This window comes from Leptodactylus fuscus, chromosome 1, assembly GCF_031893055.1.
Source record: "Leptodactylus fuscus isolate aLepFus1 chromosome 1, aLepFus1.hap2, whole genome shotgun sequence".
In the NCBI taxonomy this organism is placed as follows: Eukaryota; Metazoa; Chordata; class Amphibia; order Anura; family Leptodactylidae; genus Leptodactylus; species Leptodactylus fuscus.
Window position 1 is genome coordinate 340127873 of NC_134265.1, and position 144179 is coordinate 340272051.

The 144179-nt window shown below is 44.3% G+C and overlaps 1 protein-coding gene across 2 annotated transcripts; it reads left to right on the forward strand.

Annotated features, from left to right (window-relative positions):
* Positions 1-14695: 14695 nt before the first annotated feature.
* Positions 14696-62148, forward strand: GRXCR1 (glutaredoxin and cysteine rich domain containing 1). Of its 2 annotated transcripts, XM_075266468.1 has the most exons (4): positions 14696-15094; positions 35785-36024; positions 53593-53658; positions 61969-62148. In XM_075266468.1, exons 1-4 carry the CDS (start codon positions 14696-14698, stop codon positions 62146-62148), a joined length of 885 nt encoding a protein of 294 aa, XP_075122569.1. The 2 variants fall into 2 exon arrangements, 1 of the variants encoding a protein (XP_075122569.1); XR_012715261.1 differs by lacking the exons at positions 14696-15094; positions 53593-53658; positions 61969-62148 and adding an exon at positions 18204-18329 and having other exon boundaries at positions 35785-35897.
* The last annotated feature ends 82031 nt before the right edge of the window (positions 62149-144179 follow it).

Sequence of the window (144179 nt, forward strand, 5' to 3'; positions counted from 1 at the left end):
CTGGATGCTGGTGCAGTGCACCGGTTGTCATTCACGGCTACCCAGTTTTTGGACAGGAACCTGAGGCGGCCTCCGCCTCAAGTTCTGGTCCAAAAAACTCTGTCTGAACTTACCCTTAGCGTTGATCATTTTTCCACACCTCCCCTGAGCCTCTGTTGAAGAGACCCCAGAATATGGCAATAGCACTTCCTGTTCAGAGCAAACAAGTAAAACCTTACCCCCGGTTCACGTCTACATTTGGAATTCTGTACGGCAAGTCTGCTTGGGAACACCCCCCCCTAATGGAAACCTATACGCATAGAAGAGTGGTTACCTGGGAAAACACACAGACCCCATAGACTATAATGGGATCCGTGTGGTTTCCACTCGGTTTTTGCACAAAACATCTGGAGAGAAAAGTGCTGCTTGTATGATTCGTGCCGAAACCAGACAATTATAGTCTATTGGATCCGTGTGGTTTTATAGTTAACCACTTTTTAATGCATATACAGTGCCTACAAGTAGTATTCAACCCCCTGCAGATTTAGCAGGTTTGATAAGATGCAAATAAGTTAGAGCCTTCAAACTTCAAACAAGAGCAGGATTTATTAACAGATGCATAAATCTTACAAACCAAAAAGTTATGTTGCTCAGTTAAATTTTTATAAATTTTAAACATAAAAGTGTGGGTCAATTATTATTCAATCCCTAGGTTTAATATTTTGTGGAATAACCCTTGTTTGCAATTCCAGCTAATAATCGTCTTTTATAAGACCTGATCAGGCCGGCACAGGTCTCTGGAGTTATCTTGGCCCACTCCTCCATGCAGATCTTCTCCAAGTTATCTAGGTTCTTTGGGTGTCTCATGTGGACTTTAACCTTGAGCTCCTTCCACAAGTTTTCAATTGGGTTAAGGTCAGGAGAATGACTAGGCCACTGCAACACCTTGATTTTTTCCCTCTTGAACCAGGCCTTGGTTTTCTTGGCTGTGTGCTTTGGGTCGTTGTCTTGTTGGAAGATGAAATGACGACCCATCTTAAGATCCTTGATGGAGGAGCGGAGGTTCTTGGCCAAAATCTCCAGGTAGGCCGTGCTATCCATCTTCCCATGGATGCGGACCAGATGGCCAGGCCCCTTGGCTGAGAAGCAGCCCCACAGCATGATGCTGCCACCACCATGCTTGACTGTAGGGATGGTATTCTTGGGGTCGTATGCAGTGCCATCCAGTCTCCAAACGTCACGTGTGTGGTTGGCACCAAAGATCTCGATCTTGGTCTCATCAGACCAGAGAACCTTGAACCAGTCTGTCTCAGAGTCCTCCAAGTGATCATGAGCAAACTGTAGACGAGCCTTGACATGACGCTTTGAAAGTAAAGGTACCTTACGGGCTCGTCTGGAACGGAGACCATTGCGGTGGAGTACGTTACTTATGGTATTGGCTGAAACCCATGTCCCCACTGCCATGAGATCTTCCCGGAGCTCCTTCCTTGTTGTCCTTGGGTTAGCCTTGATTCTTCGGACAAGCCTGGCCTCGGCACGGGAGGAAACTTTCAAAGACTGTCCAGGCCGTGCAAGGCTAACAGTAGTTCCATAAGCCTTCCACTTCCGGATGATGCTTCCAACAGTGGAGACAGGTAGGCCCAACTCCTTGGAAAGGGTTTTGTACTCCTTGCCAGCCTTGTGACCCTCCACGATCTTGTCTCTGATGGCCTTGGAATGCTCCTTTGTCTTCCCCATGTTGACCATGTATGAGTGCTGTTCACAAGTTTGAGGAGGGTCTTAAATAGTCAGAAAAGGCTGGTAAAAGAGATAATTAATCCAAACATGTGAAGCTCATTGTTCTTTGTGCCTGAACTACTTCTTAATACTTTAGGGGAACCAAACAGAATTCAGGTGGTTTGAGGGGTTGAATAATAATTGACCCTCTGAATAAACTTTTCACAATTTAAAAAAAAGATTAAACAAAGAAATAACATTCTTTTTTGCTGCAGTGCATTTCACACTTCCAGGCTGATCTACAGTCCAAATGTCACAATGCCAAGTTAATTCCGAATGTGTAAACCTGCTAAATCTGCAGGGGGTTGAATACTACTTGTAGGCACTGTAGGTTTCCATTCGGGGATATTCCAAAGCGGACTCTCCGAATGGAATACCGAACGCAGATGTGAACCAGGCCTTAAACTAAACTGGTACCCAAACCTCACAAATATTTCCAAAATGAATCTCACAAGATCTCTGATATTCGACCATATTTTGAAATCCATTTTGTGTACTGCTTTGTAGACTAGAAGCTACATGTGACTAGTCTATAACATGCCATTGTAGTCAGTACCTGGTGTACCAGTCTTTGTGTCGCACATTGCTGGTTGGAAGGAGCGGCTGTCATGTGACAGTTCTCTTCTCACTATTCTATTAGTATTGGTGTGATTGCATCTGCAGGTACATTAGAAAGGCTCTGCCATCCATGTTGGATAGGCGGGAATCTATACTAACAGGACTGCTGCTTGACGCATAATCCTGTCATAAAACACATACTGTAGAGAAATAAAATTAAGATTACAATCTTAAAAATTAAAATGAATTATTCTAATAAAAAGCATAGAACAATTCTGCTAAGTGAATGAACCCAGCATTCCCTTCCATCTTCAGGCAGCAGACTAGGCCAGAATCTTCTCTGGAGGTAGAGCAGCCTCTTGTGGTTTGTTTTATGACTGAAAATACACTGCAAGAAAATAGTGAGAGATAAATATTCCTAGTGAGCAGAGATTAAGTTGTGTGGTGACCTGATCTGCAACCTGCACTAGAAGCAAAGGTTGTCAAATCATAATCTGTAAGAACAATGGCAGACGTTTGCCACCTTTTCAGTAAGCCATAAGCACAGCATATGAAACCCTTGTACGTGAGGTGTAAGGCCTATATGGTCGTTTTTTGGCACTAATGACATTACTAAATTTCACCATTTTTTGCAACATTTACAGCATTTTGTTGCATTTTTAGAGAAAAATAGTTATGTCCACTTAATACAGTAATAGAGATGAGCAAACGGCGTTCGATCGAATTGGTATTCGATGGAATATCAGGCTGTTCGATATATTCGATTCCAAACAAATAACGCAGTAAAAATTCATATCCCCTCCCACCTTCCCTGGCGCGTTTTTTTTGCACCAGTAACTGTGCATTGGAGGTGGGACAGGAAGTACGAGAACGTAGGCATCGGAAAAAAATTGGAAAAACCCATTGGCTGCCGAAAAAATGTGACTTCTGATTCATAAGAATAGTGTCGGCCATCTTCGTCTCATTTTCGTTTTGGAGTGATAGGAAGAGCTTGTTCTCAGTGTGAGAAACATACAGTGAACCTGCCAATCATGTAGCAGGGTAGCAGCAGGGGACGTGGGCGAGGACGTGGATATCCAGCTGGGTATCCAGTCCACGGTCCAGGTACTGGAGAGGGACTACCAGCAGTGCCCCTCGTCAGTAGCAGCAGAGGACGTGGGCGAGGACATGGATATCCAGCTGGGTATCCAGTCAACAGTCCAGGTACTGGAGAGGGGCTGCCAGCAGTGCCCCTCGACAGTAGCAGCAGAGGACATGGGCGAGGACGTGGATATCCAGCTGGGTATTCAGTCCACAATCCAGGTACTGGAGAGTGGCTGCCAGCACCCAATTCACTTATCATCATCCTCCTCCTCCTCCAACCCCAGCCCCTTCACCCTAATGTAATTCTTAAACAACTTTAATTTTTAAAAATTTTTAATTAATTCTTCATGGATACCCCCCAAGGGCCTGCAAAATTATTTTTAGGGCTCCCCCCAAGGGCCTGAAATCTAATTTTTTAAGGGTCACCCCAAAGGCCAAAAAATAAAACACTGCTGCTGCATGGCTCTAGTCACCCCAAGGGCCAAAAAATAAAATACTGCTGGTGCATGGCTCTGGTCACCCCAAGGGCCAAAAACACTGCTGGTGCGTAGCTCAACTCACCTGAAGGTCAAAAAACACTGCTGTTTAAAGGCTTAACTAACCCTTAAGGGCCAAAAACACTGCTGGTGAATTTTGTTCAGTTCCAAAGGACTCTGTGTTTAGATTTGGCTCAGTCGCAGCTCCAGAACATGCCTTGGAAGGCAAGGTTTCCTTTAGTGGCTCCATCTCAGCAGGATGATGATGGTGAAGCTTGATTAAATCTGGTGTCAGAAGGGAAAGTGGTTTCTGATCTACATGTAAAGTACTGGAGCATGTTGTTTGGACTATTAACACCTGATCAGAACCCTGTAGAGCTAATGTACAGTCTGATATTAAAGGACCATTACCGCTAGTAGTGGTTGCAGCCAATTCTCCCCCTTTGCGGTCCTCTAAATAAAAGTTACCCCCAGGATTTGATGCCACAATGTTATCAATTTCCCAATCAAAATCAAGATCAATGTCTGGGTCCTCAGTCCAATCCACTGCATCAATCCCACACAATGAGAGTGATGGTTGTGGAACCACCGTTTTAGGGGCTAACAATTTTAAAGGGGCTAACACTCTGTTGGTGCAAGGCTCAACTTGTATGGTGACCTGATCTGTAACTTGCACTAGAAGCAAAGGTTGTCAAATCATAATCTGTAAGAACAGTGGCAGACATTTGCCACCTTTTCAGTAAGCCATAAGCACAGCATATGAAACCCTTGTACGTGAGGTGTAAGGCCTATGTGAAAATGAATCCTAGAAAGCATAAACCGCTCCGGAGTGATGTTCTATATTCTTCTCTACTAGTGTGTTTTGGGTAATCTGTTGGCCTCCGGCTTCTGGGCTTGGTCATCTCTGTGACCACTGTGATCTCTATAGTTATGTCAGTGACATAACCGGTCAAAATTTTGCAGCGTACAACCCCGAAGAGGAAACTGGAGAGTGAGAGTAAAGATGACATTGGCTGTGACACCTTCTAGGCCGGGGACACTCCACTCTCACCCCAGTTCCTCTCCATGGCTGCCCGCAGCCAAAGGGGGTCCTACAGCACTACTAGATGGTGAAGATCAGGGGTCCTCAAACTGCGGCCCGCGAGCCACATGCGGCCCGCCAAGCACTTCTGTCTGGCCCCGCCGACAACGCCGGCAGGTGTGCATTTATAATGAAGCTCCTGGGGAGCTCGGGCCAGGCCATGGAGCGCACTTCACTTTACCTATTGGAGGGCACCGCTCCCGATGTCTGTGCGACCTGCTCTGCCTCCGGCCCACTGTTTAAATAGTTTGAGGACCCCTGGTGTAGATAGTGTCTTGTTTCCCCCAGGGCACTTCTAGTTCGGAGAGGCAACTTCTCCTAGCTGCACTGTTAGGATGGTGTTCAGAAGGGCCCTTGGTGTTGATGCAGGTAATGGCTCAGGATTCCAGTGTTGCAGGGTAAACCAAAGAACTCTTTTATTGAACACCTTCAACATATTCAGCAGCAGGTTGCAGATGGGTACAGATACAGTTTGCATCCCCCAAAGCCTTGATCTTAGTAGGTATTTGCCAGGGTGGACACAGACTCTGCAGTAAATACACTTTGCCTTTTCCTCCACTTGTACCACTCCCTATCTCAGCAGGTAGGAGAAAACGGGGCAAAACTGACAGAGACCTGAGTACCTGAAAACTAGGCTTGACCGAAATACTTCTGACAGGCACCTCTGTTGCTCCTATTGGTACGGAAAAGCAGATGTCTCTCGGAGATAACCAGACTTTCTCCCTATCTCAGGGGCTATCTCTTGATGAAAACTGAGATACTCAGAGACACACCAGATAACTCCCTATCTCAGGGACTGTGTAAGGGAATTGCTAAGACAGCAATTCCCAGAACTGTTAAACCCTGGGAGGGGCACAAGAGACAGTGAGCCCTAAGCTGAAGCCCCCCGCTTTCCCTTCCTATTGCCAGGCCCTATCCTAGGTAATAGGCGACAACCACGAGGACAATCCCTCCCTGAATATGTGAAACACAAAACGCAGACAAGACGTACAACAACAAAGGGAGGTCAGCTAGCCAGGGTTCGGTAACAAGAGAGCGATGCAGTGCCAAATCGGAGTCAAGAGAATAGTCAATGAGAAAAGCCAAAGGTCAAGTATAATAGTATAAGCAAACAGGGACAGTAAGAGCAGGTATGCGCACGGCAATAACAAGCACTGGTGTGAATGGGAACCAAGGCTAAATAGGGAGGAAGAACCCGCCCATGGAGTTCACAGAAAGGCAGCTGTCAATCACAGGGCAAGGCCAGATTAACCACTTAATGGACAGAGGCAACCTTGGCTGAAGACGGGTGTGGTGCAAATCCAATTAAGGACTAGAGCCGTGTTCACACAGTGCAACTAAAAACTTTAAGCAGATTCTCAAACTGCACACGCCTCCTGCGCCGCAGCATGCGAGCAGAGGGTGGTGCAGTGACCCGAACAGGCAGAGATGTTACAGACTGCCTGTGGAACGAACCTGGAACAAGAAGACTCGCTCCTAGGTGCTGGACTGGTGTCTGCTGGATTCCTATCTGAGTTCTCCCTCTCCCTCTGCACAGCAGGACACATGTATGGAGAAATGCTGCAACAGCTACTCTGACCCTGAACTTGGTTTAGACTGGATCTGGACTGGACTAATCTGTGACTCTCAGCTGGGAACTATACACCATCTCATCAAACCCCGCCCAGTGATCTGTGATTGGACAAGAGGTAGAGATGCAATATTCAAACTGCAGAAAATGCAAATATACAAGAAATGGCACGTTTTTGCATTTGACAATAAACATGGAAGTCAGGACAAACAAGACAACCTGCTGGTACAAATGACAAACATAAAACATAGCAGTTCAGTCTGGGATGCTGCAATATGAGTAAAGGTTTAATGCTCGAAATGTGTATGTAGACCACTAAACAATGTTTTTAATGGACTATTAAAAGTTCATTTTTAATTTGATCTGATATTTTCAGGGCTGGATTCTCTTTCACATTGAAAGCAATAGGTAAAAAAGCCTCCCATTGATTTCAATTGGTAGCGCACGTATGCCGGCACCCATAGAAATCAATGGGATCTGTTTTTTACGCGCTCATTCTGAACGAGTTTTAAGTTCAGAATGAGCGGAGCGTAACGCTGTGTGCAGGCTCCCTTAGACTGAGGCCTCACATTGCATAAACGCAGCTGCTTTTGTTGGCAGATTTTGCTGTGGCTTTTGGAGCCAATGCCAAGAATAGCTACAAAAAGAATGGGAAATATAAAGGATGTACTTATATATCTACCTTCTGCTCATCCACTTCGGGCTTTGGCTCAAAAAACCGCAGCAAAATATGCAATAAAAAAGCTGTGTTTCAGCAATATGGGGCCTTAGGTTTCCCGATCTGTGCCCGGTGTAAAGCGCTATCGGTCCCGGGACCGTAGCGCTTTAGTGTCAGAAGGGCATTTCTGACAGTTAGCTAGGAATGTCCTTCTGCCTCGCGGCGCCTATCGCGCTGTACTGTGGAGCCGGGAGGAACACCCCCTCCCTCTGCTCACACAGCTCGTCCATAGACGAGTATTATCAGGAGAGGGAGGGGGGAGTTCCTCCCCGCTCCACAGTACAGCGCGATAGGCGCCGCGAGGCAGAAGGGCGTCCCTGGCTAAGTGTCAGAAACGCCCTCTGACACTAAAGCGCTACGGTCCCGGGACCGATAGCGCTTTACACCGGGCACAGATCAGGAAAGCCGATAGTGCGCTGAATTCAGCACACTGTCAGCTTTCCAGCAGTATATAAAACTGCTTGTGCCCGATCTGATGAAAGGTCCTCTTTAAGGTGTAACTAAACTTACTTTTGTATTGCGAGCGGTTCCTGCTTATCACTGTGTATAAAGTACAGGGCTGTGTAATATGACAAGATAATGGGTTAGCAGAGGGTCACTTCAAACAGCTATGTCTTAGACATTATAAAACATAGAAACTTGCTTTTGGTGTGATATAAAAGAGGAGATTCTCTTCTAGCATATGACACTATCTATATTATTTCCAGAGACATCATTGGTATGAAATACAGTCATGAATAGTATATATATGCAGCAAAGATTTAGTTACCCTGTATCTAATACATAAGAGTGGTTTGTACGCCCCTGGTGTGTTCTGGCACCTTTCTATTGTAGCCAACATTAAATGGTCAGCGCTTCTTCTTCTGCGAAGGCCACTGTGAACAGGAGCTGGGATCGGTAAGTGAGGCTGTGGGCCCCATAAACACTATTATAACACTTAGGAGTCTTTTCAGACCCCGGAGTATAATGATCGGAGGCCCAGGGGAGGTGAGGGAACATAAAAAACAGTGTTACTTGCCTCTCCTGGCTCTGGGCAGGATTCCGGCCTACTTATGTATTACAACGCAAGCCCCAGTACAAGTGACGTCCCATACGTCATTGAAGATGGCCAACATCAGCAGGAACTGCACCGGAGCCCAGGAGAGGTAAGTAACATTGTTTTTTATGTTTGTATCCTCCCCTGGGTCTCCGATTATTATACTCTGGGGTCTGAAAAGAACCCAGAGTATAATAATTTATCATGTGTGTCAACAACGCAGCCTAATACTGTGTGCAGGGGCCACTAAGGGACATGATAGTGTGTGCAGGGGCCAGTAAGGGACATAACACTGTGTGCAGGGGCCACTATGGCACATAATACTGTGTGCAGGGGCCTCTATGGGGCATAATACTGTGTGCAGGGGCCACTATGGGGGATAATACTGTGTGCAGGGGCCACTATGGCATATAATACTGTGTGCAGGGGCCTCTATGGGGCATAATACTGTGTGCAGGGGCCACTATGGGGCATAATAGTGCGTGCAGAAATGCGGGGGAGGGGGGAGACTGGTCAGTTGATCATTTCTTTGGCGGGAGTTGGGTGGGGGCATGTCATAAGTTCGCCATGAGGCCCTGCCATTCCTAGTTACACCACTGTCAGTGAGCCTTGAACTCTCATGTCCCTGTTGCTACTTTGCTGATCCTTCTTCCTTCATCCACTTTTGGTGCTAGTTGGGAAACAATTTCCTACCATTTTGGAGACGCTCAGACCTAGATGTCATCGTTATCAGATCTTTATGCTTTCTATCTTTCCTGTCTTCCTGTACATCAGCTCCATGAGTTAACTATTCACCTGCTGCCCAGTATATCCCACCCCATAATGGATACGACTGTCACTAGATAACCAATGCTATTCGCTCTGTCTGCGGTATAACGTCCCAGCTGGCCCGGGAATATTCTTAGTAACAACTCAACCAACATGTAAATTTCATTCAGCTTGCTGTAATATAACTTTGTAGGGGTAAACTCTGCATGAGGAGGTTTCATTCACACTGGGAATAAATGATCAGCGGAGTAGTGAAGCATTGAATTTTTCCCACATGTTGTCAGATACAAATGTCCTGCAGAGTCGGAGAAATGAATTGTCTGTGCAGATGAATCATTTGATGTGTCTGATAGCGGCGACCACTGATGCTTAAATATCACTCGGCAGCCTTGCTGAAATTGAAGATCAAGCTGCAATTTACCAAGTTGACGTGTCCAGCCCGGCATAGCAGACGGCTCCCTTGTAGCCTTCTGTATCTGGAGAAATAAAAAATGACGTATTGTATTCTGCTGGACAGTCTCTGGGAACGCCAGGATTGAGAGAGGATTAGCAGTTTAGATCAATGTCTGTTACTTGAGGGGCACAAATTTGGTTGTGTAATTTCTATTAGCGAGCTGACTTGCAGATGTATGTTCTTAGGTTCCAATGCAGGTGCCAGGGTTTACACAGACAGATCTACTCGCTCTACATTACTGCTGCCAAGCATGAAATCTACACCAATGCTGGGGAACAGTTAACCCATATGCATATGACCTTACTAGAAAGAGAAGAAATTCAGGATAGATGTTCGGCATATGTCCTGTGTTGTGCTGTAGCTTTACAACACAGATTAGATACTGCTTGCTTAGATAATTCTCATGTCACAGCCACACTGCAGTGAATGGCCAGCAGAGGGTGCGATCCCATAGCTGTATTGGTTGAATAACTGCAAATGGCCAACAGAGGGAGTAGGAGAGACGTTAATCTGGGAGACCCCTTACAGAGTGACTGTAGGAGGATTATACTGTGTGGGAGCACATGAAAAATGAATGAGAATGGGTGGAGTCAACATAAAAGTGGGTGGAGCTAAATTTGCCACGGCCCTCTTTCTACTCTTCAAAAGTTGGAAGGTATGGCGTTGGTGATGCCACACTCCTGCGTCACATCACTTGCTTCATCTGCAATGTGCAGTGTCCCTACTCCCCCGGCTCCTTCACAAGGGGGCCCACTGAGGCTCTGTCGCCCAAGGGCCCATAAAAACCTGGAGCCAGCCCTGTTTATTTCATTACATACAAGGCAGGAATTGACCTCAGGACATGATACATACAAACTATGCCAAGCTGACTGACTGTATACTGGTATGTAGAGAAATATCGCTATATATACCTTAAATACTTTGCATGCTGAAATATATATTTATATAGATAATTATCTACATACTTTATACAGAGAAAGAAATATACTATTGAGAGACAAAAGCTAAATACGTAAGAGAAATAAAACTCACATTGAAGCTAATGGAACTTGTGGCTCAGTCAGTAGAGAGAACGCTTAGCATGCCTTGTATAAATCATGCTCTGAGTTCAATCCCAACTAATAAACTAAACTTTAAGTTGATGGAGTGATCTCCCAGCAACCTCTTCATTAATATTCCCTGCACTGAGGTGACTATTGATCACCGGGTGAATTGTCAAAGCTGAATGGCCAGCAAAGGGATAACAGTCATGACTGCACTGCTGCTAATGGGCAGAAGAGGATACAGTTATTAAACATCTTAACGGTCAAGCAGGCCTGGACTGTTGACAGACAGGAAAAAGTCAAGTCCAGTAAAACTAACTGGGAGACAGGGTTTAGGGTCAGGGCGAAGGTCATACCCAAATACAGTCAAATCAGAACAAGCAGAGTCAAGACAGAGCCTTGCCAAAACACCAGAAACCCACAGAGAACTCCAAGAAACATCAGCAGGGTTATTAGTATTACTAAGCTAGTGCCTGCAGATGAAGTGTTCTTTTAAAGTCCTGGAATTGGCCATGAGTAGTAGCAGTGCACCATCACTGTGGGCCCTCTACTGTCCATTAGCTATGGAGTGACATAACTGCCATTTGCAGCAGTGTTGCTATATACAGTGACTACACATCGGCTGCTGACTATTTGCAGTAGTGCAATAATGACACAGAAATGTAGGATATTTTATTAAAGCATGTTTACTCTCTACCTGCAGCAGGCATTTTTCAATTTTCGTTTTTGACTCCTCACTTTTCAAACCCCCTAACTTTGTTATTTTTTCCATTCACATAGCTATATGAGAGACTAGCCTCTGCCCGCGACTTCGTCTGCAGGTTGTTGGCATTGCTGATCCCCCTGTATTCAGCAAATTGCTGCCGCCGATGGTTTGCCTGCTCTGGCGTTTCGGCAGCTCTTAAGCTGTCCTGCTGCTGAACTTGTTCCTCACTCCGTGCCTGTGATTGTTCCGGCATCTCAGCAGCTCACTGGGATGCCATATAATGAGTGTGTTGTTCTGGTCTCTGCGGCGAAACCTTTTGTTTTAACCGGACACGAAGTCCTGCATGTCTGACTTTGTGTCTGGTTAAAAAAAAACCCCGATATATTCTACTGTATTTAATAGACCCCTAGGGTCTTGAACTCCAGGTGGCCTGATCACTGCATTGCAACATACTGGCACTTCTATTAAAGGCTTCATAGAACAGCTTGCAATAGAAGTATATGCCAGACATGCCTGGGAGCCTTCAATATTCTTCCGACCGTCATGTCAGAATGGATTGCCAGCCCTGAGTCTGGAAATGTTGGAATTGGGATTAAACAAGAGTTGCAAGATGTATTTAGCCTCCTCTATGTCTTATAATTTATGTCAGAAATTTCTAATCTATGAAGTTCTATGCAAGATCAGATTTGAGTTACCACTGCACAGCGGACCAGCAGTGCATTAAATTTATAAGGAGGCAAATGCCTGTCAATAAATTAGGCCCAGCTCTACTCCACTGCACATGACTTTTGGATATGGGATGTCCCTCACTCCTTCCTAAAACCACCCAAACTACGGTAAATAATGACTTTGGAATAAATGCACAAAACACTTTATTTTGGGTGTCAAAATGGCCACAGCTTTATTAAACTTACAGAAGTAAAATGATGACAGAAGGAGTCAGGTGAAGTGCTAGACCATTGGGATTCCCGAATACTGTGCGATCCCCAGCTGTCTGACATAAAGCACCCGGCCAGACAGCAATAAATAAATAAAGGGGGGCAGCACGCTCCGGCTTGCAATTCTAGCAGAGCCAGTACACTTTAAGGGCACCAACGACCCTGTGCTTAACCACTGTGCCGCCCCTGGATGACGTTACTATTACCACATCCTTCAGGCCGGCCATTTCCAAAGCTCAGCCTGTTTACCACCATGAGGTTTAACCTCCTCTATTAGTTATAATAAGTCCACAATAACTTGCCTGCAACTTCCATCTGACTCCTCAACCGCAAAAGTAAAGCTGTGACAATTTACCAATGGACCATGTGACACGTAATACTTTATTACACACGACTGACTAAACATGGCAAACCCCCGACTCACAAAGAGTCATCCTACAGCACTCAGGAGAGGAAAAAAACCCTGTGGAGGAAACCTCTAGGGAACCATGGCTGGAGGACTGCCCTTCCCTTGGGCTTAGAAGGATAATGCCCAACAATAACTCATCAAAGTCAACTGGTGTGGAAAACTCCATGAATGTCCACCCATATAGAGTATTGGCTAAGGCTAAGGCCCCACATAGTCAAAAAGTCCCACAGAAATGTGCGTTTTTTTCCACAGAGCTTTTTACTGAAAGTCCTTGCAGAAGGACTCTCTGTCCCTATTATAGCTATATCTAAAATGCCAGGGTTTCTGTAGGTATAATTCACATGCTGCGATTTGCATAAACGCAATGATTTTTGAAATCGTAGCATTTTTCTTCAATGTGTGGATGGGACTAGTCAGAATTCCATCCACTTTGCAGGTATTTTGTAAAATGCAGCAATTTTTAGTGCTGTGACCAAAATGCTGCATTTTTACAACGCGGGACCCCAAGCCTAAATTTTTAGACACGTGTGGAAAAAATCCTATAAAGTAAGATTGCTTTCACAAATTGAAGTGTTAATAGTTTATTAACAAAATCTAAATCTCATCAATATTTGGTGTGACCTTTGGAGGATGAGTCCTGGAAGTGATGATACGGCCCCCGCAGAGCCCTGATCTCACCATCATCCAGTCTGTCTGGGATTACACGAAGAGACAGAAGAGACAAGAGACAAGTCTACATCTACAGAAGATCTGTGCTGAGTTCTCCAAGATGGCGGGAACAATCTTCCTGCAGGATTCCTTCTGCAAGCGTATACACAAGAATTGATGGAAGGTCACACCAATTACTAATGGGATTTATATTTTGTTAATAAACTATTAACTCTTCTATTTCTTAAAGCATTCTTATTTTGAGAACTAGAGATGAGCGAGTAGTACTCAATCGAGTAGGTATTCGATCGAATACTACGGTATTCGAAATACTCGTACTCGATCGAGTACCACTCGCTGTTCGAATGGAAAAGTTCGATGCAGAACCAGCATTGATTGGCCGAATGCTATACAGTCGGCCAATCAACGCTGGTTCTTCTCCTACCTTTAGAAGTCTTCTCCTTGCAGGGTCCCCGCGGCGTCTTCCGGCTCTGAATTCACTCTGCCAGACATCAGGCCTGGGCAGAGCCGACTGCGCATGTCCGCTTGTAGTGCAGGCATGCGCAGTCGGCTCTGCCCAGGCCCGATGCCTGGCAGAGTGAATTCAGAGCCGGAAGATGCCGCGGGGACGCTGCACGGAGAAGACTGCTCGGAGGATCCAGCCCGACCCTCACTCGTGGACTTGGTAAGTATAATTTGATTGAACGTTGCCTACACCTGAAACGAGCATTTTCCCCCCATAGACTATAATAGGGTTCGATATTCGATTCGAGTAGTCAAATATTGAGGGGCTACTCGATACGAATATCGAACCTCGAACATTTTACTGTTCGCTCATCTCTATTGAGAACAGCACATTACTGTAGTTCCAGTAAATGATGACATGTTGGCTGTCGGAGGCTTCCAGTAGAGAGACAAAAGTAATACACGTCTTCTGCTATTTGTACCCAATGTCTGTATAACTAGAATTTTTGTCACTTTTTGCCAATTCTCAGTTTCTGTCTTGTCACAGCTGACTCCTTACTCAGCTACTTTGTATTCTCAAGATAATGAAGTGACTTGACAAATTTCTCCTCGGTTCCTTGGCCAAGCACATATTGTTCAAAATGTCTATTGCTCCTTTCTATCATTCCAGGTAAGTCATTTCTTACTTCTCTTTCTTTAACATTGCTTCTCCTTGCCGGTTCTGCTGTGAAAGTACACTACAGGTCTTCCATAATTTATCAGGCGTATTCATTTCCAGGTTTTAGCTTAAGGGTAACCATAGCACACAGGGATTCATTATTAATCGCAGTTTCAGAGTAAGCTACACCTTTCCATACCAGACGCTATTTCCTTATGGGTGCTGTTGGCATTACCAGGAGTATTCCTATTGTTGTGAGAGTGACGGCTCGGCAAGTGAGGTGACGCTCTGAGGCCTGGACGATGTAAGCGACTTTGTTTATTGTATCCATGGATGGGGATATATTAAACATGGAGGTGAAGTCGGAAGGAGACAGGCAACAAAGGAAAGTCAGGTTCAGGATAGCGTCATCTTATAGTGGACGAGTGCTGAAAGAAGTCTACACTGATGGAGACTCGGTGGATTCTGAATGTGCCAGCAGCTCGGAGACTGACCAGAACAGCTTACCGAGTGAGACAGACGGTCAGCACAATGGCTTCTTAGGGTCGGAGTACGATGAAAGTGAAAACGAACCAGACGACTTGCTTGTTTTAGCAAGAGCCACTAAGGATAGAGGATTTGGAACCAAGCGGGTGAATATTCTCAGTAAGAACGGTACAGTGCGAGGGGTCAAGCACAAAGTCAGTGCAGGCCAAGCGTTGTTTGACAATTTGGCCAAGGTTTTCCAGGTAAGAACGGACTAAAAACGCATTCATTAATGGTACGGATCAATTAAGACGCTGTTCACGTCTGCATTGTGGCTTCTGTATACAATGAAAACCCAGAATTGTGAAGAATTTGGCATTTGATAGACACTTATAATGCTTTACATCAGTAAAATACAGTCGACTACTTGGGCTCATGGGTAAAAAGGACCTAATTCAGTCTTCGAAAATGTGCCTGTGTGTGTGCCATGTATACCTGTCCAGAGATACATGTATAATGTGATCTATACGTACATAGAGTGCAATGCTTCATCCCTTTATAGTATTATCCAGCCATACGGTATGGCAGCATGTTCGTAGATAATACTTTATACATTATTTGATGGAGGAGACACTTTTATGTCACGCCATTATATCCAGATGAAATTTTAGATACTTGACCTCTTTGTCTTCACTAGTATACCCATAGCAGCAGCAGTCCATGAAATACAAAGCTCCTTTATTGTTAACCAACCTCCTTTAAGTGGACTTAAGTCGACTGAGCTCGACCTCTCCAGAGGTTTCATGTGTCAAGTTCAATACAGGATAAATGAACAGGCCTTCCCATTTCCCAAATACAGTTCCCTAAGTGTCCAATAAATCCATAGGCATGCTAAATAAACCTGTATTTTACATTTGTTATATTACGTGATATTTTTGATACAAGTCCTAGTCCTGATCGGTAGTAAATGTGTCCTTAATATTGACCTAGAACCGCTTTGATGTAGTCTGTGACCTGTAGGGAGACCGTGGAGCTGTATCGGCAGTAAATGAGAATTATAATACATAATTTATATAGGTATATACTGTACCTGCAACGACAGCCTGAAGCCTAAGGTGATGGCAAATTATCAGGTTGGCTATAACGTATGTTACCCTGTCATTGTAAATATTCATGAATGTAAACTCTAGATTTCAATTTAGTAAATGTCATATACTTAGATTGCTCCACGTGTAGTAACCAATATCGAGCCGTGTAACCGATCTCACCTGAGCATGCCAGCTATCTCCATCTACTGTAGTAATGAAGTGCTCGGTAAGAAGCTTGAGATGTATTAGTCTGCTATGGTCTGATTCTTCTGGATTGCTTAAGAATGTTGGAGCAAGGAGATGAAATTCATTCACACATTATAGCTGGTTAATGTATGTGCCCCATAGTGTACAGTGACATACAGTGCCTCTGGTAATACCACCATACATACACTATATGGACTGGGGCACCTACACATAACATCTATAGGAGCTTTTATGGCGTCTTGTGCTAAATTCTTAGATATCAATAAGGAGTTGGCCTTCCTTTGCAGCTACTTTACAAGACGTTGGAGAGTGTTTGTGGGAATATTCATGTAGAAGAGCTTTTGCCGGTAAGACATTGATGTTGGATGTGAGGGCCTGTCTAGTTTATCGTAAAGGTGTTGGATGGGGTTCTGGTTAGGGCTTTGTACAGGCCAGTCAAATTCTTCTACCCAAACCCCCCGATTCTATGTCTTGATTTGTGCAGTGGGGCACAGACATACTGGAACACAAAAGGATCTTTCCCAAATAGTTCCCACAAAGTTGGAAGCATAGAGTTGTCCAAAATGTCTCAGCATTCTGACTTGTTATTGGAATTAAGGGGCCTAGGCCGACCCCTGAAAAATGACCCCATAGCATTATCCCTCCTTCATCAAACTTTACACTTGGCCCAATGTAGTCTCGTAGGTAACGTTCTCCTGCCATTGTCTAAAGCCAGATCGGTCCATCAGATTGCCACCAGAATACATTTTTACTACTCCAGAGTCCATTGAATGCATTGTGATTTACACCGCTCCATCAATGTATGGCTTGCCTGTAGTTGCTTGGCATTGGAAATCAGTACCACGATCCTCTTGGCACACAGTTTTTGTGCCGAAATTAATGCCACAGGAAGTTTGGTCAGCTGCAGTTCTTGAGACAACCAAGTGTTGGCAACTCAGTCCTATCCTCTCTGTAAGTTTACATGATACATACAAAAGATATGCCCTCCCTACAAGGGAACAAACTATTCCCATAAATGGGTGCCAAAAAGTATTTCGGGAGTCCCATCACAAATTGTAGTCTAATACTTCAGCACACCAAAACTCAATGTATGAAAAACTTTATTCCTTAATCTATATGAAGATTATGAAATAAAATTTTTCACGCCTTGGATTTTGGAGTGCTGAAGTATTATATTACAATCTGTTAGTTTACATGGGCCGCCACTAAGGGGTGAACCTGCCTTTTTCACCACCCGAGGCGAACGACAGAAAGCCGCCCTTCCCCCCGGGAGGAGGGGGCGGGGCGGAGCGAAGGGGGCGTGGCGGAGCAGCGTTAGCAGGCAGTGAGCAGTCAGGGAGAGGACCTGCTCTCTGCCTGAGCGTGAGGGGAGGCCGCCGGAGCAGCGCTGCTCCAGCGGCCTCCCCAATCCATCGCTCAGTGACGCTAAGCCAGTCCAGGACAGCTTGTCCTGGACTGGCTTAGGTAAGCAAAAATGCCGCCCTCCCCGGGACCCTGGCATAGCGCCGCCTGAAGCGGTCGCTTCAGGTCGCCTCATGGGAGGTGCGGCACTGCCGCCACTTCATGGTTGAGTTGCTGTAGTTCCTACATGCTTCCATGTTTCAATAATACCAATCTCAGTGTATGGCGGAACAATGGAGGAAATTTCACAAACTCGTTTTACTCACTACTATAGTTTTTCCATGACTGGTGTATGAGAATCACTATTTTTGTAAAATTAGGGAAGACTGAAAGAAATCCAAGTGTAGCTCTAATTCCATAAGTATAATACAATGTAAGAGTATTACATTCATTACAGTGGTTAGGGCCATAGCAATATATTGTATGTACATACTAATTTAGTGGCATCAAATTTGGGAAAGTAATAACCTTGCTATTCTATAAGTCGGACATACTGAGCATTAATCACAATAGACTGACATTCCATAATGTAACCCGTTGCCTTGTGGATATACAGTATATAGACTGGATGATCTCGGCTTACTACTTCGTGTGTGTCCGCAGCCTTCCTTATGGATACACAGCTCACAGTAAAATGTGATATCTTTAATACCAAGAATGTCTCCAGAGACAAAGACAAGTCACAGCCACTTTTACTGCTGAGTACTTGAGATCAAACAGTGAAGTGTATTGGATTACAGCCCTAAGGCCATGACCAATATGATCTGACAAGAGCCTTAGATAAGAAGCTAAAAGTCTACAGGTAATGCTGCTTTTCAGTAAATGTACAGTAACTAGAGGATATGTTATAGGAACATCCTGATCTGCAAACAGATAATAGGAAACGTTACATTATATTATATGTAAGGGACAGAATTATAATAATGGTTGTGACCTAAGATGCCTTCTGCCTTACAGGATAGCTAAGTGTAAGCAAGTAGACTTCCTTTACGTACACATAGGGAGGGGGGATTTGGCAAGCCTTGATCTCCTGAATTCTGATGTCAAAATGATGCAACAATAGAAGTATGCAGAATTTTCGACAAAAGAATTGTAACGTTTACATGTCTACAGCATTCATTCCAGTTTTGGAACATGGGTAGGAGAGACCTAATGTATATAGTTACATAGTAGATGAGGTTGGATAAAGACTTCAGTCCATCAAGTCCAACCTATAATGCATCCTAAAATTTTATCTGCCTTGGCAGCAGCTGCCTGGCACTAATGACAGATTTATCTAGGCTAGGTGCACATCTGCACCTGGGTTTCCATTCGGTTGTCTGCTTGGCGACATCATCCCCCCCAGAACGGAAACCTAATCAGCATGAAAAAGTGGTTACCTTAGAAAACCTGCAGACCCCATAGATTATAATGGGATCCACGTGGTTTCTGACCAATAAGGACGAAAAATATGGAGAGAAAAGTGCTGTTGGCAGCGCTTTTCTAACTGCATTTTTCATGCAGAGAGGGAAATGGAATCCCCGTATGAAGACCAGGTGCAGATGTGAACATGAAAGTAGATCACAAGGTACTTTTCTGTCCACATGTTCCATACAGACACTGCACAGAGAGCACACGGACCCCATTATAGTCTATGGGGTCTGTGTGCTACACATCACTTGCACCCCATGCGGAATCCCCTGAATGGATTACCAACAGAGATGTGAATGAGACCTGAAATGTTTTTAGTCTTTCACCCCCACTTACACCACTCTGTAAAATGAGCAAGGTTTGGATGGGGCCAGGTGAGGAGGATTACTTAAGGGTTGAGTCCACCTCAAAATCATTCTCCACAAAAAGCCTCACCATAGAGTTCTATGTATTCCACTAGTGGAAAAAAGCGACATGACCTTGCTTCAGGCAGATTCCGCCTGAAAAAAACAACGGGAGTCAATGGGAGGCGGAAAAACTGCTAGTGGTTTTTGACGCTGCTTTTGAAAAAAATGCTTCAAAAAACGCTAGCGGTTTTTTCAAGGTCCATACATTGTGCTGGAGGAAAAAGTAATTTCCTAATTACTGAAGTGGATTTTCTCCAAATTTCTTCCCAAAAAACTCCAAACACCAAACTGTGTGCATTGACCCTTAGGTTGGGTTCAGATGGGGTTTTTTGGTCCGGAATTTGACGCAGAGGCCGCTTCAGATTCCAGACCAAAAACAGCTAGTGCAATGGCATCCAGTTGCGGCATTCCGCTCCATATTAGACACAATGGAATGGAATGGAATGGGAGGTGCCGCGAGGCGGATGTCGCGAGGTGAATCTGCCTGAAGAAAGTGCATGTCGCTTCTTTTTTCCGCGAGCGAGAACAAACCGCTCGCAGCAAAAGGAAATGACCGGTTCCCATTGATTTGAATGGGAGGCGGTTTTTTGAGCAGGATTTTGATGTGGATTCCGCGTCAAAATCCTGACCAAAAAACCCCATCTGAACTCAGCCTTACTTACTTAAGTCAAAAAAACACCAGACATTTCCTCCACCTTTTAGTAGGAGTAGATTTTAGTTGGTGTACAGACTTCCTATGATCTTAAAAATTGTGGCGCATTTAATGCCAGTGGACAACAGATTACAACTGATGTATAGGGTTGAGCAATGGGATCGAAAAAGATTTGATCCCGATCGGCGATCAAGTAAATTTCACGATCGCGATCGGGTTCCGATCCCGCCTAAAAAAGATCGGGAACGGAATTCCATTTGGGCGGGTACTTGAAGGGGAGACGTTAGTGATGCACTCACGTCTCCCCGCCCTGTACCCACCCACACTCTCCTAAGCCACAACAAGCCCCGCCTACTCCCAGCATCCCTAACACTAGCCTGGGAGGAGGGGGCGCGAATGGCGCTCTGCAGGCATGTGAAGTAGAGAGAAGAGGAGTGACAACAACCGGCAGTGGCAGCGGATCTGTGAAGGTAAGTGGACAGCAGGGGGAACTAAGTAGATGGGGGATTTTTTAATCACTACACAACGTGGAGTCCAAAAATCGAAGCATTACATTTTTGGACTTCATGCTGTGTAGTGAATAGGATAGTTTTTAAAATCCGATCTTCGATTATTAAAAAATCCCATTGACTTGCATTAGGATGGGAAATGGGATCGGTTCAACCCTACTGATGTACTATATAACATATTGATCTGAATGAATATGTCCCCTTTGTGTGAATCACTCTAAGGGAGCATTCACACGATGTTAAGCGCCGCTCATTCTGAACATAAAATTCGTTCAGAATGAGCGCGTAACAAGTAGCTCCCATTGACTTGAATGGATGCCGGCATACGTGCGCTACCCATTGAAATCAATGGGAGGCTTTTTTCCCTATTGTTTTCAATGTGATACGTGCATATCACATTGAAAGCAATAGGGAAAAAAGCCTGGTACTTTTCCGTTATCAGGCCAGCATCGCAGTTCAGCATCAGCATCGGGACATGCTGAACTGCTGACTACTGGCCTGATGGTGGCTGGCACTGGAGCTGTGTATAAAGTAGCAGCGGATCACAGGACGGCAGAGCGGGGCGCCCACACCCTGCCCTCACTTGCGGTGCGGAGAGGATGGTGGAGCCTGGCCTGGTGTGAGCGGTGTGCCACCGTGACAGATGCTGTGTGCGTGTCACTGCAGCCGCAGCATCAGGGGGTGACGTCCGGCTTCACCGTGTCCTCCCGGCACTGGGACGTACAGCCCGGCCGCTGACAAGCTTGTGCTCACCGACAATCACCGCAATCCCTAAGTCAACCCACATCCCGACCCCGTCACCATCCTCTCCACACCGCGAATGAGGGCAGGGTCTGGGTGCCCCTCTCTGGCATCCTGTGATCCGCTGCTCCTTTATACACAGCTCCAGTGCCAGCCAGCATGTTCCGATGCTGATGCTGAACTGCGATGCTGGCCCGATAACGGAAAAGTATCAAAAAGGCCTCCCATTGATTTCAATGGGTAGCACACGTATGCCGGCACCCATAGAAATCAATGGGAGCTGCTTTTTACGCGCACATTCTGAACGAATTTTACGTTCAGAATGAGCGCAGCGTAACATCGTGTCAAGGCTCCCTAACGATGAAGCCCACATTTTGTATGTATGTAAGGTCAGGACCATAAAAAAACCCTGCCTTCTCTCTGGGATGTACAGCTGTTGTAAGAGCCAGCTCCCGTCTTCTGCAAGTTCTGATCTGCTGATCTATGCAAGGACACACAGATGTACAGGTATATCCCTACAGAAGTAGATGCCCACCACCTGCATACATATAGTCAATGGGCAGTCAACATTTATGCTAATGTAAATCTGTATATTAAATATATATTTCTAATCTGGCACCCTTAAGGTACGTTCACACAGAGTTTTTTGTAGGTGGATTTTGACACACAATTCGCCTCAAAATCCACCTGCAAAAATGCCTCCTATTTATTTCAATGGCCGTCACTCGCAGTTTTTTCCCCTTGCGATTTTTTTCAACTAGCGGAAAAAAAATGTGACATGCCCTATCTTCACAAGGATTCTGCGGCTCAAGACTCCCTCCTGCTAAGGGCAATTCGTCTGGGCCTAATAAGGAGCAGAATGCCACGACGGGATGCCAGTGCATTACATCGAGAAATACACATGGTGGAAAAGGTTTCCATGTGAACATACTCTTATAGACAATCATAATACCTATAACCAGGGTAAAGCTGGCCATACACACATTATGTATGTAACGTATATGGGATCCTCCCAACTCTTCTCTGACAGCAGATGTCAGGGGGATGGGGCATTTGGATTTCACCAAGTAGGTGTAGAGATATTCTTTACAGCATATACATGGGCCATAGATATAATAGATTGGAGACGCTCATTGAGATCTAGGTGGGAAATTTCTAGACATGCTCTGTGAGAGTCATTGTGTAGGGAGGGGAGTAGATAAGCTATGACATTATCTCTTGTAAATGGTGGCTCTTATGTTATATATATATATATATATATATATATATATAGATGATACCTGTCATTGTGATGATAATGAGGTGACTGCTGCAAAGAAATCTACAGAATAGCAAGTATCAGACTAAAAATCTTTAGAATATGTTTCAAAATAAGCCATTTTCTGGTGATACATTCCCTTTAAGTCTCCTGTTTGATATTCCCCACTGTGGGACTATTAAAGGATTAACTTATTTTATCTAGACAACTTCTCTCACCATCTTTACTGCAGAGAAAGATCCATCTCATTACATTGCAGAGCAAATGTAAAAATAAAAAAGAAGAAACAATTTTTTTTATATATTTCTCTACATAAAAATGAATGTCTGTTGTCTGAGGTTTAATGTCTGTTGTCTGTTCTTTATGTACTGGATCAAGTTTGACACATAGATAAATCAGGCACTTCTGAAGATTTTAGACCTTTCTGCTCTCTAGGTCTCTCTATGGTTCCTGACATATTCGCCAAAGCAAATATAGCACCACTGTCTTCCACATCAAGGACCAGCTTCCATATCACATCACATGACCCATATTAGCCAATATAAGCTTGCAGGTCCTTCACTCTTAATAGCCTTAAAGGGATTCTACCATTAAAATCCTTTTTTTTTTTTGTAGATAAGACGTCGGAATAGCCTTTAGACGTCTCTTACCTTTAGATGTGATCTCCGCCGCGCCATTCCTTAGAAATACCATTTTTTACCGGTATGCAAGTTAGTTCTCTCGCAGCGATGGGGGTGGGCGCCAGCACTGGAAATGCGATGGGGGCGTCCTCACTGCTGTTCGAAAACAGGCTCCAGCGACGCCTCTATCTTCTGCTGGATCCTCCCCTTCTTTCTTCGTCTTTCTTCAGCGTCACCTCCAACGCCTGCACAGTTGGCTCTGCCAATGAGTCACTAGTAGAGCCGACTGTGCATGCGCGCAATTGCGGCATCGGAACTATGGCCGCGGGCATGCACAGTCGGCTCTACTAGCGTCTCACTGGCACAGCCAACTGCGCAGGTGTCGGAGGTGATGCCGAAGAAAGACGAAGAAAGAAGGGGAGGATCCAGCGTCATTGGAGCCGATTTTCGAGCAGCAGTGGGGCCCACCCCCATCACTGCGAGAGAACTAATTTACATACCGGTAAAAAACGGTATTTCTAAGGAACGGCGCGGCAGAGATCACATCTAAAGATAAGAGACAAATAGCCTTTCTAAAGGCTATTCCGACGTCTTATCTACAAAAAAAAGGTTTTAATGGTAAAATCCCTTTAACAACATACACCATTATTAGAGGACTGCAGACCTCACTCACTGTTCTTCTTTGTTATCAGTCTTAGTGATCAAAAAGTTGTAAGCTGGGCCCACTCTTTACTCAAGATCTCCCTCTCCACATAATGCTCACTTTACTGGGCCTTATGAAGTATATTGCCCCCTTTATTGGCCCCCACTGAGTATATTGCCCCCTTTTTTGATTCCCCGCACAGTATATTACCCTTGTTTTTCCTCCCACAATATATTGTTCCTATTTTCACCCCCACCAACAATATTGTCCTTTTCTTTCCAGCCCTAAGAGTACGTTAGATAATGATAACTTATTCATAGGTTAGACCATCAATATCTGATCAGTGGAGGGCTGCCACCCTGGTTCCACACTGATCAACTGATCAATGCCACCATTTGGGCATTAGGACAGCACCTAAGGGCTTGTGACTACATGGTGCCCATGTTTCAGGGTCACCTGAATAAAAATGTGTTTTCCTGTTGTAAATCTTATCTGTCCATACTCACATGAGCTCTTTGGAGCAACGAGGGTCTTGCCACTCACCACTTTAGAGCAATGGCCCAAAGAGCTCATTTGTATGTTGATAAAAATGGTGATATTTTGGTGGAGGAACGAACTCGCAAGTGGAAAACAGTGTTGGATTAAGCTGACCCTAACCTATCTCTATGTGGGGCTGAGTTGATTTGTTGGGTTTTGGTGACAGACTCCCTTTAAAGAATTCAAAGGGGAATATTTTTCACTGTATATTGAACAGCACTGACAGAAGAGCCATCTTGTGTGCCTATGCTAATGTAAATGATCTTATATACAGCACCATGAAATTGGTAGGTGCAAAAACACCAGCTGCACCATGGTAGAGTTGATGTATTGCGGGGGCTGAGAATCATACTCATACCCTCATTACTATTGTTTAACCTTGGGACATATAGTGCGGCACCCCCTGGAGGCCAAAGTGAAGGCAGGACTAGCCAGGACAACAGATTGGTCAGTAATAAATATTGGTGATTACCTCTTAGAATAATCCAATAGAAAACTGGTCACCTCTCTCCAGGGGTGTAACTTGAGGGGGTGCAGAGGGTGCAGTCGCACCGGGGCCAGGAACCTTAGGGGGCCCATAAGCACTGGTATCAGTACTGAGATTGCAGCTTCCATTTGGTTCATAAGACAAGGAGACCCACAGATTATCCGAACCACACTAAGGTGGATTAAACTCCTTAGCACCTATCAAGAATTCTCAGTAGGGATGAGGTAGGGGGCCCGGATAAAAGATTACACCCAGGCCCACAAGACTTTATTTCCACCACTGCCTCTCTCCTTCATTTAGGATAGTGATGCTGGCCAGGGTTAGTAAGGGGCATTTTGTAGTAGGTAGTTTGTAGACGTCGCGGGGCAGATTTATGAAGGCTTTCCTTTATTGCCCCTAGCAACTAATAACAATGCACAATTCAAGAGCAGAATACAAAGTTCAAGCTGTGCTCTAATAGGTTTCTACAGGCTAAAAAGACAGTCTTATAGATCTCAGACATTGCAACTGCCTAGTTTTTGTCTCCTTGTGAGTATATTTCTCCAATTTACCTGTTATAGGGGTTATCCAAGATTAGAAAATATGGTTGCCTTTTTTTGCAAATTTGACTGAGCTGAAGCATGGACAGATGATTTTAGGATGTCATGAGCAGAGGAAGTAGAGCTCTTTCCAAAAGTACCAGCCATGTTTTCTAATCCTGGAAAATCCTTTCACAGACCCTGGAGCAAAAGTTCAATTTAGGCCCCCGATGCAGCTTTTGCCATTGCACCCCATCCGTACATGACTTTGGATATGGGATGTCCCTCACTCCTACCTAAAACCACCCAAACTACGGTAAATAATGACTTTGGAATAAATACACAAAACACTTTATTTTGGTTGTCAAAATGGCCACAGCTTTATTAAACTCACAGAAGTAAAATAATGACAGAAGGAGTGAGGTGAAGTGCTAGACCATTGGGATTCACGAATACTGTGAGCTCCCCAGCTGTCTGACATACAGCACCCAGCCAGACAGCAATAAATAAAGGGGGGCAGCACGCTCCGGCTTGCAATTCTAGCAGAGCCAGTACACTTTAAGGGCACCAACGACCCTGTGCTTAACCACTGTGCCCGCCCCTGGATGACGTTACTATTACGACATCCTTCAGGCTGGCCATTTCTAAAGCTCAGCCTGTTCACCACCATGAGGTTTAACCTCCTCTATTAGTTATAATAAGTCCACAATAACTTGCCTGCAACTTCCACCTGACTCCTCAACCGCAAAAGTAAGGCTGTGACAGTTTATCAATGGACCATGTGACACGTAATACTTTATTACACACGACTGACTAAATAATGGCAAACCCGCGACTCACAAAGAGTCATCCTACAGCACTCAGGAGAGGAAAAAAACCCTGTGGAGGAAACCTCTAGGGAACCATGGCTGGAGGACTGCCCTTCCCTTGGGCTTAGAAGGATAATGCCCAACAATAACTCATCAGTCATCTCATAATTGAATATATAGAGCCAAATACACAATTACAGTAACAAAGCAATGATACAATAATACATTAGATAGGAAAATGTGAAAAAAATAATAATAAAAAACAAGTATAACATAGTGATGCAAAGAGGGCGGGAGGGCGGGAAATGCTTCATCCAGGTCTTGTGATGAGAAAGAGGATGAAGATGGAGGAGACAGGAAGTGACATCTATTCCTAACTCCTCCCTCCCTACAGTAACACACTAAGCACCATACACTAAAGCAGAACATACACAGATATATACTCCTACTACAGATATATACTCCTACACAGAACATACAGATATACACTCCTACAGCAGAACATACACAGATATATACTCCTAAAGCAGAACATACAGATATATACCCCTAAAGCTGAATATACACAGATGTATATTCCTAAAGCAGAACATACACAGATATATACTCCTAAAGCTGTATATACACTAAAGCTGAATATACACCGATATATTCTTAAAGCTGACCCAGTCTGTATAAATCTACTCAACTACTGCACAAAGAAGAAACTGCAGGAGTTATTGGTTCCCCCATCCCAAAGTCATGTCCCCCTTTGCTGATGGCTCCGGGGGTGTCTTATTAGCCACATTTACATTCTCTTTTTCTTCTTGATCTAACCCAGACCACCATGAAGACTTCTTTACAACATGTCTGTGCACAAAAGCTTCTTGTCATTCCCATCCCTGTCAGTGCCACCAACACAGAACCTCACCCCAGAGCACCAGGGGCAGGGCAAATACATTTATAATGTAGAGACTGACAACCATCAAAAGAAATCAGAAAGGTCCTCATTGAAGTCTAGTAAGTGATCTGTGGCCCCCTGGCTTATGGGCCTGGTCACCGCTGTGACCACTACATTCCCTATAAATACACAAGTGTCAAGTACTCCTTATAAACGCCATATAAAATTTATCATGACTATTGTGGTTGACAAGGTGCTCATTGCCTTGTAATATGCAGGTAATGAACACAGAAATGAAAACCCAAGTTTCAGATTTCTTTAACTTTATAACTTTTTGCAAACAAAAAGGAATCGGTGGTGCAGGGACCTGTGATAGTCCTACTTTAGATGCCTGGCCAATGCAACAGTGTTTGTTGAGGTTTGTTGGACTGCTCCACCATTGCAGACTTTGTTATCCGGTCTCCCAGTACTGAGACACTGTTGTATACTCTTCCAGTATGGAATTGTCCTTTGCGCTTTGTCGGGCACATATGTTTTGCTTTTATGATCTACCAAGAGCACTTTGCTCTCTGCACAACCTAGTGAGTGCCAAAACCTGGTTCTTCAACCTCCCACGGCTCCGTATCTCTTTGTCTCTGGTGCTTGGCGGGCGGGCCATGTCAGACCATCACCCTCTAGTGTGTTGGGTGTTCACTTTCCATATCACAGCCTAGATCAGTGGCCTAGATCGCTCTTCGTTCATCACTGGAGACTGGTTTTACAGAAACAGAACAGAAGTACTGCAGATATTTGCATTCATCTACACTTGTGTAGATGGACTGAAGGTCCAAGAAGTCAAGTGACATGTCTTGGAGAAAAGTATTGATACCCAAAATGTCACAATATGCCATTATGTCTTGAGGGAGAACACTAATAAAATCCTCATAGTCTGTTGTGAGCTGTCTATTGTGTCTGATCATTACAGTATTGGATTAGTCTAATGATGCGATCCCCGCTGTCTTATTTCCATAGTCATTAACACAACCGTTCAAGTCTGTTCATTGTCATTACTTGTATAATAGCTCTTGAAAATATTTCAAACCCAATTTCCATTTTATCTTTTTATTTACTTGGAGTAGCATGACGATGTATTTGTGGAAAGGAATAGAGGCGTCGGATATATCGGATATAGAGAAGTATAGGGAGTCATAGATTCAATTACTACAACACTTCTGTTTGTGTTGCCTGCTGCTGAAAAGAGAGAGGATACAATTCATTCAACGGGTTGGAGATTTACAGAGGATTAAAAGGATTCAAGGGGTTGTCCAAATCCTAAAAAAAGATAGGCACCAAGATGTAGTCAAAGAAATATAAAAAAAAGTAAAAATGATGTAAAAAATGTCCCTCTAGTCTATCTGCATCGCTATGTCAAGACTGTAAGCTACAATATTCTGTGTCAGGGGACCACTGTGGGCAGTGACTGGCCCCTTCACACAAATGTGATGTCATCATGAACACTATGTGACCACTGGTTTTCCCCATATGAATCGATGCCCCTGTTGTTGCGATATTACCCTGTTGTCTCTAGGTGTGTACTTGCAGGGGCTGGCTGTGTGGCTCATTACCATCTAAATAATGGAGTTTGCTCTGTTCCAATATTCTAGCAAAAAGAATGATAGAAGTTGTTCAGGTTGCTTCTATATGTTTATATGCGTTTTGGTGCAATGGCCTGCTACATATCTCCTAATACTATGGTTCTGCGCACATAAGTCTATGTAATGGAAGATAGCAGAGGTGCATAGTGCTTATGTAGCACACCTACAATCCCTGAGGTGGGTGGACGTCAGCAAATCAAATGCACACAGATAACGCTGGTATAAGGCTAAAACCCCACATTGCGGAAATGCAGCTTTTTTTTGTTGCAGGTTTTGTTGAGGTTTTTGATCCAAAGCTGTTAGTGGAATGAGCAGAAGGGAGAAGTATAAGAACTTCCTAATACTTAACTATTCCTTTTGTAGTCATTCTTGGCTTTGGCTTAAAAAACAGCAACAACAAAAAGCTGCCTTTCCACAATGTGGGACCTCAGCCTAAGATGGGCCTGCCTGCATCCCCTATATCAAACAAATCTTCAGAGGTTTACCCACCTTAGCAGTGGCCTAACTACTGTGGTAGCAGTGGTAGCGGCTGCCACAGGGCCCAGGACATTAGGGGGCCCGGTGACCGCCGCTACCGCTGCTTTTTTTTTTTTCTTCTTTTTTTTTCTTTAAAAGGCCGTTACGGGCCCTATTTACTTACCGATCCTTTGCAGACCCCCGAGTATAATGATCGGAGGCCTGGGAGAGGTAAGAACCATAAAAAACACTGTTACTTACCTCTCCACCATCCGGGCAGGCCTCAGGTCTAGTTGTTTGACGTCTCTGACGTCACATGAACTCGGCCTGCGTCCCGGATCATGTGACATCCGATGTCATTGAAGAAGGCCGACAGCATAGGAGTCGGGAGAAAGGTAAACAACAGTAGTTTTTTTAATGTTTTTATTACCCCGGGTCTCCGATTATTATACTCTGGGGTCTGAAAAGACCCCAGAGTATAATAATTGTTTATAGGTGTCCACAGTGGAGCATACTGCTGAGTGCAGGGGCCACTAGGGGGGATAATACTATGTGCAGGGGCCAGTAAGGGACATAATACTGTGTGCAGGGGCCACTATGGGGTATAATACTGTGTGCAGGGGCCACTATGGGGTATAATACTGTGTGCAGGGGCCACTATTGGGGTTAATACTGTGTGCAGGGGACACTATTGGGGTTAATACTGTGTGCAGGGGACACTATTGGGGTTAATACTGTGTGCAGGGGCCAGTAAGGGACATAATACTGTGTGCAGGGGCCACTATGGGGTATAATACTGTGTGCAGGGGCCACTATGGGGTATAATACTGTGTGCAGGGGCCACTATGGGGCATAATACTGTGTGCAGGGGCCACTATGGAGTATAATACTGTGTGCAGGGGCCACTATGGGGGATAATACTGTGTGCAGGGGCCACTAAGGGACATAATACTGTGTGCAGGGGCCACTATGGAGTATAATACTGTGTGCAGGGGACACTATGGGACATAATACTGTGTGCAGGGGACACTATGGGGACATAATACTGTGTGCAGGGGCCACTAAGGGACATAATACTGTGTGTAGGGGCCACTATGGGGGATAATACTGTGTGCAGGGGCCACTAAGGGACATAATACTGTGTGAAGGGGACACTATGGGACATAATACTGTGTACAGGAACCAGTAAGGGACATAATACTGTGTGCAGGGGCCACTATGGGGATAATACTGTGTGCAGGGGACACTATGGGGATAATACTGTGTGCAGGGGCCACTAAGGGACATAATACTGTGTGCAGGGGCCACTAAGGGACATAATACTGTGTGTAGGGGCCACTAAGGGACATAATACTGTGTGAAGGGGCTACTATGGGGACATAATACTGTGTGCAGGGGCCACTAAGGGACATAATACTGTGTGCAGGGGCCACTATGGGACATAATACTGTGCGCAGGGGCCACTAAGGGACATAATACTGTGCGCAGGGGCCACTAAGGGACATAATACTGTGTGCAGGGGACACTATGGGGGATAATACTGTGTGCAGGGGCCACTAAGGGACATAATACTGTGTGCAGGGGCCACTAAGGGACATAATAGAATGCACAGAAATGCGGAGGAGGGGGTCGGTTGAGGTCTTCAGCATCGGTGGGGGGGCCCCCATGTCAAAAGCTCGCCACCGGGCCCCGCCATTCCTAGTTACGCCACTGCACCTTAGCCAACATTTCCTGCAGATGTTTCGTCTTGTCATATGTAAAGAAATACATCATGCTGATCTGCTTCAACGGAATTTATTCATCCATCAATTTTCTAGTAAAGTATAGAGAACGGTTTGTGTCTAGATCTGCTCATGTATCAAATGTGAAGCTGAGCTATGATGTGCAGCATTGTAGAAGCAGCAGAGCCACATATATCACTCTGTATGGCAGTGTATTGATACCACACTAATAACTAAAAAGCAGTCAGTTTAACAGGAAAAACGAACAGTGTATAAAAGTATTCAATATTCATAAGCAAAGTAAGACACCTGATAGGGGTGTAAAGTTAGACAAAAGTGTCCAACAAAGAACCACATTATATTGTCAGTTAAATACAGGATTACAGGATTAGTACATCTGCCCCTATGTGTTTTTCAGGGAGATCAAGTAAGTGTAAAATACTGATGAACATCTATTCTGATGGATGCTATAAAGCCATTATGTCTTGGGTTGGGTATTTCGGTATAGGACTAGGGCAGAAAATTTAACGTGTAACTCCCAATTTTTTTTTGCTGTTGTGTGAAGGGGTGTTTGGTGAACATGTGTTTATATGCTATATTAACCTATCTAACTTCCCCCAAATGAAGACCTACCCGCATAAAAAAGCTGTTAACTAAGGAAATCCGCAGACCACATAGACTATAATGGTTGCATGTGGTTTCCGCACAAAAAAATGCAGAGAGAATAGTGCTGCTTGCAGGACTTTTTTTTCCCACGTATTTCATGCAGATAGAGGAACAGAATGGCCTGAACGCAGATGTGAACCGGGCCTTAGAAAAATAACTTTTATCTCATATGTAAATTAGATTTTTAAATTTAAGGAAGTGAAGAGCTAGTGCATAAAATCAAGCTATCCATAACCCATATTGCCCCCTCCACTACGATTGAGGGACAGTGTAAGGGCGGGTTCACACCTACGCCCGAACTCCGCTATGCAGGTTTCCGTTTCCTGCTGGCAGAAGACAGAAACCTGCATTCACTGCCCACCGGTGAGCGCCCGAGAGCGTTTTGTGCTCTCTGTGGCGACACCGTTTTTTTTTAATCAGACACAAAGTCCTGCATGTCCGACTTTGTGTCCGGTTAAAAAAAAAACGGTTTCGCCGCGGAGAGCAGAAGACGCTCATGGGTGCTGACAGCCGGACATTTTTCAAACCCATTCAATTGAATGGGTTTGAAAAGTGCCTGATGGTTTCCGTCTCCTGCCCAGTTTCTCGGGCAGGAAACCGAAACCTGCACAACAGAGATCAAGCACAGATGTGAACCCGCCCTTACACTTATCCAGGAGTTCAGCAGTGTCTCATTGGGGAGATGTGTCCTCTCTTCTTCTCTTCCAGGGTGAAGAAACCTAACTGAGCGATGATCTCCTTTCTTCAGGAGTCTTCTCAGCTGACATCCAATGAGGTTTATTGACCGAGCGGCTACATGGAGTAGAACTTTCTCTTTTCTTCCCACTTCTACAAGCTAGTCACTTGCCAGGTTTTTCACAATGTGGAAGAGGAGAAAAGTCACCTTCTCTAGTACACTCTTATTTTCACATTTTTTGGTAGAAACCTGGATAGTTGGGTTACAACAATAGATACCATTGAGCCATCACTGCAACACTACCAACAGCTAATGATGTCACAGTTTAGCTATGCAAATCTGACTTCCATGATGTAATTAGGAAGACAGAGCCTCAGTCAAGCAAACCAATAGAGGGCGCTCCCTTTAACATCATGCCGACCTTCTCAGTGGCCTTTGTTTGCAATGATGTTGGGATTTTACCAGGTATAGTCTCTCAGCCAAGGACAGCTGTTTCGATGTGTTGCATCTCATTAGCTTGGTTTGCTTGCCTGAGACTCAGTCTTCCTAATTACATCATGGAAGATAGACTTGCACATTCTCAGTGAGCGCCCTCTATTGGTGTGCATTCTTGAGGCACTGTCTTCCTTGGCTGGAGCTGAACATTAAGAACAGGCAGGGAAAGAGGCAGATCTATGGAGGGCCAAAGATTGTTGCATCTAATATTGGCTGTTGTCTCTTGGAATGGTCCTGCCAATTTTTGTACAGTTTGCAACTATGGTATCAATAATAAGTATTAAGTTCTCACTTAGTTAATTAAAATTCTATTCTAAAAATGTATTAATGACGCAAATACTGCCAGAAAGTCAGATGTTGTCTGAAGGTTTGGTTATGCTTTAAGTTGCTGGATGATGTCTCATTCGTGCCATTGTATGTATTATCAGTGATCCAGATAAATAACTTATGTTCTAAGAACTGTAAATGTGCAACAATATATAAATGAACCCTCTTCTACAAGGATCATTAGTTACTTGAAGGAAGTTCTCTTACTTTGCATTGTTTTCTTGAATGGAGTTTTTTTTCTATTATTCCCTGTACCATGGTGACCAGGAGCGCTGCTGTGCAAGTGAAAAGCCAGAGGGAGTTAGGCATCCTATTCCTCCGCTGTTACAGTTTCCTAGATTCATGCCTTGGTTTAATACCCTGACCCATACCTGAAGTCCTTAGTTCTAATAGAGAAGAGCAAGAAACTTGAGAGGAATTTAACGAAATGCAGATTGGAAGCCGTATATCCTGTAGACAGATAAATAGAGTTGGACTTTTTGGAAAAATCAGGCTAAATACATTCACTGAGCACTGTGAATATTTGCACAGGACTAGGGTTGAGCGATCGTGTTCGGAAAAGATCGGATTCCGATTGGCGATCGAGAAAATTTCACGATCACAATTGGAATTCCAAACACGATCTTTTTAGGTGGGATCGAGATCGGTACTATTTCCCACAATGCTTTGCTTAGCCTTCACACTGAGTATACACTCTGCTCATTCTGAGTGGAGTGGATACTCAGTGTGAAGGCTCCGCTGCGGTTCCATAGAAATGAATGGAAGCAGCCGGCACACAGCCTTAACCCCCTATGCGCCGGCTCCTTCCATTCATTCTAATGAGTGACTAAACTAACATATCTAGTAGCTACTTACCTGCAGAGATGGGTGCTCCAGTGCCCGGTGTTCTCCTAACACTAACACTAACACTAACTTGGGAGGCAGGGGGCAGCGAGGCGAGAAGAGCAGCGTGGAGCGGCAGCGAGGCGAAGAAGAACACCGGGCACCGGATCAGCCATCTCTGCAGGTAAGTGGACACCAGGGGGGACTAAGTAGCCAGAGGGTTAAAAAAAAATCCTCTGGCTACTTAGTGATTAACTACACAGCGTGGATTCTAACAATTAAAGCGTTCAATTGTTAGATTCCATGCTGTATAGTGAATAGGATTGTTTTTAAAATCCGATCTCCGATTAATAAAAAAATCCCATTGACTTGCATTGGGATCAGAATTGGGATCGAGATCGGGTTCGAATGAAAAATGATCGGAAATCAGATTTTAAAATCAATCCTGAAAAGTCAAGATCGGCTCAACCCTACACAGGACACAATGAAAAACAGGAGAATTATCTAAAGAATACAGTTCCTTACAAACCATTCATTTTAGGTTTTTGGCCTTTAGTTGACATGTAGAAATGACCACTATAGAGCCAGTGACTGCAGCGGCCATGTCTAAACTCATCGTCATCGCTGCAGTCCAGCAAACAGACACAGGCAAGGGGCTCAGACAACATCGGCCTAGGAGCAGTATGGAATTGGTAAGGTGAGTATTCCTCCTTGAGTTATTTTACACCATTGTCAACTGTAAAAGATTTCATTGGAATGGACCACCCCTTTAAATGGTAACTATCATTTCAACAAACTTTGCATTACTAGTGCAGGTATATAAAATAACATTTAGAAAATGCCTGATCAGAGAAAACTGCTTCTTTTCCCTGTTAAAGGGCTGTTTTCATCCTCCTCTTTCCCTGCAAAATTGACTATCACTCTGAAATCTCTGTTATAAGCACTTGTGGATGGACTGCATGTACTATGTATCTGACTACATGTACTATGTATCTGACTACATGTTCCTGTAGAAGTCTATGGAGGGGAAGATGTGCGCAGGAGTTGGGGGAGACAATAAAAGACAAATACTTAGTAGCTAAAGCCTGGTTCACATCTGCACTCAGAATTCCATTCGGGGATTTCCTTGAACAGAATACCAAATGCATTAAAAAGCGGTGAGCAATGAAAGCACATGGACCCCATAGACTATAATGCAGTTTTCTGCATGGTGTCCGCATGAATCTTGCGGAGAGGAAAGTAGTTCTTGAAGTAGTTTTCTCTCCTCATGACTCGTGCGAAGACCTTGTGGAAAACACACGGACCCCATTATAGTCTATGGGGTCCGTGTGCTTTCATTGCTCACCGTATTTTAATGTGTTCGGTATTGCGTTTCGGAAGGGTCCCAAGCAGATGGAATGGAATCAAATTGAATGGAATGCCGAACGCAGATGTGAACCACACCTAAGTAAGAACAGAGCAAGTGATTTATTGACATCAGTACAAGTTAGTACTTCTCTATAAATGTCCTGCATGGTCCTGGGGCTGTTTCTGAGTGTGAGAGAGAAAGGTATGGAGCAGAGTCTTCTCTTCTTACTGTGAGCAATGTATAGCAACTAGGCTCTGCCCACAGGTCATAGAGAACTGCAAAGGAGAAAACTGCTACCTAATGCAAAATATAAGTGATATAATGGAAGACATACACATGGCAGCTTATCTTTACGTGCCCATAATTGTCACTGGTGGCCATTGGTTCTAGATTATTTTGCTAATATATATATTTATGTAAATTTTCTACATGAACATTATAGATAGCTTATTTTTGGTATTTGGTATTGAAATAACTAAAATTATTTTTCAGGCCTTCTAATGAAGAGATTGTCTGATACTGAGAGCATATAATTAATAATATACTTACTATAGGGTTTATTTCTCTGCCCTCTCTATGTTCTAACATACAGTCTAATAAGTGACATGTTTTACTCATTATGAATTTGCATTTTGTTGCAGTCCACCACCACCTTAGAATATGGCCGTATAGTGATTTATACTACAAGTTTGCGGGTGGTACGAAACACTTTTGAAAGGTGCGAAACCGTCCGGAAAATCTTCCAGAATCACAGAGTAAAATTTGAAGAAAAGAATATTGCCCTCAATGGTGACTATGGAAAGGAGCTGGACGAGAGATGTCGCCGGGTGTCTGAAATGCCATCTCTACCTGTTGTATTCATTGATGGCCATTATCTTGGGGTAAGTCAATGTGATTATATGTTACTACATCAGGCGCTACTAAACCAAGAAATTCAATGTTTAATCCATATTGGATGTCAATGAGCTGTTTGGTGCAACCAATTTGTGTGTAACCCGTTTTCACATGTTGTCATGATCTGTCATTACTCACCCAAATCTCACCCAATGGATGCAGTGTCTTTCAAGTTATCCAGCAGGGTTGCCCGGTGCTGGACCTCCACCGATCTAGTCCTGGAAGCCCCCTGTATCTACAAAGCTGCTTAATAATTTATATTTTAATCTTGATTTGCTGTATGATTTTGAATAAGCCATGTGGCTGTGGATTGGGAACAATGCTGGCTGGATACAACCTCTTATAGGCTCATACTCCAGGCTGGTGATTGGTGTGTCAAGGCTCTAACATTTCTGCCATCCATTATGCAGACATACAGTACAGTAATTGCTTGTTATATGATGTAGAAATTATTGGATTCTGCTCTGCAAAAATAAATCAGACATTGTCACCTCGCCATCACTCTTGTATGCAATAAATGTCTAATGAAATCCCAATTACTACTTCTCCTTCCTCATTCTGGTGCCAGTCCTTGTGTTTGCTTTCCTAGCACATAATAACATCATGTCTATCACTTATCCAGCAAGCTTCAGTGCTTGTCATTCCAGTACTGCTGTGTTGCTTTGACAAACAGGATGACCCAATGATATTGGGCTGTGGATTTTTTTTAACCCAAATTGGCAAAAACTTGGTTAAAAGAGTCGTCTTTAGGGTTGAGTGATTGTGTTCGGAAAAGATCGGATTCTGATCGGCGATCGAGAAAATTTCATGATCGCCATCGGAATTCCGAACACGATCTTTTTAGGTGGGATCGAGATCGGTGATTAGTTCCCACAATGCTTTGCTACTGGCCAACTGGCCATTGTGGGAAAAGCTAACAATGTTAGCTTTCACACTGAGTATACGCTCTGCTCATTCTGAGCGGAGTGTATACTCAGTGTGAAGGCTCCGCTGCGGTTCCATAGGAATGAATGGAAGCAGCCGGCACACAGCATTAACCCCCTGCGCGCCGACTGCATCCATTCATTCTAATGGGAGACTAGCTAACATCTCTAGTAGCTACTTACCTGCAGAGATGGCTGGTCCGGTGCCTGGTGTTCTCGTTCTTCTTCTCCTCGCTGCCCCCGCCTCCCAGGTTAGTGTTTAAAGAGCTAGGAAGAAGGCGGGGCTTGTGGCTTAGCAGAGTGTGGGCGGGTACAGGGCGGGGAGACGTGACGTCTCCTCTCCCAGTACCCGCCCACACTCTTCTAACCTGGGAGGCAGGGGACAGCGAGGCGAAGAAGAATGAGAACACCGGGCACCGGACCAGCCATCTCTGCAGGTAAGTGGACACCAGGGGGGACTAAGTAGCCAGAGGATAAAAAATAAAAATCCTCTGGCTACTTAGTGATTAAAAAAATTCACTACACAGAGTGGATTCTAACAATTAAAGCGTTCAATTGTTAGATTCCATGCTGTATAGTGAATTGGATTGTTTTTAAAATCTGATCTCCGATTAGTAAAAAAATCCCATTGACTTGCATTGGGATCAGAATTGGGATCGAGATCGGGTTCGAATGAAAAATGATTGGAAATCGGATTTCAAAATCGATCCTGAAAAGTCAACCTATCCACAGGTTCATCTGTTCTAGAAGCCGGGTGCCAAAAGCTGCTACTGGATGGGCGGCAAACACACAGTGCTGATCCTATTCTAGTAATAGGAGTGTTGCCCCATCTATAACCTTCAGGCTGTCCTCCACCAGTCAGCCCTTTATAAAGGGATGGGCCTGAACGTGTTTGGGAATGAAGTAATGGTTGGTCCTTTTTATTAAAGGGATTCTATCGTTAAAAATCACATTTTTTTCTCGATCACATGTAGGAATAGCCTTAAGAAAGGCTATTCTTCTCCTACCTTTAGATGTCTTCTCCACACCGCGGTTTGTAGAAATCCCGGTTTTCGTCTGTATGCAAATTAGTTCTCTCACAGCACTGGGGGCGTCCCCAATGCTGCGAGATAATTCTCCAGCGCCACCTCCTTCTTCTTCAGGAATGGCCTCTCTGTGTGTCTTCTCCTGGAGCTGGGTTTAAACTTCTACGCATGCACAGTTGGCTCTGCCATCAGGCCTCAGGCAGAGCCGACTGCGCATGCTCACAGGCCACAACAAAATGGCTGCCTACTGTCTACGCGGTCATGCGCAGTCTACTCTGCCCGAGGCCTGGAAGATTGAAACCCAGGACGGAAGAAGACACAGGGAGAAGGTGTTCCAGAAGAAGAGAGAGGCGTCGCTGGACAGTTCTCTTGCAGCATTGGGGACGCCCCCAGTGCTCCGAGGGAACTCATCTGCATACAGATGAATACTGGGATTTCTACCAAATAGCGGCGCGGGGAAGTCATCTAAAGGTAGGAGAAGAATAGCCTTTCTTAATCGTGATCAAGAAAAAAATGTGATTTTAATGATAGAATCCCTTTAAGGACATTTTCTAGGACTAAGATATTGATGCTCTATTCTTAGGATACGGCATCAATATTTGAAGAGTGGGGGTCTGACACACTGCACCCTTACTTATCAGCTGATTGAAGAGAGCACAGTTTTGGGGTAAGTGCTGTAGCCTCTTCTTTACTTTCCAAGCATAGCGATGCACATTGTATAGCAGTTGTGCTTAGTATTACAGTTCAGCCCCATTCACTTGAATGGAAATGAGCTGCAACCAACTCCTAAACATGACACGACAAGGCCTGGGTCAGGGGATAATCGTACACATCAGGGAGAATGTGTGCCTACATAGGCAGTACGGAGACTTACAAGTCATTCCTGCTCCGCTAGGGATTCTGGGTAAAAAATATGCAAATCTATTCTCCAGGATGTAATTAGGAGAACAGTGCACTTTTTATGCTGCCCTCTAGAGGGCAGCCTCCTTAACATCATGGGTGATTGCATACAACAGATGAGGATCCAGCATGCCTTGTATAAAAACAAACCTTCTTTATTTGACTTTTTTTTTTTCTTTTCTTTTAAAAAATTACAGCCTGAAAGTGGACATACAAATCATGGTGACAGATGGTATAATGTCAGTCAAGCTCAGGCAAAAATTAGACTGACACGTTTTGATAGTCAAGCTATCTTAGTCACAGACTATGACTAAGATAACTTGACTATCGAAACGCGTCAGTCTAATTTTTGCCTGAGCTTGACTGACATTATACCATCTGTCACCATGATTTGTATGTCCACTTTCAAGCTGTAATTTTTTAAAAGAAAAGAAAATTTTTTTTTCAAATAAAGAAGGTACAAGGCATGCTGGATCCTCATCTGTTGTACGCAATCACCTGTGTTTCACATTCCCAGCCGGGGGAATTCACTACGTGGACCCGTGCAGCCGTTTCTTATGTGAGTGTTCATATTGAAAAAAGTTTTTCCTGCCATCATGTTTAAATGCATATTATAGACATATGGTTATAAATCGGAGGCTGTATTTCCCTTTCCCCACTTCCTAATAAGCATTGTTCCTTAACATCATGCATGACTCAGTTAATAAGCCTACTAACATGATGCGGATTTAATTGCCAAATTAGTATTTCTCTTCCAAAAGGAACAGATTCCCAGCTATGGACAGCGCTGTTTCGGCCTATTGGGCCTCCTCAGCATAGCGCAGGGATACTGATTTGGCAGAGTGAGAGATTATAGACCAGGGTCAGGGGTTAATCGTACAAGAGGGCGGCATACAGAGTGCACTGTTTTCCTAATTACATCCTGGAGAATAGATTTGCATATTTTTTTTTACGACATGGCCTGTAAGTGGTGTTTATTTGAGCAATGCTGCTGCTTCAATAAGCTGATCTATTGGGGTCCCAGGTGTCGGACCCCCACGAAACTGATATTGATTCTAAGAAGAGGTCATCAGTATTTTAATCAGAGACAATACCCCTGTTATATTCTTGGAGTATGAATCATTTGACGATGTTAGATTCTATGGCTGACAGTGTATAGCATGGCTGCACAGCACCACCTGCCTAATGAATACAGGCACTGCAGATGATAAGGCCTAGGCATGATAATAATACAGTTTCTTATGAATATATAATTTCTGTCGGTGTGACCTATAATACGAAGTGGAACACTTACATCAAAAATGAGTTTTATTGTTTCAGACACGTCTTAAGATAGATACAGAATAAGATGCCGTAATTCTCTGATCTCTATTCCACCATCTCAATTATAAAGGTGTTATGTCAATCTTATTGTATTTCATAAAATTGTGGCCAAGAACCTTGAATTCCATATTGAGTGTTATCATACTACAGCATTGTGAAAGCTTTCTGCCTTTTTCTTGATCCCATAAATTGGGAGTTTTATATAAAGGATACACCTATTAGCTCTATAGTCATGTGTGATATTGTTGGAGACCAAATGTGTAACAAAAATATGCAAAAATACAAATCTAAATAAATAATAATGTTGCAAGTAATAACTTTTACTTTAGCTGCCAACATATCTTGGAGGATCAGGCTAGGGTCACACCTGCGCCGGCTCTAAGCTGGGGAATTCCGTTCCTATTTCCGCTTTAAAAGAATTTTTTCACCCTTTTTGGATGGAAACCTGGCGGACCCCATTATAGTCTATGGGGTCTGCAGTTTCAGCAGGTAACCACTTTTTAAGCGGATTAGGTTTCCAAACGGAAACCTGAATGCAGGTGTGAACCTAGCGTCAGTGGCGTAACTAGGAATGGCGGGGCCCCGTGGCGACACTGACGTCGAAGACCTCGACCGACCCCCACCTACGCATACCTGCGCGTTCTATTATCCCCAATAGTGGCCCCTGCACACAGTATTATGTCCCTTAGTGACCCCTGCACACAGTATTATGTCCCTTAGTGACCCCTGCACACAGTATTATGTCCCTTAGTGGCCCCTGCACACAGTATTATGTCCCTTAGTGACCCCTGCACACAGTATTATGTCCCTTAGTGGCCCCTGCACACAGTATTATCCCCCATAGTGGCCCTTGCACACAGTATTATGCCCCATAGTGGCCCCTGCACACAGTATTATCCCCCATAGTGGCCCCTGCACACAGTATTATGTCCCATAGTGGCCCCTGCACACAGTATTATGTCCCTTAGTGGCCCCTGCACACAGTATTATGCCCCATAGTGGCCCTTGCACACAGTATTATGTCCCACTGTGGACATCCATAAACAATTATTATACTCTGGGGTCTTTTCAGACCCCAGAGTATAATAATCAGAGACCCGGGGGAATAAAAACATAAAAAACTACTGTTTCTTACCTGTCCCCCAGCCTCCGCTGCCATCCTTCTGCAATGACGTCGGACGTCACATGACCCGGGACGCAGGCCGGGTTCATGTGACGTCAGAGACGTCAGACAACAAGGAAGGAGGCCTGGCAGGATCGTGGAGAGGTAAGTAACAGTGTTTTTTATGTTTCTTACCTCTCCCGGTCCGCCAATCATTATACTGTATTATATCCGAAAAGACCCCCGAGTATAATGATAGCGGTAGCGGTTGTCACCGGGCCCCTAATGTCCCGGACCCTGTGGCAGCTGCCTCTGCTGCTATGGCGGTAGTTTCGCCACTGCCTAGCGTAAATAAGTAAGTAATAAAAAAACAAGGAAACAAAATTAAAACCACCTTCATTTATTCAGCATCATGTGTGAGTGTTGAGTGCACAGCTGCACACACTTACACGGCTTGGCATGCTATCTATGACATTATTACTGGTTGCCTGAATGCACTTGGGCACACAACCCATCAAGATTGGCTGCTGTCTGCTCTCTTTGGAGATGGCGAAAAATGATGTCTCAGATATGCTCGATGCGAGACAAGTCCAGAGGCTTCTCACATTAGTAGAAGCAACATGTGGCCTGGCATTACTTTCTAGATATGCATAACCATATGGCTGGTCCTTCTTGGTGTTACAATTTCAATGTTAAGGAGTGTATAGAATATAAATACTACAATTGAAAGAGGAACCTCCAAGACTCGACTTAATAGAAACAATCACCATTGCAGTTTTTCAGAGAAAATATAGTTTGAAAGAAGGTCTGGTATAGGACTAAGTCCCCCTGGGCAGGGCCCCTCTAGCTTCTTTCTTTTCTTTCCTTTCCTTTCTTTTTTTGTTAAGGTTATATGGCCACAACCTGTTGGAGGATGGCAGCTGTAGTAGCAGGTGTCAGCAGTGACCAGTAGAGATGAGCGAACACTAAAATGTTCGAGGTTCGAAATTCGATTCGAACAGCCGCTCAATGTTCGTGTGTTCGAACGGGTTTCGAACCCCATTATAGTCTATGGGGAACAGATACTCGTTAAGGGGGAAACCCAAATCCGTGTCTGGAGGGTCACCAAGTCCACTATGACACCCCAGGAAATGATGCCAACACCTCTGGAATGACACTGGGACAGCAGGGGAAGCATGTCTGGGGGCATCTAACACACCAAAGACCCTCTATTACCCCAACATCACAGCCTAACAACTACACACTTTACACACTCAATACCACCTCTCTGACAGTAGGAAAACACCTTGAAACATGTGTATTTGGCACTTGCAGTGAGGAGAGCTTGTCACCAGCAGTGAATTTGGCCCTTGTAGTAAGTTGAGGTTGGCACCAACATTTGTTTTGAAAATCAGGGTGGATTGAGCCTCTAACCAGCAGAGTTTGGGCAAATTCATGGTGGAGGGAGCCTCTAAACACCCCAGTTTGGGCAAATTCATGGTGGAGGGAGCCTCTAAAAACCCCAGTTTGGACCAATTCATGGTGGAGGGAGCCTCTAACCAGCCCAGTTTGGGCAAATTCATGGTGGAGGGAGCCTCTAACCAGCCCAGTTTGGACCAATTAATGGTGGAGGGAGCCTCTAACCAGCCCAGTTTGGACCAATTAATGGTGGAGGGAGCCTCTAACCAGCCCAGTTTGGACCAATTAATGGTGGAGGGAGCCTCTAACCAGCCCAGTTTGGACCAATTAATGGTGGAGGGAGCCTCTAACCACCCCAGTTTGGACCAATTCATGGTGGAGGGAGCCTCTAAACAGCCAAGTTTGGACCAATTCATGGTGGAGGGAGCCTCTAAAAACCCCAGTTTGGACCAATTCATGGTGGAGGGAGCCTCTAACCAGCCCAGTTTGGACCAATTCATGGTGGAGGGAGCCTCTAACCAGCCCAGTTTGGACCAATTAATGGTGGAGGGAGCCTCTAACCAGCCCAGTTTGGACCAATTAATGGTGGAGGGAGCCTCTAACCAGCCCAGTTTGGACCAATTAATGGTGGAGGGAGCCTCTAACCAGCCCAGTTTGGACCAATTAATGGTGGAGGGAGCCTCTAACCACCCCAGTTTGGACCAATTCATGGTGGAGGGAGCCTCTAAACAGCCAAGTTTGGACCAATTCATGGTGGAGGGAGCCTCTAAACAGCCCAGTTTGGACCAATTCATGGTGGAGGGAGCCTCTAACCAGCCCAGTTTGGACCAATTAATGGTGGAGGGAGCCTCTAACCAGCCCAGTTTGGACCAATTAATGGTGGAGGGAGCCTCTAACCAGCCCAGTTTGGACCAATTAATGGTGGAGGGAGCCTCTAACCAGCCCAGTTTGGACCAATTAATGGTGGAGGGAGCCTCTAACCACCCCAGTTTGGACCAATTCATGGTGGAGGGAGCCTCTAAACAGCCAAGTTTGGACCAATTCATGGTGGAGGGAGCCTCTAAAAACCCCAGTTTGGACCAATTCATGGTGGAGGGAGCCTCTAACCAGCCCAGTTTGGGCAAATTCATGGTGGAGGGAGCCTCTAAACAGCCCAGTTTGGGCAAATTCATGGTGGAGGGAGCCTCTAACCAGCCCAGTTTGGACCAATTAATGGTGGAGGGAGCCGCTAAACAGCCCAGTTTGGGCAAATTCATGGTGGAGGGAGCCTCTAAACAGCCCAGTTTGGACCAATTCATGGTGGAGGGAGCCTCTAACCAGCCCAGTTTGGGCAAATTCAAGGTGGAGGGAGCCTCTAAACAGCCCAGTTTGGGCAAATTCATGGTGGAGGGAGCCTCTAACCAGCCCAGTTTGGACCAATTAATGGTGGAGGGAGCCTCTAAAAAACCCAGTTTGGACCAATTCATGGTGGAGGGAGCCTCTAAACAGCCCAGTTTGGGCAAATTCATGGTGGAGGGAGCCTCTAACCAGCCCAGTTTGGACCAATTAATGGTGGAGGGAGCCTCTAACCAGCCCAGTTTGGACCAATTAATGGTGGAGGGAGCCTCTAACCAGCCCAGTTTGGACCAATTAATGGTGGAGGGAGCCTCTAACCAGCCCAGTTTGGACCAATTAATGGTGGAGGGAGCCTCTAACCACCCCAGTTTGGACCAATTAATGGTGGAGGGAGCCTCTAACCACCCCAGTTTGGACCAATTCATGGTGGAGGGAGCCTCTAAACAGCCAAGTTTGGACCAATTCATGGTGGAGGGAGCCTCTAAAAACCCCAGTTTGGACCAATTCATGGTGGAGGGAGCCTCTAACCAGCCCAGTTTGGGCAAATTCATGGTGGAGGGAGCCTCTAAACAGCCCAGTTTGGGCAAATTCATGGTGGAGGGAGCCTCTAACCAGCCCAGTTTGGACCAATTAATGGTGGAGGGAGCCGCTAAACAGCCCAGTTTGGGCAAATTCATGGTGGAGGGAGCCTCTAAACAGCCCAGTTTGGACCAATTCATGGTGGAGGGAGCCTCTAACCAGCCCAGTTTGGGCAAATTCAAGGTGGAGGGAGCCTCTAAACAGCCCAGTTTGGGCAAATTCATGGTGGAGGGAGCCTCTAACCAGCCCAGTTTGGACCAATTAATGGTGGAGGGAGCCTCTAAAAAACCCAGTTTGGACCAATTCATGGTGGAGGGAGCCTCTAAACAGCCCAGTTTGGGCAAATTCATGGTGGAGGGAGCCTCTAACCAGCCCAGTTTGGACCAATTAATGGTGGAGGGAGCCTCTAACCAGCCCAGTTTGGACCAATTAATGGTGGAGGGAGCCTCTAACCAGCCCAGTTTGGACCAATTAATGGTGGAGGGAGCCTCTAACCAGCCCAGTTTGGACCAATTAATGGTGGAGGGAGCCTCTAACCACCCCAGTTTGGACCAATTCATGGTGGAGGGAGCCTCTAAACAGCCCAGTTTGGACCAATTCATGGTGGAGGGAGTCTCTAAAAAACCCAGTTTGGACCAATTCATGGTGGAGGGAGCCTCTAAACAGCCCAGTTTGGGCAAATTCATGGTGGAGGGAGCCTCTAAACAGCCCAGTTTGGGCAAATTCATGGTGGAGGGAGCCTCTAACCAGCCCAGTTTGGACCAATTAATGGTGGAGGGAGCCTCTAAACAGCCAAGTTTTGGGAAATTCATGGTGGAGGGAGCCTCTAACCAGCCCAGTTTGGACCAATTCATGGTGGAGGGAGCCTCTAAACAGCCCAGTTTGGGCAAATTCATGGTGGAGGGAGCCTCTAACCAGCAGAGTTGTGGGAAAGCAGGGTGGAGGGAGCCTCTAACCAGCAGAGTTGGTGGAAATCAGGGTGGAGGGAGCCTCTAACCAGCAGAGTTGGGGGAAATCATGTTGGAGGGAGCCTAGTATTAGCAGAATTGTGCAACGCTTATGGTGGATGAGTATGAGGATGCGGAGGAATTGGAGAGGTTGAGTACAGACATGGAGTTTCATGTTGGGGTGCTTTACACAGGTGGGCACAAAAATGAAGGCTCTATCCAGTGGTGGTTCATTTTTATCAAAGTGAGCCGGTCGGCACTCTCAGCTGACAGACGGGTGCGCTTGTCAGTGATGATGCCACCGGCTGCACTGAACACCCTCTCAGATAGGACGCTGGCGGCAGGACAGGACAGCACCTCCAAGGCATATAGGGCAAGTTCAAGCCACAGGTCCAACTTCGACACCCAATACGTGTAGGGCGCAGAGGGGTCGGAGAGGACAGGGCTGTGGTCGGAAAGGTATTCCCGCAACATGCGCCTATACTTCTCACGCCTGGTGACACTAGGACCCTCCGTGGCGGCACTTTGGCGAGGGGGTGCCATCAAGGTGTCCCAGACCTTAGACAGTGTGCCCCTCGTTTGTGTGGACCGGTGAGAACTTGGTTGCCTACTGGAGGAACTGCCCTCCCTGCCGCCAACGTCACATGCTGGAAACATCTCCATCATATTCTGCACCAATTGCCTGTGGCAAGCATTGATGCGATTGGCCCTCCCCTCTACCGGAATAAAAGACGAGATGTTGTTTTTATACCGGGGGTCAAGGATAGCAAAGATCCAGTACTGGTTGTCCTCCATGATTTTGACAATACGCTTGTCGGTTGTAAAGCACCCCAACATGAACTCAGCCATGTCTGCCACAGTGTTAGTTGGCATGACTCCTCTGGCCCCACCGGAAAGTTCAATCTCCATTTCCTCCTCATCCTCCATGTCTACCCATCCGCGCTGCAACAATGGGACGATTCGAAGTTGCCCGGAAGCCTCCTGTATCACCATCACATCATCGGACAACTCTTCTTCCTCCTCCTCCTCCTCCTCCTCCTCCATTAAACGCAGTGAAGCGGACAGATGTGTGGACCTACTCTCCAGCTGTGACGGATCGGATGCTATCCCTAACTCCTCTGTGTGATCTGAGTTATCCCTGATGTCAATCAGGGATTCTCTCAGAACACACAAGAGCGGGATTGTAAGGCTCACCATCGCATCCTCAGAGCTCACCCTCCTTGTGGACTCCTCAAAGACCCGTAGGATGTCACAAAGGTCTCTCATCCATGGCCACTCATGGATGTGAAACTGAGGCAGCTGACTTTGTGGCACCCTAGGGTTTTGTAGCTGGTATTCCATCAAAGGTCTCTGCTGCTCAACCACTCTATTCAACATCTGAAACGTTGAGTTCCAGCGTGTGGGGACGTCGCACAAAAGCCGGTGTTGTGGCACATGCAGGCGTTGCTGGAGAGATTTTAAGCTAGCAGCGGCTACTGTCGACTTGCGAAAGTGGGCGCACATGCGCCGCACTTTCACCAGTAGCTCTGGAACATTGGGGTAGCTCTTTAGGAAACGTTGCACCACTAGGTTGAAGACGTGGGCCAGGCATGGAACATGTTGGAGTCCGGCAAGCTCCAGAGCTGCTACCAGGTTCCGGCCGTTATCACAAACGACCATGCCTGGGCCCAGGTGCAGCGGCTCAAACCATATTGCCGTCTCATCGAGGAGGGCATCCCTCACCTCGGAGGCAGTGTGCTGTCTGTCCCCCAAGCTGATCAGCTTCAGCACAGCCTGCTGACGTCTACCAACGCCAGTGCTGCAACGTTTCCAACTCGTAGCTGGGGTCAATCTAACAGCGGAGGAGGAGGCGGTGGCGGAGGAGGAGGCGGTGGCGGAGGAGGAGGCGGTAGAGGAGGAGGAGGAGGGGGGTGTTCTTCTCGTGTCCCTGCCAGGAATGTTAGGCGGGGAGACGAGGTACACCGGGCCAGTTTGGGAAGCAGTCCCAGCCTCAACTACATTCACCCAGTGTGCCGTCAGTGAAATGTAGCGTCCCTGTCCGCATGCACTTGTCCACGCGTCGGTGGTCAAGTGGACCTTTGTGCAAAGCGCGGAACTAAGGGCCCGCCTGATGTTGAGTGACACGTGCTGGTGCAAGGCGGGGACGGCACACCGGGAGAAGTAGTGACGGCTAGGGACGGCATAGCGAGGTGCCGCAGTTGCCATCAGGTCCAGGAAGGCGGGAGTTTCAACAAGCCGGAACGCCAACATCTCCTGGGCCAGCAGTTTAGCGATGTTGGCGTTCAAGGCTTGCGCGTGTGGGTGGTTAGCAGTGTATTTCTGCCGCCGCTCCAATGTCTGAGAGATGGTGGGTTGTTGTAAAGAAACGCCTGATGGTGCCTTTGATGGTGCAGGAGAAGGAGATAAGACAGGACCAGGGGAGGATGAGGTAGAAGTCAACAAAGTGGCGGAGGCAGATGAAGTGGTGTCCTGGCTCGTCCTCTGGAGTGCATCGCCAGCACAGTCAGCAGTGGCAGTGGCAGAGGCAGAGGCAGTGGCAGAGGCAGTGGCAGTGGCGTGAACGGCAGGCGGCCTTTGTCCTGCCGTTGCTGCCTGCCACTGATTCCAGTGCTTGGATTCCAAATGACGGCGCATTGAAGTGGTGGACAGGTTGCTCTTCTCAGAGCCCCTAATCAATTTCGAGAGGCAAATTGTGCAGACAACACTATATCTGTCCTCGGCGCATTCCTTGAAAAAACTCCACACCTTCGAGAAACGTGCCCTCGAGGTGGGAGTTTTTCGGGGCTGGGTACGAACTGGAACATCTTGGGAGATTCCGGGTGTGGCCTGGCTTCGCCTAAGCTGCTGACCTCTGCCTCTGCCTCTAGCTACCCTTTTTGGTGCTGCACCTGCCTCAACATCCACACTACTTTCCCCGCTTGACATCCCCCCTGTCCAGGTCGGGTCAGTGTCCTCATCATCCACCACTTCCTCTTCCAACTCCTGTCTCATCTCCTCCTCCCGCACAATGCGCCGGTCAACTGGATGCCCTGACGGCAACTGCGTCACATCATCGTCGATGAGGGTGGGTTGCTGGTCATCCACCACCAAATCGAACGGAGATGGAGGAGACTCTAGTGTTTGAGCATCTGGACACAGATGCTCCTCTGTTAGGTTCGTGGAATCGTGACGTGGAGAGGCAGGTTGAGGGACAATGAAAGGAGCGGAGAACAGCTCTGGGGAGCAGGGACAGTTTGGGTTATTGTTCTGTAAAGCTTCGGAATTTTGGGAGGAAGGAAGACAAGACTGTTGGGTAATAGGAGGAGAGGAGGCAGAGTCTGACTGGCTGCTGGACAATGTGCTGTAAGCGTTCTCTGACAGCCATTGCAAGACCTGTTCCTGGTTCTCGGGCCTACTAAGGTTTGTACCCTGCAGTTTAGTTAATGTGGCAAGCAACCCTGGCACTGTGGAGTGGCGCAATGCTTGCTGCCCCACAGGAGTAGGCACGGGACGCCCTGTGGCTTCACTGCTACCTTGCTCCCCAGAACCATTCCCCCGACCTCGCCCACGGCCTCGTCCACGTCCCTTTCCGGGAGCCTTGCGCATTTTGAATTCCTAGTTAGAAATTGGCACTGTATACCAGTAGTAAAAATTGTGGGTGCACGTAACCCCAATATATTCTTTGAATTCCCAGTCAGACACTGGCACTATATGGCAGTAGCAAGAAATGAGGGTATTTGTATTCCCAATATATTCTTTGAATTCCCAGTCAGACAATGGCACTGTATACCAGTAGTAAAAATTGTGGGTGCACGTAACCCCAATATATTCTTTGAATTACCAGTCAGAAACTGGCACTATATGGCAGTAGCAAGAAATGAGGGTATTTGTATTCCCAATATATTCTTTGAATTCCCAGTCAGACACTGGCACTATATGGCAGTAGCAAGAAATGAGGGTATTTGTATTCCCAATATATTCTTTGAATTCCCAGTCAGACAATGGCACTGTATACCAGTAGTAAAAATTGTGGGTGCACGTAACCCCAATATATTCTTTGAATTCCCAGTCAGACACTGGCACTATATGGCAGTAGCAAGAAATGAGGGTATTTGTATTCCCAATATATTCTTTGAATTCCCAGTCAGACAATGGCACTGTATACCAGTAGTAAAAATTGTGGGTGCACGTAACCCCAATATATTCTTTGAATTCCCAGTCAGACACTGGCACTATATGGCAGTAGCAAGAAATGAGGGTATTTGTATTCCCAATTTATTCTTTGAATTCCCAGTCAGACAATGGCACTGTATACCAGTAGTAAAAATTGTGGGTGCACGTAACCCCAATATATTCTTTGAATTCCCAGTCAGACACTGGCACTATATGGCAGTAGCAAGAAATGAGGGTATTTGTATTCCCAATATATTCTTTGAATTCCCAGTCAGACAATGGCACTGTATACCAGTAGTAAAAATTGTGGGTGCACGTAACCCCAATATATTCTTTGAATTACCAGTCAGACACTGGCACTATATGGCAGTAGCAAGAAATGAGGGTATTTGTATTCCCAATATATTCTTTGAATTCCCAGTCAGACAATGGCACTGTATACCAGTAGTAAAAATTGTGGGTGTATATAGCCCCAATTCTATTGCTAGGGGACTTGCAGGGTATTTCTGGGGTGAAGGTGGGGGGGCACACCGTTGGAACGGGTATCGGGGTATATATCGGGTATACGGGAATACACTGACAGTGTATTCCATTCAGGATCCTGGGAAAGCTGGGTTGCGGCGATTGAGCCCGTCAGTGCCACGTTACACTGACAAGCTTCTCCCTGGAATTTAGCTCTTATAAGAGCTGTTGGTTGTCTTCTCCTTCCTATCCTAGCCTGTCCCTGCCTACCCAGAATCTAAGCCCTAGCTAGCTGGACGGAAACCTCCGTCCTCGGTGAATTGCAAGCTCAGAATGACGCGAACCTGGGCGGCGCTGTTCTTTTAAATTAGAGGTCACATGTTTTCGGCAGCCAATGGGTTTTGCCTACTTTTTTCAACGTCACCGGTGTCGTAGTTCCTGTCCCACCTACCCTGCGCTGTTATTGGAGCAAAAAAGGCGCCAGGGAAGGTGGGAGGGGAATCGAGTAATGGCGCACTTTACCACGCGGTGTTCGATTCGATTCGAACATGCCGAACAGCCTAATATCCGATCGAACATGAGTTCGATAGAACACTGTTCGCTCATCTCTAGTGACCAGTAAACACCAATTCCACCACCTCAGCTCCTTAGTTAGGACAATGATTAGGGGGCCCAGTGGCGTAACTACCGCCATAGCTGCAGAGGCGGCTGCCACAGGGCCCAGGACATTAGGGGCCCAGCGACAGCCGCTACCGCTGCTATCATTATACTCAGGGGTCTTTTTGGACCCCTGAGTATAATGATTGGCGGACCGGGAGAGGTAAGAAACATAAAAAACACTGTTACTTACCTCTCCACGATACTGGCCAGGCCTCCTTCCTAGTTGTCTGACGTCACATGAACCCGGCCTGCGTCCCGGGTCATGTGACGTCTGACATCCTTGAAGAAGGACGGCAGCGGAAGCCGACAGCGTAGGAGCCTGGGAACAGGTAAGAAACAGTAGTTTTTTATGTTTTTATTCCCCCGGGTCTCCGATTATTATACTCTGGGGTCTGAAAAGACCCCAGAGTATAATAATTGTTTATGGGTGTCCAGAGTGGGACATAATACTGTGTGCAGGAGCCACTATGGGACATAATACTGTGTGCAGGAGCCACTATGGGGGATAATACTGTGTGCAGGAGCCACTATGGGACATAATACTGTGTGCAGGAGCCACTATGGGGGATAATACTGTGTGCAGGGGCCACTGAGGGACATAATACTGTGTGCAGGGGACACTATGGGGGATAATACTGTGTGCAGGGGCCACTATGGGACATAATACTGTGTGCAGGAGCCACTATGGGGGATAATACTGTGTGCAGGGGCCACTATGGGACATAATACTGTGTGCAGGGGCCACTATGGGGGATAATACTGTGTGCAGGGGCCACTATGGGACATAATACTGTGTGCAGGGGCCACTGAGGGACATAATACTGTGTGCAGGGGACACTATGGGGGATAATACTGTGTGCAGGGGCCACTATGGGACATAATACTGTGTGCAGGAGCCACTATGGGGGATAATACTGTGTGCAGGGGCCACTATGGGACATAATACTGTGTGCAGGGGCCACTATGGGGGATAATACTGTGTGCAGGGGCCACTATGGGACATAATACTGTGTGCAGGAGCCACTATGGGGGATAATACTGTGTGCAGGGGCCACTATGGGACATAATACTGTGTGCAGGGGCCACTATGGGGGATAATACTGTGTGCAGGGGCCACTATGGGGGATAATACTGTGTGCGGGGGCCACTATGGGACATAATACTGTGTGCAGGGGCCACTATGGGGCATAATACTTTGTGCAGGAGCCACTATGGGGGATAATACTGTGTGCAGGAGCCACTATGGGGGATAATACTGTGTGCAGGGGCCACTATGGGGGATAATACTGTGTGCAGGGGCCACTATGGGGCATAATACTGTGTGCAGGGGCCACTATGGGGGATAATACTTTGTGCAGGGGCCACTATGGTGCATAATACTGTGTGCAGGGGCCACTATGGAGGATAATACTGTGTGCAGGGGCCACAATGGGGCATAATACTGTGTGCAGGGGCCACTATGGGGGATAATACTTTGTGCAGGGACCACTATGGGGAACAATACTGTGTGCAGGGGCCACTATGGGGGATAATACTGTGTGAAGGGGCCACTATGGGGCATAATAGAACGCGCAGAAATGCGTATGGAGGGGGTCGGTCGAGGTCTTCGGCATTGGTGTTGGTGGGGGGGGGGGCATGTCAAAAGTTCACCACGGGGCCCCTCTGTTCCTAGTTACGCCACTGAGGGGGCCAGCAGGGTTGTAGTCTCTCTGGGACTATTCCAGTTGGTGGTAGTCTTCAGCCTCACTGAGCTAGGTGACGGTTGTTGGAAGGGCCCATGATGATAGTTTCAGGAATCACTCCAGAGATAGCAATTGCAGTTAGTTGGACAACAGTATGAATGTTACTGAAGAAATACAACAGCAATGGACGCAGCTTCTAAACAGTGGAGCAATGCAATGGGAGTTCCACTGTAGGATGAAGATGAGCCAGGCAATGGTTTCTATGTAAAGGATGCCCAGTATATAGTTGTCTAAATTCAGTGCATGATATCTCACACTTATACATATCTGTGCTCTTGCCATTCCCACTAAATGGGGGATGAATAAATAAGTCCCAAGAATGGCCTGTCTATCTGTGAGGATGCAGGGTCCATTCTCTGAGGCTCGTGAATAACCTGAGCGTTTCCTCTCTGTTGTTCTTTCTCACATTCTCCTCTCTTTAGGCCGACATCAATGGCTCTTCCCTGCCTCAGGGCTGCCGCAGTAATAAGGACAGGCAATGGCTCTCACTAGCAAGCAAACACTTCACACATGTCCACACTCTAGTGGCTGGAACAGACTGCTGTAGGGTGACTCAAAGTCTCCTTCCCTTACTCAACTGTGGGTTGGTCTCCAAAAGGAGTGGTGTACTTCCATCCCCAATGGAACAATCCCAACACAAGGGAATATGCACAATGAAGGATAACTATATACATACAGTGTCACAAACATAGCAATATCATGCAACAAACACTTAGCAGTGTCCAGTGCGATGCTGCAATATCCATTTAGCTCATGTGTTCTATGTCAATATAGGTGTGTCTATGACTATGTTCCCTATACTTTTGTTTTATATGTTTCCTTAAATTCCTTGCATCTAATCCTACACACTGCAAATAAGTCATTCTACAAATTGGATGTATTCAAATATACTATAATACAGTAAGTTGTATATTTACATGCTTTGTTCACTTGATTTCTATACTGCACATAGAACATTATACAATGTACATACCTCTTGTTGGTTCAATTGTTATACATTATTTCAGGGTGCTGAAAAAATACTATCAATGAATGAATCAGGAGAACTTCAGGACCTGCTCATGAAGATTGAGGTGACTAAACTGTTAACAATTTTGTGTGATGTCTGTAAATGCTTTGCATCATGGATACAAAAAGACATACATAGAGTATACCAACAGTTATTATGCTGTTTTGTTTCTATTATATACTTCACTAAAAAGTATATTGTACTTTACATAAAATGGGATGTGACTAGAGACGAGCGAACCTCTCAGGGTTCATTTAGTTTTGGGTTTGGGTGCCCTGGTTGCAAAGATTTGTTTTGGGTTGAACAAGTTCAGTACGAACCACAGGTTAAAATGGCTTAAAACATAGTGTATGATATGATCTATAAAACATAGTGTGTATTGTTGTCAGGGCTCCTAGTAACCTATCTATAAAACATAGTGTATAACAATGTTATGGCTCCTAGGAACCTATCTATAAAATATAGTGTAGAACACTGTCAGGGCTCCTAGTAACCTATCTATAAAACATAGTGTGTAACTTTGTCAGGGCTCCTAGGAACCTATCTATAAAACAAAGTGTATGACACTGTTAGGGCTACTAGGAACCTATCTATAAAACATAGTGTATGCCACTGTTAGGGCTACTAGGAACCTATCTATAAAACATAGTGTGTAACTTTGTCAGGGCTCCTAGGAACCTATCTATAAAACATAGTGTATGACACTGTTAGGGCTACTAGGAACCTATCTATAAAACATAGTGTATGACACTGTTAGGGCTACTAGGAACCTATCTATAAAACATCATGTGTAACATTGTCAGGGCTCCTAGCAACATATCTATAAAACATAGTGTATAACACTGACAAGGCTCCTAGTAACCTATCTATAAAACATAGTGTATGACACTGTTAGGGCTACTAGGAACCTATCTATAAAAGATAGTGTAGAACACTGTCAGGGCTCCTAGTAACCTATCTATAAAACATAGTGTGTAACTTTGTCAGGGCTCCTAGGAACCTATCTATAAAACAAAGTGTATGACACTGTTAGGGCTACTAGGAACCTATCTATAAAACATAGTGTATGCCACTGTTAGGGCTACTAGGAACCTATCTATAAAACATAGTGTGTAACTTTGTCAGGGCTCCTAGGAACCTATCTATAAAACATAGTGTATGACACTGTTAGGGCTACTAGGAACCTATCTATAAAACATAGTGTATGACACTGTTAGGGCTACTAGGAACCTATCTATAAAACATCATGTGTAACATTGTCAGGGCTCCTAGCAACATATCTATAAAACATAGTGTATAACACTGACAGGGCTCCTAGTAACCTATCTATAAAACATAGTGTATGACACTGTTAGGGCTACTAGGAACCTATCTATAAAAGATAGTGTAGAACACTGTCAGGGCTCCTAGTAACCTATCTATAAAACATAGTGTGTAACTTTGTCAGGGCTCCTAGGAACCTATCTATAAAACAAAGTGTATGACACTGTTAGGGCTACTAGGAACCTATCTATAAAACATAGTGTATGCCACTGTTAGGGCTACTAGGAACCTATCTATAAAACATAGTGTGTAACTTTGTCAGGGCTCCTAGGAACCTATCTATAAAACATAGTGTATGACACTGTTAGGGCTACTAGGAACCTATCTATAAAACATAGTGTATGACACTGTTAGGGCTACTAGGAACCTATCTATAAAACATCATGTGTAACATTGTCAGGGCTCCTAGCAACATATCTATAAAACATAGTGTATAACACTGACAGGGCTCCTAGTAACCTATCTATAAAACATAGTGTATGACACTGTTAGGGCTACTAGGAACCTATCTATAAAAGATAGTGTAGAACACTGTCAGGGCTCCTAGGAACCTATCTATAAAACATAGTGTATATCACTGTCAGGGCTCCGAGGAACCTATCTATAATACATAGTCTATAACACTGTCAGGGCTCCTAGGAACCTATCTATAAAACATAGTGTATGACACTGTTAGGGCTCCTAGGAACCTATCTATAAAACATAGTGTATGACACTGTTAGGGCTCCTAGGAACCTATCTATAAAACATAGTGTAGAACAATGTCAGGACTCCTAGGAACCTACCTATAAAATATAGTGTAGAACACTGTCAGGGCTCCTAGGAACCTATCTATAAAACATAATGTAGAATACTGTCAGGGCTCCTAGGAACCTATCTATAAAACATAGTGTGTAACACTGTCAGGGCTCCTAGGAACCTATCTATAAAATATAGTGTGTAACATTGTCAGGGCTCCTAGGAACATATCTATAAAACATAGTGTAGAACACTGTCAGGGCTCCTAGGACCCTATGTATAAAACATAGTGTATAACACTATCAGGGCTACTAGGAGCCTTTCTATAAAACATAGTGTATAACACTGTCAGGGCTCCTAGGAACATATCTATAAAACATAGTGTATAACACTGTCAGGGCTCCTAGGAACCTACCTATATAATATAGTGTAGAACACTGTCAGGGCTCCTATGAACCTATCTATAAAACATAGTGTGTAACACTGTCAGGGCTCCTAGGAACCTATCTATAAAACATAGTGTGTAACACTGTCAGGGCTCCTAGGAACCTATCTATAAAACATAGTGTGTAACATTGTCAGGGCTCCTAGGAACATATCTATAAAACATAGTGTATAACACTATCAGGGCTACTAGGAGCCTTTCTATAAAACATAGTGTATAACACTGTCAGGGCTCCTAGGAACATATCTATAAAACATAGTGTATAACACTGTAAGGGCTCCTAGGAACCTACCTATATAATATAGTGTAGAACACTGTCAGGGCTCCTATGAACCTATCTATAAAACATAGTGTGTAACACTGTCAGGGCTCCTAGGAACCTATCTATAAAACATAGTGTGTAACACTATCAGGGCTCCTAGGAACCTATCTATAAAAAATAGTGTAGAACACTGTCAGGGCTCCTAGGACCCTATGTATAAAACATAGTGTATAACACTGTCAGGGCTACTAGGAGCCTTTCTATAAAACATAGTGTATAACACTGTCAGGGCTACTAGGAACCTATCTATAAAACATGGTGTATAACACTATCAGGGCTCCTAGGAACCTATCTATAAAACATAGTGTATAACACTGTCAGGGCTCCTAGGAACCTATCTATAAAACATAGTGTGTAACTTTGTCAGGGCTCCTAGGAACCTATCTATAAAACATAGTGTATGACACTGTTAGGGCTACTAGGAACCTATCTATAAAACATAGTGTAGAATACTGTCAGGGCTCCTAGGAACCTATCTATAAAACATAGTGTAGAACACTGTCAGGGCTCCTAGGAACCTATCTATAAAACATAGTGTAGAATACTGTCAGGGCTCCTAGGAACCTATCTATAAAACATAGTGTAGAACACTGTCAGGGCTCCTAGGTACCTATCTATAGAACATAGTGTATAACACTGTCAGGGCTCTTAGGAAACTATCCATAAAACATAGTGTTTAACACTGTAAGGGCTCCTAGGAACCTATCTATAAAACATAGTGTATAACACTGTCAGGGCTCCTAGGAACCTATCTATAAAACATAGTGTATAACACTGTCAGGACTCCTAGGAACCTATCTATAAAACATAGTGTATAACACTGTCAGGGCTCCTAGGAAGCTATCTATAAAACATAGTGTATAACACTGTCAGGGCTCCTAGGAACCTATCTATAAAACATAGTGTAGAACACTGTCAGGGCTCCTAGGAACCTATCTATAAAACATAGTGTAGAACACTGTCAGGGCTACTTGGAACCTATCTATAAAACATAGTGTAGAATACTGTCAGGGCTCCTAGGAACCGATCTATAAAACATAGTGTATAACACTGTCAGGGCTACTAGGAACCTATCTATAAAACATGGTGTATAACACTGACAGAGCTCCTGGGAACCTATCTATAAAACATAGTGTAGAATACTGTCAGGGCTCCTAGGAACCTATCTATAAAACATGGTGTATAACACTGACAGAGCTCCTAGGAACCTATCTATAAAACATAGTGTAGAACACTGTCAGGGCTCTTAGGAGACTATCTATAAAACGTAGTGTATAACACTGTAAGAGCTCCTAGGAACCTATCTATAAAACATAGTGTATAACACTGTCAGGGCTCCTAGGAACCTATCTATAAAACATAGTGTATAACACTGTCAGGGCTCCTAGGAACCTATCTATAAAACATAGTGTGTAACTTTGTCAGGGCTCCTAGGAACCTATCTATAAAACATAGTGTATGACACTGTTAGGGCTACTAGGAACCTATCTATAAAACATAGTGTAGAATACTGTCAGGGCTCCTAGGAACCTATCTATAAAACATAGTGTAGAACACTGTCAGGGCTCCTAGGAACCTATCTATAAAACATAGTGTAGAATACTGTCAGGGCTCCTAGGAACCTATCTATAAAACATAGTGTAGAACACTGTCAGGGCTCCTAGGTACCTATCTATAAAACATAGTGTATAACACTGTCAGGGCTCCTAGGAACCTATCTATAAAACATAGTGTATAACACTGTCAGGGCTCCTAGGAACCTATCTATAAAACATAGTGTATGACACTGTTAGGGCTACTAGGAACCTATCTATAAAACATAGTGTAGAATACTGTCAGGGCTCCTAGGAACCTATCTATAAAACATAGTGTAGAACACTGTCAGGGCTCCTAGGAACCTATCTATAAAACATAGTGTAGAATACTGTCAGGGCTCCTAGGAACCTATCTATAAAACATAGTGTAGAACACTGTCAGGGCTACTTGGAACCTATCTATAAAACATAGTGTAGAATACTGTCAGGGCTCCTAGGAACCGATCTATAAAACATAGTGTATAACACTGTCAGGGCTACTAGGAACCTATCTATAAAACATGGTGTATAACACTGACAGAGCTCCTGGGAACCTATCTATAAAACATAGTGTAGAATACTGTCAGGGCTCCTAGGAACCTATCTATAAAACATAGTGTAGAACACTGTCAGGGCTCCTAGGTACCTATCTATAAAACATAGTGTGTAACTTTGTCAGGGCTCCTAGGAACCTATCTATAAAACATAGTGTATGACACTGTTAGGGCTACTAGGAACCTATCTATAAAACATAGTGTATAACACTGTCAGGGCTCTTAGGAACCTATCTATAAAACATAGTGTATAACACTGTCAGGGCTCCTAGGAACCTATCTATAAAACATAGTGTGTAACTTTGTCAGGGCTCCTAGGAACCTATCTATAAAACATAGTGTATGACACTGTTAGGGCTACTAGGAACCTATCTATAAAACATAGTGTAGAATACTGTCAGGGCTCCTAGGAACCTATCTATAAAACATAGTGTAGAACACTGTCAGGGCTCCTAGGAACCTATCTATAAAACATAGTGTAGAATACTGTCAGGGCTCCTAGGAACCTATCTATAAAACATAGTGTAGAACACTGTCAGGGCTCCTAGGTACCTATCTATAAAACATAGTGTATAACACTGTCAGGGCTCCTAGGAACCTATCTATAAAACATAGTGTATAACACTGTCAGGGCTCCTAGGAACCTATCTATAAAACATAGTGTATGACACTGTTAGGGCTACTAGGAACCTATCTATAAAACATAGTGTAGAATACTGTCAGGGCTCCTAGGAACCTATCTATAAAACATAGTGTAGAACACTGTCAGGGCTCCTAGGAACCTATCTATAAAACATAGTGTAGAATACTGTCAGGGCTCCTAGGAACCTATCTATAAAACATAGTGTAGAACACTGTCAGGGCTCCTAGGAACCTATCTATAAAACATAGTGTAGAACACTGTCAGGGCTACTTGGAACCTATTTATAAAACATAGTGTAGAATACTGTCAGGGCTCCTAGGAACCGATCTATAAACATAGTGTATAACACTGTCAGGGCTACTAGGAACCTATCTATAAAACATGGTGTATAACACTGACAGAGCTCCTGGGAACCTATCTATAAAACATAGTGTAGAACACTGTCAGGGCTCCTAGGAACCTATCTATAAAACATAGTGTATAACTTTGTCAGGGCTCCTAGGAACCTATCTATAAAACATAGTGTATGACACTGTTAGGGCTACTAGGAACCTATCTATAATACATAGTGTAGAACACTGTCAGGGCTCCTAGGAACCTCTCTATAAAACATAGTGTAGAATACTGTCAGGGCTCCTAGGAACCTATCTATAAAACATAGTGTATAACACTGTCAGGGCTCTTAGGAAACTATCTATAAAACATAGTGTTTAACACTGTAAGGGCTCCTAGGAACCTATCTATAAAACATAGTGTATAACACTGTCAGGGCTCCTAGGAACATATCTATAAAACATAGTGTATAACACTGTCAGGGCTCCTAGGAAGCTATCTATAAAACATAGTGTATAACGCTGTCAGGGCTCCTAGGAACCTATCTATAAAACATAGTGTAGAACACTGTCAGGGCTACTAGGAACCTATCTATAAAACATAGTGTAGAATACTGTCAGGGCTCCTAGGAACCGATCTATAAAACATAGTGTATAACACTGTCAGGGCTACTAGGAACCTATCTATAAAACATGGTGTATAACACTGACAGAGCTCCTGGGAACCTATCTATAAAACATAGTGTAAAATACTGTCAGGGCTCCTAGGAACCTATCTATAAAACATAGTGTAGAACACTGTCAGGGCTCCTAGGTATCTATCTATAAAACATAGTGTATAACACTGTCAGGGCTCTTAGGAGACTATCTATAAAAGGTAGTGTATAACACTGTAAGAGCTCCTAGGAACCTATCTATAAAACATAGTGTATAACACTGTCAGGGCTCCTAGGAACCTATCTATAAAATATAGTGTATAACTTTGTCAGGGCTCCTAGGAACCTATCTATAAAACATAGTGTATGACACTGTTAGGGCTACTAGGAACCTATCTATAAAACATAGTGTAGAATACTGTCAGGGCTCCTAGGAACCTATCTATAAAACATAGTGTATGACACTGTTAGGGCTACTAGGAACCTATCTATAAAACATAGTGTAGAACACTGTCAGGGCTCCTAGGAACCTATCTATAAAACATAGTGTAGAATACTGTCAGGGCTCCTAGGAACCTATCTATAAAACATAGTGTAGAACACTGTCAGGGCTCCTAGGTACCTATCTATAAAACATAGTGTATAACACTGTTAGGGCTCTTAGGAAACTATGTATAAAACATAGTGTTTAACACTGTAAGGGCTCCTGGGAACCTATCTATAAAACATAGTGTATAACACTGTCAGGACTCCTAGGAACCTATCTATAAAACATAGTGTATAACACTGTCAGGGCTCCTAGGAACCTGTCTATAAAACGTAGTGTATAACACTGTAAGAGCTCCTAGGAACCTATCTATAAAACATAGTGTATAACACTGTCAGGGCTCCTAGGAACCTGTCTATAAAACATAGTGTATAACACTGTCAGGGCTCCTAGGAAACTATCTATGAAACATAGTGTATAACACTGTCAGGGCTCCTAGGAAGCTATCTATAAAACATAGTGTATAACACTGTCAGGGCTCCTAGGAACCTATCTATAAAACATAGTGTATAACACTGTCAGGGCTCCTAGGAAGCTATCTATAAAACATAGTGTAGAACACTGTAAGGGCTCCTAGGAACCTATCTATAAAACATAGTGTATAACACTGTCAGGGCTCCTAGGAACCTATCTTTAAAACATAGTGTAGAATACTGTCAGGGCTCCTAGGAACTGATCTATAAAACATAGTGTATAACACTGTCAGGGCTCCTAGGAACCGATCTATAAAACATAGTGTAGAATACTGTCAGGGCTACTAGGAACCTGTCTATAAAACATAGTGTATAACACTGTCAGGGCTCCTAGGAACCTATATATCCAATCTCTAGCTCTCTAAAGCAAACACAGTTGATGTTATGTCAAAGTGAAAGTGTCATTAAAACGGGCCATCTTGCGGACTTCTATGTCATATCTGGCCTTCTCCTTTGACATCATGCACCCGTGATCACAGCTGAGACCTGTGATTAGGCCTCAATGGTGATATGGATGTACCGAGTGTCACCTCCACTGGACCTCCACCTACTACACGAAGGGGTCTGACGAGACCTCTGAGTATAATGTGGTATCCATTTTAGTTTGCCGGTGATGAATCTCCATTTATTTGATTTTGTAAAAAAACAAACAATTTGCAATATTCTGATCACACCTGGTTCGGTAGGAGTTGGTTCGCCCATCTCTAGATATATACCCTACTGCCTCTCAGTAATGTATAGTAATACTTGTTTCTTTCTCTATGCAGAGAGTACAGCACCCTCACGCATGTGCCTCTTGTGGGGGGTTTGGCTTCCTTCCTTGTGTAGTGTGCCATGGAAGCAAGATGTCAGTGTTCAGAAACTGCTTCACAGACTCTTTTAAGGCCTTAAAGTGCACGGCATGCAATGAGAACGGGCTCCAGCGCTGCAAAATCTGCTCTGGTTAAGAGAAAAAAAAATGACGTGTTGCTAAGATTCATTTTGAAATACATCATTTCTTATACATTTTTTAAGGTGATATTTGCATAAATAAAGGGAATTTGTACATATGAGCTCCTCATTGTTTTATAAAAAGATACCGTACAACTATATTTATATGTAACTATATATATCCTTGTACCGTGTTAGCCAGTGGATATGAAATGAAAGAAATTTTCTGAGAGAAGTCCTCAGTAGTTGATTCCTTTTTTAATGGCTAACTCAAAAAGTTTTTTGATGTCATGTCGAGCTTTCGGGACTACTATAAAGGTCCCTTCATCAGGATGGTATGTAACTATATTTATATGTTATAGTGTTTGGTCAGGGCTACAAACAGTAAGGGTAGGTTCATACGGCGGAATGAAGGGGAATTCTCCGGTCTGCCTGTGACGGAATAATGATGCAGGGCGCCGGCATACTGTTGTGACTTTCGATTAGATCCGGATGAATAGTCATAATTAGAAGTCAGCCTTGAGCTGTGGAATTGACTGCTGAATCAGCTGCGGCAAGACAGAGCAGGAAGCTTATTTTTTCAGCATCCTGCTGCAATCTCTGCCTCCCATTGAAAAAGATGGGAGGCAGAATCTGGGAAGAATCTGCTGCTGATTCGGGGGTAGAATCCTCTCCCAAATCCACAGCAAATTCCTCCGTGTGAACTTACCCTAAGTGTCTAACACTAAGCATTATTAGATACAGTATGACCAAAAGGGAAAGGGAAATTTTCTGATGTACCGTATATACTTGAGTATAAGCCAACCCCCCCTAATTTTACACAAAAAACTGGGAAACTTATTGTCTCGAGTATAAGCCATGGGGGGGGGGGGGGGAATGCAGCAGCTACTGGAAAATTTTAAAAATTAAAATGGTTTTTGGGTGCAGTAGTTGCTGGGTGCTGGGGAAGGGGAGGGGGTGTTTTGGTTGTCTGTCTGCCCCTTACCTGAGTTTGAGGACTGCTTTTTCTTCCCCCAATTGGAATTCAGCCTGGCTGACTATAGGGGATCTGCAGTGCTCCTATTAACCCCTTCCTGAGGAACAGGAGCACTGCAGATACCCTATATTCAGTAGACCGGGCACTGTCAGGCACAGGGATACCTAATGTGTATGTGTTTCACAGTAATTGTCTACTTTTACCGTGTTTCCCCGAAAATAGGACACCCCCGAAAGTAAGACATGCGGGGGTTTCTGTTGAATTGCCTAATACAAGGCACCCCCTGAAAATAAGGCATGCCTAAAAATCTTTGCAGCCAACTGAACACTGTGCGATGTGCTCGGTGTGCACAGGAAATCCGACTGCTGCCTCTGCTGTTGTGTCCACTGTCCCTGCTGCTGTAGGATGAACTCTCCCAGCTCATCCCAGAGGCAGAGGCAGCAGCCGGCATACAGAAGAGGCACTGCTGTGTCAGTGAAGTGAGGATCGCTAAGCTCCACCCACGAAAGGCCCTCTAAGCCCCGCCCATCACTGCCCGGACGACCAGCAGCACCAGCGCTGCTACGAAAATGGGAAAGGTAAGTATGATACCTTCCCCCCTCCCCTACACTACCTACAACCAGTAGTCATGCTGACGCTGTAATAAGACGTCCCCCGAAAATAAGACAGGTCCTATATTTAGGACGACAATTTAATATAAGACACTGTCTTATTTTCGGGAAAACATGGTATATGTATTCTAGAGAAAGGAGGGATTTAGAACTTCTATTTATTTTATTTATTCGTTATATTTTTTAAAGCTTCTTTTTTTCCCCACTATTTTATGGGAGATTCTATACATTACTATTGCGGCAGGTCCCCCCTCCCCCCCCCCCAATTTTTTTTTTTTTTCTTGCTTGACTCGAGTATAAGCCGAGGGGGGCTTTTTCAGCACAAAAACTTTGCTTAAAAATTCGGCTTATACTTGAGTATATACAAGGGCACCACAGCCCGAAATGTGTTGTTTTCCAGGTTTCTCTGCATGTCTCCTCAGCTTAGATCTGTGTTACAAATTGACATGCCGTGGGTTTTACTTTCAGCATATGATACAATTTGTTTAAAATGGTTGCCCAAGATTTGGTGCAAAATATGAGGCATAAGGGGGGAAGTAAAAGAACAAAATAGTATACGCGCTAGTCCCCGGTACTCAGTGGTCCGCTACAAGTTCCTTTTATTTTAGCAGTCACATAAATCTCAGGACTTATGGTGCTGCTAAGATCAATCAGTGGTCACTGGTAAGGATCTCACCCTCTGTAGTGACTGCTGAGGCCACTGACTGGTTTCAGTGGTCACATGAAGCTTAGGTCTTCCATCACTGTGGCCCCAATATGAGACGGAAAGGGGACAACAGATAACTGGGGACTGGCTTTTTATTCTTTACTAGAGATGAGCGAACAGTGTTCTATCGAACTCATGTTCGATCGGATATTAGGCTGTTCGGCATGTTCGAATCGAATCGAACACCGCGTGGTAAAGTGCGCCATTACTCGATTCCCCTCCCACCTTCCCTGGCGCCTTTTTTGCTCCAATAACAGCGCTGGGTAGGTGGGACAGGAACTACGACACCGGTGACGTTGAAAAAAGTAGGCAAAACCCATTGGCTGCCGAAAACATGTGACCTCTAATTTAAAAGAACAGCGACGCCCAGCTTCGCGTCATTCTGAGCTTGCAATTCACCGAGGACGGAGGTTTCCGTCCAGCTAGCTAGGGCTTAGATTCTGGGTAGGCAGGGACAGGCTAGGATAGGAAGGAGAAGACAACCAACAGCTCTTGTAAGAGCTAAATTCCAGGGAGAAGCTTGTCAGTGTAACGTGGCACTGACGGGCTCAATCGCCGCAACCCAGCTTTCCCAGGATCCTGAATGGAATACACTGTCAGTGTATTCCCGTATACCCGATATATACCCCGATACCCGTTCCAACGGTGTGCCCCCCCACCTTCACCCCAGAAATACCCTGCAAGTCCCCTAGCAATAGAATTGGGGCTATATACACCCACAATTTTTACTACTGGTATACAGTGCCATTGTCTGACTGGGAATTCAAAGAATATATTGGGAATACAAATACCCTCATTTCTTGCTACTGCCATATAGTGCCAGTTTCTGACTGGTAATTCAAAGAATATATTGGGGTTACGTGCACCCACAATTTTTACTACTGGTATACAGTGCCATTGTCTGACTGGGAATTCAAAGAATATATTGGGAATACAAATACCCTCATTTCTTGCTACTGCCATATAGTGCCAGTGTCTGACTGGGAATTCAAAGAATATATTGGGGTTACGTGCACCCACAATTTTTACTACTGGTATACAGTGCCATTGTCTGACTGGGAATTCAAAGAGTATATTGGGAATACAAATACCCTCATTTCTTGCTACTGCCATATAGTGCCAGTGTCTGACTGGGAATTCAAAGAATATATTGGGGTTACGTGCACCCACAATTTTTACTACTGGTATACAGTGCCATTGTCTGACTGGGAATTCAAAGAGTATATTGGGAATACAAATACCCTCATTTCTTGCTACTGCCATATAGTGCCAGTTTCTGACTGGGAATTCAAAGAATATATTGGGGTTACGTGCACCCACAATTTTTACTACTGGTATACAGTGCCATTGTCTGACTGGGAATTCAAAGAATATATTGGGGTTATAAATACCCTCATTTCTTGCTACTGCCATATAGTGCCAGTTTCTGACTGGGAATTCAAAGAATATATTGGGGTTACGTGCACCCACAATTTTTACTACTGGTATACAGTGCCATTGTCTGACTGGGAATTCAAAGAATATATTGGGGTTATAAATACCCTCATTTCTTGCTACTGCCATATAGTGCCAGTTTCTGACTGGTAATTCAAAGAATATATTGGGGTTACGTGCACCCACAATTTTTACTACTGGTATACAGTGCCATTGTCTGACTGGGAATTCAAAGAGTATATTGGGAATACAAATACCCTCATTTCTTGCTACTGCCATATAGTGCCAGTGTCTGACTGGGAATTCAAAGAATATATTGGGGTTACGTGCACCCACAATTTTTACTACTGGTATACAGTGCCATTGTCTGACTGGGAATTCAAAGAGTATATTGGGAATACAAATACCCTCATTTCTTGCTACTGCCATATAGTGCCAGTTTCTGACTGGGAATTCAAAGAATATATTGGGGTTACGTGCACCCACAATTTTTACTACTGGTATACAGTGCCATTGTCTGACTGGGAATTCAAAGAGTATATTGGGAATACAAATACCCTCATTTCTTGCTACTGCCATATAGTGCCAGTGTCTGACTGGGAATTCAAAGAATATATTGGGGTTACGTGCACCCACAATTTTTACTACTGGTATACAGTGCCAATTTCTAACTAGGAATTCAAAATGCGCAAGGCTCCCGGAAAGGGACGTGGACGAGGCCGTGGGCGAGGTCGGGGGAATGGTTCTGGGGAGCAAGGTAGCAGTGAAGCCACAGGGCGTCCCGTGCCTACTCCTGTGGGGCAGCAAGCATTGCGCCACTCCACAGTGCCAGGGTTGCTTGCCACATTAACTAAACTGCAGGGTACAAACCTTAGTAGGCCCGAGAACCAGGAACAGGTCTTGCAATGGCTGTCAGAGAACGCTTACAGCACATTGTCCAGCAGCCAGTCAGACTCTGCCTCCTCTCCTCCTATTACCCAACAGTCTTGTCTTCCTTCCTCCCAAAATTCCGAAGCTTTACAGAACAATAACCCAAACTGTCCCTGCTCCCCAGAGCTGTTCTCCGCTCCTTTCATTGTCCCTCAACCTGCCTCTCCACGTCACGATTCCACGAACCTAACAGAGGAGCATCTGTATCCAGATGCTCAAACACTAGAGTCTCCTCCATCTCCGTTCGATTTGGTGGTGGATGACCAGCAACCCACCCTCATCGACGATGATGTGACGCAGTTGCCGTCAGGGCATCCAGTTGACCGGCGCATTGTGCGGGAGGAGGAGATGAGACAGGAGTTGGAAGAGGAAGTGGTGGATGATGAGGACACTGACCCGACCTGGACAGGGGGGATGTCAAGCGGGGAAAGTAGTGTGGATGTTGAGGCAGGTGCAGCACCAAAAAGGGTAGCTAGAGGCAGAGGCAGAGGTCAGCAGCTTAGGCGAAGCCAGGCCACACCCGGAATCTCCCAAGATGTTCCAGTTCGTACCCAGCCCCGAAAAACTCCCACCTCGAGGGCACGTTTCTCGAAGGTGTGGAGTTTTTTCAAGGAATGCGCCGAGGACAGATATAGTGTTGTCTGCACAATTTGCCTCTCGAAATTGATTAGGGGCTCTGAGAAGAGCAACCTGTCCACCACTTCAATGCGCCGTCATTTGGAATCCAAGCACTGGAATCAGTGGCAGGCAGCAACGGCAGGACAAAGGCCGACTGCCGTTCACGCCACTGCCACTGCCTCTGCCTCTGCCTCTGCCACTGCCACTGCTGACTGTGCTGGCGATGCACTCCAGAGGACGAGCCAGGACACCACTTCATCTGCCTCCGCCACTTTGTTGACTTCTACCTCATCCTCCCCTGGTCCTGTCTTATCTCCTTCTCCTGCACCATCAAAGGCACCATCAGGCGTTTCTTTACAACAACCCACCATCTCTCAGACATTGGAGCGGCGGCAGAAATACACTGCTAACCACCCACACGCGCAAGCCTTGAACGCCAACATCGCTAAACTGCTGGCCCAGGAGATGTTGGCGTTCCGGCTTGTTGAAACTCCCGCCTTCCTGGACCTGATGGCAACTGCGGCACCTCGCTATGCCGTCCCTAGCCGTCACTACTTCTCCCGGTGTGCCGTCCCCGCCTTGCACCAGCACGTGTCACTCAACATCAGGCGGGCCCTTAGTTCCGCGCTTTGCACAAAGGTCCACTTGACCACCGACGCGTGGACAAGTGCATGCGGACAGGGACGCTACATTTCACTGACGGCACACTGGGTGAATGTAGTTGAGGCTGGGACTGCTTCCCAAACTGGCCCGGTGTACCTCGTCTCCCCGCCTAACATTCCTGGCAGGGACACGAGAAGAACACCCCCCTCCTCCTCCTCCTCCTCTACCGCCTCCTCCTCCGCCACCGCCTCCTCCTCCGCCACCGCCTCCTCCTCCGCTGTTAGATTGACCCCAGCTACGAGTTGGAAACGTTGCAGCACTGGCGTTGGTAGACGTCAGCAGGCTGTGCTGAAGCTGATCAGCTTGGGGGACAGACAGCACACTGCCTCCGAGGTGAGGGATGCCCTCCTCGATGAGACGGCAATATGGTTTGAGCCGCTGCACCTGGGCCCAGGCATGGTCGTTTGTGATAACGGCCGGAACCTGGTAGCAGCTCTGGAGCTTGCCGGACTCCAACATGTTCCATGCCTGGCCCACGTCTTCAACCTAGTGGTGCAACGTTTCCTAAAGAGCTACCCCAATGTTCCAGAGCTACTGGTGAAAGTGCGGCGCATGTGCGCCCACTTTCGCAAGTCGACAGTAGCCGCTGCTAGCTTAAAATCTCTCCAGCAACGCCTGCATGTGCCACAACACCGGCTTTTGTGCGACGTCCCCACACGCTGGAACTCAACGTTTCAGATGTTGAATAGAGTGGTTGAGCAGCAGAGACCTTTGATGGAATACCAGCTACAAAACCCTAGGGTGCCACAAAGTCAGCTGCCTCAGTTTCACATCCATGAGTGGCCATGGATGAGAGACCTTTGTGACATCCTACGGGTCTTTGAGGAGTCCACAAGGAGGGTGAGCTCTGAGGATGCGATGGTGAGCCTTACAATCCCGCTCTTGTGTGTTCTGAGAGAATCCCTGATTGACATCAGGGATAACTCAGATCACACAGAGGAGTTAGGGATAGCATCCGATCCGTCACAGCTGGAGAGTAGGTCCACACATCTGTCCGCTTCACTGCGTTTAATGGAGGAGGAGGAGGAGGAGGAGGAGGAAGAAGAGTTGTCCGATGATGTGATGGTGATACAGGAGGCTTCCGGGCAACTTCGAATCGTCCCATTGTTGCAGCGCGGATGGGTAGACATGGAGGATGAGGAGGAAATGGAGATTGAACTTTCCGGTGGGGCCAGAGGAGTCATGCCAACTAACACTGTGGCAGACATGGCTGAGTTCATGTTGGGGTGCTTTACAACCGACAAGCGTATTGTCAAAATCATGGAGGACAACCAGTACTGGATCTTTGCTATCCTTGACCCCCGGTATAAAAACAACATCTCGTCTTTTATTCCGGTAGAGGGGAGGGCCAATCGCATCAATGCTTGCCACAGGCAATTGGTGCAGAATATGATGGAGATGTTTCCAGCATGTGACGTTGGCGGCAGGGAGGGCAGTTCCTCCAGTAGGCAACCAAGTTCTCACCGGTCCACACAAACGAGGGGCACACTGTCTAAGGTCTGGGACACCTTGATGGCACCCCCTCGCCAAAGTGCCGCCACGGAGGGTCCTAGTGTCACCAGGCGTGAGAAGTATAGGCGCATGTTGCGGGAATACCTTTCCGACCACAGCCCTGTCCTCTCCGACCCCTCTGCGCCCTACACGTATTGGGTGTCGAAGTTGGACCTGTGGCTTGAACTTGCCCTATATGCCTTGGAGGTGCTGTCCTGTCCTGCCGCCAGCGTCCTATCTGAGAGGGTGTTCAGTGCAGCCGGTGGCATCATCACTGACAAGCGCACCCGTCTGTCAGCTGAGAGTGCCGACCGGCTCACTTTGATAAAAATGAACCACCACTGGGTAGAGCCGTCATTTTTGTGCCCACCTGTGTAAAGCACCCCAACATGAAACTCCATGTCTGTACTCAACCTCTCCAATTCCTCCGCATCCTCATACTCATCCACCATAAGCGTTGCACAATTCTGCTAATACTAGGCTCCCTCCACCCTGATTTCCCCCAACTCTGCTGGTTAGAGGCTCCCTCCACCATGAATTTGCCCAAACTGGGCTGTTTAGAGGCTCCCTCCACCATGAATTGGTCCAAACTGGGTTTTTTAGAGGCTCCCTCCACCATGAATTTGCCCAAACTGGGCTGTTTAGAGGCTCCCTCCACCATGAATTGGTCCAAACTGGGCTGGTTAGAGGCTCCCTCCACCATGAATTTCCCAAAACTTGGCTGTTTAGAGGCTCCCTCCACCATGAATTTGCCCAAACTGGGCTGTTTAGAGGCTCCCTCCACCATGAATTGGTCCAAACTGGGCTGGTTAGAGGCTCCCTCCACCATGAATTTGCCCAAACTGGGGTGGTTAGAGGCTCCCTCCACCATTAATTGGTCCAAACTGGGCTGGTTAGAGGCTCCCTCCACCATGAATTTCCCAAAACTTGGCTGTTTAGAGGCTCCCTCCACCATTAATTGGTCCAAACTGGGCTGGTTAGAGGCTCCCTCCACCATGAATTTGCCCAAACTGGGCTGTTTAGAGGCTCCCTCCACCATTAATTGGTCCAAACTGGGCTGGTTAGAGGCTCCCTCCACCATGAATTTGCCCAAACTGGGCTGTTTAGAGGCTCCCTCCACCATGAATTGGTCCAAACTGGGGTGGTTAGAGGCTCCCTCCACCATGAATTGGTCCAAACTGGGGTGGTTAGAGGCTCCCTCCACCATTAATTGGTCCAAACTGGGCTGGTTAGAGGCTCCCTCCACAATTAATTGGTCCAAACTGGGCTAATTAGAGGCTCCCTCCACCATGAATTGGTCCAAACTGGGTTTTTTAGAGGCTCCCTCCACCATTAATTGGTCCAAACTGGGCTGGTTAGAGGCTCCCTCCACAATTAATTGGTCCAAACTGGGCTAATTAGAGGCTCCCTCCACCATGAATTGGTCCAAACTGGGTTTTTTAGAGGCTCCCTCCACCATGAATTTGCCCAAACTGGGCTGTTTAGAGGCTCCCTCCACCATGAATTGGTCCAAACTGGGCTGGTTAGAGGCTCCCTCCACCATGAATTGGTCCAAACTGGGGTGGTTAGAGGCTCCCTCCACCATTAATTGGTCCAAACTGGGCTGGTTAGAGGCTCCCTCCACCATTAATTGGTCCAAACTGGGCTGGTTAGAGGCTCCCTCCACCATGAATTTGCCCAAACTGGGGTGGTTAGAGGCTCCCTCCACCATTAATTGGTCCAAACTGGGCTGGTTAGAGGCTCCCTCCACAATTAATTGGTCCAAACTGGGCTAATTAGAGGCTCCCTCCACCATGAATTGGTCCAAACTGGGTTTTTTAGAGGCTCCCTCCACCATGAATTTGCCCAAACTGGGCTGTTTAGAGGCTCCCTCCACCATGAATTGGTCCAAACTGGGCTGGTTAGAGGCTCCCTCCACCATGAATTTCCCAAAACTTGGCTGTTTAGAGGCTCCCTCCACCATGAATTTGCCCAAACTGGGCTGTTTAGAGGCTCCCTCCACCATTAATTGGTCCAAACTGGGCTGGTTAGAGGCTCCCTCCACCATGAATTTGCCCAAACTGGGGTGGTTAGAGGCTCCCTCCACCATTAATTGGTCCAAACTGGGCTGGTTAGAGGCTCCCTCCACCATGTATTTCCCAAAACTTGGCTGTTTAGAGGCTCCCTCCACCATTAATTGGTCCAAACTGGGCTGGTTAGAGGCTCCCTCCACCATGAATTTGCCCAAACTGGGCTGTTTAGAGGCTCCCTCCACCATGAATTGGTCCAAACTGGGGTGGTTAGAGGCTCCCTCCACCATGAATTGGTCCAAACTGGGGTGGTTAGAGGCTCCCTCCACCATTAATTGGTCCAAACTGGGCTGGTTAGAGGCTCCCTCCACAATTAATTGGTCCAAACTGGGCTAATTAGAGGCTCCCTCCACCATGAATTGGTCCAAACTGGGTTTTTTAGAGGCTCCCTCCACCATTAATTGGTCCAAACTGGGCTGGTTAGAGGCTCCCTCCACAATTAATTGGTCCAAACTGGGCTAATTAGAGGCTCCCTCCACCATGAATTGGTCCAAACTGGGTTTTTTAGAGGCTCCCTCCACCATGAATTTGCCCAAACTGGGCTGTTTAGAGGCTCCCTCCACCATGAATTGGTCCAAACTGGGCTGGTTAGAGGCTCCCTCCACCATGAATTTCCCAAAACTTGGCTGTTTAGAGGCTCCCTCCACCATTAATTGGTCCAAACTGGGCTGGTTAGAGGCTCCCTCCACCATTAATTGGTCCAAACTGGGCTGGTTAGAGGCTCCCTCCACCATTAATTGGTCCAAACTGGGCTGGTTAGAGGCTCCCTCCACCATGAATTTCCCAAAACTTGGCTGTTTAGAGGCTCCCTCCACCATTAATTGGTCCAAACTGGGCTGGTTAGAGGCTCCCTCCACCATGAATTTGCCCAAACTGGGCTGTTTAGAGGCTCCCTCCACCATGAATTGGTCCAAACTGGGCTGGTTAGAGGCTCCCTCCACCATGAATTTCCCAAAACTTGGCTGTTTAGAGGCTCCCTCCACCATGAATTGGTCCAAACTGGGCTGGTTAGAGGCTCCCTCCACCATGAATTGGTCCAAACTGGGGTGGTTAGAGGCTCCCTCCACCATTAATTGGTCCAAACTGGGCTGGTTAGAGGCTCCCTCCACAATTAATTGGTCCAAACTGGGCTAATTAGAGGCTCCCTCCACCATGAATTGGTCCAAACTGGGTTTTTTAGAGGCTCCCTCCACCATGAATTTGCCCAAACTGGGCTGTTTAGAGGCTCCCTCCACCATGAATTGGTCCAAACTGGGCTGGTTAGAGGCTCCCTCCACCATGAATTTCCCAAAACTTGGCTGTTTAGAGGCTCCCTCCACCATTAATTGGTCCAAACTGGGCTGGTTAGAGGCTCCCTCCACCATTAATTGGTCCAAACTGGGCTGGTTAGAGGCTCCCTCCACCATTAATTGGTCCAAACTGGGCTGGTTAGAGGCTCCCTCCACCATTAATTGGTCCAAACTGGGCTGGTTAGAGGCTCCCTCCACCATTAATTGGTCCAAACTGGGCTGGTTAGAGGCTCCCTCCACCATGAATTTGCCCAAACTGGGCTGTTTAGAGGCTCCCTCCACCATGAATTGGTCCAAACTGGGCTGGTTAGAGGCTCCCTCCACCATGAATTTCCCAAAACTTGGCTGTTTAGAGGCTCCCTCCACCATTAATTGGTCCAAACTGGGCTGGTTAGAGGCTCCCTCCACCATGAATTGGTCCAAACTGGGGTTTTTAGAGGCTCCCTCCACCATGAATTGGTCCAAACTGGGGTTTTTAGAGTCTCCCTCCACCATGAATTGGTCCAAACTGGGGTTTTTAGAGTCTCCCTCCACCATGAATTGGTCCAAACTGGGGTTTTTAGAGGCTCCCTCCACCATGAATTTGCCCAAACTCTGCTGGTTAGAGGCTCAATCCACCCTGATTTTCAAAACAAATGTTGGTGCCAACCTCAACTTACTACAAGGGCCAAATTCACTGCTGGTGACAAGCTCTCCTCACTGCAAGTGCCAAATACACATGTTTCAAGGTGTTTTCCTACTGTCAGAGAGGTGGTATTGAGTGTGTAAAGTGTGTAGTTGTTAGGCTGTGATGTTGGGGTAATAGAGGGTCTTTGGTGTGTTAGATGCCCCCAGACATGCTTCCCCTGCTGTCCCAGTGTCATTCCAGAGGTGTTGGCATCATTTCCTGGGGTGTCATAGTGGACTTGGTGACCCTCCAGACACGGATTTGGGTTTCCCCCTTAACGAGTATCTGTTCCCCATAGACTATAATGGGGTTCGAAACCCGTTCGAACACACGAACATTGAGCGGCTGTTCGAATCGAATTTCGAACCTCGAACATTTTAGTGTTCGCTCATCTCTATTCTTTACTTTATTTAAAATTTGATTTTTATTGAAAAGACAAAATAAAGTTTTACAACATATAAAACAGTAATAACAAAAAACAACAGTAGAAATTTGTATATAAGGTTGATGCTCCATTCAGCAGTCCAGGTGCGGAGGCATCTGTGTAAAAAATGTAGCAGTTTATATGAAGACCAGAAAGCCAAACATACATGAGTTTTCTAGGCATCAGTTACTAAGGCATGGCAGAAAGAACAAACGAGGTCAGGAGCAAGGGGGGGAGGGGATAGGGGTAACAAGATAGAAACAAAAGAAAACAAGTATAAGGGAATTGCTAGGACCGCAATTCCCCAGTAACTGTTTGAACCCTGGGACGGGACACAACAAACAGTGAGCCCTAAGCTGAAGCCCCCAACTTTCCCTTCCTATTGCCAGGCCCTTTCCTACGTAATAGGCGGCAACCACGAAGACAGTCCCTTCCTGTATAGGTGAGACACAAAACGCAGACAAGACGGACAACAACAAAGGGAGGTCAGCTAGCCAAGGGTCAGTAACAGTCGAGCGATGCAGTGCCAAATCGGAGTCCAGAGAATAGTCAGTAGAGAAAGCAAGAGGTCAAGAATAAGAAAGCAAGCAAAATAGTGACAGTACGGAGCAAGTACACAGCAATAGCAAACACTGGTGTGAATGAGAGCCAAGGCTAAATAGGAAGGAAGAACCCGCCCATGGAGTTGACAGGAAGGCAGGCTGTCAATAACAGGGCAAGGCCAGATTAACCATTAGAGGAGCAGAGACAAACAAGGGCAGAAGACGGGTGTGGTGCAAATACAATCACAGCACTAGAGCCGTGTTCACACAGTGCGACCAAAAACTTTTAGCCATGAACCAAACTGCACATGCCTCCTGCGCCGCAGCACGCGAGCAGAGGGCGGTGCAGTGACCCGAGCAGGCAGAGATGTTACAACAAGAGAGCAAAACACATAATCAAAAACAATATACCTGAATACATTGTTGGTGTCACAGAGGGTACAGCAAATACAAGATACATAAGTTGCAGAATAGAGAAATATAGAAATATATATCAGCCACCAGGACCCGCCATAAAAAAAAAGAAAAAAACATATCATACGGAGCCACCCGTTATCATGAAACAATTAAGGGGTCGCACTGGGGCCAACCTGAGACTGCAAGGGAGGAGATGCTTTCCTAGTTTCCATATAAGAGAGTCAAAGGGACCATTTGAAGCGAAGCTGGTATAAGTAGGATTTCCATTGGCCAGCATACGCTCCAGAGTGAATACTAAGTCAACATGGTGGATTAGCTCAGCTACAGTTAGACAAAGACCGGATTTCCACTGATGAGCGATCATATCCCGAGCCGCCAGCACTATCTGCCTCAATACCACCTGTGTCCCCAAGGGGAAAAGACCAGTGTCCAAAAAACAAAGACCAAGACCGGGGGAGGGGCGTATAACAAGACCAGCTACGGTGGATATAAACTGAATAAATTGAAACACTGCCGTCCAAAAGGCTAGGATCGGAGGGCACTCCCACCATAAATGTATGAAAGATCCTATGTGACTGCATCCCCGCGGATAAAGTTTGGCGAAATGCAATGTCCCGGCTGGGGGGAAAGGTGAGGAGCCCCCCCGATGGTTGCTTTTTATTTTTGACACCTTTTCTGGTTTCTCCAAATCCTGGATGACCGCTTTAAATCTCATCAATTATTCTATTACTGCAGATCACAGCAGGTTAGCTCCTGACAAGTTTGAGGAGGCCAGCCCTACCTGTGTCCGGACCACCAATGTCCTCTTTGACTACACCCATTACTACCAAAACCCTTTGTATCTCAACATAGTAATAGTACCCTCTAATGCATAATATTAAGTGATAATGCCTCCTTTTTTCCACCAATTATTATAATGTCCTCTAAGTGGCCCCACACAATATAATGACATCTTAGTTTCTCTACATAGTATAATGCGACCCCATTCTGTATTATGTTCCCTACGTGGTCCAACGTCGGTCTGCATCACCCCTGAATTCAGTTCAATTCTGTCTACATCTGGAGGATCGGCCACCTGGGACAATGAGACAGAACCTGAAATGCAGGACAGTCCAACTGGTGAGAGAGGTCTCCTACTACCATATGCCTGTTGCAGGTGCTCTGCAGAGAGGTCTTGCAATTTAACTTCAGCTGGATACTAAGAAATGGGGCACTAAATCACAGGACTTCAGGAGCTGGGATGGAAAATCACTAGATACAGCTGCACAATTTAGTAAGTTCACCAAGACAATTTTATGCCATAGATTTTGCTGCAAGGTGATTTTGCAATGAAGTTACATTAAAACACTAATTCACAACCTTCTCTGCACCTTCACAGACTATCAGTAACCACAGCAAAATCTGCAGCCAAAAAATGTGCTTTTCTCCAATGTGTGGCCTCAGCCTTAAAGGGGCTTTCCTGGAAAATGGGGAAGGAGAAAAATAAATAAAAAAAATCTTTGTGCACCTGTCCCCGCTGCTCTGTTTTCCCCCTACTGCTATCCAGTCCAGTGGTGTCCTGAGGCTTCTTCTTTCGGCAGAAATCCTAGCTGCGTAGGGACCTGAGATGTCAAATTTTACTTATGTGAGTGATGTCCTGAGCAGGTAACAGGTCCTATTTACCAAAAAGATAATAATTGTTCATGAGTGGTCCACAATGGGGCATAATACTGTGTGCAGAGGCCACTATGGGGCATAATACTGTGTGCAGGGGCCACTATGGGGCATAATACTGTGTGCAGAGGCCACTATGGGGGATAATACTGTGTGCAGGGGCCACTATGGGGCATAATACTGTGTGCAGAGGCCACTATGGGGCATAATACTGTGTGCAGGGGCCACTATGCGGCATAATACTGTGTGCAGGGGCCACTATGGGGCATATTAGTGTGTGCAGGAATGCAGCTTGTGTGTGTACGCTTGTGTGTGTAAGTATGTATGGGGGGTTTGGGGGGTTTGGGTCAGTTGGTTGGGGGGGCCCATGTGAAATGTTCACTTTGGGGCCCCGCCATTCCTAGTTACGTCATTGGCAATGGCTGAATGAATTTGGATAAACAAGACCAAGTGCTCAGGGTGACATCACCTATGAGATGATGTACTGTATGCCATTGGGCTGTTTAAGCCTGACAGGTCCTCCTTATACATTCATTTTTTGCATCTCCTTAGCATGTCTGTTTAACAGGTCCATTAAAAACAGATTAAAGGGATTCTACCATTAAAAAACTTTTTTCTAGGTAACATTTGGAAGTGATCTCCGCTGCACCATTCGTTCGAAATACCGGTTTGTACCGGTATGCTAATTAGTTCTCTTGCAGCGATGGGGGCGAACAAAGCATACTGCGCAGGCGTTCGACGTCAAGCCGAAGAAGGAAGGGGCAGATGCAGAATAAGACAGAGGCGGTGCTGGAGTCGGTTTTTGAGCAGCAATGGGGACACCCCCATCACATCTCCTGCGCTGGGGGACGCCCCCATCGCTGCAAGAGAACTAATTAGCATACCAGTACAAACTGGTATTTCGAACAAACGGTGCGGCGGAGAGCACTTCCAAAGGTAGGAGACGAATAGCCTTTCTAAAGGCTATTCCGACGTGTTACCTAGAAAAAAAAGTTTTTTAATGGTAGAATCCCTTTAAGCTGAAGCCATTAAAAGGGCATCTGTTTGCATCGGGTTTAAAGTTTTTTCTCTGGGACACATCTGTTAAACGGATGCAGAAAACATGCTATGAATGTCCCCTATACATCATGCAGACTGATAGCTGACAAGCCATAGCTTACTTTCTTTACAGTACCTTCTATATGTTTTACCATTGAAAAGATGCACCAAGAGATCAGGGATACTCATAAGCAAGGTAAGTCATTCTTAGAATCTACATGTAGACATCGTATGCTTAGCTCTTACATGGATAGCAGTAATGCACATGCAGTTTTAATATAGACAATTCTAGAGAAACTACTAAGCCTAAAACCCCATTGCATGTATTCCTGCATTGAATGGAGGTGCACTCCGTTAATATCTAATCTTCCTTTCCTGTCCACACTTCTTTTACTTTTCCATCTGTTGCTGTATGTTTTAGCCTCGGTGTTGAATAATGTATTCCTCTTGCTAGCCTGCCATTAGAAATTCCCGTGCATTCTAAATAATTTAGGAGGTTTCCCACTGAATGCTTTTGTGGTTTCATTACGTGGCTTAGTCAAAGTGCATATGTTGTAATTATCATTAGGGATGGGGAAACACAACCAGAACCAGAACAGATGGATTCTCTATTTATAGATCCTCATATGATCGATGCTTTGGGGCTGTTGTGTTTGGTACAGTTTTAATATATCACATTGAGTATTACCATATTGCCTCAATATGTGCACATCCTAAACAACTTGGACTGTGAAGAAATGAATACTGAACGTTGGCAAAAGATCAAAGAAAGAATAGACTGATAACTAGAATGGAATGGATAACTAGAACTGGACCTTACTACTACAATGGGTACACCCCCAAATCTGTATATATCTTTTCCATACTTCCCAACAATTCGATCCCCATTGCAAAAAATCTTTAACCTTGTCTTTGACCTGTACATGAATGGCTGCAAACGTCCAAGAAATACCCACTTTGGCGTCTAACATTTGTCCCTTATGAGGGATGTTTCATGAAGTATGACCAGAATAAATGGAACATTTGTTAGGTATGGATCTAGAGAAATAGTATCTGAATTCCATGCAGAGGATTTCAGGTGCATTAATCTGTTCTATATCTGTAAGTGCCTCTTCCACAGAACAACCTACTGACGTCAGGAGAAGCCCAGGCTACCAATGGTGGGAAAGGGCATCCTAGTTACGATTTCTGTTCCCACTCTAGGGGAGAAAGGATTTGCTCATAGAGCTTACAGCTTGCACGCTTCAAGGTCTGTATGGAAGGCCTGATCAACTGATGGCAAAGGGTCATCTCAGCAAGCAAATGGTTCATGTGCCCAGCCACCACCAGTATCCTACCCAATGGTGACGAGGGTTTGTGGACGGCAAGGATCACATCCCCACACTAGAGGTAGTGCAGGGTCATTGGCAGGGCCGGCTCCAGGTTTTTATGGGCCCTTGGGTGACAGAGCCTCAGTGGGCCCCCTTGTAAAGGAGGCGGGGGAGTCGAGACACTGTGCGTCGCAGATGAAGCGAGTGACGTCACGCAGGAGTGTGGCGTCACCAACGCCATACCTCCCAACTTTTAAAGAGTAGAAAGAGGGGTAAAATGTGCGGCGCGCTCTGCGCGCCGTGGCAATTATGGCTCCACCCACTTTTATGTTGACTCTGCCCATTCTCATTCATTTATCATGTGCCCCCACACAGTATAATCCTCCTACAGTGACCTGTAAATTATATGCCCCCCTCCATCTTTCCCCCAGTTTCATATACACCTTTCCTCTGCCCCCAGTTTCATGTCTCCCCCTCCATCTCTGTCCCCAGTTTCATCACGTTCTCCCCCTTCATCTGCCCACAGTTTCATGTCCCCAGTCTCTGCCCCAGTGTCATGCTGTTCCAACCCTCATCTGCCCCAGTGTCATGCCGTCATCTGCCCCAGTGTCATTCCGTCATCTGCCCCAGTGTCATGCCGTTCCCCCCTCCCCTTCATTCCCCCCCAGTTTCATTGGGCCCCCTCCATCTCTGTCCCCAGTTTCATGCCGTTCTCTCCCCACCCCTTCATCTTCCCCAGTGTCATGCCGTTCCCCCCCTCCCCTTCATTTGCCCCCCAGTTTCATGGGCCCCCTTCATTATGTTCCACCTTAATATTTAATACAAAACAAACACTTACACTCAACTTCCATCGCTCCCCCGATGCTCCTCTCTCCGCTCTCTCACTCCATTCACATATGCGATTAAAGCAGGAGCTGTGAGCTCAGCTCCTGCTTTAAAGCTGCAGCCCGGCTTGCGTGTGTAAGCGCGATGTGATGACGTCATCGCACCTACACACGCAAGCCGGGCCGCAGCTTTAAAGCAGGAGCTGAGCTCACAGCTCCTGCTTTAATCGTCTATGTATTCAACGTATCGGCGTCCATCGGAAATAGGGACAGGCAAGTGCTGGGGCGGGCAAGTGCCGGGGGGGTTTCAGAGGGTCTGTGGGCCCCGGCACTTGCCCGACTATGCCGTGCGCTGACTCATTGGTATGACTTTGATGTTCTTCTGCTTAGTTGCTATACTATCATGTCTGCTGTGGTGTGAAAACCTTCAACACAGTAAGGAACTCTGCAGCAAAGTCCCCAGTGCTGAAGTCTGTGTTTTCCTTTCCTTTGCCTGTAAGGACCTCTATTACACAACCCTCAAGTGGGCCATGTGACTGAGTGGCTGCTGGAGACTGGAGTCGCATCCATCTACAAGGAGTTTGTGTGTTCTCCTCATAGTTGTGTGGGTTTCCTATGGGTATGTACTGATAGGGAATTTAGATTGTGAGCCCTATATGGGACAGTCATTGACAATTCTATAAAGAGCTGCAAAATATGTTGGCGCAAGTAAGAGAAATAAATGGTAAGTACTTTCCCACCAGTGCTGTCAAGGGACCTCTAGGTGCACCTATAACACTATATAGGTGCAATAAGCAACCAACTGTATTAGTCTGGGCTACAAAACACAATGTAGCTCAAAGTTACTACATTACAACTAAATGGATTATCTCATGACGTATTAAGGTCACCACACACATTACAAATATGCCAGCTTAACCTGATGATATGAGCGGGACTGTCCTACCATCTAATTTATATGAAATGTTCGGCGTATGTTTTGGGTAAATTTAACATGCGCGATCCTTTGATCTCTAGGGAGATGAGACATAACCAGAGAAGTCTGGCAGCAGTTTATTCCCTTTTCTTTATTGAATGCAATAATGCATGCATGCTATCTGGTCAATAGCTAGTGAGTATGGGTGTAATAGAACTGAGCACTGCTCTCCTAATCTAACAATACCCATCCCTATAGGGTTTTATCACGTAATAGCTATTATTGCTGGGGTTTCAGACACCGGACCTGTCATAATTGGGTTACTAGTCTGGACTTCATTAAAAAAAAAGTTTTCTTGTTGCCATAAATTATTTATTAATCAGATTCTATCCATATATCTGTATGATTACATTACAGATTGTATCAATGAATAGAATGTTTACTTTTAACCTGATATAATATTGTGTAACATAAAGTAACAATAAAAGTATATACCGTATACTTTCTGTTTTCATATGAAGCCTCGAACACAATTACATCTCTCTTCTTCTTACATCTCTGATAAATATTACATTTACTTATATTAATTCTGCATTAAATAATCCAGCAGGATTCGCACAAGTTTTCACCAGATGGCACTAGTGTGCTTCATAGGAAATCCTAATCTAGTTATTGTGAAGTAGATCCATTTAGGATCATATGTCTTATTGTTTATTTTTCTATAGAATGAATTGGATTTTGTATGAATGTGTCGATTATAAGCAAAGGGTTAAATTCAGGAGGAGGCTATAAAGGAATCTACAATAAAGGCAACTCAGGATTTGTCAGCCGTTTTATACCTGGACTATGTACGTAGTACTAACAATCCTATAGCCGTAAAAAAAAAAATATTGAATAGAAAAATATTGAAATATTGAATAGAAAAATATTGTGTCTAGTTATAGTCAGCCCTTAATTCTAAACATTTTAGGGTGTACACTGATTTATAAAAATGCAGAATCCAGATATGCCAGGTATAATCTTAGAATAGTATCTCCTACTGTTTCTATGAATCTATTTTGGTGTCCACTTCATTAAATGTGCATGTCTAGGACCAGCCACAATAATACAGCGAACCTCCCATAGACTGTAATAGAGTTGTATTGTATAGTCCAAGGGGCTTGCAATCAAACAATTGCAGGTTGAAACCCCCAAAAGGTTGGGTGTGGGGAAGGGTGGTAGTAAAATAAATAAAAAATAAAATAATTAAAAAATATATATATAAGAAATATAAGAAAAAACTAAAAGTTCAAATCACCATCTTTCCCTAGACTTAAAATAAATATAAATAAAAAACATAAATAAATTATACATCCTTGTGTCCAAAAAAGCCATAGCAGGGAAAAAAAAAAAAAAAAAAAGCCAAAACGCACTATTTTCGCCATTTTGCTGCCCATACAAATTTTAATAAAAAGTGATCAAAACATCAGACATTCCCAAAAATGGTATAACTAAAAAGTACATTGAAAAAAAATACGCCTTATGCATCCCTGTACATGGAAATATAAAAAAAGTTATGGGTGTTAAAATAGGGTGACTCCAAGAACTATGTAAATTTGGTTGCCCCAGAATTGTACTAACCCATAGAATAAGGTGACATTGGCCGCACAATGAATATCCTAAAAACAAAGCCAAGTGAGGGGGCATTCACACTTGTGCCCATATCCGCCCACCAGGTCTCCGTTCTATTCCCCAGAGAAACTGGGTAAAGGACGGCTTATTCCATTTCCACCCCATTCTGCATTTTTTTCCTAGTATATCATACAGAATATTAAATGGTACCATTATGAAATACAATTTGTCCTACGAACATTATACATCATAGCCAGGGCTTTATACCAATTGTCAGATTCGAATCAGGAAGGATTCCCCCCCCCAAGTGGGGCAATTGGCATAAGCCACATGGGGTCACTGGATCAACACCATAGGGTACTGTAGGATTATAGGTTGGACTTGATGGACTGATGTCTTTATCCAACCTCATCTACTATGTAACTATGTAACTGGCTCTGTGAACAGAGAAATAACAAAGTTATGGGGTTTGGATGGTGTGAAGTAAAAAACAAAAATTGAAAATCTAAAAATTCCTGGGGCTGGAAGGGGTTAAGGTTAATCTGAACCTTTTAAAATTTTGCCATTCAAAGGCTAAGTCCACACGTTGCGGAAACACAGCTTTTTTTAATTGCAGATTTTGTTGCAGTTTTTTGAGCCAAAGGGAGAAGTATAAGAACTTTCTATACATTTCCCATTCCTTTTTGTAGACATTCTTGGCTTTGGCTCAAAAAAACAGCAACACAATCTGCAACAAAAAAAGCTGCGTTTCTGCAATGTGAGGCTTCAGCCTAAGGCTAGGGCCCGGAACCGCCATGCTAAAGTGCTGCGTGAACAACCGTGACGTGAACGCATTGCGGATTCCAGCAGCGCTTTGAACAGAAAGTTCACGTAATTTTCCTCTGCGGACTTTCTGTTACAATTATATCTATGGGAAAGCCGCCGGCGTTTCCATAGATATACGTAATTGACATGCTGCGATTTTCAAACCCGGTTTTGGAAACGGCAGCGTGTCCGCACTGCGAATTTTTCCACAAAGTGATTTTTACCAAATTTCAGCGTTTCCAGCCAGTGAGGCCCCGGCCTTAGGCTAAAGCCCCACGTTGCAGAAACACAGCTTTTTTTGTTGAAGATTTTGTTGCATTTTTTTGAGACAAAGCCAGGAGTGGATTGAACAAAGGTAGACGTTAGAAGAACTTCCTATATATCTCCCATTCCTTTTGAAACCAATCTTGATTTTGGATCAAAAAAACACAAAAAAATCTGCAGTATATTTTATCTCTAATACTATATGAGGGATTTGGATCTCTGTATCACAAAAATGGCGCTCTGACTACAAGAAAAATATATTATGCACAAAATATTTGGCCTATTTTACATACAAACACTTAAGATAAGATGTTCCATAGAAAGAAAGAAACATTAACAGATTACAAAATATCATTTATTGTTAGATCATTTATTCTGGCTCAAAGTGATTCTTTTTAGAATACTGAAATCTGGTCATGTTGAAATAAGAAAATACAAGTATAAGAAGACAACATTTTCCTCTTATAGCTAAGAATATTTTTTGTAAAAAAAATTAAGAATATTAAAAGTTGTCTAAGATATTGCCATATGTTGCCCCCACAATGCCAAGACATTACAATGCATTTTGCATGAAATGATCCATTTTTCATGAGTCTCGTGCACTCATTCACCTTCAAATGTCACACAAAACAAAAAGTGGCTTGAAAAGTGCCTAAAATGGTATTACCTTAAAAAAACTTTTACATGTACTGTACATAAACTTCAGAAGTGTAGGGGGTTTCAGCTGTAGATGCGTGCCATAACTAGCTGCAGTAAGGCTATGTGCACTATGGGCCTATTCATATTATACACCTTTATGGTGTATGGTGCCATACAAAATACTGGGCCAGCCATTAAAATTATGGCTAGCGCACTAACAAAGCATATGGTCATGTGAATGGCACCTTAATGTGTCAATCCACATTGTTTTCTGATGACCCCAGAGGGGTATACAGTCATGGCCAAAAGTTTTGAGAATGACACAAATCTTCTATTGTCACATGATCTGCTGCCCTCTGGTTTTTATGTGTGTTTGTCAGATGTTTTTATCACATACAGAAATATAATTGCAATCATATTATGAGTAACAAAAGCTTATATTGATAGTTAGAATGAGTTAATGCAGCAAGTCAATATTTGCAGTGTTGACCCTTCTTCTTCAGGACCTCTGCAATTCTCCCTGGCATGCTCTCAATCAACTTCTGGACCAAATCCTGACTGATAGCAGTCCATTCTTGCACAATCAATGCTTGCATTTTGTCAGAATTTGTAGGTTTTTGTTTGTCCACCCATGTCTTGATGATTGACCACAAGTTCTCAATGGGATTAAGATCTGGGGAGTTTCCAGGCCATGGACCCTGTTGGGGACATTAAAGTGTCCTCATAAGAGTATGTTGCAGAGTTCCAAATTAGATAATTAATTAACAGGCCTAGATGGCCTGCAGCCATTTTCTTTAAGCCTGGAGAACTGATTAAAGACACAAGATGGTAGTGTATCAAAAGAGTTCTGCTTTTATTATAAGAAAAAGGTAGTTTAAATACATTACAGACAAAGAGCTGGCTTGGCTATTCTAATTAGTATATAACATGATTGGTTATAGAGATATAAGACAAGCCTGGCACATGACTATTGGCTGAGGCCTGATATAATCTGCATCTCATTATAATTTTCAGAACTGGGATGGACTTTCCCATGAAACAAAGAAGGATTCAAATACTTATGTGTGAGCTAACATCCCAGACTATCTATATGTTTATATCATGGCAAAAGAGATAAGATGACATGTTCCATAGACCCTGTGTCTATACACTCTAAGTGACCTTCATATACCATAAAATATGACAGAGTGCCCAGATACCATAAGATTAATACTTTTGTTGGTTATGTGTCCATACATCATGTAAAGGAGGTAAGAGATATACAAAGTCAGCTGCATCTTCTCAAAATGAGGCCCTTGAGAGATAATGATTAGCAACCTCTGCATTAACGTTCATTATCACATTCCTTAAAGTCTAACAAAGGGCCTCCTTGACTTAAGCAGAAAAATACATACTTATACAGTTTATATGTGAAAGATTACAAGATGGCTGCCAAAATACAAAGATGGAGGACTTAACTCTAACAACCCCAAATCTCTATGTTTCGTTCCCTGAGCCATTTAGTTATCACCTTTGCTTTATGGCAAGGTGCTCCATCATGCTGGAAAAGGCATTGTTGATGGCCAAACTGCTCTTGGACGGTTGGGAGAAGTTGATCTTGGAGGACATTCTGGTCCCATTCTTTATTCATGGCTGTGTTTTTAGGCAAGACTGTGAGAGAGCCGATTCCCTTGGCTGAGAAGCAACCCCACACATGAATGGTTTCAGGATGCTTTACAGTTGGCATGAGACAAGACTGGTGGTAGCGTTCACCTCGTCTTCTCCGAATAAGCTGTTTTCCAGATCTCCCAAAGAATCGAAAAGGGGATTCATCCGAGAAAATGACTTTACCCCAGTCCTCAGCAGTCCACTCCCTGTACCTTTTGCAGAATATCAGTCTGCCCCTGATGTTTTTTCTGGAGAGAAGTGGCTTCTTTGCTGCCCTCCTTGAGACCAGGCCTTGCTCCAAGAGTCTCCGCCTCACAGTGCATGCAGATGCACTCACACCTGCCTGCTGCCATTCCTGAGGAAGCTCTGCACTGCTGGTAGCCCGATCCCGCAGCTGAAACACTTTTAAGAGATGGTCCTGGCGCTTGCTGGTCTTTCTTGGGCGCCCTGGAGCCTTTTTGCCAACAATGGAACCTCTCTCCTTGAAGTTCTTGATGATGTGATAGATTGTTGACTGAGGTGCAATCTTTCTAGCTACTCTTCCCTGTTAGGCCATTATTGTGCAGTGCAATGAAGACTGCACATGTTTCTTTAGAGATAACCATGGTTAACAGAAGACAAACAATGATGCCAAGCACCAGCCTCCTTTTAAAGTGTCCAGTGGTGTCATTCTTACTTAATCATGACAGATTGATCTCCAGCCCTGTCCTCATCAACACCCACACCTGTGTTAACGGAGCAATCACTGAAACAATGTTAGCTGGTCCTTTTAATGATGTTGAAATGTGTTTTGGGGGATAAAGTTAATTTTCTAGGCAAATATTGACTTTGCAAGTAATTGCCGTTAAGCTGATAACTCTTTATAACATTCTGGAGTATATGCAAATTGCCATTAGGAAAACTGAAGCAGTAGACTTTGTAAAAATTAATATTTGTATCATTCTCAAAACTTTTGGCCATGACTGTACATACTGTATATAATAATATTCTAATGAATGTATATACCTGTCAGAGTCCTAATCACAACTGCAGGGATTATGGAGACTGTGGTGATGTGGATTATGGACCAATATGTAGAATGAAAGTAACATCTATCACAAAAATGGCTGGACTGCTGTATAAACTATGTCGCCCCTGCTACCTCTTGTGTCACCCTCTCTACCTCAAAGATTGTAAGCTCTTGAGAGCAGGGCCCTCAGTCTCATTGTGTGACGTGACTTATTATTCTGTAATGCATCTTGTTGTCTGTACGTGAACCCTACATTTTGTACAGTGCTGCGGAATATATTGCCCTTATATAAATAAAATGTATTATTATTATGGCCGCAGTGAGTAGTGCACAAATACACAGGATGAGTTTAATGTCTAGACCAGCAGTTTCCACACTTACTGAGATTGGGACCCAACTTTGGCCAAGACCTCTGTTTGGCTCTTGTCGGAAGGTAAGTGGGTGAACCTGTCTTGGTTGGCACTCACTGGCCTAGATATTGGGGCGTCCGGAACATGAGCTTATTGGATCATTTCTGGTGGGAGGGGCCACTGTGGATTTTGCTGTTTATCGCTGAGGTCCTGATCTAAGTATTGATAGAGGTGTTCAGTCCCATTCAACAGCGGGACCGTAGCGCTGTGCATATCTGTGAGTGGCTTTATACGTTACCCCAAGAGGAACTGACCCACATATTGGGAAATAGACCCAATGTATATATAAATAGGGATAATAATAATAGTAATAATAATAATGATAATATTAGTAGTAAGGAATCAAGCACATGTATAGAACCATAGAGTTGCCATGCATTGCCATACAGTCCCCTTCCAACTTTCTACGTAAAGAGACCCCCCCCCCCAGAAATAATGATCTGTACATATAGGGCCTAATGGAAAATGCTGCATTTTTATGTTGAAAGCTAGAATAAAGACCCCATAGACCTCAGTGACAGCCCTATTACAGCACACATATTGCAAGTTACATTTCAGGGAAGAAGAAATAAGGCTGTTACTTTACCCTTTATTGGCTTGATGTATATACCAACATGTATTTAGTGGTTGAAAGTAAAAGGAAGGAAGGTGACTTTTTTCTGTATAGGTTGCATCACCATCTCCTTTTTCAGTTTCCTACCAAGGAATAGACAGCTCCAAGTGTCAATGTTAGGAACTGGATGCAACAATAATGGACAGTAAGTCCTGGGCAACCAGAATCCCCACAGAAAAGACAGAGGCAAAAACAGTCCTGAGTGTACAATGCTCTCCTAACCAGAGCAGAACCAGGCCCTGGAGGTCTTCTCCAGAACTCCTGCTGGTGGATTTGGACCCAGAACCGCAACCTTAGCAGATGAATAAATGGGAGAGCTGGTCAGCACGGAGAGAGATGTTCTGAGGTTTGCCAGGAGGTAGCAGAAGCACTGAAGGGAAGTCGTACAGGCCAAGTCGGTACACTGGAGGTCTGGCAGGTTCCAGGGATAGCCAAAAATAAAGTCAAACAAGCCAGGTTGGTACACAGGAGGTCAAGTGGTAGCAGGAAGGAAAAGCAAATGCGTAGTTTGGTAGAGACAGGTCACCAACAAGAGGTCATGGGGTAGCCAAGCAGAGGTCAAGCAAGAGTAGTCAGAAAACAAGCTGAGGTCATCTACAGGAGGCCAGAAGGTAGCCAAATCAGGAGGTCAAGGAGAGGTAGTTTGGAAGACAAGCCAAGGTCATACACAGGAACACAGAAGGACAAACAGGAGGTTCAGGGTCAGGATCAGAATAGAAGCGCGGGAAGGGAGCTGTCACCAGGTATACTGAATAACCAGCAGTGGGCTGGAGCCAGTTGGAGCTCAGAATCCCCTGCAGACTATTGCGGAGGTTCCGGCCTACCTCCACTAGGGACCGGAAGCACCAAGAAGACAGAGTGGGCCGGCAGACTCCGCACAGCACAGTGGAGGCTCTGGCCCGGAGCTCTGAGAGTCAAATCCCCACTTATGGTATCTTCTCCCCTACTGCTATGATACCTGCCATTCCTATACTGTCGTGCATATATTGATACTTTTTCTTTATCTTTCTTTACTATTATTACAATTTGATTCTTGCAATTGACTCCCGTTAGATACACTTTACATAAACACATCAGTATACCTGGCAGTGTAAGGATACGCATAGAAAGACATTGCCATCTTTCTGGTTGCTATAGTGTTCGTGGATGACATTGTTCTTGTTCTCCTCTACTAAATACAATGGTGTAATGAAGCTGTCAGGGAGGTTCCTTTGCTAATGGATTTATGTGCCTTTTGATCCCACAATTAACTACAGTAAATTACTCCATGAACATGTGAACTCTATTATAATGTAACATCTTAGCAAAGTTTTCAGCTGAAATTGTTCATGAAAATTAGATACGCTATACAATATTAAATATGTCAATGTGGGGAAGACTTTAAAAGGTAGTATTAAAGGGTTAGGGGTAAAGATGGTATGGGGATGTACTGTGTGCGTAAAGGGGGTATGATGACAACTAGCTTGTGCTGGCGAAAAACTGATCTTTGTGGATTCAGCTCATGAAATTCTTGGCAAGCTGGTATTGCTAAGTGAATATTCATCTGGCCAGACGTGTAGTACTGTGGAACTGCCATATAATGGGCCGCCATGTAATATGTGATTGTGCTGAGTCTCCTAGAAAATGCTCTCAATGTTCTGTTCTGGAGAAGAGAGGAGAGAACACATTTATAGGCAAATGGGAAATAAATTCCGGACGTTACATTACTTTACATTCAAAACAAAATGAAGAGTTAAGGGATAGGGTTGAGCCGATCTTGACTTTTCAGGGTCAATTTTAAAATCCGATTTCCGATCATTTTTCATTCGAACCCGATCTCGATCCCAATTCCGATCCCAATTCCGATCCCAATGCAAATCAATGGTATTTTTTTAATTAATCGGAGATCGGATTTTAAAAGCAATCCTATTCACTATACAGCATGGAATCTAATAATAGAACGCTTTAATTGTCAGAATCCACGCTGTGTAGTGAATCACTAAGTAGCCAGAGGATTTTTTTTTTTAATCCTCTGGCTACTTAGTCCCCCCTGGTATCCACTTACCTGCAGAGATGGCTGCTTCAGTGTTCTTCTTTGCCTCGCTGCCGCTCCACGCTGCTCTTCTTGCCTCGCTGCCCCCTGCCTCCCAGATTAGGAGAGTGTGGGTGGGTTAGGAGAGTGTGGGCGGGTACTGGGAGGGGAGAGTCACGTTTGCCCGCCCTGTACCCACCCACACTCTCCTAAGCCACAAGCCCCACCTTCCTAGCTCTTTAAACACTAACCTGGGAGGCGGCGGCAGCGAGGCGAGAAGAGCAACGTGGAGCGGCAGCGAGGTGAAGAAGAAAACCAGGCACTGCAGACCAGCCATCTCTGGAGGTAAGTAGCTACTAGAGATGTTAGTTTAGTCTCCCATTAGAATGAATGGAGGCAGCCGGCGCGCAGGGGGCTAAGGCTGTGTGCCGGCTGCTTCCATTCATTTCTATGGAACCGCAGCGGAGCCTTCACACTGAGTATCCACTCCACTCAGAATGAGCGGAGTGTATACTCAGTGTGAAGGCTAAGAAAAGCATTGTGGGAAATAGTACCGATCTCGATCCCACCTAAAAAGATCGTGTTCGGAATTCCAATCGCGATTGTGAAATTTTCTCGATCGCCGATCGGAATCCGATCTTTTCCGAACATGATCGCTCAACCCTATTAAGGGACATCTTAATGGAGGCCCTTATTTCACTTATGCAAGAATGGACCAAGTTGTCAGTTTGGGATTACAAATCCTGGACAAGAAGGACCCGCACTGGTAGGTTAGGTGAAAGAACGACTTTTATTGAAACAACACACTACGCATTTCGGGCATACACTCTGCCCTTCCTCAGGTGCAATAGTTAACAATGATCTAGATCTGTAAAGTGCCTAGAGCAGGGGTGCTCTAGGCACTTTAGCATTTTAGGTACATATTTGCTATATGATTGTTTTTATTTATTATTGTCATTTGTTCAGAACTATTGCACCTTAGGAAGGGCAGAGTGTATGCCCGAAACGCGTAGTGTGTTGTTTCAATAAAAGTCGTTCTTTCACCTAAAAAAAAAAAAAAAAAAAAAAAAAAAAAAAGGAGCACCCCTGCTCTAGGCACTTTACAGATCTAGATCATTGTTAACTATTGCACCTGAGGAAGGGCAGAGTGTATGCCCGACACGCATAGTGTGTTGTTTCAATAAAAGTCGCTCTTTCACCTAACCTACCAGCGCGGGTCCTTCTTGTCCAGGATTTGTAATCCCAAACTGACAACTTGGTCCATTCTTGCATATTTACACACCCAGGGGGTGTGAGGCACCTCGCAGCTGTATCTGACTATAGGATCCCTGTCCAGTGATCCTGTTGTTTTATGAAGTGTTGTGTATCCACACAACCTTTAAAGGTGAGCCTATACTGTCACTTTACCAAAATATTAATCACACAGATCTACACTACGGTCCGCTCGGTGTCTTCTTCTTTTTTCTTTTTTTGAGACTTATTTCACTTATGGGAACCCAACGCTACAGTAAAAAATGGCCAAGCGTATAGATGTCCCACTCCATTGAAATTAGTTGGAATTTTGAAGACTGTCAGACAAGTGTCTTCCTTGGACTTCAAAAATACAGCCACATGGACAGCCGGCCATCTCGCCTCCTGCTGTTAGTTTAGTTCATAAAATCAGGGAGCATGGGTGTTCCTTAAACCCCATGGAGGTGAAGACGACAGGGCACATGCCCAACATCCCATATTTGATCCTGAAAGGGAAAACATAGAATTTACTATTAGACATGACCAATACTTTTTAATATTATATTTCTAATATCCTTGATAGAGAAACACATTTTACTCAAAATACAGTAGAAGATCGTGCACGGGCTTTGACACCAAACTTAACGTCATGATAGGTTAACATTGATAGGCTACCTCCTTCTGACCCCTTTCTCCTTCAACTCATATTTCCCTATTTATACTATAGAACTTGTGGACTTAGTAGTAGCGAGGGATTTTTTTTTTCTTTCTACACATTGAGCCCTCCTATAGGCCATGATAGACCTTTTGGGGGGAAGGGGGGCATTTTATCTTAGATACATACATAGATACATACAGCCCCAGATACAGGCAGAATACAGCTTTCTATGTTGTACTGTTGTACTAGAGTTGATCTGGGTCCCCTGTAACCGCCGGGTCAGAGGGGAACTGCATCATGGCAGCTCCCATACACAAATCGCTCATTGACTGCTGTGTACACATCGATTGCCCTCCCTATGGGATGTCTGGCTGTAGCAACAGCTGGCACTCGGTTCCTAACATTGTATGATTTCATGCAGCAGACTAACCTTGCAAGGATGTAGGAAGTAGGAATTTATTTTTCTGAAAGGATCTGTAGTTTGTTTTTGCATTTATATATCAGTAGGGATTTAAATAGTATCAAGAATAGCGAAGGATATTTTATTTATAGTGCTGTGTTTGGTGATTTAGCAGACATCGCCCATTACTTTTGCAACACCATAAGTGCCTTTTGACTCCCTGTCACCCACGATGAGTATCATACCATATTTTCAATGTGAATTTTACACCTTACCACTATCTCATAGATTAGGCAAAGAATACCTGAATCATTGTGCTGGATCATAGAAAGAACTGTGCAGCCATATAGTTACAGCTGCAGAGTCCTCTCTATCTATTCCTTGCCTTCATTGATATGATAAGTACAGGAGGATAATAGAAAGTTGAACTGTCAGTGTTCAGTCTCCTGTAACAGTCAGGAGAGCTATTGAGTTTGAAGCTATGTATAATCACTGGACTCCAGGTTAACCTTTACACTGCTCCTTACCAGAAATATTAAGATTACTCCTTCGAGCTTAAGCTATTCCTCAACAGATTTGACTCCGTCCCAAATATGCCCTCACCAGCATGTCAGTCAACCCCCCTCCCCTCACACACCAAGACCCCACCTCCATGGACTTGCACTCAATTGCCATCTGGCTATCTGACCTTCCCTGAGTCTCACGTGTGTAGGGAAATGAAGAGAGTTAAAGCAAACAAGGCCGGAGGACCCAATGGGATAAGCGCAAGAGTTCTTAAAATGAGCGGAGACCAACTGTGTTATTACGCACATGTACAATATGAGTCTAAAGCTGGGAGTGGTACTACAACTGTGGAAAACAACTTGTGTGGTACCAGTCCCAAAGAAACCCAACCCAATGGACTTCAATGGCTACCGACCTGTAGCACTGACATCCCACCTGATGAAGGTCCTAGAGAGACTGGTCCTGACACATCTACGGCCTCTAGTGTGTTCTGCTCTGGACCCCCTCACGTTTGCCTATCGGCCGGGCATTGAGGTGGATGATGCCATCATCCACCTTCTTCACAAAGCTCTCTCTCACCTGGAGAAACCAAGGAACACTGTGAGAATAATGTTCTTTGATTTCTCCATTGCGTTCAACACCATTCAGCCAGGATTATTGAGGGACAAGCTGGACCTTGTTGGAGTGGACCATCACCTATCCAACTGGAAACTCGACTACCTCACAAGCCGGCCACAGTATGCGAGAGCCAGGGACCATGTGCCGGACACTGTGACCTGTGGTACAAGGACACCACAAGGTACACTGCTGACTTTAGGCACAACTCATCCAGCTGTTACTTACAGAAGTACTCCGATGACTCTGCAGTAGTAGGCTTTATCACTCATGATGATAAGAGGGAGTATAGAAACTTAAACTGGGATGTTGTAGAATGGTGCCAGCAGAACCACTTCAGGATTAATGCTGGGAAGACCAAGGAGAAGGTGGTGGACTTTAGTAAGCGGAGAAGTGCTCTGATCCCGGTGGAGATCCAAGGGACATCCATTGAGATAGTCAAGACGTATAAGTACCTGGGTGTGCTCCTCAATAATAAACTGGAGTGGGCTGATCACCTGGAGGCACTGTACAGAATGGGTTACAGCAGGCTCTACCTGCTCAGAAGGCTGAGGGCCTTTGGAGTCCAGGGACCACTTCTTAGGGCCTTTTTCAACTCTGTGGTTGCTTCAGCCATCTTTTTCGGTGTGGCCTGCTGGGGGAACTGTATATCAACCAGAGTCAGAAATAGACTTGACAGGCTGATTAGAAGGGACAGCGCTGTCCTGGGGAGCCCCCTGGACCCAGTACAGGTGGTGGGTGACAGAAGGATACTGTCTGTGGTGACCTCCATGCTGGAGAACAACTCCCATCCCATGTATGAGACCTTGACGGCACTTGGCAGCACTGTAAGTGACCGTCTGCTTCACCCCAAGTGTGAGAAGGAGCTATCGCAAGTCCTTCCTCCCAACCGCGATCAGGCTGTATAATCTACATCAGACCAAGCGAAGAGAGAAATCTAAATGATCCTGAATTCTTCCTTCTTTATTTTTCTCCCTTAGATGCTATTGATTCCTAGTATTTTTTCTCAGCATATGTGTGTCTACTCCCGTAATATATTACTCTGTATTATCCTGTATCTGTATTACTATGCTGCTGTAACATGCTGAAATTTCCCCACAGTGGGACTATTAAAAGATTATCTTATCTTATCTCCTATTGTCCTTGACAACCAGGGATCCTTACATTAGCCCTTTACTGACCTAGTCCATCAGTTATAGTGACATTAATCCCCTAGCGCACCTATAGACCCATTGACTCCCTTTGTGCTGCTGTAAATTGCCTCCATAGACACCATATTCTGTATTAGAGCAACACGCTAAGGACAATACCTCCATGATATTGTATATATTGCCTAAGTAATTCTCTTAGTATGCCTTACCCTTTATTCCAGCATTGAAGCATCAGGGTTATCTTAAGGTTAATATATTTCAATGTCTGATATGTAATCTGAAGTTATGTTTCATCAGCAGTCATCTTCTGCTTTCAATAACAAAGACCATAGGGGATTTTTTTCATAAGTGCCCATTGTGAGTGGGAATAAAGTTGAAAGTTCCATGTTCTTCTGCATTTCATAGTTATAAATAACATCTTGAAGACTATGCATCAGATTTATTGCAGAAGGAGCAAATAAACGAAATACGTGTTTACACTGGCTTAAGGGCATGGAAAACTTGGAGTCACACAGCGAGACTGTCGGAATAAAGATGTTTACGTATTTTTTTCATTACAAATATTTCTGTCTTGTGCCGTAATGATTTCGAAATCAATTCTCATTCTGTTCCTGGATGTCAATATTAAAACCTGTGCCGCAGTTCAGTGATTTGATTTTTTGTTCTCATTTGTTTTCATTATTTTTATTTTTTTTTATTTTTTGGCGGGGGGAGGGGTCGGCCCTGGAATTAGAACCATGATAAATGTAAAATAATTATTTGTTTAGCTCAGCTTGTGGCGTTCCAAAGAACTCTGTTCCCTTGCCACCTGCAAAATCATGAATTTTAATGTATTGCAGACACACAGTCCATCTAAACGGTGTCAGAACAGTTTGCCTTAAACACCCGGAGAAATAAATTACAATTATTTATAATTCAGTTTATAAACTGCTGAAGCGACTCACTGCATATAATAAACAATGTGATTAGGAACTATAAATTATTACATGACCCATAATATCCATCTTGTAGGGCATAGTGTCGCTGTGTTCGTGGGAAGTAATAACTTAAAGTTCTGATCTAAAGCCAAAGTTTAGATGAATTATAGGTTATTAAAGTGCAACATTGCAAGTAGTTATAATCACATTACTAATAAATCATAAATGAAATACAATATACATATTATATGAGAATCCACTTTCGTTCTATGCTACGGAAGGGGATTTTGATATACCGTATATACTCGAGTATAAGCCGAGTTTATTTTAGCACGGCTTATACTCAAGTCAAGCAAGAAAATCTGCAGTGCTCCTGTTCCGTTGGAAGGGGTTAATAGGAGCACTGCAGATCCCCTATATTCAGCCAGGCTGAATTCCAAGTGGGGAAAAAAAAACTCAATCCTCAAGCTCAGGGAAGGGGCAGACAGACAACCAAAACACCCCCTCCCCAGCACCCAGCAACTACTGCACCCAAAAACTCCAACCATTTTAATTTTTGAAATTTTCCAGTAGTTGCTGTATTCCCCCCCCCCCCCCCGGCTTATACTCGAGTCAATGTTTTGTGGTAAAATTAGGGGCCTCGGCTTATATTCGGGTCGGCTTATACTCGAGTATATATAGTAGTTCTTTGTAAGTTTTTATTGCCAAATATTTAACTTTTTATAGTTCTAAAAAACTATTAATGCAGTGTGTAAGACAAGGCTTAGGGATAAGAGATGGGCAAAATAGGCAGCAGCCTAAGGTAATTCTGAGTCCAATCCCTTTAGAACAGTGTCAAAGCAAGGTCACTAAAGGAGTGAGACTCTACATATATTGTAATGGTGTTTGTTGCTTCTGGCTACAAAACTGCCCTTGTGTGGATATGGGGTTTGATATAAAAGTGGAGTATGTAATATAAATGCAAATATGGGAGGGGATAGGAGGCATTGTAATAGGCGGAGGTGACTTGTTACTGTCCTATCTGAGAGCAGGATATGATAAAGAGACACTCAGCTCAGTGACATATATGTTTATATAATCCAGGGGCCACACGGTGGCTCAGTGGTTAGCACTGCAGCCTTGCAGCGCTTGAGTCCTGGTGTTCAAATCCTGCCAAGGGCAAAACACCATCTGCAAGGAGTTTGTATGTTTCCCCTTGTTTGCATGGATTTCCATACCATATTTCAAAGACATACTGATAGGGAAAAATGTAGATTGTGAGCTCTATGTGGGGCTCATAATCTACATTAAAAAAATAAATAAAAAATATACAGTATGTTTATATAATCTGAATAATGGAGAATTCTGACAGAACTCCTAGGTGAGACTGTGAGAGTCCTGCTGACCCCACCCACACCCAGTGATTGAAAGCCAATCACAGTGTGTGGGCGGGGTCAGCATGAGTAACTATCTCCCCTAGGAGTCCTGCCAGAATTTACTCTGGTCTTTACTCAGAAATCCTGCCCCAAATCATACAAACCTATATATGACAGAGCTCAGCTTCTCTACTACTATCATATGCAGCATTCAGATTAAATTATATTATAATATATATTAAATTATAGGTATCCTTTTAGGGTCCAGAACAGATTTGTATGTCCCAGGGGATGATAGGAGAGGGCGTAGCAGTGATATCACAAGGAAAGTCAGTCCTTTAAATTGAGTGCTGGGATGCACATCTTACAGATACAGAATGGTGACTGCACTTAGTAGTAGAGGAGGTCAATGATGTGTTGGCAGTATCACTGTTTATTAGGTCATGGAAGGTAAATAGGTCCCTTGTAGGTCACCAGAACATGTGGTGATGTTACAGGATTGAAGGGGTTGTCCGGGATCAATTCTTTTATGGCCTATCCTTAGAATAGGCTATAAATACCTGATCGGTAGAGGGCCAACACTGATCACCTGACTGTAGAAAGCTCCATCTGCTGTATTGCGGGAGGGTGCCATCACTCTAACTCAGCTCCCAGAAGGCTCCCTGTGATACATTGGACAAAGCTTTCTGCTTACATCCCTGTATTGTGTAAATAACAAGTGCCAGAAGTGTCTTAGTGCAGCTGATCGGTCTGGGGGATGGCTCATAAAAAAGCCCAGACAACCACTTTAATGACATCACAGCAATAGTGATATCTTAATAGGATCATTGCTGGATATAGATAGCAGTGTCTTTACTTAATGAGAAAGACTTAGGGATTTTGGTGGACAGCAAACTTACCTTTAGTGACCAGTGCCAGGCAGCTGCTGCCAAGGCACATCAAATTATGGGATGCATCAAAAGAGGTCTACATTCTCAAGACAAGAACATAGTTATGCCTCTATGCAAATCACTGTTATGGCCACACTTAGACTACGTATTGTGCACAATTTTGTGCCCCAGTATACAAGAAAGACCTAATCGAACTTGAAAAAGAAGGGCAACCAAAATGATTAGGGGGATGGGTGGACTAGGAGTACAACGATAGATTAACAAACAGGGTTATTTATTTTAGAGAAAAGACGTCTATGGGGAGATCTAATGACAATGTACAAATACATGAAGGGACAATATAAAGAACTTTCTAAGGATCTTTCTACTATTAGACCAGTGACAGTGACAAGAGGACATGTTCTACGTCTGGAGGAGAGAAAGCGTCACCAGAAACATAGAAGGGGATTCTTCACAGTAAGAACAGCGAGGCTCTGGAAGTCTCTGCCCCATTGAGCAAGTTCAAAGAGGGCCTGGATGACTATCATGAAGAGAACAATATTACGGGTTATGGGTTCTAGATTTTAAGGATACGTTGAGCCACGGTTTTTATACTGACTGCCAGATTGGAGTCAGGAAGGAATTTTTTTCCCTGAAATGGGGACTCGTTTTTTTTTTTTTTGCCTTCCTCTGGATCAGCACTGTAGGGACTATAGGGTTATAGGTTGGACTTGATGGACTGATGTCTTCATCCAACCTCATCTACTATGTAACTATGTAACTTTGTACATAAAAAGAATGAAATATAAGTGCAGTAAAGTTCTTTTAATCTGGTTTCTGATGATCCAGAAAGTTTGATAATCACTTTATTTTTTTGAAATTCTTATTTTATTGGGTTTTTTTATAACAATTTTACAGATGAAGAACAAATGTAAAATACAAACAGATAATCACTTATCGACAACATGATAATCTCATTCATAACCTAAAGCATTACGTTTTATCATATTTATATTATTATCAGCCTATTCTTTTGGGCAATCTTCTACACCTTTTACACTTACAAGTAATCTTTCATACATGTATCCTTCCTGAACTCTCCTCTTGGTAGGACATGTCTATATGTGTGTGTGTTATATGATGACCAGCTTATCAAGACAACATTCTATCACAAAGTAATATCCTATACTGTATCTGTCTATGAGAAACCGCCAATTGGTTATTTTGTGAATTGCAGGCGTTCCTTCTGCCAGTTTAGAAGAGTCCGAGGATGACACACAACATATAGACACAGATATACATAAATACTATATACAGTTTTTCATGTTATCACTTCTGCTACTTCTGTGACATTAGATAAACTAATGTCTTTGAAGGATGTTGAGATTCCAGATCATTTTACTTTCCCCAGGAAGCGATACTATTACCTACTGTGATCCTGTGTTTTCTAGCTGTGTCTGCTAATGAGAAAATTATTTCAGGAAATTTATTATGACACCAAAGAAGGATTTCAGCCAGAATGAAAAGAGTTGCAATAACTCACTATGAACATCCGTCCTCAGTGTCATAAATCAGAGCTAAAGCTGTTTGCGCAAAATTTATGCATTTCTAAAAATTACAAATTAACTGCTTTGAAAGGTAGAATTTCTTGGTAAAATATAAAAAAAAAATCAACAGGTACTTAACTCCTTCGTTTTTGCTTTCTTTGGGTACTAAAGCTGAGTAAATTTTTAAAAATTTTGAATATTACCAAATTGTACAGAATGGGCATCAGTGTTTTATTACATTGTATTGTACAGTCACAGTATTGTGATGGTGCAGGCGCGGAGAGTTGTGCTGCTCCTAACTGGTGGGTGTTAGCTATAATATATGACCCTGAGCTCGGGTGTTTAACGCCCAAGAATCAAATAAGTGGTGTTGCTTTTGTTACTCAATCCGTGGCCCCTTGAGACAATCACAGGTTGCTGATGGATTGCCATAGAAATTAAGAAGCAAGCAGAAGCCCCCGGGTCTGCAATGTTGGGTTGTGGCATGGCATGGTAGAATCACACAGTGGTGATCAACAATATTGGGGGTGGACCTTCTCACTCAAGGGGAGAACAGAAGAACCGCGCTCGCCCGGGTAAATCAACAAACTTTATTTGCACAACGCGTTTCGAGACTATCTTGCTCTTTCTCAAGTGCATACAGATAACTTCCCCACAGTGGATGATGGGTGATGGGTCTCTTTTTTGCTTCACAGTTGTGATCAAGTCACGTATAAATAGCATATATATATTTGTCCTAAAATATACAACTTTATATTTACCAACAATGAACTATCTCTACCATCTATATAGTAGGTATAATGGGTGTGGCTTGATGACAGGTGGGTAAGGGTCCCAATCCGTACGTAGTATAATAAAGAGTCCCACCAAAAATTGATTTCTTTTGCGTGAGTGCTTTAATATTCTGAAAATTTGAACACGGTTGGTGAAAACGATATATAACATAAACGTTTTCGGCCACGACGGCCTTCTTCAGACTCTACAATTGAAAAAAGTGTCAGACAAAACGACAAGTGAGTGTTCCACCAAAATTTCGCATTTTACATTCTATACATGAGAAATTTAACCATAACCAACTGTACAAGATAAACATACTGTACAAAATATACATAATCATCACTCAAGTTGAAATATTATGATGATCCCGGACACAAGCAGATAGACCAGGAGATTCTCCCAAACATGGCATAAACCACATGGAATGATCTCATCTTTAAATATAAATACACATATGGAGACATATATGAGGTCCTTGGTCGTAGATAGAAAGGATAGAATCATAGAGAGAAGCCTGTAGTACATAACCCGTTTTTGGTGAGCAAATTGAGATGATCCCTTGAGTGCCATAGTACCCTGTGATAAGCAGATAGGAGCAATTACTGTACATAGATGATGATTATAAGACATACCGTTTCAGATAAGATGCAAGAAATAGAGGATTAGGGAAAGCCCAAAATTAAAGAGAGATGCCCCTGTAGAGAGAAATTGAGTGTGTTATGCCTGAATCTAGAAGATAACCCTAAGGCACTGAATCGGTATGAGGCAGAAAAAAGATGTAGGTGCTCACCCTAAAAGCTGTATCTCAAAATGGAACATAAAAGATTGGTTCCAATAAGAGCGGGGATCTTAGCCCTAAAAGAACAATATAACGTGATATCAGTATTCTGTAGTAAATGATATATCTGTAGTAAGTCTCATATAGGAAACTGGCTTACCCTAATATGGACTGTAGTGAATATAGTCACCAGATCAGTTAAGCATTGGAGTAAGCAGGGTCAGCTGCAATAAAACCAAGATATGTAGAAAAACAGACTATAAAAAAAGGGAGCATATGTAAATAACAGTGAGAGGGATGGTTCAATTATAATACCTGCTAATTAGCAGGTATTATAATTGAACCATCCCTCTCACTGTTATTTACATATGCTCCCTTTTTTTATAGTCTGTTTTTCTACATATCTTGGTTTTATTGCAGCTGACCCTGCTTACTCCAATGCTTAACTGATCTGGTGACTATATTCACTACAGTCCATATTAGGGTAAGCCAGTTTCCTATATGAGACTTACTACAGATATATCATTTACTACAGAATACTGATATCACGTTATATTGTTCTTTTAGGGCTAAGATCCCCGCTCTTATTGGAACCAATCTTTTATGTTCCATTTTGAGATACAGCTTTTAGGGTGAGCACCTACATCTTTTTTCTGCCTCATACCGATTCAGTGCCTTAGGGTTATCTTCTAGATTCAGGCATAACACACTCAATTTCTCTCTACAGGGGCATCTCTCTTTAATTTTGGGCTTTCCCTAATCCTCTATTTCTTGCATCTTATCTGAAACGGTATGTCTTATAATCATCATCTATGTACAGTAATTGCTCCTATCTGCTTATCACAGGGTACTATGGCACTCAAGGGATCATCTCAATTTGCTCACCAAAAACGGGTTATGTACTACAGGCTTCTCTCTATGATTCTATCCTTTCTATCTACGACCAAGGACCTCATATATGTCTCCATATGTGTATTTATATTTAAAGATGAGATCATTCCATGTGGTTTATGCCATGTTTGGGAGAATCTCCTGGTCTATCTGCTTGTGTCCGGGATCATCATAATATTTCAACTTGAGTGATGATTATGTATATTTTGTACAGTATGTTTATCTTGTACAGTTGGTTATGGTTAAATTTCTCATGTATAGAATGTAAAATGCGAAATTTTGGTGGAACACTCACTTGTCGTTTTGTCTGACACTTTTTTCAATTGTAGAGTCTGAAGAAGGCCGTCGTGGCCGAAAACGTTTATGTTATATATCGTTTTCACCAACCGTGTTCAAATTTTCAGAATATTAAAGCACTCACGCAAAAGAAATCAATTTTTGGTGGGACTCTTTATTATATCTCTACCATCTAGCCACCTATTCAAGTCTCATTCACACGATAAGGCTACATTCACACGAAAAACAATTTTTTTCACAGCCTAGTGCATACCCGAAGGCAGTTCACAGATCCTTCAAAGACATGAGATTGAGGGATCTGTGAATTTGGCCTGAAAAATAGCAAGTTCTATTTTAGGCTGCTTTCACACGGAGTAACACTCCGCTCATTCTGACACGTGAACACTTGTCAGAGTGCATGATGTAAAACAGAATACCATGGACTTCAATGGGTGCCGGCTTACGCGCGCTACCCATTGAACTCAATGGGAGGCTTTTTTACCTATTGCTTTCAATGTATCACATTGAAGGCAATAGGTAAAAAAGTCTCCAATTGAGTTCAATGGGTAGCGCGCGTAAGCCGGCACCCATTGATGTCAATGGGATCTCTTTTGAAGCACCTCACTCTGACATGTGTTTATGTGTCAGAATGAGCGGCGCGTTACTCCGCAGGAACGGAGCCTTATTATGAAATCGTTGAATGCTCATGTGATTAAATCCTCTAAGGTCTATGGGGCCGTGTGCCTAATACGACAACTAGCACACAGCCGATGAACCCTATTGTTTGAGTAAACCCTGAGACATTCTGTTCATGTGGTTTCAAAAGAGAATTTAAAGAGTACCTACGTTTTCATCAAAAGTTGAAATATCTGCAGTCAGTATGTTTTAGTGCTAATAGTCGCATTATGGCTGCAGCATATTTTGCATTTGTCTCTGAGGCAGGGGGTTTTTACAATACAGAGCAGTCTGCCTCTGCATCCAACTGTAAGGTAACAAACAAATGACTGGGAAAGCCCAAGTGACCATAATATAGGAGACCTAGGGACAAAGGACTCCAAATCCAAGGTAAGATGCAGCCAAAATAATCATTGACAAAGAAAAAGAGAGATCTAAGGTAAGCTGCTTACTGCATATGACTAACATCCCATCATCAATCAGGTAGCCATAAGTAGAAAGACTCTCTTTACACTTATCCTGGGCTGAGACTCCTCTGTGAAAGGGGACGGACAGGGAGCACAGAGCAGCAGATCTGTCTATAAATATGTTCTGCCTTTTTGGTTTTTACAGCTGGACTTTCCCTAGTAACAGGAAGTGAACAGCAAATAAGGAAGAGAAGAGACACCTAGTGGCAGGAACTTTAGAGATGTTTTCAGGCAGAAAACAGCAATATTTCTAAATACGGTACATTATGTTTTGCTCCAAAATCATATGTTGTCTGAAAAGTTAGTGGCCATTTAAAGGGTATTCTCATCTTGCCAATTTATGCCATATCCATAGAGTATCCTATAAATGCCCACCTCTGGGCACCTATTTTGAGAAAGGGAGTCAATTGCCTGTCTATTTTTTTTGCAGCACTCCCATATTAGTGACTAGAGAGAGCATGTAAAGCCACTAGTGTTGAGCGAATAGTATTCGAATCCTAGATTCGAATACCTCCACTCCCATAGGAATTCATGGGAGCGGCCGATCGGAAAGGGCTTAAGCGCCGGCTGGTGCCGCCGGCTTCAATGCATTCCTATAGGAGCGACGTATAAGAAAGTAGGATTCAAATACTATTCGCTCAACACTAAAAGCTACTTCTCCGTTCCATGTGACTGTGAAACTGGACTCCCGTTCTCAGAATAAATGCATCCTCTGGATATGCCATAAATTCCCAGAATGGAAATATCCCTTTAAGATTGGCCCTAAATCTGTTTTGTCCATTAAAATTCTACACACTGCACTTATGACAAAACTTCTATATTTACAAGAGTTAAATCCAAAATAAGATGGAGACACCATTCCAAATGTTGCTATCCTTCCCAGTAATTTCTAGCTATGCCCATGACTGCATCACTAACAAGCCATCTGCTACCAGCCAGATAATAACCAGGAACGCTCAAACACTTTGCACTTGCATTACCTGGATTCTCATTAATGGGATCTAGGTTTGTTCCGACAAGGCGCAGACCTAACACTAGCCATTAAGCACTGAGCATCAATGGATACTTCACTTTGTGCAGTTGCCTCTTTACTTCTTCATATTCTACTTTGCAGACATATTGTTTATATGCAATGTTGATCCTTCACCAGTTTTACTCAACTTAATATAGGAAATCTAAATTTCCACCTACGTCCCTGAGCTGCTGTTTTTTTACCTATATTTGGGACATTTGTGTGACATCAGTATGATCACCATTACAGTTCGTACATGAGTTGTCACGCAGTTTTTCAAGCCTCTGACTGACAAATCTGCCTAATTATACAGCGAAACATTTCATTTCTGTTGCTAATATAGCCGTATAACTGAGAAATGTACAGGTATGTGACAACCATTGTAGACGTTGTCAGCCATATGAGTTCTTTCGCAGTTTTTGGAGTTAACAAAGGGACTTCTAGCTATAATATTAAAAGGTAACTTATTCCATGAAAATGACCCATATTGTGACATATTGTCCCAGATTTCAATGGCGTAAATGTAGACAGGCAGTCTGAAAATGCACCAGATTTATCACAGTGTCTATTGCCGGATGTGTACATTTAGACTGTCTAGTCTAAGCTTGTATCGCTTTCTACTAGTTACTTTGAGACAAATTTAATGAGCTAATTTTGGCCCCGTTTTGGTTCATTGCAGCATATTTAAGTCCTTCTGTTTTATAGAGATTACTTTTCAGCTTGTACTGTATGCATTATGATTTCATCTCATCCAAGATGAAAATTTTAATAACAGGTTATCATATCTACCATAAGCTGGAGGCAAATTATTATTATGACAATAATTGATGGAAACAGCTCATCTCCACTGCCCTTTGCCCTCTCCTATCACAGTGACCTTCTCACGAAAGCATGCCCATAATACTCTCGAACACGTATTAATTGGTTATCACCCCATCAAAGAGAAATATATGCCATATATGACAGTCATATATGTTTATATATTGGACATGCATATTAGATTAACCCCTTACCCTTGTTTTTTTTTTTATTCCTGCCTTCCAAAAGATAAGATAAGATAATTCTTTAATAGTCCCACAGTGGGGAAATTTCAGTATGTTACAGCAGCATAGTAATACAGATACAGGATAATACACAGTAATATATTACAGACGTAGGCACACATATGCTGAGGAGAGAAGATATACTAGGAGTCCATAGCAGCTAAGTAACAGAAGAGAAAGAAGGAAGACTTCATGGTCATAATCATTAGTTTTCTGTGCGGAGTGATCTTCGCTTGGTCTGATGTAGATTATACAGCCTGGTTGTGGTTGGATGGAAGGACTTGCGATAGCTCCTTCTCACACTTGGGATGAAGCAGACGGTCATTTACAGTGCTGCCAAGTCCCATCAAGGTTCCATACATGGGGTGGGATTTATTCTCCCGCATGGAGGTCACCACAGACAGTATCCTTCTGTCACCCACCACCTGTACTGGGTCCAAGGGGCTCCCCAGGACAGAGCTGGCCCTCCTGATCAGCCTGTCAAGTCTATTTCTGACCCTGGTTGATATACTGCTCCCCCAGCAGGCCACACCGAAAAAGATGGCTAAAGCAACCACAGAGTTGAAAAAGGCCCTAAGAAGTGGCCCCTGGACTCCGAAGGCCCTCAGCCTCCTGAGCAGGTAGAGCCTGCTGTGGCCCTTTCTGTGCAGCGCCTCCAGGTGATCAGCCCAGTCTAGTTTATTATTGAGGAGCACACCCAGATACTTATAGGTCCTGACTATCTCAATGCTCCAACGGGATCGGAGCACTTCTCTGTTTACTAAAGTCCACCACCATCTCCTTGGTCTTCCCAGCATTAATCCTGAGGATGTTCTGCTGGCACCATTCAACAAAGTCCCGGTTTAAGTCTCTGTATTCCCTATCGTCGCCATCAGTGATAAGGCCTACTATAGCAGAGTCATCGGAGTACTTCTGTAACTAACAGCTGGATGAGTTGTACCTAAAGTCAGCAGTGTACAGTGTGAAGAGAAATGGGGCAAGAACTGTACCTTGTGGTGCCCCCGTACTACAGATCACAGTGTCAGACACACAGTCCTGGGCTCTCACATACTGAGGACGGTTTGTCAGGTAATCTAGGATCCAGTTGGACAGGTGATGGTCCACGCCAAAAAGGTTCATCTTCTCCCTTAATAGCTCTGTCTGAATCGTGTTGAACGCACCAGAGAAATCAAAGAACATTACTCTCACAGTGTTCCTGGCTTTCTCCAGGTGAGAGAGAGCTCTATGAAGAAGGTGGATGATGGCTTCATCTACCCCAATGCCCGGCCCGGCGGAGCACAATAAAGGGCGTAGGTGTGTCAGGACCAGTCTCTCTAGGACCTTCATCAGGTGGGATGTCAGTGCTACAGGTCAGTAGTCATTGTAGCCCATCGGGTTGGGTTTCTTTGGGACTGGTACCACACAAGATGTTTTCCACAGTTGTAGTACCACTCCCAGCTTTAGACTCATATTGTACATGTGCGTAATAATACCACACAGCTGATCTCCAAAAGCCATACTTTTTTATTATTCCATTCACAGAGATGTACCAGGGCTTATTTTTTTGCAGATCAAAGTACTTCATCTACTTAATATTCTGTATGATTTACTGGGAAGCTAGAAAAATTTCAGAATGTTATTGAGAAACATTGTGTTTGTGTGATTTTCTTAAGAGCTTCTATTTTTAAGCTAAGGCCCTATGTTGTGGACACGCCACTTTTTTGTTGCAGATTTTGTTGCAGTTTTGTGAGCCAAAGCCACAAATGGAATTGGAAATATATATAAATTTCTTATACTATTACCTTCTGCTCATCTGGTCATGGCTTTGGCTCAAAAAACTGCAACAAAATCTGCAACAATATTTTTCCCAAATATTTCTGAATCTGGGGCTGTATAAGGTTGTTTTTTTTTGTAGGGCTGGCTGTACTTTTTATTCATGCCATTTGAAAATGTCTGATATTTTTATCCCTTTTTATAAAAAATTTTATGGAAGGCAAAAATGTAAAAAAAACCACACATTAGTTTGGCTATTTTTATTTTTTCCTGCTAAGGTGTTCACTGTATTTTTATATATTTGTAGATTGGATGCAGGAATACCTAGTGTATATGTATTTTACACTGTTTATTTTTTAGGGAAGGGGAAGTTATTTGACTTTTCATAATCTATATAAATATATATAATATATACTTTTATTTTTAGAGATCTTCTCAGGGATCTTGAACATCAGGAAGTCTGATCACAAATACAATACATTATGATGCTAAAGCATTGCAATGTATTGTTATATCCTTATTAGAGATGAGCGAACACTAAAATGTTCGAGGTTCGAAATTCGATTCGAACAGCCGCTCACTGTTCGAGTGTTCGAATGGGTTTCGAACCCCATTATAGTCTATGGGGAACATAAACTCGTTAAGGGGGAAACCCAAATTCGTGTCTGGAGGGTCACCAAGTCCACTATGACACCCCAGGAAATGATACCAACACCCTGGAATGACACTGGGACAGCAGGGGAAGCATGTCTGGGGGCATAAAAGTCACTTTATTTCATGGAAATCCCTGTCAGTTTGCGATTTTCGCAAGCTAACTTTTCCCCATAGAAATGCATTGGCCAGTGCTGATTGGCCAGAGTACGGAACTCGACCAATCAGCGCTGGCTCTGCTGGAGGAGGCGGAGTCTAAGATCGCTCCACACCAGTCTCCATTCAGGTCCGACCTTAGACTCCGCCTCCTCCGGCAGAGCCAGCGCTGATTGGCCGAAGGCTGGCCAATGCATTCCTATGCGAATGCAGAGACTTAGCAGTGCTGAGTCAGTTTTGCTCAACTACACATCTGATGCACACTCGGCACTGCTACATCAGATGTAGCAATCTGATGTAGCAGAGCCGAGGGTGCACTAGAACCCTTGTGCAAACTCAGTTCACGCTAATAGAATGCATTGGCCAGCGCTGATTGGCCAATGCATTCTATTAGCCCGATGAAGTAGAGCTGAATGTGTGTGCTAAGCACACACATTCAGCTCTACTTCATCGGGCTAATAGAATGCATTGGCCAGCGCTGATTGGCCAGAGTACGGAATTCGGCCAATCAGCGCTGGCTCTGCTGGAGGAGGCGGAGTCTAAGGTCGGACCTGAATGGAGACTGGTGTGGAGCGATCTTAGACTCCGCCTCCTCCAGCAGAGCCAGCGCTGATTGGTCGAGTTCCGTACTCTGGCCAATCAGCGCTGGCCAATGCATTCTATTAGCTTGATGAAGCAGAGTGTGCACAAGGGTTCAAGCGCACCCTCGGCTCTGATGTAGCAGAGCCGAGGGTGCACAAGGGTTCAAGCGCACCCTCGGCTCTGATGTAGCAGAGCCAAGGCTGCACAAGGGTTCAAGCGCACCCTCGGCTCTGATGTAGCAGAGCCGAGGGTGCACAAGGGTTCAAGCGCACCCTCGGCTCTGATGTAGCAGAGCCAAGGCTGCACAAGGGTTCAAGCGCACCCTCGGCTCTGATGTAGCAGAGCCGAGGGTGCACAAGGGTTCAAGTGCACCCTCGGCTCTGCTACATCAGAGCCGAGGGTGCGCTTGAACCCTTGTGCACACTCTGCTTCATCAAGCTAATAGAATGCATTGGCCAGCGCTGATTGGCCAATGCATTCTATTAGCCCGATGAAGTAGAGCTGAATGTGTGTGCTAAGCACACACATTCAGCACTGCTTCATCACGCCAATACAATGCATTAGCCAGTGCTGATTGGCCAGAGTACGGAATTCGGCCAATCAGCGCTGGCTCTGCTGGAGGAGGCGGAGTCTAAGGTCGGACCTGAATGGAGACTGGTGTGGAGCGATCTTAGACTCCGCCTCCTCCAGCAGAGCCAGCGCTGATTGGTCGAGTTCCGTACTCTGGCCAATCAGCGCTGGCCAATGCATCCCTATGGGAAAAAGTTTATCTCACAAAAATCACAATTACACACCCGATAGAGCCCCAAAAAGTTATTTTTAATAACATTCCCCCCTAAATAAAGGTTATCCCTAGCTATCCCTGCCTGTACAGCTATCCCTGTCTCATAGTCACAAAGTTCACATTCTCATATGACCCGGATTTGAAATCCACTATTCGTCTAAAATGGAGGTCACCTGATTTTGGCAGCCAATGACTTTTTCCAATTTTTTTCAATGCCCCCGGTGTCGTAGTTCCTGTCCCACCTCCCCTGCGCTGTTATTGGTGCAAAAAAGGCGCCAGGGAAGGTGGGAGGGGAATCGAATTTTGGCGCACTTTACCACGCGGTGTTCGATTCGATTCGAACATGGCGAACACCCTGATATCCGATCGAACATGTGTTCGATAGAACACTGTTCGCTCATCTCTAATCCTTATACTTCTATTACAGGCTGTCTAGTGCAGCCTTTAATAGAAGTAATATAATGACAAACCTGGAACCCTTCAATAGGCTCTTTGCTGTCATGGTAATGGATTGCTATTTCTGGATCTCGTTCTGGTGAATGGTGATCCTCCCCAAAATGGTGACGCTGCTAGTATAATGGATAATGCCCGTGATCAATGTGGGCACTGATTGTGGACATTGCTATCAAGTCTCTGCTACATAATACTATACTGAGCTCCATATATCCACTATAATATTCTGGGAAAGGGTTAAAATCAGCCAAACTTGCCTATTATAATTGGACTGGCCAACCACTTACTGTGTATGGGGGGGGTCTCCTGATTCTACCTTGACAGCAGATGTCAAAAGAGAGAAGGATCTGGCAGCTCGGTTTTCAGATCCATGATCCTTTTCTTCTGCATTGTGTACGGGTTAGGAGGAAAGGGGTTCAGAAGACAGCTTTCTGAACTTTCTTACCTACATTGAAAATCATCACATCACAATCAACCGGTAGTTTGGGAACTTGTTATGAAAACTTTAGCAGCACCGATTGCTCAAAAACGATGGTCCATAGCTGTCCATAGCTGTGAATCTGTTCCTTTTGGAATAGAAATACTAATTTGGCAATTAAAACCGCATCATGATAGTAGGCTTATTAACTGAGTCATGCATGATGTTAAGGAGGCTGCCCTCTAGAGGGTGGCATACAGAGGCACTGTTCTCCTAATTACATCCTGGAGAATAGATTTGCATATTTTTTACTCAGAATCCCTAGCGGAGCAGGAATGACTTGTAAGTCTCCGTACGCCTATGTAGGCACACACTCTCCCTGATGTGTACGATTATCCCCTGACCCTGGTCTATAGTCTCTCACTCTGCCAAATCAGTATCCCTGCGCTATGCTGAGGAGGTCCTAAAGACCGAAACAGCGCTGGCCATAGCTGGGAATCTGTTCCTTTTGGAATAGAAATACTAATTTGGCAATTAAATCCGCATCATGTTAGTAGGCTTATTAACTGAGTCATGCATGATGTTAAGGAGGCTGCCCTCTAGAGGGCGGCACACAGAGTGCACTGTTCTCCTAATTACATCCTGGAGAATAGATTTGCATATTTTTTTTACCCAAAAACGATGGGGAATAGACAAAAGATTCTGGAATTAGTGGAGTGGCATCTACTAAAGAATGCAAAGAGTTGGAGTTGGTGGAGGTGGTGATAGTTTCTCTTTATGTAGTATTGTCTTATTAATGGAACCAGTACTTTCCAGATAAACAATAAAAAAAATCACACGGAATGTATTATGATGGACATGAAGATTGGCTTATCATGGTTGTCCCAAGCTATCTATGAAACATCTATGGCATTTGGCAACTTAGTTTTACACAGCACAGAGGGAGTTAACCAGGACTCTGTGGAGATTTGCTATTCCTGTATATTCAGCACTAAGTCAGTATGACCAACTGAGTGGAACGTAGAAGCTAATTTGTCATGGTTTGTGTTGCAAATTAAATGGTTGCGCCAATAAATGGTGCAGCTGTGTTCTCCAACTACAAATAACTATGACTCGATCATTGAAGACAATTTGCTTAGACACATTTCGAAGAATATATGCATCCTACTGTCCTAGGCCGATAAACAGCTTGTAAAGCCAAAACCAATGAAGCCTTATTTTCTATTTGCATACGTGAAAGATGTCCGATACGGAGAATATTAGTATAAAAGCATGAAATTCTGTTTAATTAAGCAATCAGTTTAATTAAATATGCTTGGTAGCCATCCACACGCATGTCAATTACTGACTGTGCATGGTATTCTTTATAAACAGTCTTAATAAGCTCTAAATTTCTAATTAATCAGAATTAATTGACTTGTGATTGATCTTTGAAAAAAAAGAGAAATTCTGCAAAAAGTTCTAAGCATATATTTCGAAATATTAAGAAATATAATTTTGAGAACACTGGAAAACCCATTTTCCTATTCTGCCAGACACGTTTCACAGTACAATATAGGGAAGAGGGAATGGGGCTGTTAGAAAATACAACTTACAAAAAAAAAAAAAAAAGCCTGCAAAAGGATATCTTGACGGGAAAATAGAGTTATAACTTTTGGAAGATAGGGAGGAAAAATTAAAATGGAAAATTTCGGGCTTTATACGTGTTTAAAGGATATGTGCTGGGCGTGTTCACCGCAGGTAGGACATCTGTGCTGTCCATGTTCTCCATGGGTAGCACATCTTTTGGATGCCAATGAAAAACCATTATTTTTAACAAAACTGCTATACAAGAAGGCTTGTAGTGGCCGAAACGCGCGTCGGGTGGGCAGCTTGCTCACAGTGATCCCGTCAACCAGTCCTTTCTACAGCATAGGTAAGATGAGATTCTCATCCACTATGGGTTCTTTTTTTTTTTTTTTTTTTTTATATAAATGTAGATTGTGAGCCCCACATAGAGCTCACAATGTACATTTTTCCCTATCAGTATGTCTTTGGAATATGGGATGGAAATCCATGCAAACACGGGGAGAACATACAAACTCCTTGCAGGTGGTTTTCTGCCCTTGGCGGGATTTGTACACCAGAGCTCCAGCGCTGCAAGGCTGCAGTGCTAACCACTGAGCCACCGTGTGGCCCCCTCCACTATGGGTTCTGTTTGATTTATTGCTCACAGACTTTGATCTCTCATATTGCATAGGCACACACCTTTTTGAATTTGACATCCGCAGGATATAGTTGGGACATGTTTCTCATTATTTCTTGCTAAGTTCATTATCTATGGCAATATGTTAACACTGATATATGGTGGCTAGGGCATTGCCTTAAAGGGATTCTACCATTAAAACCTTTTTTTTTTTGTGTGGATAAGACGTCGGAATAGGCTTTAGAAAGGCTATTCGTCTCTTACCTTTAGACGTGGTCTCTGCTCTGCCGTTCCTCAGAAATACCGTTTTTACTGGTATGCAAATGAGTTCTCCTGCAGCAGTGGTGGCGGGCCCCAGCGCTCAGCCAGTGATGGGGCGTCCCCGCCGCTGCCAGAGAAGTGTCTCCAAGCTCCGTCTCCTTCTTCGTCTGCCGCATCATCTTCAATGTCTTCCGGCGCAGGCTTGTAACTTCTAGCAGAGCAGAGCAGACTCGTCACGGGAAAATGGCTGCTTGCACAGTATTGTTAGTGGCCATTTTCCTGTGGCCTGTGCGCCTGCACAGTCTGCTCTGCTAGGTTACGAGCCTGCACCGGAAGAAGACATTGAAGATGATGCGGCGGACGAAGAAGGAGGCGGCGCTTGGAGACACTTCTCTGGCAGCGGTGGGGACGCCCTCATTGCTGTTTGAGCGCTGGGGCCCGCCCCCATCGCTGTGAGAGAACTCATTTGCATACCGGTAAAAACCAGTATTTCTTATCAATGGCGCGGCGGAGATCACGTCTAAAGGTAAGAGATGAATAGCCTTTCTAAAGGCTATTCCGATGTCTTATCCACAAAAAAAAGGTTTTAATGGTAGAATCCCTTTAATAATTGTGTCATCTTTCTTGTACCAATTATTATTTTTTCCTACATACTTACCCTTGGCTTAATACTTATTGCTGTGGTGACTTAATATATGGATCTCTGTTTTGGGCTGGCTGCCTGTTGTATACAGTATTACGGTTCGTCCTATGTGTTTCTACTATGCTTTTAATATTGTATTATTGAATAAAAATTATATTTTTTATCCATATTTACGATTTTTATATGTTGAGTGTCGCACCTATTTGGTCTTTTCAGACTCGTTTATTATACTCTACAAGGTCTAGGATCTATGAATACCAGGCATGTCGTGTGTGCGCTGCACTGTCTACAAATGTTTCCCCTGCGGACTTTCTGCTTCCATCAAACCTATAGGAAAACTGATGGGGTTTCCGTAGGTATAATTGACATGCTGTGATTTCCAAAACCGCAATGGTTTCGGAAATCACAGCATGTCCACTGCACGTATTTTTCTACAGTGTTTGGATGGGATTCTCTAGAACTTTGTAGGGTCTGTAGAACACCAAGTTCTTTGCTGAGACATTCCCCCCCATGTTGCAGAAAGGCATTTTTTGAGGCAGGTTTCAATGTTTTGAAAGCCAGGAGTGGATTCAGCAGAAGGTAAAAGTACTGGGTAGGCCATAAGTATGGATACACCGAGATGAAATGGAAGTGGTTGCTGATATCACTTTACTGTTTGTGGCTTGTTAGTACATGGGAGGGTGGCTGACGCCCATGGTGGCCATCTGCAAAGCTGCCATTTTGGATTCAACTTTACTTTTTTCAATGGAAAGGGGGTCATGTGACACATCAAACACATGGAGAATTGTACGGAAAAAAAATGGTGTGCTCATTTTTAATGTAGCTTTATTCATTATCAAGTTATTGACACGTTTCTTATTGTTACAGCCATTGACATGTCTCATAGGTTAACCAACAAGGAGCGGACAGACATTGTGTTGATGTCTGGTCAACGCAGTACCCAGGTCATTGCAGCAGACTTCAATGCAAGAGACCCTACCAGACCACCCCCATCTCCCATGCCACAGTTAGCAAATTTTCTGCAACTGGTTCGTTGTTGGATAAGCCCAAATCTGGACATATGAAAAAGGTCACCAATGATGAAACATCAGTGGCGGTCCTGGGAGAATTTTCCAAGAGCCCACAGCGTAGTACTTGCCGTATGTCCCTGGAGTGTGGCATCAGTCGAACGTCCATTAAACGGATACTGGCTACACACACATGGCACCCTTACAAGATCCAACTGCATGCTCTCGGTGTGTCAAGAACGGGAGAAGAGAATTGCGTTGATAATTCAACACAATGGGCAGCACTTTGGCCACATCCTTTAGTGGGTTACTGTTGTTGCTCAATGTCACAAATGTGTCAATAGCTTTATAATGAATACAGCTACATTAAAATGAGCACACCCTTGTTTTTCTTGTGCAATTCTCCATGTGGTTGATGTGTCACATGACCCCCTTCCCATTGGAAACAGTAAAGTTGAATCCAAAATGGCAGCTTTGCAGATGGCCACCATGGGCGTCACCCGGGCTCAAATTGCAAAAATTCAAGAGCAAGCAGAAGTCATACATGGGAGGACGGCAGAACAGGATCAGGATCAATATCAGCGGTATAGTATAGTCGGTAAACAGGCCAAAGTCAATAAATGGAAAACCAAAGGAAACACACAGCAAGATGGAGTAGCAGAAACTGCATTGTGAGAAGCAATGTTTACAAGGAGTTAGAGCACAACATCGTACGCAGCCATTACACCGAATGATGATGTCATTACCACCAATCTGTCATTAGCAATGTTCTCTTGAATATGAAGTATGTTGTCATGTCACGTTGTACCAGACGTTCCAAGCAGGGTTGCCATTGCTGATCTGATGATGTGCTGATATCTGGATATTCAGCCTCCTCCATCATGTATGCAATGCACACTGCACTATATCTATGGCTGAAGAAGCTGCTCCTGATATTTTAGAGATCAATGATGTGTTTTATAATAGCTTTATTACTTTGTTTCTGAATGAACAGCTATAGTCCATATAGTCCAGCGGATTCTTCATGATGGATGCAGAAGATTTTGATGATTAAATGTTCCAGACTATTTTATTGCATATTGTCCTATGTAAGAAGTTAAAATATAGGAAGGTAAAAAAGTCATGAACAAGTGATTTATAGGCGACTGGACTGTGCGACAGATGCTATGAGGAGCCTGCAGCCTGGCAAGAAGTGAGGGGCAGCAGTAATTCAGGATTCCTTATCACTAATGTAGAGATCCGTGTTCTTGAATGGGCTGGTTCTATGTGCGGACTCTTTCACCTAAATAACAGAAGTTGGCTCCGGGCTGAGAGCAAATAGCTCACCTAGGCTGGGGCCCAATAAAACAATGTATGATGTCAGAAAGTCCATAGAGTCTGCCTCTGTTATATTTCAATGAGAAGCAGAGTTCGCAGCAGGGCGCAGAAAAAATCTGCAGATTTTTTGGCTCAGGAGTCCCTGTTGATTCATCCCATTCATCTTGGCCTAAAAAGCAGAGGCAATCCGAATAAGGTGGCAGAAAATGAAGAGGAATTCTCCACCATGTGAACATACCCTAATTCGGCCCTTACGGGGTTTACCATAACTCATAATCAGTCAACCCTCCTCTTCACATTGTTATCCCCACCCCTACATGGTCAACCCCTTTTTAACCTGATGTTAAAGGAATCTGTCAGGGCGATACGGGACACAGGTCCTTATGGACTGGGGGTTTAACCCCTTCCCAACATCTGCCCTACTAGTACGGTGTTTAAAGAGGGCGTCTGCCATAGCTGCTGGGTGTCTGATGTTTTATACAGCAGACACCCAGTGCTAATGCCTGCAATCGATACCCGCACCGATCACAGGCATTAACCCCTCTGGCGCCTCAGTCACAGCTGACCAAGGCGCCATTTTTCTATCATAGATCGCCATAAAGAGTCATTTGGGAGTTAAAACAAGCCACAACATCAAATTGCAGATAAACATAAAATAAATAGAGAATTTCTGTCATATATATTAAATAAATAAGCATGATTTTAAAAATGCTACAGTTCCTCTGCAGATCCCACATAGTGAAACGCAGCTGAAAAACACTGCAGAAAAACCCCACAGTTTTTCATTACATTTTTGCTGCATTTTTCTCTGCAGTTTTTCTTCCCTTATTTCATCTATAGGGAAAACACAGGCCGGGTTCACATGAGGTTTTTTGGTCCAGAACCTGAGGTGGCCTCCACCTCAGGTTCCGGGCCAAAATATGGGCAGCTGCAACTGGATGCCGGTGCAGTGCACTGGCATCAAGTCGTGCATACCGCTACAGATTAGGCCCAAATGAATGGGCCTAGTTCGGAGAGAGTGTCTTCAGGTGGATGTCGCGAGGCAAATCAATGAGCATGTCGCTTTTTTGGTCCACTCCCGGAAAAAAGAACTGACCGGCTCCCATTGATTTCAATGGGAGCCGTCTTTTTGATCAGAATTTGTGAGGCGGAAACAAGTGATTATGAAGATAATCTTGTTTCCCTTAGTCCTAACAGCGGCACAATGTGGGGTATTTCTGCCCCTGTGTGCTGGTAGGACAGGCGGATTTTTAATTAGCCAATCAAAATCCGTGGCTGGCCCTATAAGAGGGCACAAGGACCTCCCCTCTGCGTGTAAATACAAAAGTACCTCCATACACTACATACAATTTCGTACAAAGGATCTGATTCTCAGGGTGGGAAATCTTGTGCCGCTGTTAGGACTAAGGGAAACAAGATTATCTTCATAATCACTTGTTCCCTATCGTCCGTACCAGCGGCACAATGTGGGGATATAGCAAGTAGGCCCCAAGATGGGTGGGATTATTCCATAATCGAGCTTAAATCGGACTGGGCAAAAGCAGTAGAATCTGCCACTCGGTCCTTCAGGCGGTAATGTCGAATGAAAGTTGACTCAGATGCCCAGGAGGCAGCTGCACAAATTTGGTCCAAAGACAACGCACTTCTCTTGGCCCAAGAGGTGGACACTGCCCTGGTCGAATGGGCATGAAGAAAAGATGGAGCCTATAGCCCTCGGGCGGTGTAAGCGACCTTAATCGTTTCCGAAACCCACCGGGATATTGTAGCTTTGGCGCCCTTGTTTTTCCCTGTGTAACTGATTAACAGGTTTTCAGCTTGCCTGAAAGGGCGAGTACGCTGCAGGTAGATATGCAAGCATCTGACCACATCCAGCCTGTGCCATCTTTCCTCTTCAGGTGAAGAAGGGGAAGGACAAAATACTGGAAGAGAAATTGTCTGGTTCCTATTTGCAGCAGATGGTATCTTGGGACGAAAACCTGGAAGGAACCTAAGCTGCACATGGTCCGAAAAGAAAATAGTATATGGCTCTTCAGCAGATAAAGCCTGTAGTTCACTAACTCTTTTGGCAGTTGTGACTGCCAATAGCAGCGCCATTTTGCCAGTTAGTAACTTAAGGGAGACTTCCTCCAGGGGTTCGAATGGTTGGTCACAAAGAGCGTTCAGGACCGGAATAAGGTCCCATTGGTGGACAGGGGTGTTCACCACCGGTCTCAGCCTAGTTGCCCCTTTAATAAAGGTGCTCACTAAAGGATCCTGAGACAAACGCCTCCCCAGATAGGCGGACAGGGCCGCTACGTGTACTTTGAGTGTGGCCGCAGCAAGACCTCTGTCTAGTCCGTCTTGAAGGAAGTCCAGGATCGCCTCCATCGGGGGATCAGTGGAGTCCACTTGATGCTGCAGACACCAGGCATTAAAGATGTTAGCAATTCGACGGTAATTCCTGTTAGTCGAATCCGCTCTGGCACTGGATAGGGTCTTCAAGACGGCTTGTGACAGTCCTCTATTCCTCAATAGGGACTGGTCAACCTCCAGGCTGTCAGGTTGAGTCTCCTCAGATCCTGGCATCTCAGCTCTCCTTGGGTTACCAGGTCTGGGAGTGGGGGAAGCCTCCAATATATGCCCTGACTCATTTGTATGAGCTGAGCAAACCAAGCCCTTTTTGGCCAGAACGGGATTATGGCTATTCCCGAGGCTTGGTCCTGTCTTATTTTGATCAATACCTTCGGTATGATTGGAATTGGAGGGAATATGTAAAACAGCCTGAACCTCCAAGGGATGGACAGGGCATCCACTGCCAAGGGATTGTCCTCCTGGTATAGGGAGCAGAAGGTCCCTACCTTGGCATTGAGTCGGGTAGCCATAAGATCGACCTCCGGGAGACCCCATCTCTGGACGATCTGTTGGAATACGTCTGGATTGAGAGACCATTCTCCTGATACGGTAATACCCCGACTCAGATGATCCGCTACTATGTTCAGGGAGCCCTTTATGTGAACAGCGGATAATTGGACCAGATTCTTCTCTGCCCAGGTGAATATGAGATTCGTCTCTCTCAGTAAGGTTGGTGACCTGGTGCCCCCTTGTTTGTTTATGTAGACTACCACCGTCATGTTGTCTGACCTGATCTTGACAGACTTGCCTTTCAATTCCGGGGCAAAGTGTACTAGGGCCAGGTACACAGCTCTGAGTTCCTTGAGATTGGAAGACCCCAGCTCCGGACATCTCCATCGTCCTTGTACAGTCTTGTCCTGGCAATGGGCTCCCCATCCCCACTGGGATGCATCTGTTGTCAACAGGGTCCACAATGTCGGGACCGTGGACCTTTCGTCTTTCAGGTGTATCCACCATCTGAGGGAAAGACGGGTAGCGGGAGAAAGGCAGATCTTCTTGTGCAGTCCCCGTGGAGACCAGTTCCAGGTTCTCAACACTTCCATCTGCAGGGGACGCAAATGCCATAAAGCCCAAGGGACTGCTCTGGCCAAGGATGACATTAGGCCGAGGACTCTCATGGCGGTGCGGATAGTTACCCGCCGGGTGTGCAATAGAAAACGTGCACTGGCCTGGATCCTTTCCTTCCTTGGGCTGGAGAGGAAGATCTGCATCGCTTCTGAATCCACTATGAACCCGAGGAATTTCCTCCGTGTGGATGGAACGATTTCGGACTTCTCCCAGTTGATAATCCATCCTAACTCTTATAGGAAGCTGATGGCAAGGTTGAGCTGCTGGAGGAGAGCAGCAGGAGACTGAGCTTTCAGTAGCCAGTCGTCTAGGTAAGGAACGATAAAGAGACCCTGCAGTCTGAGGGCCGCGGCGACCGGAGCGATCACCTTGGTAAATACCAGGGGGGCGGATGTGATGCCGAACGGCAGAGCTGTAAATTGAAAGTGCTCCCTGTGGCCGGCCATAAAAATGGCAATCCTGAGGAATTTCCTGTGGGAGTGAGCAATAGGGACATGAAGGTAGGCGTCCTTCAGGTCGAGGGTAACCATCACGTCTCCTGGCTGGAGAAAAGCAGTCACGGAATCCACGGTTTCCATACGAAATGACCTCTTCCTGATAAAGCGATTGAGGTACCTCAGGTCTATTATCATTCTCCAGCCCCCGGTGACTTTGGGGACCAGAAAGACGGGAGAGTAAACTCCCCGACCGAGGTCTGAGGCTGGGACCTTCTCTAGGGCGCCCTTGATAACATACTCGGCGACCGAGGCCTCTAGACTGGCCTGTTGAGAAGGTGGAAGGGTTCTGGTGGCAACAAACCGATCTGGAGGTGGAAGCTGAAAATCGATGAGATACCCGTGCTGTATAATTTTTAACACCCATGGATCTTGAATATGGGTGACCCATGCTCCGAAGAAAGCAGAAAGACGTCCTCCCACAGGAAGGGAGGCCACAGGGAGCTGCCCCGCGTCAAAACTCCGGCTTCCTCTTGGTGTCTTCCCTGGAAGCGCCTCGTCCAGATCCCCTAGGACGATATCTAGAACGCCTTTGCTGAGCCGGGCGTCTATAATTAGAGGAAGAACCTCTGCCTCTAGAGGGGGCACGTCTGCCCCTGGATGCTTGAGGTAAGGACTTCCCCTTACCTTCTGCTAATCCCTCCATGATGGTATCCAAGCCTTGGCCGAACACTCTTCCTGGCTCAAAGGGGAGAGCGCAGAGAGCAGCTTTGGATGCGAAGTCTGCACGCCAAGGCTTTAGCCACAGGGGTCTACGGGCCGCAGTGGACAATGCCATCGATTTGGCTGAAATTTTTAATTGATGGCGGGAAGACTCCACCAAAAAATCTGCAGCCCTGTGAATATTCTTCATGGAAGCCAAGATGTCATCCCTGTCCACGCCAGAATCAATATCTCGCTCCAAGGTGGCTAAGCGGTTACGTAGAAAATCGCCCACAGTGGTAGAGGCTATGGCTACTGAAGCCTGGGCAGAGGAGGCCGAATAAACCTTCTTCAATGTGGCGTCAGCCCTACGATCCAGAGGATCCTGAAGATTTGATCCATCTTCAAGGGGCACCAGGGTTCTACGGGACAACTTCGCCACGGCTAGATCCACCTTCGGGGGAGGCCCCCAGGAGTCCCATTGAGCCGAATCCATAGGGAACAAGGTTTTAAAGATCCTGGACAGTGAATGTCCCTTTTCTGGCTGCTTCCACTGCTGCCCCATGAGGTCGGTCAGCGTGGCGTCCGCATGGAAGGCAATATGTCCCCCAGAGGCAGACGTGGAGGCTTCCCCGTCAACATCTCGGCCCACTGTAGACCGGATGGACTTCAGCAGCCTGCCTGTCTGTTCATAGTGGAACACAGGTCTGCTGGAAACTACTGAGTCGTCCTCGGAGGAATCATCCTCTGCCACCCGTAGATGTTCCAAGGGGGGGAGGGACGAGGAACGATGCTCAGTGCATGGTCTCTTGGTGAGCTGAGACAGGGTAGACTGAATACCTTTAAGGGACTCATCCTGCAAAAACAATAAAAGGAGAGTACAAGCAAGGGAAATTATATTTACCCGAGCGATGCCCAAACTCACCATCTCCTTGACCTAGGCCATCATATCCCTGGGAGAGGGCTCCTCAGGTGGAGGGCCTCTGCAACCGCGACAACGGGCCCATTCGTAGCCTAAAAATAATAGGCAGGTTAAGGACCAATAGTACCCCAGGGGGGAAATAATCCTTTAAGCCGCTACCTACCATCAGGGAGCGGCATGTCGCAGTCAAAACAAGAGAGATGTTTTCTTTTAGTAATAGCTTTCCTCCTGTAATCCCCAGGAGGGGTAGTAGAGGATGACATATCCTAAGAGAGAGACAAATGACCATGCAACCCTGTAGCAATCATACATCATACCAAGTATAAGGGTAGATCTTACCGGGTCCAGAAGACCGGAAGCAAGGTGACAAGAGAGGAAATAGTACTTGGTTTAAGCAAAGCAGTGAGCTTTTAGGCAACCAATTCCATACACAACCTTCACCTTAGGAAAGGGAGAGGTAATCAATAACCGGCCGGCCTGACCTTTAACCCGGCCGGCCGGAAACGGGAGGAGCTATGGCCATACACAGCCATCACAAGCTCTATCCTAAATAAAGAGAAGGTTCCGAATAGAACAACATTCCCCCCCTCCCCGGCAAGCAGGAGGCACCTCCCCTTACCTCCTTGTGGACAAACCTTGGCCCGAGAGCGCAAAAGCGCAATGCCGGAGGTGAATGACGCCGGCGCCAGGAATAACAATGACGCCGGCATACTTCCGGTCACAGCCGGAAGTGCGCGCTCGCAAATGCGGATGCTTGCGAACCAATGCGGGGAAACTTGGTTCCGGCCGCAGACCTGGAAAGGAGAAGCGTGTTAAGGGGGAAAAGCCGTGGTGCGGTGCGCTGACCGGGCCGAACACACTCACCGGCAGGTAGGTAAAGAGGAGGAAAGAAGGGGAGGGAGGGAGAGAGGAGAAAGCCGAAGGCTAATTTTTTTTTTTTTACCTTAACAGGAGAAGAACTTCAAGCACTGAAGTTTAGAATGAAAAGAAAGAAGAAAGAATCATGCTCAAAGGTAAGCAACCTAATTGAGCCCAATAAGAGGACACAAGTCCTCCCACCTGTCCTCTGTCCACACAGGACAGAAAAAAACACGCAGAGGGGAGGTCCTTGTGCCCTCTTATAGGGCCAGCCACGGATTTTGATTGGCTAATTAAAAATCTGCCTGTCCTACCAGCACACAGGGGCAGAAATACCCCACATTGTGCCGCTGGTACGGACGATAGGGAACAGCGTAGAACAGCCCCATTCCAGGAGAGCTGCATACTAGTCTTGGACATGTTTAGTTAAGATGGGAATACCCCTGTATTTCATTAAATTGTCCAAAATACCATCCCAGGGGCCACACGGTGGTTCAGTGGTTAGCACTGCAGCGCTGGAGTCCTGGTGTTCAAATCCCGCCAAGGGCATAAAACCATCTGCAAGGAGTTTGTATGTTCTCCCCGTGTTTGCATGGATTTCCAGCCCATATTCCAAAGACACACTGATAGGGAAAAATATACATTGTGAGCTCTGTGTGGGGCTCACAATCTACATTTAAAAAATTAAAAAAAATACCATCCCATTAACAGTAATTGTATCTTCTCACACTGTCTTCCCTTTTCCTGCTTTCACTTTCTTCAATAAATCACATGATCACAGTGTGACCTGTTTTTTCTTGCATGGATTGCTGTTTCTCTGCTGCCTTCATGTATTATTTAGAACTACCGTGTGACCTCGGATTCATGAATGTCCCATCCCCTGTTCTTCTTCCCTTATATACCTCTCAAATAATCTGCAACCTATAGCCTCCTTCCCTCACATAGGGCCCATCGTTCCTCGTCCTCCCACAAATTAGGTCACCATGCTCCCATTACCTTCTGCAGTGTTAACAGCAACAGAAGGTGCAGCCTCCAGGACCTGTAGTGACAATATCCTCACAGTCTAAGGTCCTGGAAGGTCAATTTACATTGACTAGGCTCTGTAGTGTTGATTTAACCAATGTCTGGATAAGGTTAACACCCTGCTAGCGGCCATTTTTGGGAGGCCGCTCTTACTCTTGTAGTTCAAAGCAGGAGTGGCCTCCCAAAAATGGCCGCTGGCCAGCATTCGCACTCGGCTCTGCTGGTGTCTCACTGGCAGAGCCAACTGTGCAGGCGTCGGAGGTGACGCAGGAAGAAGACGACAGAGAAGGGGAGGATCCAGCCGAAGATAGAAGCGTCGCAGGATCGTGTTCTCGAGCTAGCTACAAAAGTGACAATTTATTCCTAGTATTGGATATATAGCACTTGATAATATTACTATGTTACAAATGGAATTTTGCCGCAGTTAAAAAATGACAATTTTCCCGGCTGTGATTCGATTATTTCTAACATTACACTTAATTTGTTAAAATCATTCCAGCAGAAAATAGATCTTTTCCCTAAACCGATAAGTTCGTGTAAAATACTTGCTGTCATTTTGCTTTTATGATATCAAAATAAAAATGATAAAAATGCCTGGATTGTTTCACAGGAAAAATTGAAATGGTTAAAAACAGCCATATTTCAAGTACTCAGTATACAGTATTCTATTGAAATGGTTGCAATGCAGAATAGATGATGGAGTAACAAAGGTACGTAGGCTATTCACTGGAATAAGGCTGTGTTCACATATGCTGAATATACCCTCCTGGTTTCCATTGTCATGATGAAAGTCAATGAGTGTCTTTATGGTGTATGTTCTATTAGGATACTGTAACATCTTTACCCATTCAGACCTCTGTGCCATCCTTCGGTTGCGCGCTTCAGTGCAAGTGGCGGGTTCGTTTTTGATCCTTTGCATTTGTTGTTGTAGCACAGCTGAGGATTCGTTACTGTGCATCAGTCTAGCCAGTACTCTAGTTATTTTGGTTATTTTGGAGATAACTTATTAGATTTTGATCTAGGGCAGATTCCTTTATATACTTTTTAAACTTACTCCTAAAAGGGATTCTACCATTAAAACCTCTTTTTTTGTGGGTAAGACGTCGGAATAGTCTTTAGAAAGTCTATTCGTCTCTTACCTTTAGATGTGATCTCTGCCGCGCTGTTCCTTAGAAGTACTGGTTTTTACCAATATGTAAATTAGTTCTCTGGCAGTGATGGGGGCGGGCCCCAGAGCTGTAATGCGATGGGGCGTCCCCACTGCTGCTCAAGAACACGATCCTGCGACACCTCTATCTTTGGCTGGATCCTTCCCTTCTCTGTTGTCTTCTTCCTCCTCACCTCCGACGCCTGCGCAGTTGGCTCTGCCAGTGAGACACCAGCAGACCCAAGTGCGCATGCCGTCCGACGGCCATTTTTTATATTCTTGCTCTTGTAGTTCAATGCAGGAATGGCCTACCAAAAAGCCACTAGCCGGCATTTGTACTCGGCTCTGCTGGTGTCTCACTGGCAGAACCAACTGCGCAGGTGTCAGAGGTGACACAGGAGGAAGACGACAGAGAAGGGGAGGATCCTGCCGAAGATAGAGGCGTTGCAGGATCGTGTTCTCGAGCTGCAGTGGGGACCCCCCATCGCATTTTCAGCACTGGGGCCCGCCTCCATCGCTGCGAGAGAACTAATTTGCATACCGGTAAAAAACGTTATTTCAGCAGGGGCCACACGGTGGCTCAGTGGTTATCACTGCAGCCTTGCAGCGCTGGAGTCCTGGTGTTCAAATCCCGCCAAGGACAAAAAAAAAACAAAAACAAGGAGTTTGTATGTTCTCCCTGTGTTTGCATGGATTTCCATCCCATATTCCAAAGACATACTGATAGGGAAAAATGTACATTGTGAGCTCTGTGTGGGCTTACAATCTACATTAAAAAAAACAAAAAAAAACAAAAAAACAAAACGTTATTTCTAAGGAATGGCGCAGCGGAGATCACATCTAAAGGTAAGAGACAAATAGCCTTTCTAAAGGCTATTCCAACGTCTTATCCACAAAAAGAGGTTTTAATGGTAGAATCCCTTTAAAGATTCTTCCTATATATCACATACCTCTAATGGAAGGTTTGGATACGATGTGAGCAGACATTAAGAAAGTAAACAAATGTTCCCTGTTTATTCTTTGAAATTCTGCAGCATATGTCAATCTTCTGGCACATCAATGGCAGTAATGCAAGTTTCAACCTTGGATTTCTCAAGTAGTTTCTTTGACAAATACATGCCAAATGTGCCAGAGGCAAATCCCACGTGTAAGAATACTCAAGATGTATGTTCCCTAAGGTAGAGTTTATTTATGTTGCTGTCATTGTACGTGAAGTATGTAATAATAATAATTAATAATAATAAAAAGTACCTGCCATTTCATTTAACCTTTCAGTATAAGCTTTATGTGTGGATACATAAGGGGTAACTCTATTTCTGGCCATTATCTGACTTATATTCTGCAGTTTTAGCAGTTTTCCTCTCCGCATGGCACATATATAGTTTGCACTCCTCTCTGAACACTGCATGAAGTAAGTAGAGGAGAATCTGCTCTATTGTTGTCTCTCTTTCATACTGTCTCAGGATCACACAGAACAAATATAGTTCTAACTTTTGTGATAGAAATCTTCTTCTTGTATCTCCTTCACTTACTGCTCACTCCTCCCCCTCCCCAATACTTCCACGTTTACCAAATTCCCATAGCTCCTTTCAGCATGTGTTTCCATAAATGTCACCACTTGTCTCCTATGTAATACCAGGCTCTTACAGTCTGTACCATTCGCCGCTACCATAAAACTGTCTCTTGTGCGGCTTGTATTTATGGTGTACAGGGCATTGTATCCCGCAGTCTGAACAACCTTCAGGAAAAGAAACATCAACAATACATACAAAGCAACTAAAAACCACTTGCACAAACCTTAAAAGAATAATCATCAATGTGTACATGTACAGAGGAGGACGCATTTGTAACACTACGTTCAGTATCGCACTGATGACAAACTATTTGACGAACGAGCAGGTTTCTGGGTCATAGCTGATTTAGGAAGGTCCCATTTCCATTGAAAAGTGTCCACCTTAGAAGTTAAAGAGGCTCCCATCAGTTACGACCTGCTTGTCTTACACAACTTCCCATGCATAACGAAGTGGAAAGCTCATGAATATACATTATCACTTCAGTGACATTGGAGAGGAACTTGGCAGGATACTCATCTCACATACATTATATGGCTTGTTACAGAGAAGGTTTAATACAAAGGAATGGTCAAAATACAGTAATAAATATAGGCAAAACTGGAAGAGCTGCCTTGGCTATGACACTTGCAATTGAGCTCTTTGGGCCTCCCGTTTCCTTTGATCACCTTTGAGATGTTTCTCCACCCTGGTTGGAGTCTGTGGTCTTATAAAACCAAGATGGAACTTTTTGGCCTCAATTCTAAGTGTCATGTCTGGAGGAATACAGGCAGTGCACGGTGGGCGGTTTGTGCACTGCTCAACGTCATCCTTCGCTCACGCCCTCCTCTCGTGTCTTCTGTCTAAGACGTGTTCCTGGCCTGTTGTTTCCCTGTCTCCATCTTTCTTTCTTCCGGCGGGTTTCGTCGCAACTGCGCATGCTCCCATGCCATTTTTGTGAATTGAATTGCACGACCGTACTGTACGCTTGCGTAGTTCTAAGGGGAACTGAGCATACTGAGCATGCTCAGTAGCTCATTCCTCCTCCCACCCCGTACACACGGAAGTGAAGTGATTATTGCTTCACTGGATGTACATGTAAAGGTAAGTATCAGCAGGCTTCTGCTGCTGCAAAATTCTGCTGTTTTTTTTCATTGAAAATTTCATTAGAAAATTGCAACTCTCCCCCCTCCCCCCGAAAAAACCCAAAAAACATTCCATTCAAAATAGAATAAATCATAAACTGCAATTTTTTTTGTAACTACAACATAAAAAAATAAAATAAAACAAGCATCCGAAAACATCACTTCTACACCCCCCACCCCCAAAAAAACATGCTGGCCACAATAATCTCAACAATTTTTTTATTTTATTTATTTATTTATTTATTTTTTTTTTTTTTGGGGGGGGGATTCCCTCTAACATTGGCCAGTCTGCTCATTGGCGATTCTATTTTGGCCAGCAGAATGTTTTCTTTGTTTTGTTTTTTTTATTTATGGGGGCAATGTGTGAGTTATATTTTCGGATACTTGTTTTTTTTGTCTTGTTTTTTTTTCGTTGTGCTTAGAAAAAAATTGCAGTCTATGACTTACTCTATGGTTGTTTTTTTTTTGGGGGGGGGGAAGGGGAGATGTTGCAGCCTGCTGATACTTACCTTTACATGTAAAACCTATGAAGTGATAATCACTTCACTTCCAGGTGTGTGTGTGTGTGGGGGGGGGGGGATGAGCTACTGAGCATGCTCAATATGCTCAATATGCTCAATATGCTCAATATGCTCAATATGCTACATTTCAGTTTACAAAAATGGCACGGGAGCGTGCGCAGTTGTGATGAAGCCTGCCGGAAAAAAAGAAAGTTAGAGGCAAGGAATTGACAGGCCAGGAGGACGTTTTAGAGAGAAGATATGAGAGGAGGGCTTGAGCGAAGGATAACGTCTAGCAGTGCACAAACCGCCCACTGTGCACGGTAAGTATGATTTGCATATTCATTTCTAGGGTCTTAGTTTACCAAGCGGGAGTCTTTTGTTTAATGATTAGCGGGGCCTGAATAGCCTTTTTAAAGGCTATTCAGGGATATGTGTGGCTCATATTTCTAAAATCTGATGCTAGAGCCCCTTTAAAGGTTTGAACACTTCTGTCAATGAAATATTTTGACTTTACCCTTCATCAAATTAGCAAAGACTTCCAACATTCTTTTTTTACTTTGACAGTGTAGGGTATTGTATATTGGGAGAAACTTTTTTTCCTTTATTTTAGCACATGGCCACATTATAATAGACTTTCCATATGCATTGTATGTTAAAATAATCAATAAAAATGACTAGGTATAAAAGATCTATGTGATGATACACGTTTAAAATGGAGTGAACACGAAAAGTAGACATCTATTGTAGCAATGCATGCCTAGCTTAATTTTATATATTAATATACGGCAGATACTTGTGCATTCTAAGAACTAAATCTATTCTAGAATCTTGGAGTGTTGTCAGAGGCATCATACATATACAATGGTTACAAAACCAAGATAACAAGTATATATTACATAGCATAGGTATATATAGTATGAGTATATAATGCAATACCAATTTTCAAAAACAACTGGGAGACCACTTTAAAATAATGTTCCCAAATGTATTACAAACATGACAATAACCCACTTACTAAAGACTAGAATAAACAGAGGAGCGGAGTTGCTCCACAGGGGGTTCGGAAGCTGTGATATATTTTAGTAAGTGGCTTACTGTGTTTTCTGGTTTTGAAAAAATTGATGGCTCTTTATGTTCACAATTTATTTTCTGGATTGCCTGGATACACTTGGAAATAAATAAAAGGGTTCCTTTCATAAAGGAGAATGCAAAGTCAGATGTGCTTTACTGTAAAGAGACCGGGCAGATTTAATACCGGCCATGCACTAGAATTCTGTAATAAAAATTGTGCAATTTTTAGAGCATGTTTGTCCAGGCTCCACTCCCAATCGCCAATCATCATGGGCGTCTTCTTTATGTCAGGGCTACTCAGCAAGATACTGCTGAAAAACAGATGCGTGTCAGCAACATTTTAGGAATTCATGGATGGGTGTTGGGTAATATTTGCTTGCAATGAGTAATGTTACTTAGCACAGGGTTACCACTGGGTGCCCCAGTTCTGGCCATTAGGTTGACTCACCTCTTCAGATTTGGGAGAATCTTGCTGCAGATAGCTATGGGAATGATTACAGAAACAGCTCATCTGATGCTCTTTAAGAACACTTAGAGATCAAAGAGAACATGTTAATGAGCTTTATTGCAAAACTGCTTATGCCTTAAATCCCAAATTATGCAAAATACTGCATAGCAAAAAGTCTTTTTGTCAAATGTAAACCGACTTTGATGATAATGGATGATGTCTCATGTGATTTGCTAGAAATGTGCCAAACATGACATAAGCAGCGAGAATTTAACTACAGATTGAAAAGCTCCGTGAGTCACTAAGAAACTGGTGGTTATCTTTTCACTATTGAAGATATGGCATGTGTGCGACTCCAGTCTTTCCATTTGACTTTATATTTTCAGATCATCAAGAATCCTTGATGGAAAGTTTATAAAGAAGTTCTAGTTAGAAGATGGACATTCAGGTGTGCTGCCTTTAGATCACCAAATATATATATATATATGTATATACTGTATATATATATATATATATATATATATTTTTTTATAAAAATGGATCCACTCTTAACTTTGCTCAAATTTGGGTAAAGGAGTTAGGTCACAAAAATTATTCATCCCCCACCCATAGGATAAATTACTGATAAGTCGGGAGGTCTGACTCATGAGATCCCCTGTAATCCTCAGAACTGAATGTTTCTCTTACATTCAGGATATAGCAGTGGACACAGAATCGCAGCCCTGCTCCATTTATTTCAAAGAGCAGAGGACAGCACTTGGCTATCTGCAAATTCCCATGGAAGAGTATAATATAGAGTGGAGGCGCACATAACAAAGAGTAATACAGGTACTTTGCCTCACTTCTCCTGGGAAACCATGTGGAATCCAATGGTCCCCTGGCATTCTCTTCAGCCTCTTCCAGCATGTGACTGATGACATGCACACTTGGGTCACCGTTAAGGCTTTTTTGGGGCCTCAGAAGTCCAAGTGGGGCATGCCGACATCATGATGCCTTCATTAAAACATCATGATGTCAGCATGAACCACATAACACAAGCAGCATGACAACAGCACACCCCACGTGACCACTGAGTACCGCTCACAGGCCTCAGTGCTCACCCTTGGGTGTGCCATGTCAGCCAAATGCCAGAAGAAGATTCTGTTTGTTATATTGTTGGGTCTCCATTCATTATACGCTTTGGTCTTAGGAAGAGTGTAATAATCACATACGTTCAGCCGGAGGGTTAAATCTCATGAATATTTGTCAAAATGAATCTTTTGATGTTTGCCTATTTCTAATTACAACTTGTCACAAATGCACAAATGCTGCAAATGCAGGATTGGGGAAAAGTGTTTGATGGGGGTCTGACTGATGGGACCCCCACTGATCAGGAGCATTGTACTCAGTACTATTATAGAAATTAATGGAATAGCAGTGTTCCTATGTGACCGCTGCTACATTAAAACGAGGGTATATGGGACACCCACTGTCGTGACCAGCTAGTGTCTCAGCCACCCATCATACACTTATCACTAGAGATGAGCGAACAGTGTTCTATCGAACACATGTTCGATCGGATATCAGGCTGTTCGATGTGTTCGATTCGAATCGAACATCACGTGGCAAACTCCAAAAAAATTCGATTCCCCTCCCACCTTCCCTGGCGCTTTTTTTGCACCAATAACAGCGCAGGGGAGGTGGGACAGGAACTACGACACCGGAGGCATTGAAAAAAATCGGAAAAAGTCATTGGCTGCCGAAATCAGGTGACCTCCATTTTAGACGAATAGTGGATTTCAAATCTGGGTCATATGAGACTGTGAACTTTGTGACTATGAGACAGGGATAGCTGTACAGGCAGGGATAGCTAGAGACAACCTTTATTTAGGTAGGAATGTTATTAAAAATAACTTTTTGGGGCTCTGTCGGGTGTGTAATTGTGATTTTTGTGACATAAACTTTTTCCAATAGGAATGCATTGGACAGCGCTGATTGGCCAGAGTACGGAACTCGACCAATCAGCGCTGGCTCTGCTGGAGGAGGCGGAGTCTAAGATCGCTCCACACCAGTCTCCATTCAGGTCCGACCTTAGACTCCGCCTCCTGCGGCAGAGCTAGCGCTGATTGGCCGAAGGCTGGCCAATGCATTCCTATGCGAATGCAGAGACTTAGCAGTTCTGAGCCAGTTCTGCTCAACTACACATCAGATGTAGCAGAACCGAGTGTGCACTAGAACCCCTGTGCAAACTCAGCTCACGCTAATAGAATGCATTGGCCAGCGCTGATTGGCCAATGCATTCTATTAGCCCGATGAAGTAGAGCTGAATGTGTGTGCTAAGCACACACATTCAGCTCTACTTCATCGGGCTAATAGAATGCATTGGCCAGCGCTGATTGGCCAGAGTACGGAATTCGACCAATCAGCACTGGCTCTGCTGGAGGAGGCGGAGTCTAAGATCGCTCCACACCAGTCTCCATTCAGGTCCGACCTTAGACTCTGCCTCCTCCGACAGAGCCAGCGCTGATTGGCCAAAGGCTGGCCAATGCATTCCTATGCGAATGCAGAGACTTAGCAGTGCTGAGCCAGTTCTGCTCAACTACACATCTGATGTAGCAGAGCCGAGTGTGCATCAGATGTGCAGTTGAGCAGAACTGGCTCAGCACTGCTAAGTCTCTGCATTCGCATAGGAATGCATTGGCCAGCCTTCGGCCAATCAGCGCTGGCTCTGCCGGAGGAGGCGGAGTCTAAGGTCGGACCTGAATGGAGACTGGTGTGGATAAATCTTAGACTCCGCCTCCTCCAGCAGAGCCAGCGCTGATTGGTCGAATTCCGTACTCTGGCCAATCAGCGCTGGCCAATGCATTTCTATGGGGAAAAGTTAGCTTGCGAAAATCACAAGCTGACAGGGATTTCCATGAAATAAAGTGACTTTTATGCCCCCAGACATGCTTCCCCTGCTGTCCCAGTGTCATTCCAGGGTGTTGGTATCATTTCCTGGGGTGTGATAGTGGACTTGGTGACCCTCCAGACACGGATTTGGGTTTCCCCCTTAACGAGTATATGTTCCCAATAGACTATAATGGGGTTCGAAACCCGTTCGAACACACGAACAGTGAGCGGCTGTTCGAATCGAATTTCGAACCTCGAACATTTTAGTGTTCGCTCATCTCTACTTATCACCTATCCTGCGCTAAGGTGATACAATGTAATTTTGACAGTGATTTCCAGTGTTATTTCCGTAAAGAACTACATGAAAAATGTTTCCACCTGCTGGAAATTCCTATTTGAGGAGGCAGTTTATCACTTCTCCTGTAGCACTGACAGACCCTGCTGATACTGCACTCTGTAAAACCATAATGTTCGAGAGAAAGCTAGCTGGGAAATACTGAAATAAAAGCCCCGTACACATAACTGTAAAATGTCCTCTGAATCTGTTCATCTTGACGGGACCAGCTGACTTTCTTATGTGCAAGGGGACCTCACTACACTCCTATGACAAGTGATACCGGATAGAGATGAGCGAGTAGTATTCGATCGAGTAGGTATTTGATCGAATACTACGGTATTCGAAATACTCATACTCGATCGAATACTACTAGCTGTTCGAAGTTAAGTTCGATGCAGAACCAGCGTTGATTGGCAGAATGCTATACATTGCCAATCAACGCTGGTTCTTCTCCTACCTTTAGAAGTCTTCTCCCTGAGCAGCGTTCCCCGTGTCCTCTTCTGGCTCTGAATTCACTCTGCTTAGGCATCGGGCCTGGGCAGAGCCGACTCCACATGCCCGCGCTACAAGAAAATGGCCGCTTACACTGTAAGCGGCCATTTTCTTGTAGCGTGGGCATGCGCAGTCGGCTCTGCCTAGGCCCGATGCCTAGCAGAGTGAATTCAAGACCGGAAGAGGACACGGGGACGCTGCGCAGGGAGAAGAATCCAGCCGCACCCTCACTCATGGACTTGGTAAGTAGAATTTGATCGAATGTTGCGTACCCCTGAAACGAGCATTCCCCCCCATAGACTATAATGGGGTTCGAAACCCGTTCGAACAGTGTGCAGCTGTTTGAATCGGATTTCGAACCTCGAACATTTTAGTGTTCGCTCATCTCTAATACCGGAGTAAAGATGTATTGGACATGTTGAGTTCCAACACCTGATCCTTTTTTGTTTTAAGGGAAGATAAGCCGCTGCCAGAGGTAAAAGGGCTCACTTGCCTCTTCCTATTCTGAACCGAACTTGAATTTTTGATGGGAATATCTGTCGGCCAAGCAGGTGTCAGCTAGTTATTGAAGGTGTCTCGGCTCCTTTAGGGCTGATCTGTCAAATGCTAATATTCCCAGGAATTACTTGAGCAGAAAGATCAGATATGTGTTGCATTTACCGCACCATTTTTTGCATGTTCTTATAGCCCAATAATCCAAAAAATAGAGAGCAAGTTATCGGGCAATCGACCTTGCTACAAAAATAATAGTGTAACCTGGCCAAAAACTGTTATTTACCTTGTTAATGCCAAATGTGGCCCTCCAGGAGTTGAACAATGTTGGCATTTTCCTCTGACTCCATCAGATATGTCAACATTGTAGTAATCCGGATTCTTTTTTCCTAGCTTTTGTATCTTTGTAAAGCACATACGTGGTGCTCTTCTAGAGGAATAAATATTTCATAGCAATAAGGAGAAGTGTAAAACAAGGCACTCACCTTCCTTCTTCTGCTTTCATTTTATCGATGTAAGAATCTTACATCTAGTGCATATTGAATAAAAACACCACAGCAGGTTTTCCCTATCGGCCACTAAAAACATGCTGAATGTTAGCTTTTTCCATCCATCAAAGAAAAGCAAAAGAATTGTGATTGCCATATTTTATCTGCAGACTTTACTTTATTTGCCGTTTTAGCTGAATGAAGAGGATCTAGACTTTATGTTGAACAAAAACTCTAGAAATATGAAAATTATTTTTTAGAAGATGTTGTAAATAATTGGCATAGTGTTCATAGTGTCAGGGGGTCTTCCTTGATCGTTGCAAATGTCTGGAACCCCTTAAAACAGGGCCACATTATCCATAGGGCCAATGGTGCATCTGCCCTGGCTTGAGTGGGACAGTCCTACATTTTGGGTGCTGTCCAGGGCAGCCAGCAGTGATTTCAACTCTGTGTTTGTAGGACAAAGATAGAGGTTGAATACAATAGCAGAGCATGGAGCTGTCAGCTTTGTCTCTCTGGCTTTGACCCTTGGCTTGCTGACTCCTATTCTGTGTAACTCTTATTCAGAGAAGGGACTGTCACCCAGTTGTCTCTGTCATTATGGCAGTTGTGGAAAGTAGATAGGGACAGGGGCTGTTTAGTTTAGGACTCACTGTCTCTGTCTTTCCCTTCCTCCCTGGTTTCAGCAGCAACCATTGGGGAATTGCTCAACAGGCAACTCCATAATGGTTTGTTTCTTTTTTTTGTAACACTGGTTGTTGAGTGAGCTGTATGTGGAGTAGGCAAAGAGAAAATTAAATTATGTGTGTGTGTGTGTGTGTGTGTGTGTGTGTGTGTGTGTGGGGGGGTACTTACACAAACTTTGAATAGGACCCATTAATCTATTAAAATGGCCCTGCCTACAAACAATACAGTGAAAGGATTGTAGCAACCTTATAACTGACACATCCAGGGGCGTAACTAAAATCTCAAGGGCCCTGGTGCAAAAGCTCAGCCTAGGCCCAACCTACACAACTTATCCTCACAATCATTAGCCACATTCTTCTGTACCTGGGTTCTGACCACCACGAAGACTTGTTCATAAAGTGTCCTCACTCCTTGTCAGTGCCCATACATAGTAATCATGCCCCATTTTTATTTGCTACAGCCTCCCCAACAGAATCACTCCTTGACAAATTGTTGCTGGTCAACTGCTATTTTTTCCAATGTAAGGGTTCATTTCCCCCTTTGTGACACTGGAAGACTATGTATCCTTAATCTTTTCATCCCAGCTCACTATAGGGCGAGGTTATAAATTTATGAGGCATACAGGTCCAACCTTCAACGTAGATCAGAGAGCAGATCAAAAAATGTATCTTGCCCAAGTGTATTGAAGATGACCTATGAGACCCCCATTTTATGGATCCAATTGCATCTGTGACCCTATAGCTACTGTGCGCATCCACCTTATTGAATGCAAAGATGCAATGACTCGTGTGGCTGTACCTGGTACTGCAGTCTGATTTAAGTACATGGGATAAGCTTCAGTACAATGCACTGAGAAAAAAGCAAAAAAACATCGCCAAGCACTAATAGCGTGATATCATAGCAGATAATTTTTTTATTATGCTTACTTATATAGCGCCATCATATTCTGCAGCGCTTTACAGATATTGTTAGTCACTGTCCCATATAGGGCTCACAATCTACATTCCTTATCAGTATGTCTTTGGTGTGTGGGAGGAAACCGGAGTATCCGGAGGAAACCCACGCAAACACGGGGAGAGCATACAAAATCCTGCAGATGTTGCCTTTGGCAGGATTTGAACCTAGGACTCCAGCGCTGCAGTGCTAACCACTGAGCCACCGTGCTGCCCAGGACACGATACCGAGAAACTGTAGAATGCTCACCTTAAAAGGTTGTGACGTTATCTCACAACCTGTATGCAGACATGTAAGTGAGGCACCTACAACTTAGGAAGGAGCCTCTGTAGTTAGGGTGGACTTCCGGAGCAGCAGCCAAGCCTATGGGACGCCAATACCAACTGGTGTTGGCATCTGGGACATCCACAAGAGCTGAGAAAAGATGCAGGAGGCGCGCTGGTCCAAAGAAGGACTCTTTAGTTATCACACAACGCGTTTCAGGTGGAGCGCCCTTTCTCAATTGTGTATTTATGCAGCCCTGATCATTCTAATGGAGCTCTATAGCCTGTGTATCCAGCTATACGGGCTCCCTGCCAGTATACAGGGCACTCCATGCCAGAAAAGGGCAGTCATTATTTATCACAGAGGCTGTAGAGCTCCTTTAGAATGATCAGGGCTGCACACATGAGAAAGGGCACTCCGCCCGAAACGCATTGTGTAATAAATATAGAGTTCTTCTTTGGGCCAACGCGCCTCCTGCCTTCTTTTTGCTGCTCTTGCGAAGCTTCAGTACAAGCCACGGATGACCCTGATGACTGTGCAAAAATTATGACGAGCAATGTGGTCGTAGCATGTAATCCTTGCTTACAAATATACGTTATTTTTTTTTTTACCAAACTTGGTTTTCTAAAAATTAGCCCTGCATTTTCTATTGTCGCATTTTAGACTTTTTGTCTTTGAAAGAACAACCCCCCCCCCCTCCCAGATATTCAAAAACTAATCGTAGGTCTGGAGGGATAAAGAAATTTTTACAAATGAAAAGACCGTCTGGATTTTTTTTACTGCACTAATTTTACTCTGGAACATTAACTTATTTTGCATATTTGAATTTTTTATGCGGCTTCTTTACTTCACTAAGCAGGACACTTAAGGTTTACACATTGCTGAGCATGACATTATTGCACCTTATATGAATCCATCTCTTTAGAGTTTGCAAAGTTACTCAGGCTTAAGTGATATTTTCCAACTGTTTAACCCTTAGCTATACAGGGGAGATCGTGCATTGTATCCACTTTACTAATACAATTGTATTTGTCCCTATGACACTTTTCCATGAATTTATTTATTAAGTTCTCCTACACTTTTTCTAATACCTATATTTCTGTCGGCGTTGGAAAAAATAAGAAAGACTTGCAAGTCAGAGCCTATGCAGTTAACTACCTATCCAGCTTGATTTCTGTTGAGTAGATCTGCACCGCAGCGTTTAGCAACGTGTGCCTGGTTCTTAAATAGCTGAACACTGTGCTGAAGAATATGGCACACGTTACATTGTAATCACGTACCGCTGTGCCACTCCACGTGGCATAATGTCTAAGTAAAAAACTGATAAACTATAGACCTGTAATTCTGACCTCCATTGAGGGGGTTCTTTTAATCAAATCTGACTGTATACTGGCATGGAGCCTGTATAACTTGGTACATAAGTTCCCTTAGAATGATCAGGGCTGCTTTAATGGCCAATGGCCCTGCGCCCTACATGCCCTAGTGACATTCCCTTTTTTTGGAAAGCAGTGAAGGTGGTAAAGAAAACAAAAAGTTGCAAACACCATTTTGTTTTTTGTTTTTTGTAAATCTTATTTTATTGAATTTTTACAATTTTTCATATGCAAGAGAGAGGCTTATTCATGAGCTGACATGGAATAGGTAACATTGTTTCATAAAACAGAAAGAAACCACACCCATTTTGCATAAAAGAAATTGCAAGTTTTTATGCCTTGCATGCCAGAAAACTGGTAGAAGACCTAGTAAATCTGACCCTGTCTCACATGTGGTGGTACAGCAGAGGGCTTATCCACATCTAGGGCAGCCCTATTGTGGTTCAGCAGAAAACAGAACCATAATATGGTAGCATGCAAGAGTCCTATGGGGGTTGTCTGTCTTCTACCAAATCAATTCTCTCTAGGTTGCGCTTATGAAGTCCAACCAGACAGAAACGGTGCCGTCCGTAGCTGAGAAATTGATTTGGTTATAACCTCGCATCATGCAGTAAAGACTTCTGGGAAAGTCGCGCATGATGTTCAGGGTGCTTCCCATAGAGGGCAGCATAACAGAGGCCCTGCCTCCCTATTTACATCTTGGGAGAGATTTGCATATTCTTCCCATGGTCCCTTGCAGTGGAGCAACTATGGCTGTATAAGTCTCCACACACCTGAAAAGGTGGTCTCTCCTTAAGGAGTGACATTATCCCCATAATCTAGAAGCAGTGATGCATGTTCCATGAGGCGACCTGAGGCAATGGCCTCAGGCGGCGCTTCATGGAATAAATTGAGGGGTGGTAATAATTTTTTTGTTATATCAGCAGTTACTTATTGTGTTATTGCAATAACCAGCTGTCAATATGTTTTACTCGCTTGTTCATGCCCCTAGTCCTGGTAACCTCCCCCTGCTGCCTGTAGGTAGCGTTGTACTTATCTCACAGCACTGAAAAACTCCAGGACGCAAGGTACAGAATCCCTGCGTTCTTCAGCATGGCCTACAGTACAGGTGGCAGCGAAAGGTGGCCTGGACAGGAACGTGGACAGGTGAGTCACTACTCTGTGTGGTGTGGAGGGAAAAGGGGGTCATATAGTTTGTGTGGGGGTATATAAGAAGGTCATAAACTGTGTGGGGACCATAAATTGGGGATGATATGCTGTCTGTGGGGGGGGGGGGGAAGGGGGTCATATACTGAGAGGGCACCATAAAAAGAGGTCAGACACTGTGGGGGGCGGGGGAGGGGGGCAAAAAGTCGTCATATATTGTGTGTGGGGCATTAAAAAATAATTATATATAGTTCGGGTAGCATAAGAAAGGGGTCATATACTATAGGGGGGCCATAAATAGTGGGGGTCATATACTTTTGAAGGCCCAAAAAAGGGGGTCATGTATCGTGTGAGGGAGGCAAAAAAGGGGGTCATATATACTGTGTGGGGGGCCAAAAATGGAGGTTATATACTGTGTGGTGAACCAGAAACAGAGGGTTATATACTGTGTGGAGTGCCAAAAAAGGGGGTTGTATATCATGTGGGTATATTGTAAGGGGATTTTCTGATCTAACAATGTGGGGGAATTTCCTACTAAAGTGGGCCCCATCACACAACTAAAGAGAACCGGGTGGGTATCTCGTTTTTCTTTTGAAGGGAGGAGGAACCTTTGTATAGTTGGCCTCAGGAAGCAAACACACTAGGTTCACTCCTGTCTAGAAGGATATACATAAAAGAATATCCTGGTGCATATTGCCTTCAATAACTACACATTTGTCTACCATTATCTTAATTTTATTATAAACTCTAGCCTCTCATGAATGAAAGCCAACGCAGACTGCAGCTCGTAAAAAAAGCGCCGGATGACTACGAATAAACACATATTGGATAATCTCATGTCAGAATATTGTGAAATCATATTGTTTTGAAAAACTGGTCATCTCGTGTTACACATCTCAGGATATGTTGAGCCAAAAGGAAAGGCAACAATGAATTACATCTGTATGTTACTATGTTGTAATTTTGTTTGATTTTCATTAGTGGAAACCTATTTTGAGCTTTGCTGTATCATAGAACTACAGAAAAAATCTGTACACGTTACACAATAAACATGATTTAGAAATTGCATTATGTCTAGAATTGTACTCAAAGGTAAATTTTCAGTGTTGGATGAAAATATCTCAGATTAATGATATTTTGTCAGATCTTCACCTCACAAGCCCAAGAACCAATATATGCACTTACAGGAGTGCACAGGGAACAATCAATAAAGATCACCGGTAATGCGTCCCTTTCGGTTTTGCTCATTAGATGTAGAAAATAATTAGTCATTTGTAGACCTTAATACAAAGTGCATTGTGGACTGTTGGTTTCCTGAAAACTACACAATGACTTCTCATAGAACGGATAGTGAACGGTAGAACGTGAATTCTACCTTAAACAGAATAAAAATATCTAAGATATGATCACAATGATACTGATAGATGTATTATGATTTCTTATATTGTTCTATTGTTCTTATATTGTATGCCTGATAGGTGTAATACAAGCTATTCAATAGCTATCACAAAGTCATATGTTAATTACCCTTCATGGATCTCATAGTGATGTCACAATGCCCCATAGTGATATGGGTGATGATAGCTCAATTGCAATGTAAAAAAGCCCCATTTTGTTGTCAGAAAGTCCTATGATTATGTCACTGAACCTTATTGTGATGTCACAGAATCCTATTGTGATGTGACAGTGGCTGATAGTAATTTAACAGGACAGAAATTCCCCAGTAATTGTTTGAACCCTGGGACGGGACACAAGAGACAGTGAGCCCTAAGCTGAAGCCCCCAACTGTCCCTTCCTATTGCCAGGCCCTATCCTACGTAATAGGCGGCAACCACGAAGACGTTCCCTTCCTGGATATGTGAGACACAAAACGGAGACAAGACGGAAAACAACAAAGAGAGGTCAGCTAGCCAGGGTTCGGTAACAGTCAAGCAATGCAGTGCCAAATCGGAGTCCAAAGAAGCGTCAGTGAGGAAAGCCAAAGGTCAAGGATAAGAATGCAAGCAAAATTAGTGGCAGTAAGGAGCAGGTATGCACACGGCAATAGCAAGCACTGGTGTGAATGAGATCCAAGGCTAAATAGGGAGGAAGAACCCAGCCATGGAGTTGACAGGAAGGCAGGCTATCAATCACAGGGCAAGGCCAGATTAACCATTAGATGAGCAGAGAAAACTGAAGGTGAAGGAGATGGGTGTGGTGGAAAATCAATTACCAAGGTGAAAGAATAGGGCAGTGTTCAGACAATGCAGGAAGAAACCAAAGGAATAAATCACAACTGAACACATCTCCTGCGCTGCAGCATGTGTCCTGATGATGACGCCAAAGCCCGGACGGGCAAAGATGTTACAGCCTGATTTCTCACTCCCTCTGGCACTCATCTGAGGAGGTAATAAGTGCCTGAGGAAGTCAGAGGTGTTTATGAAATGTGTGTGATGTTTAGGTTTAAAAAATTCCATTCCTTTTAAATCAGTGGCCTTTTCCACAGTCTTGGTAATGAAGACCCATCGTGATGTGACAATACCCCTGTCAGGATTTGAGCCCAGGGACTTCAGTGTCCCAGGCGGCAGCTCTTCAAACTGAGCTATTTAGCCTCCTGGACAGCTCTAGTGCTGATCTGAGCCTAGTTACCGCTAGCTCTAATTCCAGTTCCCGCCTCTCTGGTTTGCTCCACCCTGTTCTCTGATTGTACATCCTATATAAACCCAGCCTTGCACTTCCTGCTTTGTGAGATTATTGTGCTCTGCATGTAATCAAGCTGCCTCTCCTGCCCTGCTGCCAGCTCTGATGCTCATCTCTTCTCATCTCGTGTACTGACTTGTTCCTGACTACAGTATTTGCCTTCTCCTCCAACTCTGACGCTCATCTCATGTATCGATCACTGGCTAGCTCCTGACTACGTTACTAGCCTCACAAGTAAGTCACCCTCCAGGTGGTAGCAACCTTAGATTCCAAACCAGACCCAAACTGTTACAACTGTTGTGATGTAAATAAACCAAATGTGATGTCACAAAGACCCATTGTAATTTCAAAATGTCCCATTATCGTATGACAATATCCCTTTGTGATGTCACAATGCCCTATTGTGATTTAACAAAGACCAGTTGTGATGTCACTATGATGTAACAAAGATCCACAAACACCACAGTAACTTTTTACACCTTTAAGTTATCTGTTAGGTCAAATTTATGCAGAAACTTGAATGGTTCACAAACTTTCGAACACCAATGTAGACTTTTCAAAGTGGCAGAAAAATATCAAACTCTTACGCAAATACCCAAATAAACTGTGTCCTAGTGGCTCTATTGCAAAGACGAGGCGCAATGGTGAAAGAGTATGGTTCTGCTTTGTGCCTCTTTGGAGTCCAAAGGAAGGGGACAGCACCATGATTAGGCTTTGGAAGATTTGTATAATACCGATAGGGCCGATTCTAGCTTTTTTGCTGCCTGCAGTGAAAAAGTTCCCCTCCCAAAGTTAGAAAATTAGAGTTGACTACCACTGTGCGTGCAATGAAGCGGCTGACAGAGAAGGGTCACTGAGCCCCCTAACAGAAGAGGATTCTCAGTCTCACCTTGGTTTTAGCAATTTTTTTTTAACTCCTTCAACAGATCTAAAGAGAGATAGGCCATATGTAAAATTATAACATTAAATTATAACGGTTCAATGCAATAGATAGATAGATAGATAGATAGATAGATATTCATATAGTTATGTCTTCCATATACAAAGTCATATATCATTTAAAAGAAGGCCATAAATTCTATGTCTATCATGTGATATAGAATTATAAGACAATTTATTCTGCAATATCATTAATTTCTATGAAATTGCTTACAACATAATATAAAATGCTCTCTTTAAACACAATCTCTTATAGTTGCATTCGGGCATTCATTTTAATATTAAATATTGTTCTGGGAAAACATCTGTACCTTGAAAACAGATGGTTTAGACATGAGCAAAATTACCTTAAGGATAATGGAAGACTTCAGCTAACAGTCATCAACTGCTATCTCCGGGCTGCAGCATTTGCAATTAAAGGTACCAATTCCTTTCATCATTCTTCTTGTATGAGAGTGTGTGCAAATAAAAATACCACAGGAATAACCTACTAGGACTTGGCACAGAATTGCTATTTTAGAATGTACTGCATGTAGGTTAGATTTTCTCCTGCTTTTCATTTTCTTACAAATCTCCATGCGGAGACCTAATGGAGTCCAGTGACATCCAATTATCATGCATTGATTTAATAACTCTACAGATGTGTCCTCCCTATGGTTTCCATTTGGATAAACATGTCCAGGTCTGGGCATCACAAAATGCGACTATTTGGGGATGAAAAAAATATTAATTATTAATCATAACTCTATCAAATAGAAAAATAGGGGGCTTTGGAAGGACAGCTGATCTGCTTCAACACGAGCCAGGTCCGGCCTAAATATCCCAAATTGCTAATTTTTTAACGAAACCGAACAATTTAGGATTTGCCTCAGTTGATCTAGAACAGGGGTACCCAATATGTCGATCGCGATCTACTGGTCGATCGCAATGGACGTATGGGTCGATCGCGGGATGCAGCCAGGGAACCCCCGGTGTCTGCTTGTTCACAGTGCAGGCTGGGAGTCGACTCTCAGCCTGTGATGTGAACAAGCACTCTGGACACTTGCAGGCCGGGCAGCAGCAGCTCCGGGGGATGACGTGCTCTCTGCTCTTAGGGGTGGAGGGGGCTGGGTGCTGCTTGTTCACAGCGCAGGCTGAGAGTCATCTCCAGACACTGACAGGCGGGGATGCCGCAGCCCCAGCCTGCCAGTGTCCAGAGATAACTCTCAGCCTGTGCTGTGAACAAACAGACAGTGGGGATCCCTGGGCGGCCACAGAACGCCGCTGTCTCCTGCTCTCACGCTCCGCCCGGCCCCGCCCACAAGAAGTGGGTAGTAGATCTTTGGACTTGGTCATGTTATAAAGTAGCTCACATGCTGAAAAAGTGTGAGCACCCCTGATCTAGAATAATCACCCCCACATGCATTGTAGTGAATTATTATACTCTGGGGTTTCTTCAGAGTCCAAAGTATTATGGTGGAGGCTGAAGAAAGGTGAGAAAATGAAAAAAATATTTATACTCCACCTCTGTTATCTTTTTAGGGTCTTCCTCGGTCTCTGCTTCCTTAGTGACATCTGGCGCTCTCCTGTGACATCATACACATGCGGTCACCACTGAGGCCTGTGATTAAGCCACAGCAGTAACATGGGCACACTGAGTATTTTGCTCTATCTGAACCTGGAATGAAATGAATCTTAAGAGATTCACCAATCTCTAATAAAGACTAGCGAATTGTATGCCAGTCTTTATGTCCTCTGTGTAGGAGACGCTCATTTAATGATGAAGCTGAGCCTTGTCATAAGATAGATACATCCTCCCACTGTCCAGATGCCTAGGCAAAAATCTACACGATACATGTTGATGAATGTGGCGTGTATGACAGCCTCACCCATGCCCTACTCCCTGCCCACTTTTGGAAAAGTGACATGATCACCCCAAAAACATCATCTGTTACCATTTAAGTTGTAAGAGGTATTAAATCGTTTTTTTTTTTTAAAGAAATATGGAGGATTCATAGTCCAAAACTGAGACTGAGCCATGTAGTGGCAGGATAGCATTCATGGAGTAATGGATGCCAGTTACAATAAAGCAGTGAGTACTTCTACTGATCCTGACCTGGACATTGCCTTCCTTGCAGCTAAGCCCTGGGCACAAGCTCCTAGTTGGAGGGGAGCAATGACACCAACCCACCATCACAGTCCAGGAACCTGTGGGTGTCTCTTTACTCCAACTGGCATCATATCTAACTGACTCTACCTATTACCCTGTGCACCTCTCCTGGGACTTCTAGTGCCTATAAGGTCACCATGACAGTCCAGCTTCCTGCACGATTCTCCCGGGGTAGTCGCATATGTCAAGGAGTTCCTAAACATCATCCTAGTGCATCATCCTAGTGCAATCTGAAATTTCCCCAAGGTGGGACTATTAAAGGATTATCTTATCCACCCTCATCACTGTGTAACCTCAGGGCCTTTAAGGGTATTTGATACCAAAGTCTCTCTGACCAGAGAAGGTGCAAGCTGCCGCCATCTTGGGCCTCCTCCATCCATGCCATCTACACACTGCTAAGTTTTGGGACATTGCATGATCATCAGATAATTCTATTCAATACCGATATGACTTTGTTCCTGTATGCTGCTCTATTTAGGACAACATTGAGACTACAAGGAGATCTATATTTTTAGACAGAGACTAGAAAGATATACATTTGTAGACAGGTTAGATTATTCATCCTGATGACATTCACTCTTGGTTTTCTTTAGACTGCAGACAGCATCTTACAGGTTGGATATTGAGCCGAGAGAGACAAATGTCACGCCAGCTATGTTAATCAATAGGCTACATGTGGGAGAGGATAATTACCAGCCGAGCCAGCATATCTAATGGCCACATGCTAGTATTATGGTCAACATTTTGTTAAAATATTTAGCTGCCATTCATTTCATTTAGTGTAATTAGGCTTGCAGTGTTCTTGATAAATCATCGAGCCACCACTGTTCAGCTGATGGATATGATGCTTTATTTGTACTTCCAGCTGGGCCCAAAGTAAATGAGAAAAATATAGTTTATAAGAGATAATAAAGCAGAGTATCAGAATATTTTTACATATACATTAGAGCACTGA

Excerpts from the sequence above, each read along its gene's own strand:
- GRXCR1 (XM_075266468.1), top strand. The coding sequence starts at position 14,696 with ATGGATGGGGATATATTAAACATGGAGGTGAAGTCGGAAGGAGACAGG. Across the intron at positions 15,095-35,784 it reads ATTTGGCCAAGGTTTTCCAG|TCCACCACCACCTTAGAATA; the intron begins GTAAGAACGGAC and ends ATTTTGTTGCAG. Across the intron at positions 36,025-53,592 it reads TTGATGGCCATTATCTTGGG|GGTGCTGAAAAAATACTATC; the intron begins GTAAGTCAATGT and ends ACATTATTTCAG.